This window comes from Salmo salar, chromosome ssa28 (genome assembly GCF_905237065.1).
Source record: "Salmo salar chromosome ssa28, Ssal_v3.1, whole genome shotgun sequence".
Classification (NCBI taxonomy): Eukaryota; Metazoa; Chordata; class Actinopteri; order Salmoniformes; family Salmonidae; genus Salmo; species Salmo salar.
Window position 1 is genome coordinate 41,199,990 of NC_059469.1, and position 144,179 is coordinate 41,344,168.

Here is a 144,179-nt window from a genome sequence, read left to right on the forward strand (position 1 = left end):
ATCCTGTAGAGCGTATGTTCTGAATACATTAGGATGTTACAGGCGTCCAGCTGATGGGCAGGTGGCAGCAGTGTGTACGACGGAGGGTCCAAGGTGTGAGAAATGTGCAGAAGGGCACGAGACAAAGGAATGTGTAGCATTGGGGAAAGTAGTGGTATGTGTTAATTGTAGGGGTGCCCATGGAGCTGGGGATCAGAAATGTCCCATGCGAGGTTGAGGTTGAGCTTTCCAGGGTTAGAGTAGTACAGAAGGTGTCCTATGCTGAGGCAGTTAAGAAAGTACAGGAAGATGGGTTAAGGGGAGGAGTGGTGAGAGTAGTGGAGATATACCAGTACAGAGGGATAGGGCAAAATGTGAAATAAGTTTCAGTAAGATTGGATTTTTAGCATTTATAGCAATGGTTATCAACTGTACTGCTGGGATGGAACGGAAGTTGAGGTTGTGGTGGCAGCTGCAGAGAGGTATTTGGGTGTGTGGGAGACTTGACAATAGAAAGAGTAACAGGGTGTGTTAACTGGTGATGTCCCATCCTTTCAGGGTGATGGAATAAGGTAAGAATAAATACATTTAATTAGTGGAGTAGGAGGGTGTTAATTTTATTTTGTATAATTTTGAAATTTGTGAGTATAGTGTTAGATGGTATTTATTTATTTAACTTGCTCCTTTGCACCCCAGTATCTCTACTTGCACATTCATCTTCTGCATCTACCATTCCAGTGTTTAATTGGTATATTGTGATTACTTCGCCACCATGGCCTATTTATTGCCTTAACTTACCTCATTTGCACTCACTGTATATAGACCTTTTGTTTTCTTTTGTTCTACTGTATTATTGACTGTATGTTTGTTTACTCCATGTGTAACTCTGTGTTGTTGTATGTTTCAAACTGCTTTGCTTTATCTTGGCCAGGTCGCAATTGTAAATGAGAACTTGTTCTCAACTAGCCTACCTGGTTAAATAAAGGACTTGTTCTCAACTAGCCTACCTGGTTAAATAAAGGACTTGTTCTCAACTAGCCTACCTGGTTAAATAAAGGACTTGTTCTCAACTAGCCTACCTGGTTAAATAAAGGACTTGTTCTCAACTAGCCTACCTGGTTAAATAAAGGACTTGTTCTCAACTAGTCTACCTGGTTAAATAAAGGTGAAATAAATACAAATAAATAAATAAATGGTAGCCTATTTATTTAGCACATTTTTATTTTTCAAGTAAAGTATAAGGGAGTTGTCCTCCAGTCTAGTAGGTGGCGGTAATGCAACAAATTGAATGCCAACCGCCGTTAAACCTCATAGAAGAAGAAGAAGAAGAAGAAGAAGAAGTTCAACCTCATAGAAGAAGAAGTTGTAAACATTACTTTTCGAGGGCCGAGAAGAGAGTGGATCCAGCTTCCAAGGTAATGTCGGTTAACAAACATACATGTTTGCGTATACTCTGAGTGACAGCTTTGATTAATACATGTATATCTGAAGTTGGTGATTTCAATTGTTTAATAGCTCTCGTGTGGGTCGTTAGCTGCCAAGTTTGCGTACCACCGTTTGGATTGCTGTCTATTTAGCTAGCCCAACGGTATTGCTAACGTTAGTTAGCCCCAAAGAAGCTACTTTACAGTTGGCCAAAGTTTTATATACGTTTCCTATCTAACTAGTTTTAGTCACGTTCAATGTTGTCTAACGTTAGCTATATCCGAACTAAGGTTAATGTTAGCTATTTAAGTTGGCTAACTAGCTGGTTTACGAAGCTAGCTGGCGGGGTAGCGCAACGTAACTTTTCTAAGCTATCTGGCTTCTATTGATACAGTATGAGGTGTTTTGCTAACAGATAGCTAGCATACTAGCTGTAGTTGAGAGAACTTAGCTAGCTAACTAGCTAGAAGTTATTAGTTAGCTAGGAACATTTGCATAGTTGACAGTTTATTCGTACTGGCGTTACTATAGTCGTCAAATAAGCTGTGTGGACATTATAAAGATGTATGAACATTATTATTCAGAAGATGTTTTTAAATGTATTATTCCAATGTGTGGACATTTTATTTAATCAGTAAAATAAACCTAGTTGGCTGGTTAGCTACTCTAGCCAGGTAACGTTAGCTACATTAACTACTTAGCTAGCTATATCTGTCAGCTAGCAGCACTGGTACACTACAAAACAGGAGCAATGAGTTAGCCAGCTAACTTTGATGTTGCTCTTGCTGCTGGTGAGTCTCTGATTCACCTCTACGCAGACAACACTATTCTGTATACTTCTGGCCCTTCTTTGGACACTGTGTTAACAAACCTCCAGACGAGCTTCAATGCCATACAACTCTCCTTCCGTGGCCTCCAATTGCTCTTAAATGCAAGTAAAACTAAATGCTCTTTAACCGATCGCTGCCCGCATCCGCCCGCCCGTCCAGCATCACTACTCTGGACGGTTCTGACTTAGAATATGTGGACAACTACAAATACCTAGGTGTCTGGTTAGACTGTAAACTCTCCTTCCAGACTCACATTAAGCATCTCCAATCCAAAATTAAATCTAGAATCGGCTTCCTATATCGCAAGAAAGCATCCTTCACTCATGCTGCCAAACACACCTTCGTAAAACTGACCTTCCTACCGATCCTCGACTTCGGTGATGTCACCAATCAAATAGCCTCCAACACTCTACTCAGCAAATTGGATGCAGTCTATCACAATGCCATCTGTTTTGTCACCAAAGCCCCATATACTACCCACCACTGCGACCTGTACGCTCTCGTTGGTTGGCCCTCGCTTCATACTCGTCGCCAAACCCACTGGCTACAGGTCATCTATAAGTCTCTGCTAGGTAAAGCCCCGCCTTATCTCAGCTCACTGGTCACCATAGCAGCACCCACCCGCAGCACGTGCTCCAGCAGGTATATCTCACTTCCAGTTCTCTGCTGCCAATGACTGGAACGAATTGCAAAAAATATATCTCCCTCAGTAACTTTAAGCATCAGCTGTCAGAGCAGCTCACAGATCACTGCACCTGTACATAGCTCATCTGTAAACAGCCCATCTACCTACCTCATCCCCATACTGTATTTATTTATTTATTTATCTTGCTCCTTTGCACCCCAGTATCTCTACTTGCACATTCATCTTCTGCACATCTACCATTCCAGTGTTTAATTGCTATGTTGTGATTACTTCGCCACCATGGCCTATTTATTGCCTTAACTCCCTTATCTTACCTCATTTCCACTCACTGTATATAGACCTTTTGTTTTCTTTTGTTCTACTGTATTATTGACTGTATGTTTTGTTTATTCCATGTGTAACTCTGTTGTGTGTCGCACTGCTTTGCTTTATCTTGGCCAGGTCGCAGTTGTAAATGAGAACTTGTTCTCAACTTGCCTACCTGGTTAAATAAAGGACTTGTTCTCAACTGGTCTACCTAGTTAAATAAAGGTGAAATAAAACAAATAAATAAATAAAAAGTTAAACAATCATCAAGAACTATTGATTTTCTGATTAATTAAGAAATATGAACTTATGTATTTGGGTTAGGGTTAATTAGACCATGCCAATTGATTGCATAGTTAAATAAAGGTTAAATAAAAATGTCATATTTAGGCATGTTAGGTGGCTAACTCATTGATTCTGCTTTGTAGTATGCTCTCATTGGTAGCTGCTTTGACAGACTTTTAGCCAGCTAGTTATAGAAACTCAAATCTTAGCTAGCAGCTATCTGGCTAGATCATATATTTCTCACAATCATGCTAGCTAGATACCTAAGGAACCATATTATTTTCTGAAATCAGTAGGTAGTAATTCTTTAGCATGTGTCCTGTGGTAGGGGCCTTTCTCCATGAGTTCATCTGGAAATAGAAGGGTCCTCTGAGGGTTTATTTATGAGCGCTGTTTAAGGTTAGAGGTGAGTGGAACAGCACACACACTGGTTGAGAGAGGACCAGAGTTATAGATGTGATTCTCCTTTACCCTTACAGGATAGGTTAATTTTCAACCAACTTTAACTTGGCAATGCTATCTTCCTTCTCAAACGTATCTTCTTAAATGTCTGTGTCCAGTTTCAGGCGTTTCTTTGGAATTTAGAAAATTTATTAAAATATTATTATTATTTTTTTTTTTTCTCCATTAATTAATTCAACAATGTGTAAAATGTACTGTAGGGTTTCCTTGATAACAACAAATGTCGCCGCTGTGTTTTCTATACCGTTGTTTTTATAGTATGATAGCTAGATGTGTTTTATTTCTACTAAATGTCTTGGTAAGTCACGGTATTTAACAAACTTTGATGTACTTTTTTAGGAGATTGGTCTTCGTGCAAGCTGCACACAGCAGCTCAAGATTGATTGACAGTTCTGGTTGCCTAGTAATGGACTTTACATGAAGTCAAATGTCATTTAAATCACTAGAGAATGTTTTGTCTGCTTTTAAAAAAACCCGTAGTGTAGCCTACCCTAAGAGACAGACATGCCGTAGCCGAGGTGCTTTCAACGGGCCACGTTACATTATGTCTGAAAAGCGTACGCGATAATGGCTACTGGTAGCCTACTGTCATTTCATGAGGCAGAAATGAACTGTATGCTACTCTGGCCCGAAGACATCAGTGCCATGAATAGGCTAGGATATTCTACACTCAACAGACCAAAGACTGAACACACACTGGCACCATTAGTGAAGAGCACGAGGCCAGTGTGAGGGAGAGGAAGGCCTGCTCATGTTTTGGTAAATCTGCATCTCGCAATGTCTTGCATGCTTTGCAAATTCACTAAGTAGCCTAAAGTTGTCCACTTCTTCCTCTCTGGTTTTATTTGAATTATACAACTTCCCCCAGGCCTTTATAGCCCGTCGGCTAGAACGCTAAAAAAATGTTTATGTGATAACTGCACTGTGATTTTTAATTAAGTGGGGGGAAAAAAACGGTTAGGGATTTTTCTTAACGTTAAGGATCCCAACTTCGTTTAAACGTTTTAACATTAAAACATTCACACCCCTAGTGGAAGTCCTCAATGTCCATGTTAGTGGGTTAAATCCATGACGCGTCCTCTCTCTATTCATGGAACATTCTTCAGTCAACTCACAGTTGATGCAAGACAAAAAAACGACAATCTGTCAAACCTGGAGGATTTACAAATGTTTTTTTTCTACTTGAGGTAAGCAAGCAAAGCATTTTAATACTTCATTCTGGTCTTTTCTGTGCATTTTTTTGTTTTTAAATAGACCATCTAAATGTTACATTAAAAAAAAAAATATATATATATATACTGTTGAATTCGGAAGTTTACATACTCTTAGGTTGGAGTCATTAACTCATTTTTTAACCACTCCACACATTTCTTGTTAACAGACTATAGTTTTTGAAAGTCAGTTAGGACATCTACTTTTTCCAACAATCGTTTACAGGCAGATTATTTCACTTAATATTTACTGTATCACAATTCCAGTGGGTCAGAAGTTTACATACACTAAGTTGACTGTGCCTTTAAACAGCTTGGAAAGTCCAGAAAATGATGTCATGGCTTTAGAAGCTTCTGATAGGCTAATTGACATAATTTGAGTCAATTGGAGGTGTACCTGTTGATGTATTTCAAGGCCTACCTTCAAACTCAGTGCCTCTTTGCTTGACATCATGGGAAAATCAAAAGAAATCAGCCAAGACCTCTGAAAAAAATTGTAGACCTCCACAAGTCTGGTTGATCCTTGGGAGCAATTTCCAAACGCCTGAAGGTACCACGTTCATCTGTACAAACGATAGTACGCAAGTATAAACACCATGGGACCACGCAGCCGTCATACCCCTCAGGAAGGAGACACGTTCTGTCTCTCGAGATGAAAGTACTTTGGTGCGAAAAGTGCAAATCAATCCCAGAACAGCAGCAAAGGACCTTGTGAAGATGCTGGAGGAAACGGGTACAAAAGTATCTATATCCACAGTAAAACGAGTCCTATTTTGACATAACCTGAAAGGCCGCTCAGCAGGGAGGAAGCCACTGCTCCAAAACCGCCATAAAGGCAGACTACGGTTTGCAATTGCACATGTGGACAAAGATCGTACTTTTTGGTCTGATGAAATAAAAATAGAACTGTTTGGCCATAATGACCATCGTTATGTTTGGAGGAAAAAGGGGGAGGCTTGCAAGCCGAAGAACACCATCCCAACCGTGAAGCACGGGGGTGGCAGCATCATGTTGTGGGGGTGCTTTGCTGCAGGAGGGACTGGTGCACTTCACAAAATAGATGGCATCATGAAGCAGGAAAACTGTGGATATATTGAAGCAACATCTGAAGACATCAGTCAGGAAGTTAAAGCTTGGTCTCAGATGGGTCTTCCAAATGGACAATGACCCCAAGTATACTTCCAAAGTTGTGGAAAAATGGCTTAAGGACAACAAAGTCAAGGTATTGGAGTGGCCATCACAAAGCCCAGACCTCAAACCTATAGAAAATGTGTGGACAGAACAGAAAAAGCGTGTGTGAGCAAGGAGGCCTACAAACCTGACTCAGTTACACCAGCTCTGTCAGGAGGAATGGGCCAAAATTCACCCAACTTATTGTGGGAAGCCTGTGGAAGGCTTCCTGAAACGTTTGACCCAAGTTAAACCATTTAAAGGCAACGCTACCAAACACTCAATTAGTATATGTAAACTTCTGACCCACTGGGATTGTGATGCAGTGAAATAATCGGTCTGTAAACAATTGTTGAAAAAATGACTTGTCATGCACAAAGTAGATGTCCTAACCGACTTGCCAAAACGATAAGTTTGTTAACAAGAAATTTGTGGAGTTGAAAAACAAGTTCAACTGTGTGTTTTATATAGACAGACCCAGTCAAAAATTGAGACCTACTCATTCAAGGGTTTTTGTTTATTTTTCAATTTTCTACATTGTAGAAAAGTAGTGAAGACATCAAAATTACAAAATTACACACATGGAATCATGTAGTAACCAAAAAAGTGTTAAACTAATCAAAATATATTTTAGATTCTTCAAAGGAGCTACCCTTTGCCTTGACAGCTTTGCATACTCTTGGCACTCTCTCAACCAGCTTCACCTGGAATGCTTTTTCAACAGTCTTGAAGGAGTTCCCACATATGCTGAGTATTTGTTGGCTGCTTTTCCTTAACTGCGTTCCAACTCATCCCAAACCATCTCAATTGGGTTGTGGTCGGGGTGATTGTGGAGGCCAGGTCATCTGATGCAGCACTCCATCACTCTCCTTAGTCAAATAGCCATTACACAACCTGGAGGTGTGTTGGTTCATTGTCCTGTTGAGAAACAAATGATAGCCCCACTAAGCCCAAACCAGATGGGATGGCGTATCGCTGCAGAATGTTGTGGTAGCCATGCTGGTTAAGTGTGCCATGCAGAGATCATCCGTTCACCTACTCTGATTCTCACAAAGACACGGCGGGTGGAACCAAATATCTCCAATTTGGACTCATCAGACCAAAGGACAGATTTCCACCGGTCTAATGTCCATTGCTTGTGTTTCTTGGCCCAAGCAAGTCTCTTCTTCTTATTGGTGTCCTTTAGTAGTGGTTTCTTTGCAGCAATTCGACCATGAAGGCCTGATTCAGGCAGTCTCCTCTGCGTGCACTTTTTTGCAAACAACATGATTCCATATGTTATTTAATAGTTCAAAAATAGTGAAAATTAAGAAACCCTAGAATGAGTAGGTGTCAACTTTTGACTGTGTGTGATTTTTATATATGCGCGCCTAAAATAAATTTGATAAATAGCTGATGCATGTATTGGTCAGGATGCCAACCTCGTGCTGCAGAGTAGACTGGACTTGTCTGACTGCTGACCTCTTCATGGATAGTCTGAGGTAAGACTGGATGCTTATCTGCGTCTTCCTTTTACATGTGCTTTGATAGTTATTGTGTAATGAACATGTCCTATTTTTTTCTTTTGACAGGATACGAGGATGGAAGACATTAGCTGTCACCCAGCAATTAGAGAGTGAGAGCATTGCAAAAAGGAACAAGACCCATACAATGTTCCTTTCTTCCCATGTGGACAGAGTGCTTAACTGATTCATGTCAAACAGAAAGCCCTCATGGACGGCAGGCTTTCTGCTTCAGGTGAGCTATTCAGAATTAAGGTACAAGAAAAGAGCAAGTTAGAGGTGGTATTGTTATTGCTTTGTTTGATACGTACTGACATTGTATTTTCCTGCAGGTTAAGAGCAGCTCTGAGATCCCCCAACAAGATATGACTATCCGTCTATAAAGACTTGAAGACAGGAGTTGTTGTTTGGTGCTCTGTACCACCTTTACCAAAAGCTGTTTTGTTGCATCTGAAATTGTTATTTTGGTCAATAAATCTTGGTTACTTTGATTTGGTGTGCAATACAAGTTGTGGTATGGATTTGCTGTTCTAGAGTGATTTGGGTTGTATTTATGTTCCGTATTGACTGACCTTCATCTCTTTTAAAGTAACGATGGACTGTCGTTTCTCTTTGCTTATTTGAACTGTTCTTGACATAATATGGACTTGGTCTTTTACCAAATAGGGCTATATTCAGTATACCACCCCTACCTTGTCACAACACAATTTATTGACTCAACACTTTAGGAGTAATGTAAAATAAATTCCATAAATTAACATTAAACAAGGCACACCTGTTAATTGAAATGCATTCCAGGTGACTACCTCATGAAGCTGGTTGAGAAAATGCCAAGACTGCAAAGCTGTCATCAAGGCAAAGGGTGGCTACTTTGAAGAATCTCAAATATAAAATATGTTGATTTGTTTAATGCTTATTTGGTTATTACATGATTTCATAGTTTTAATGTCTTCACTTATTCTACAATGTAGAGAATATTACAAATAAAAACCCTGGACTGAGTAGGTGTCCATACTTTTGACTAGTACTGTGTGTGTGTGTGTGTGTGTGTGTGTGTATATATCCACACACACACACACACACACACACACACACACACACAGTGCATTTGGAATGTATTCAGACCCCTTCCACGTTTTGTTACGTTACATTTATTTAATTAATGAAGAAATACATTCTAAAAATCTACACACCCCATAATGCATGTGCAGACCAGCTGTCTGGAATGTTTACGGACATATTCAATCGTTCCCAGTCTGCTGACTCCAGATGCAAGATGGCCACCATTGTTCCTGTACCCAAGAAGGCAAAGAGAACTGAACTAAATGACTATCGCCCCGTAACACTCACTTCTGTCATCATGAAGTGCTTTGAGAGACTAGTCAAGGATCATATCACCTCCACCTTACCTGACACCCTAGACCCACTCCAATTTGCATACCGTCCCAACAGGTCCACAGACGATGCAATTGCCATCACACTGCCCTTTCCCACCTGAGCAAGAGGAATACCTATGTAATAATGCTGTTTGTTGACTATAGCTAAGCATTCAACACCCTGCGTCTCACCCCGCCCTGTGGATCCTGGACTTCCTGGCGGGCCACCCCCAGCTGGTGAAGGTACAAAAAACATCTCCACTTTTCTGAACCTCAACACAGGGGCCCCACAAGGGTGCGTGCTCAGCCCCCTTCTGTACTCCCTGTTTACCAACAACTGCGTGGCCATGCACGCCTCCAACTTAATCATCAAGTTTGCAGACGACACTACAGTGGTAGGCTTGATTACCAACAATGATGAGACGGCCTACAGGGAGGAGGTGAGGGCCCTCGGAGTGTGGTGTCAGGAGAATAACCTCTCACTCAACGAAACAAAGGAGATGATCGTGGACTTCAGGAAACAGCAGAGGGAGCAGCCCCCTATCCACATCGACGGGACAGCAGTGGAGAAGGTGGAAAGTTTTAAGTTCCTTGGCGTACACATCACTGACAAACTGAAATGGTCCAACCCACACAGACAGCGTGGTGAAGAAGGCGCAGCATCGCCTCCTCAACCTCTGCAGGCTGAAGAAATTTGGTTTGTTGCCCAAAACCCTAACAAACTTTTACAGATGCACAATTGAGAGCATCCTGTCGGGCTGTATCACCGCCTGGTACGGCAGCTGCTCCGCCCACAACCGTAGGGCTCTCCAGAGGGTAGTGAGGTCTGCACAACGCATCACCGGGTGCAAACTACCTGCCCTCCAGGACACCTACACCACCTGATGGTGGGTGGTACTGTCAGAACTAGAAGCACAAGTATTTCGCTGCACTCGTATTAACATCTGCTAACTGTGTGTGACCAATAAGATTTGATTTTGATTTGAATGACAAAGTGAAAACAGGTTTTTAGAAATGTTTGCAAATGTATAAGAAAAGGAAACTGATACCTTATTTACATAAAGTATTCAGCTCCTTTGCTATGAGACTCAATATTGATCTCAGGTGCATCCTGTTCCCATTGATCATCCTTGAGATGTTTCTACAACTTGATTGGAGTCCACCTGTGGTAAATTCAATTGGTTGGACATGATTTGGAAAGGCACACACCTGCCTATATTAGAGGTCGACCGATATGATTTTTCAACGCCGATACCGATTATTGGAGGGCCACAAAAAGCCGATACCGATTAATCGGACGATTTGTGTGTGTATATATATGTGTGTGTGTGTGTAATAATGACAATTACAGCAATACTGAATGAACTATGGACACTTTTATTTTAACTTAATATAATACATAAATAAAAGGCAGGGACTGGGAGACTAGTCTCGATCGAGGCAAAGACAAACGGAGCAAAGTACAGAGAGGTCCTTGATGAAAACCTGCTCCAGAGCACTCCGGACCTCAGACTGGGGCGAAGGTTCACCTTCCAACAGGACAGTGACCTTAAGCACACAGCCAAGACAACTCAGGAGTGGCTTTGGGACAAGTCTCTCAATGTCCTTGAGTGGCCCAGCCAGAGCCCAGACTCGAACATCTCTGGAGAGACCTGAAAATAGCTGTGCAGCAACGCTCCCCATCCAACGTGACAGAGCTGACAGGATCTGCAGAGAATTTTAGATTTAACCTTTATTTAACTAGGCAAGTCAGTTAAGAACAAATTCTTATTTTCAATGACGGCCTAGGAACAGTGGGTTTACTGCCTTATTCAGGGGCAGAACGACAGATTTTTTACCTTGTCAGCTCGGGGATTGAATCTAGCAACCATTTGGCTATTGGCCCAACGCTCTAACCACTAGACTACCTGCCGCCCCGAGGAGAATGGGAGACACTCCCCAAATACAGGTGTTCCAAGCTTGTAGCGTCATACCCAAGAAGACTCAAGGCTGTAATCACTGCCAAAGGTGCTTCAACCAAGTACTGAGGAAAGGGTCTGAATACTTATGTAAATGTGATATTTCATTATTGTGTGTAGTTTGATGAGGTGAAAAAAACAATTTAATACATTTTATAATAAGGCTGTAACCTAACAAAATGTGGAAAAAGTAAAGGGTTCTGAATTTTTTCCGAATGCACTGTAATATATATATATATTTTTTATCATTTGAGATGGGGGCTCCCTTGTCTCGCGGGGGCTGATTGCTCCGTCACTGCTTATAACTATAAGTTAACTATCTAAGATTTGTCAAATAAGTTATATTCAGCTCAGGGCTCCAACTATGTATTTGGTTTGCTAACTTGCTAGCCAAGCGGCTAGATGTCAAGATCAAGCTTCTTGGTTACAGGAGAGACAATCAATCCCGTCTTGGATCGAGATCCATGCTGCCTAAATTGTTTTGTGTGAAAAAATAAAAAATAAAAAAATAATACCGGCCCTTGTGTGCAATTCCGTTAATACCGAACACCCCTGTATGGTAGAGAAACAGTCTGACAGTATGAACATATAGATACCGCCCAACCGTAGTGACCACCTCCTAGCGGAGATAATGCAGGGTCCTGAGGAGCTGTCAACAGCAGAGCTGAGTTCCCCTCTGTCTGCATGCTGCGTCGTCCTACTCACTGTCCTTTTCTGTTAGAGCTAGGCCTAACCGTTTCCTTTCACATCTGACCTCTCCTCTCCATCTGATCTCTGCTCTCCATCTGACCTCTCCTCTACATCTGATCTCTCCTCTCCAGCTGATCTCTGCTCTACATCTGACCTCTCCTCTCCTCTACATCTGACCTCTCCTCTCCATCTGATCTCTTCTCTACATCTGACCTCTCCTCTCCTCTACATCTGACCTCTCCTCTACATCTGATCTCTTCTCTACATCTGATCTCTGCTCTACATCTGACCTCTCCTCTCCTCTACATCTGACCTCTCCTCTCCTCTACATCTGACCTCTCCTCTACATCTGATCTCTCCTCTCCATCTGATCTCTGCTCTCCATCTGATCTCTGCTCTACATCTGATCTTTGCTCTACATCTAATCTCTCCTCTCCATCTGATTCTGCTCTACATCTGACCTCTCCTCTCCTCTACATCTGACCTCTCCTCTCCTCTACATCTGACCTCTCCTCTACATCTGATCTCTCCTCTACATCTGATCTCTGCTCTACATCTGACCTCTCCTCTACATCTGACCTCTCCTCTACATCTGATCTCTGCTCTCCATCTGATCTCTGCTCTCCATCTGATCTCTGCTCTACATTTGATCTCTGCTCTACATCTGATCTCTCCTCTACATCTGATCTCTGCTCTACATCTGACCTCTCCTCTACATCTGATCTCTGCTCTCCATCTGATCTCTGCTCTCCATCTGATCTCTGCTCTACATCTGATCTCTCCTCTACATCTGATCTCTGCTCTCCATCTGATCTCTCCTCTACATCTGATCTCTGCTCTACATCTGACCTCTCCTCTACATCTGACCTCTCCTCTCCTCTACATCTGATCTCTGCTCTCCTCTACATCTGACCTCTCCTCTCCTCTACATCTGACCTCTCCTCTACATCTGACCTCTCCTCTACATCTGATCTCTCCTCTACATCTGATCTCTGCTCTACATCTGATCTCTGCTCTCCATCTGATCTCTGCTCTCCATCTGATCTCTGCTCTACATCTGATCTCTCCTCTACATCTGATCTCTGCTCTACATCTGATCTCTGCTCTCCATCTGATCTCTGCTCTCCATCTGATCTCTGCTCTCCATCTGATCTCTGCTCTCCATCTGATCTCTGCTCTACATCTGACCTCTCCTCTACATCTGACCTCTCCTCTCCTCTACATCTGATCTCTCATCTACATCTGATCTCTGCTCTCCATCTGATCTCTGCTCTACATCTGATCTCTCCTCTACATCTGATCTCTCCTCTACATCTGATCTCTCCTCTACATCTGATCTCTCCTCTACATCTGACCTCTCCTCTACATCTGATCTCTCCTCTACATCTGACCTCTCCTCTACATCTGATCTCTCCTACTACTCTGATCTCTCTGTCTGATCTCTCCTACTACTCTGATCTCTCTCTCTGATCTCTCCTACTACTCTGACCTCTGTCTTTGTGTTTCTTTCTTTCCCCAGGTCTGTTTGAGGGTGGATGGAGTGACAGCAGAAGAGAGGGTAATGGACTAGTACAGGGTGACAGGCTGCCAGGGAGCCGAGAGGAGGACAGGTGAGGAGCGGTGCTATTGGAGCTCTAGCTGCTAGCGGAACGCTGTTAGTGTGGGATGTTACGCTGGACGACCCACCTGGAAGGAGGGCCGCGGAGGGTGAACCATGCTGCCGTCTCCGTGGGACACAAGGTGTTCTCCTTCGGAGGGTACTGCTCTGGAGAGGACTACGAGACGCTGAGACAGATAGATGTTCACATTTTCAACACAGGTATGTTACTGTTATAGACTTTCTAAAGTTCTGCTATCTTCAACACAGGTAGACGTCTTCAACACAGGTAGACGTCTTCAACACAGGTAGCCGTCTTCAACACAGGTAGACGTCTTCAACACAGGTAGACGTCTTCAACACAGGTAGACGTCTTCAACACAGGTAGACGTCTTCAACACAGGTAGCCGTCTTCAACACAGGTAGCCGTCTTCAACACAGGTAGACGTCTTCAACACGGGTAGCCGTCTTCAACACAGGTAGACGTCTTCAACACAGGTAGCCGTCTTCAACACAGGTAGACGTCTTCAACACAGGTAGACGTCTTCAACACAGGTAGACGTCTTCAACACGGTAGACGTCTTCAACACAGGTAGACGTCTTCAACACGGTAGACGTCTTCAACACAGGTAGCCGTCTTCAACACAGGTAGACGTCTTCAACACAGGTAGACGTCTTCAACACAGGTAGACGTCTTCAACACAGGTGGGTTGATGGAAATGGTACTGTGAAGGAAGTAGTTCAGGAAACTATATAGAAACCAGTTCATCTTCATATATTCTTTCTGATATTACTGTCTTCTCTAGGCCTGAATCACTAACACACATTATCCTGACCAGAGTTTTCCCTGTTTGATTTGTCTCCCTAAATCACTAAAACTCAGGTCAGGTTAATGTGTGTTAATGTGTGTATGTCCTTTACCTGTTTGATTTGTCTCCCTAAATCACTAAAACTCAGGTCAGGTTAATGTGTGTTAATGTGTGTATGTCCTTTACCTGTTTGATTTGTCTCCCTAAATCACTAAAACTCAGGTCAGGTTAATGTGTGTTAATGTGTGTATGTCCTTTACCTGTTTGATTTTGTTTAATAGATTAAATTGTGTAGCCAAGGTCAATAGATGAAATGCAGTAATCAAATCAAATTTATTTATAAAGCCCTTCTTACATCAGCTGATATCTCAAAGTGCTGTACAGAAACCCAGCCTAAAACCCCAAACAGCAAGCAATGCATGTGAAAGAAGCACGGTGGCTAGGAAAAAGTCCCTAGAAAGGCCAAAAACCTTGGAAGAAACCTAGAGAGGAACCAGGCTATGAGGGGTGGCCAGTCCTCTTCTGGCTGTGCCGGGTGGAGATTATAACAGAACATGGCCAAGATGTTCAAATGTTCATAAATGACCAGCAGGGTCAAATAATAATAATCACAGTGGTTGTCGAGGGTGCAACAAGTCAGCACCTCAGGAGTAAATGTCAGTTGGCTTTTCATAGCTGATCATTCAGAGTATCTCTACCGCTCCTGCCGTCTCTAGAGAGTTGAAAACGGCAGGTCTGGGACAGGTAGCACGTTCGGTGAACAAGTCAGGGTTCCATAGCCGCAGGCAGAACAGTTGAAACTGGAGCAGCAGCACGGCCAGGTGGACTGGGGACAGCAAGGAGTCATCATGTCAGGTAGTCCTGAGGCATGGTCCTAGGGCTCAGGTCTTCCGAGAGAGATAAAGAGAGTATCTCTACACCTCCTGCTGTCTCTAGAGAGTTGAAAACAGCAGGTCTGGGACACGTAGCCTCGTTCAATAGATAATGTAGCCTCGTTCAATAAATCAAATCCTGTAGTCTAGTTCAATAGATTAAATACAGTAGCCTGGTTCAATAGATTAAATACAGTAGCCTGGTTCAATAGATTAAATACAGTAGTGTATAGTGTTGCTGTCCTCTGTATTGATACTAGTGTCTCTCTGTTTTAATGTTAGTGTCTCAACTATGAAGTAGTACTAGTGTCTCTCTGTCCTCTGTAGTAATACTAGTATCTCTCTGTAGTAATACTAGTATATCTCTGTAGTAATACTAGTGTCTCTCTGTCCTCTGTAGTAATACTAGTATCTCTCTGTAGTAATACTAGTATCTCTCTGTAGTAATACTAGTGTCTCTCTGTCCTCTGTAGTAATACTAGTATCTCTCTGTAGTAATGCTAGTATCTCTCTGTAGTAATACTAGTGTCTCTCTGTAGTAATACTAGTGTCTCTCTGTCCTCTGTAGTAATACTAGTATCTCTCTGTAGTAATACTAGTGTCTCTCTGTCCTCTGTAGTAATACTAGTATCTCTCTGTAGTAATACTAGTGTCTCTGTAGTAATACTAGTATCTTTCTGTAGTAATACTAGTGTATCTCTGTCCTCTGTAGTAATACTAGTATCTCTCTGTAGTAATACTAGTGTCTCTCTGTAGTAATACTAGTGTCTCTCTGTAGTAATACTAGTGTCTCTCTGTAGTAATACTAGTGTCTCTCTGTAGTAATACTAGTATCTCTCTGTAGTAATACTAGTATCTCTCTGTAGTAATACTAGTATCTCTCTGTAGTAATACTAGTGTCTCTCTGTAGTAATACTAGTGTCTCTCTGTAGTAATACTAGTGTCTCTCTGTCTTCTGTAGTAATACTAGTGTCTCTCTGTAGTAATACTAGTGTCTCTCTGTAGTAATACTAGTGTCTCTCTGTAGTAATGCTAGTATCTCTCTGTCCTCTGTAGTAATACTAGTGTGTCTCTCTGTCCTCTGTAGTAATACTAGTGTCTCTCTGTCCTCTGTAGTAATACTAGTGTCTCTCTGTAGTAATACTAGTGTCTCTCTGTAGTAATACTAGTATCTCTCTGTAGTAATACTAGTATCTCTCTGTAGTAATACTAGTATCTCTCTGTAGTAATACTAGTATCTCTCTGTAGTAATACCAGTATCTCTCTGTAGTAATACTAGTATATCTCTGTAGTAATACTAGTGTCTCTCTGTAGTAATACTAGTGTCTCTCTGTAGTAATACTAGTATCTCTCTGTAGTAATACTAGTGTCTCTCTGTCCTCTGTAGTAATACTAGTATCTCTCTGTAGTAATACTAGTATCTCTCTGTCCTCTGTAGTAATACTAGTATCTCTCTGTAGTAATACTAGTATCTCTCTGTAGTAATACTAGTATCTCTCTGTAGTAATACTAGTATCTCTCTGTAGTAATACTAGTGTCTCTCTGTAGTAATACTAGTATCTCTCTGTAGTAATACTAGTATCTCTCTGTAGTAATACTAGTGTCTCTCTGTAGTAATACTAGTATCTCTCTGTAGTAATACTAGTGTCTCTCTATAGTAATACTAGTATCTCTCTGTAGTAATACTAGTATCTCTCTGTAGTAATACTAGTGTCTCTCTGTCCTCTGTAGTAATACTAGTGTCTCTCTGTAGTAATACTAGTATCTCTCTGTAGTAATACTAGTATCTCTCTGTAGTAATACTAGTATCTCTCTGTAGTAATACCAGTGTCTCGGTCTCCTCTGTAGTAATACTAGCATCTCTCTGTAGTAATACCAGTGTCTCGGTCTCCTCTGTAGTAATACTAGCATCTCTCTGTAGTAATACTAGTATCTCTCTGTAGTAATACCAGTGTCTCGGTCTCCTCTGTAGTAATACTAGCATCTCTCTGTAGTAATACCAGTGTCTCGGTCTCCTCTGTAGTAATACTAGTATCTCTCTGTAGTAATACTAGTGTCTCTCTGTAGTAATACTAGCATCTCTCTGTAGTAATACTAGTGTCTCTCTGTAGTAATACTAGTGTCTCGGTCTCCTCTGTAGTAATACTAGTATCTCTCTGTAGTAATACTAGTGTCTCGGTCTCCTCTGTAGTAATACTAGCATCTCTCTGTAGTAATACCAGTGTCTCGGTCTCCTCTGTAGTAATACTAGCATCTCTCTGTAGTAATACTAGTGTCTCGGTCTCCTCTGTAGTAATACTAGTATCTCTCTGTAGTAATACTAGTGTCTCGGTCTCCTCTGTAGTAATACTAGTATCTCTCTGTAGTAATACTAGCATCTCTCTGTAGTAATACTAGTATCTCTCTGTAGTAATACTAGTGTCTCGGTCTCCTCTGTAGTAATACTAGTATCTCTCTGTAGTAATACCAGTGTCTCGTCTCTCTGTAGTAATACTAGCATCTCTCTGTAGTAATACTAGTGTCTCGGTCTCCTCTGTAGTAATACTAGCATCTCTCTGTAGTAATACCAGTGTCTCGGTCTCCTCTGTAGTAATACTAGTATCTCTCTGTAGTAATACCAGTGTCTCGGTCTCCTCTGTAGTAATACTAGCATCTCTCTGTAGTAATACTAGTGTCTCGGTCTCCTCTGTAGTAATACTAGCATCTCTCTGTAGTAATACCAGTGTCTCGGTCTCCTCTGTAGTAATACTAGTATCTCTCTGTAGTAATACCAGTGTCTCGGTCTCCTCTGTAGTAATACTAGTATCTCTCTGTAGTAATACTAGTGTCTCGTCTCCTCTGTAATAATACTAGTATCTCTCTGTAGTAATACTAGCATCTCTCTGTAGTAATACTAGTATCTCTCTGTAGTAATACTAGTGTCTCGTCTCCTCTGTAGTAATACTAGTATCTCTCTGTAGTAATACTAGTGTCTCGGTCTCCTCTGTAGTAATACTAGCATCTCTCTGTAGTAATACCAGTGTCTCGGTTCCTCTGTAGTAATACTAGCATCTCTCTGTAGTAATACTAGTATCTCTCTGTAGTAATACCAGTGTCTCGGTCTCTCTGTAGTAATACTAGCATCTCTCTGTAGTAATACCAGTGTCTCGGTCTCCTCTGTAGTAATACTAGTATCTCTCTGTAGTAATACCAGTGTCTCGGTCTCCTCTGTAGTAATACTAGCATCTCTCTGTAGTAATACCAGTGTCTCGGTCTCCTCTGTAGTAATACTAGCATCTCTCTGTAGTAATACCAGTGTCTCGGTCTCCTCTGTAGTAATACTAGCATCTCTCTGTAGTAATACCAGTGTCTCGGTCTCCTCTGTAGTAATACTAGTATCTCTCTGTAGTAATACCAGTGTCTCGGTCTCCTCTGTAGTAATACTAGTATCTCTCTGTAGTAATACTAGCATCTCTCTGTAGTAATACTAGTATCTCTCTGTAGTAATACCAGTGTCTCGGTCTCCTCTGTAGTAATACTAGCATCTCTCTGTAGTAATACCAGTGTCTCGGTCTCCTCTGTAGTAATACTAGCATCTCTCTGTAGTAATACCAGTGTCTCGGTCTCCTCTGTAGTAATACTAGTATCTCTCTGTAGTAATACCAGTGTCTCGGTCTCCTCTGTAGTAATACTAGCATCTCTCTGTAGTAATACCAGTGTCTCGGTCTCCTCTGTAGTAATACTAGCATCTCTCTGTAGTAATACCAGTGTCTCGGTCTCCTCTGTAGTAATACTAGCATCTCTCTGTAGTAATACCAGTGTCTCGGTCTCCTCTGTAGTAATACTAGCATCTCTCTGTAGTAATACTAGCATCTCTCTGTAGTAATACCAGTGTCTCGGTCTCCTCTGTAGTAATACTAGCATCTCTCTGTAGTAATACTAGTATCTCTCTGTAGTAATACCAGTGTCTCGGTCTCCTCTGTAGTAATACTAGCATCTCTCTGTAGTAATACCAGTGTCTCGGTCTCCTCTGTAGTAATACTAGCATCTCTCTGTAGTAATACCAGTGTCTCGGTCTCCTCTCTCTAGTTTCTCTGCGGTGGATGAAGCTGCCTCCAGTGAGAACAGGTGGTAGGGAACATGCCAGGGATGCCCCCTACATGCGTTACGGTCACACTGCCGTGCTGCTGGAAGATACCATCTACATATGGGGGGGTCGTAACGACACGGAGGGGGCCTGCAACGTCCTCTATGCCTTTGACATCAGTAAGTACACTTCAGCGATTGCTTCGTCTGTCAGCCATCGTTGATGGTGACAACATCGAGATGTCACAAATTATGGTTTGACATATTTGAACTTGACTGCACCGCTGGCGTCTGGCAGCACACAACAGTGTAGCGCAGGGAGCACACAGCTGGGCAACATGCCAAGTGGCCTATTCCCTGTTTGCTATAGCCATCATGTTAAAGGCACCGTGCCAAGTGGCCTATTCCCTGTTTGCTATAGCCATCATGTTAAAGGCACCATGCCAAGTGGCCTATTCCCTGTTTGCTATAGCCATCATGTTAAAGGCACCGTGCCAAGTGGCCTATTCCCTGTTTGCTATAGCCATCATGTTAAAGGCACCGTGCCAAGTGGCCTATTCCCTGTTTGCTATAGCCACCATGTTAAAGGCACCATGCCAAGTGGCCTATTGCCTGTTTGCTATAGCCATCATGTTAAAGGCACCATGCCAAGTGGCCTATTCCCTGTTTGCTATAGCCATCATGTTAAAGGCACCGTGCCAAGTGGCCTATTCCCTGTTTGCTATAGCCATCATGTTAAAGGCACCGTGCCAAGTGGCCTATTCCCTGTTTGCTATAGCCATCATGTTAAAGGCACCGTGCCAAGTGGCCTATTCCCTGTTTGCTATAGCCATCATGTTAAAGGCACCGTGCCAAGTGGCCTATTCCCTGTTTGCTATAGCCATCATGTTAAAGGCACCGTGCCAAGTGGCCTATTCCCTGTTTGCTATAGCCATCATGTTAAAGGCACCATGCCAAGTGGCCTATTCCCTGTTTGCTATAGCCATCATGTTAAAGGCACCGTGCCAAGTGGCCTATTCCCTGTTTGCTATAGCCATCATGTTAAAGGCACCGTGCCAAGTGGCCTATTGCCTGTTTGCTATAGCCACCATGTTAAAGGCACCATGCCAAGTGGCCTATTCCCTGTTTGCTATAGCCATCATGTTAAAGGCACCATGCCAAGTGGCCTATTGCCTGTTTGCTATAGCTTAAATACATGTGGTAACTAGACTTACAGGGCATTCAGAAAGTATTCAAACTCCTCGACTTTTTCTTTATTTTGTTAAGTTACAGCCTTATTCTAAAATGGATGAAATCCTCAGCAGTCTACACACAATACCTGATAATGACAAAGCGAAAACAGGTTTTTCAAAAAATTTGCTAATTTATTAAAAATAAAAAACAGAAATACCTTATTTGCATAAGTATTCAGACCCTTTGCTATGAGACTCAATATTTATCTCAGGTGGATCCTGTTTCCATTGATCATCCTTGAGATCTTTCTACAACTTGATTGGAGTCCACCTGTGATAAATTAAATTGATTGGACATGATTTGGAAAGGCACACACCTGCCTATATTAGAGGTCGACTGATATGATTTTTCAATGCCGATACCGATTATTGTAGGACCAAAAAAAGCCGGTACCGATTAATCGGCCGATTTGTGTGTGTGTGTGTGTATATATATATTATTATTATTATTATTATTATAATATATATATATATATAATTATTATTATTATTATTATAAAAATATATATATATATATATATATATATATATATTATTATTATTATTATTATAATTATATATAATTATATATAATAATAATAATAATAATAATAATAATAATATATATATATATATATATATATATATATAAAAAAATAATGACAATTAAAACAAGACTGAATGAACACTTTTTAATTTTAACTTAATATAATACATAAATAAAATCTATTTAGTCTTAAATAAATAATGAAACATGTTCTATTTGGTTTAAGTAATGCAACAACACAGTGTTGGAGAAGAAAGTAAAAGTGCAGTATGTGCCATGTAAAAAAGCAAACGTTTAAGTTCCATCTGAAAGCTGGTTGTTCCTTTTAACGTTAGTCTTCAATATTCCCAGTTCAGAAGATTTAGGTTGTAGTTATTCTAGGAATTATAGGACTATTTCTCTCTATACCGTTAGTATTTCATATACCTTTGACTGTTGGATGTTCTTATAGGTACTTTAGTATTGCCATCCTAATCTCGGGAGTTGATAGGCTTGAAGTCATAAACAGCGCTGTGCTTCAAGCATTGTTAAGAGCTGATGGCAAAAGCAGTAAAGTGCTTTTTGAATGAATGATTACGAGCCTGCTGCTGCCTACCACCACTCAGTCAGACTGCTATATGAAATCCTGTATTTAATTATAACATAATAACACAGAAATACGAGCCTTTGGTCATTAATATGGTCAAATCCGGAAACAATCATTTAAAAAACAAAACGTTTATTCTTTCAGTGAAATACGGAACCGTTCCGTATTTTATCTAACAGATGGCTTCCCTAAGTCTAAATATTGCTGTTACATTGCACAACCTTCAATGTTATGTCATAATTATGTACAATTCTGGCAAATTAATTACGGTCTTTGTTAGGAAGAAATGGACTTCACACAGTTTGCAACGAGTCAGGCGGCCCAAACTGCTGCATATACCCTGACTCTGCTTGCACTGAACACAAGAGTTACACAATTTCCCCAGTTAATATTGCCTGTTAACATGCATTTATTTTAACAAAATTTTCAGGTTTAAAAAAATACTTCTGTGTGTTGATTTTAAGAAAGGCGTTGATGTTTATGGTTTATTGGTGCAACGATTGGGCTTTTTTTTCGTGAATGCGCTTTTTAAATCATCACCCGTTTGGCGGAGTTGAAGTAGGCTGTGATTCGATGATAAATTAACAGGCACCGCATTGATTATATGCAACTCAGAACAAGCTAGTTCACCTGGTAATATCATCAACCATGTGTAGTTAACTAGTGATTATGTGAAGATTGATTGTTTTTTGTAAGAGAAGTCTATTGCTAGCTAGTAAAAAAGCAACCTTCAGTCATGCTGCCAAACATACCCTCATAAAACTGACCATCCTACCGATCCTCGACTTCGGTGATGTCATTTACAAAATAGCCTCCAACACTCTACTCAGCACACTGGATGTAGTCTATCACAGTGCCATCTGTTTTGTCACCAAAGCCCCATATTCTACCCACCATTGCGACCTGTACGCTCTCGTTGGCTGGCCCTCGCTTCATACTCGTCGCCAAACTCACTGGCTCCAGGTCATCTACAAGTCTCTGCTAGGTAAAGCTCCACCTTATCTCAGCTCACTGGTCACCATAGCAGCACCCACCCGTAGCACGCGCTCCAGCAGGTATATCTCACTGGTCACCCCCAAACCCCCAAAGCCAATTCCTCCTTTGGCCGCCTTTCCTTCCAGTACTCTGCTGCCAATGACTGGAACGAATTGCAAAAATCACTGAAGCTGGAGACTCATATTTCCCTCACTAACTTTAAGCACCAGCTGTCAGAGCAGCTCACAGATCACTTCACCTGTACACAGCCCATCCAACTACCTAGATAGCCCATCTGTAAACAGCCCATCTATAAATAACCAATCCAACTACCTCATCCCCATACTGTATTTATTTATCTTGCTCCTTTGCACCCCAGTATCTCTACTTACACATTCATCTTCTGCACATATTTCACTCCAGTGTTTAATTGGTATATTGTAATTACTTTGCCACCATTGCCTATTTAAATAAAGGTAAAATAAAATAATAAACCTAACTTGGCTCCTTGCAGCTTACAAGGTCAGTTTGATGGTGGTCAGCCTGCCACGCAGTCTCCTCGTCGATTGCAATGTAATCGGCGTCCAAAAAAAGCAGATTACTGATTGTTATGAGAACTTGAAATCGTTCCTATTTAATCAGCCATGCCGATTTAAGTAGGGACGATTTCAAGTTCGACCTCTAGTCGACCTCTAGTCTGTATAAGGTCCCACAGTTGACAGTGCATGTCAGAGCAAAACCCAAGCCATGAGGTCGAAATAATTGTCTGTAAAGCTCCGAGACTGGATTGTGTCGAGGCACAGATCTGGGGAAGGGTACCAAAACATTTCTGCAGCATTGAAGGTCCCCAAGAACACAGTGGCCTCCATCATTCTTAAATGGAAGTAGTTTGGAACCACCAAGACTCTTCCTAGAGCTGGCCGCCCGGCCAAACTGAGCAATCGGGGCGGAAGGGCCTTGGTTAGAGAGGTGACCATCTCCTCTGTGGAGATCTCTGTGGAGATGGGAGAACCTTCCAGAAGGACAACCATCTCTGCAGCACTCCACCAATCAGGCCTTTATGGTAGAGTGGCCAGACGGAAGCCACTCCTCAGTAAAAGGCACATGACAGCCCGCTTGGAGTTTGCCAAAAGGCACCTAAAGACTCTAGACCATGAGAAACAAGATTCTCTGGTCTGATGAAACCAAGATTTACCTCTTTGGCCTGAATGCCAAGCGTCACGTCTGGAGGAAACCTGGCACCATCCCTACGATGAAGCGTGGTGGTGGCAGCATCATGCTGTGGGGATGTTTTTCAGCGGCATGTACTGGGAGACTAGTCAGGATCTAGGCAAAGATGAACGGAGCAAAGTACAGAGAGATCCTTGATGAAAACCTGCACCAGAGTGCTCTGGACCTCAAACTGGGGCGAAGGTTCACCTTCCAACAGGACTACGACCTTAAGCACACAGCCAAGACAATGAAGAAGTGGCTTTGGGACAAGTCTCTGAATGTCCTTGAGTGGCCCAGCCAGAGCCTGGACTTGAACCCGATCTAACATCTCTGGAGAGACCTGAAAATAGCTGTGCAGCGACGCTCCCCATCCAACCTGACAGAGCTTGAGAGGATCTGCAGAGAAGAATGGGAGGAACTCCCCAAATACAGGTGTGCCAAGCTTGTAGCGTCATACCCAAGAAGACTCGAGGCTGTAATTGTTGCCAAAGGTGCTTCAACGAAGTACTGATTTCAGTTGTTTATTTATAAAATAATTGAGTTTTTGCTTTGTCATTATGGGGTATTCTGTGTAGATTGAGAAGAGAAAAACACACAAGTGGTTGTTCCACTGGATATTATAAGGTGAATGCACCAATTTGTAAGTCGCTCTGGATAAGAGCGTCTGCTAAATGACTTAAATGTAAATGTAAATGTACATCCTTCACAGGAGAGGCATTTGAACGGTTTTTTTTTTTTTTTTTATGTAAATGAGTTTTTGGCCAGAAATGGCTTTTGGAGCAGGTGAACTTTCATGTGCCTTAACCTCTATGGGCTAGGTGGGACGCTAGCATATAATGTCACATAAACCCAAACCACAGCTAAATGCAGCACTAACCTTTGATGATCTTCATCAGATGACAACCCTAGGACATTATGTTATACAATACATGCATGTTTTGTTCAATCAAGTTCATATTTATATCAAAAACCAGCTTTTTACATTAGCATGTGACTAGCATGTGACTAGCATTCCGACCGAACACTGCCGGTGAATTTACTAAATTACTCACGATAAACGTTCACAAAAAGCATAACAATTATTTTAAGAATTATAGATACAGAACTCCTCTATGCACTCGATATGTCCGATTTTAAAATAGCTTTTCGGTGAAAGCACATTTTGCAATATTCTAAGTAGATAGCCCGGCATCACAGGGCTAGCTATTTAGACACCCAGCAAGTTTAGCACTCACCAAAGTCAGATTTACTATAAGAAAAATGTTATTACCTTTCCTGTTCTTCGTCAGAATGCACTCCCAGGACTTCTACTTCAATAACAAATGTTGGTTTGGTCCCAAATAATCCATTGTTATATCCAAATAGCGGCGTTTTGTTCGGGCGTTCAAGACACTATCCCAAAGGGTAAATAAGGGTGACGAGCATGGCGCATTTCGTGACAAAGAATGTCTAAATATTCCATTACCGTACTTCGAAGCATGTCAACCGCTGTTTAAAATAAATTTTTATGCAATTTTTCTCGTAAAAAAGCGATAATATTCCCGACTGGGAAATCGTTTTTTATTACAAAGAGAGTGAAAGTAAAAGCATGCTATCCCCTCATGCACGAGCCTCAGTCTAATGGCCCTCTGATAGAGCACTTGCCAAACGCGCTAATGTGTTTCAGCCTGGGGATGGAACTACATCGTTCAGCTTTTTCCCGCCTTCTGAGAGCCCATGGGAGCCGTAGGAAGTGTCACGTCATGCCAGAGATCCCCTGTATTTGTTAGAGATGATCAAGGAGGGCAAGAAATGCTCAGACAGGCCACTTCCTGTAAGGAATCTTCTCAAGTTTTGGCCTGCCAAATGAGTTCTGTTATACTCACAGACACCATTCAAACAGTTTTAGAAACTTGAGGGTGTTTTCTATCCAAAGCCAATAATTATATGCATATTCTAGTTACTGGGCAGGAGTAGTAACCAGATTAAATCGGGTACGTTTTTTATCCGGCCGTGCAAATACTGCCCCCTAGCCCCAACAGGTTAACAAACTTGTATTCCATCTGTAAGTATGAATACAATTGTTAAATTACAAGCCTATTTAGTTTAGCCACGGAAAAAGACATGAATCTTCCCGCTAAGCATGATTGGCTAGCAGGAAGGGCTGGACATGCCGAGAGTTTGGATTGGTCTGCCATGTAGCAAGGTTCTGTCTATAACATGAGCTGCTGAGCTTTTTTGTAATGGAGAACTGCGTAAGTGTTGCTCTCAACATCGCTGCCCTGAATTTGACATGTGCTATCGACAAAGATTAGTGGGAAAAAGTTATTGACTGACTACTTTCTGGAGGACGATCGTGCCATGCTGACTGTCTTGGACTCTGAAAATGAATCAGATGATAAAATCCCTGATTTAGGTAAAAAACGTTTTCATTGAACCAGACATTGTAGAGTCTTCTTGTGACCGTGATGGGGAAGAGACGGCGATCAACAGTGTTGTTGTCACGGAAGAAGTTGACCGATTTTTGTTGTTGTTGTTGAAGTCAATGGAATGACCGGTGGAAGCAGAGTATGATTGCAAATGCGGAGGAAGCCGAAAAAATAACATAGAAGGCTGTTGTATAAAACATTTGTCTCTGCTTTGCATCTTCAAACTAATGGCATAACGGATAGGGAGAAGCATTCTTCCATGTATATGGGTAAGGGTCTAGCTACATTTTCAGATATTATACTTTATTAATTTTGTCAAAGTAGTTTTCATTGCGTGTTAAAGCGTATTGTTAGCTAGCTGACTAGCTCACAAGCTAATGTTACGTGTATGATCTGTGTAGCAATATCATTTGTTTTCCAGAAATCTGTTTGTATTGCTAGTTGTAGCCTAATGTTAGCTAGCTGGCTAACATTGAACCTAGTTGGTTAGCGTAAGCTACCTGCAGATTCATGCCTGGTGGCTCGTTATGACAATCAGTTTGTATTGCTATTAGTATGGTATGGGATTATGGTTTATTGTTTAACTCATTCTGTTTAGCACATGGCCTCAACTGTGAATCCTTAAAGAGATGGGTGGGGCTAAGGCTTATGAGGGTGTGAACGATGCCCAATGGGTTTAGACAAAGAGCTCTCCAATAGGTGTACCAAAAATATTCAAGGGACATTTCTCCAAAGTGGGGTTACAAGTTTATTAACTTTCAAAGCAGAATGACTTTCCCAATGTTCCTCAACTGCAGTGTATGATATACAGTGCATTCGAAAAGTTTTCAGACCCCTTTACTTTTTACACATTTTGTTACGTTACGGCCTTATTCTAAAATGTATTAAAAATGGTTTTACCCCTCATCAATCTACGCACAATTCCCCATAATGACATCACAATACCCCATAATGACATCACAATACCCCATAATGACATCACAATACCCCATAATGACATCACAATACCCCATAATGACATCACAATACCCCATAATGAAAAAGCAAAAACAGTTTTAATGTTGTTTTTTTTCTTCAAATGTATAAAAAATAAAAACCTTATCACATTTACATAAGTATTCAGACCTTTTACTCAGTACTTTGGATGGGGAGCGTTGCTGCACAGCTATTTCCCGGTCTCTCCAGAGTTCGATAGGGTTCAAGTCCGGGCCACTCATTCACTCTTGATTTCATCAGACCAGAGAATGTCTGAGAGTCTTTAGGTGCCTTTTGGCAAACTCCAAGGGGGCGGTCATGTGCCTTTTTGTTGAGGAGTGGCTTCCGTCTGGCCATTCTACCATAAAGGCCTGATTGGTGGAGTGCTGCAGAGATGGTTGTCCTTCTGGAAGGCTCTCCCATCTCCACAGAGGAACTCTGGAGCTCTGTCAGAGTGACCATTGGGTTCTTGGTCACCTCCCTGACCAAGGCCCTTCTCCCCCCGATTGTTCTGACTTCTTCAATTTAAGAATGATGCAGACATTTTTTTGGTTCTCTTCCCCAGATCTGTGCCTCAACACAATCCTGTCTTGGAGCTCTACGGCCAATTCCTTTGACCTCATAGCTTGGTTTTTGCTCTGACATGCACTGTCAACATTTACATTTGAGTCATTTAGCAGATGCTCTTATCCAGAGTGACTTACAGTAGTGAGTGCATACATTTGAATACTTTTTTCGTACTGTCCCCTGTGGGAATCGAACCCACAACCCAGGTGCTGTAAGCGCCATGCTCTACACCGGACTGTGGGACCTTATATAGACAGGTGTGTGCCTTTCCAAATCATGTCCAGTCAATTGAATTTACCACAGGTGGACTCCAATCAAGTTGTAGAAACATCTCAACGATGATCAATGGAAACAGGATGCACCTGAGCTCAATTTAGAGTCTCATAGTAAAGGGTCTGAATACTTATGTAAATACATTTCTGTTTTCATTTTTAATAACACTGCAAAACTTGGCTATTGTGTGTAGCTTGAGGAAAACAAATAATTGTATCCATTTTAGAATAATACTGTAACGTAACAATGTATAAAACGGGATCTGAATACTTTCTGAATGCACTTTTATAGCTCTGAGTTTTTATAGCTCTGAGCCGAATCGAGGTCACATATAAAGTCTATTATGGCCGAGTATATTTTTTTAAAGAATGTCTTCGGTGGGGTAATTGGTTTACCGAGAGTAAATATACAAACTTTAGGAGCCGTGCCATTCTGAATAGGTTTACTCTACCTGTAAGATTTATGGGAAAATTGTTCCATTTGAAATAGATCCGCTTTTAATTGTTCAGTAATGGGTCAAGACATCTTTATATATTTGTTGTTATTTATTAAACATCCTCATTATTTGATATGTTTTGCAGTCCACTTAAAGGATTGTTGTTGATCATTATTAGAGTTATTTGTATTTTTCATGAGATTCTGAACATATTTTTAGCGAAGGGGTCATTGAGTTTTTAGTATTGGTCAGGTATGTCAGGAGATCATCTGCAGATCAGTTTAGTTTATATTCATGTTTACCGATACTGATACCTGTTACCTTCGGGTCCTGGTTCAGTTGCCAGTGCAAACAGGACGGGGGAGAGAGGACTTCTTGTCTTATTTTTGATTTAGGATATTTGTATAATATTTTTATTACATGTATTTTTTCAGCAGGAAAGTTGAAGGCTTCCGAAGTTTTGAATAGAAAAGGCCTTTTCGGCATCAACAGCCATTATTGATAAATCTTGTTTTTTTTTGTGTATTATACTGAATCATGTTCTTGTATTTGTTTGTGTCTATTTTTAATAAACCCTGTTTGATTGGTATTTATCAAGTCTGATAAGACTTTTGCCATTCTATTGTTTATCAGCTTTATTATTGTATTGCAATTGATTAAATGTATGGGTATATTATCAGCAGGGTGTTCCTGATTTGAATATATCTGAAATAACTGTTTGATACATGGAATTAGAAGCTGCTGAATTTAGTGTTGTCACTTGCGTAAACTGTAGTTGGCTCTTCAACAGTGAAAAGTTTATTCCTGCTTATGGATTTTTCTTACATTTTAAACTCCTATTTAACTTTTGCAGGGTATGAAATTATCATTCCCCTAATGTACGCCTAAAAACAGGGGTGTCAAACTCATCCTAGTGTCTTGTAGGTTTTTTTTTTCTTTCTTTCAGTTAAGACATAGACAACCAGGTGAGGGGAGTTCCTTACTAATTAGTGACCTTATTTCGTTAATCAAGTACAAGGAAGGAGTGAAAACCCGCCGATACTCGGCCCTCCATGGAATGAGTTTGACACGTGCCTTAAAAGCATCCAAATTATATCGGGGCTTTTCTCTTTTCTCTCATGTCTACATTTGTAATGGTGAAGGTTTTATTTTTTTTAGTTGCATATTTAATGGGTTTCGGGTCTTGACAATGTGCTGTTTATTCTCCATATTCTGTCACTCAGTGCATTTTCTGTTGGTGTAATTAAGCATGATACTGGAGAATGATCTGATATCAAAATATCATGATTTTTTTTAACCCAGTAAATTGTTGAGCATTTTTTGGGGGAAAAAATGAAGTTAAGTCTTGAATAGCTTTTCTTACTTTGAGAGAAAAAAAGGAGTAGTCTTTTGTAGTTGGGAATAGTAATCTCCAGGTGTCCTGGAAATTATTTGTAGAGATTACATTTTTCATCCTCGTTCGATGCTCCTTGAATTGGCCTTTTTTATTGCTACGTCTGTCAATCTTATCGATTTTGTATGATTTTGGTCACCTAAGATAATAGTTCCTGCCTGGATTTCATCAAATATAGCTTAAATTCTATACAAGAAAACAACAACACCATATTTGCCCCTTGGGGGATATACAATGAAATCGATGTGTATTTTTCACCATGTATGGTATAATTCAACATTAGAAAACATCCTTCTTGTTCCATGTGCTGGATATAAGAGAACATGGTGTATTGTTATTTATCAGGATGCCTACACCTCTGCTGTTGCTACAGTAGGTGGCAGCATAGGCCTCTCCAACCCAGCTCCTCTTTAAATGTAACTCTTGCAGGAAAACCACATCTACTGACAATCTCTAAGTCTTTGATAACCATATGCTTTTTTTACCCCAACATGAAGCCTGTGAACATTACATGTATTTTGATGGTCTTGTATAAACTCAGTTAACCTTGTCTCTCCCGTCTATCATCGATGAACCAGATAACATTTTAGGGGACATGTCACATGATGGCGGTGGACATTCCATGGGATGGGAGAGTCATGGTATGAATACGTAGTTATTGTATTCATCAAATCAAAATGTATTAGTTGCATACACCGAATACAACAGGTGTAGACCTTACAGTGAAATGCTTACTTACGAGCCCTTAACCAACAATGCAGTTTAAAAAAAAATATGAATAAGAAATAGAAGTAAAAAGTAATTAAAGCGCATCAGTAAAATAACAATAGCGAGTCTATATACAGGGGTACTAAAACAGAGTCATTGTACGGGGGCACTGGTTAGTTGAGGTATTATGTACATGTAGGTAGAGTTATTAAAGTGACTATGCATAGATAACAACAGAGAGTAGCAGCACTATAAAACAGCGGGGGGGGACAATGCAAATAGTCTGGGTAGCCATTTCATTAGATGTTCAGGAGTCTTATGGCTTGGGGGCAGAAGCTGTTTAGAAGCCTCTTGGACCTAGACTTGGTGCTCCGGTACCGCTTGCCGTGAGGTAGCAGAGAGAACAGTCTATGACTAGGGTGGCTGAAGTATGACCATTTTTAGGTGATGTGAACGGCAAGGAACTGACATCGCCTGGTGTAGAGGTCCTGGATGGCAGGAAGCTTGGCCCCGGTGATGTACTGGGCTGTACGCACTCCCCTCTGTAGTGCCTTGCGGTCAGAGGCTGAGCAGTTGCCATACCAGACGGTGATGCAACCAGTCAGGATGCTCCTATGGTGCAGCTGTAAAACTTTCTGAGGATCTGAGGACCCATGCCAAATCTTTTCAATCTCCTGAGGGGGAATAGGTTTTGTCGTGCCCTCTTCACGACTGTCTTGGTATGTTTGGACCATGATAGTTTGTTGGTGATGTGAACGGCAAGGAACTTGAAGCTCTCAACCTGCTCCACTACAGCCCCGTTGATGAGAATGGGGCCGTGCTCGGTCCTCCTTTTCCTGTAGTCCACAATCATCTCCTTTGTCTTGATTACATTGAGGGATAGGTTGTTGTCCTGGCACCACACGGCCAGGTTTCTGACCACCTCCCTATAGGCTGTCTCATCGTTGTCGGTGATCAGGCCTACCACTGTTGTGTCATCTGCAAACTTAATGATGGTGTTAAAGTCGTGCCTGGCCGTGCAGTCATGAGTGAACAGGGAGTGCAGGAAGGGACTGAGCACGCACCCCTGAGGGGTCCCTGTGTTGAGGATCAGCGTGGTGGATGTGTTGTTACCAACCCTTACCACCTGGGGGCGCCCGTCAGGAAGTCCAGGATCCACTTGCAGAGGGAGGTGTTTATTCCCAGGGTCCTTAGCTTATTGATGCTCTTTGAGGGCACTATGGTGTTGAACGATGAGCTGTAGTCAATGAACAGCATTCTCACATAGGTGTTCCTTTTGTCTAGGTGGGAAAGGGCAGTGTGAAGTGCAATAGAGATTGCATAATCTGTGGATCTGTTGGGGCGGTATGCAAATTGGAGTGGGTCTAGTGTTAATGGGATAATGGAGTTGATGTGAGCTATGACCAGCCTTTCAAAGCACTTTATGGCTACAGACTTGAGTGCTACTGGTCGGTAGTCATTTAGGTAGGTTACCTTAGTGTTCTTGGGCACAGGGACTATGGTGGTCTGCTTAAAACATGTTGGTATTACAGACTCAGTCAGGGAGAGGTTGAAAATGTCAGTGAAGACACTTGCCAGTAGGTCAGCACATGCTCTGAGGTCACGTCCTGGTAATCGGTCTGGCCCTGCGGCCTTGTGAATGCTGACCTGTTTAAAGGTCTTACTCACATCGGCTGCGGAGAGAGTGATCACACAGTCTTCCGGAACAGCAGGTGCTCTCATGCATGTTTCAGTGTTGTTTGCCTCGAAGTGAGCATAGATGTAATTTAGCTCGCCCGGTAGGCTCGTGTCACTGGGCAGCTCTCAGCTGTGCTTCCCTTTGTAGTCTGTAACAGTTTGCCAGCCCTGCCACATCCGACGAGCATCAGCCGGTGTAGTACGATTCGATCTTAGTCTTGTATTGACGCTTTGCCTGTTTGATGGTTCGTTGGATGGCATATCGGGATTTCTTTAAGCTTCCTGTTTATAGTCCCGCTCCTTGAAAGTGGCAGATCTAGTCTTTAGCTCAGTGCGGATGTTGCCTGTAATCCATGGCTTCTTGTTGGTATGTTCTTACGGTCACTGTGGGGACGACGTCATCGATGCACTTATTGATGAAGCCAGTGACTGATGTGGTATACTCCTCAATGCCATCTGAAGAATCCCGGAACATGTTCCAGTCTGTGCTAGCAAAACAGTCCTGTAGCTTAGCATCTGCTTCATCTGACATCTTTTTTATTGATCCAGTCACTGGTGCTCCCTGCTTTAACTTTTGCCGCTGTTCCGTCCTGCCAATACAGCGTATAACCAGTATGTTGATAATGTCGTCATTCAGCTACGACTCCGTGAAGCATAAGATTTTACAGATTTTAATGTTCGGTTGGTAGTTTAATCTTCCGCGTAGGTCATCGATTTTATTCTCCAAAGTTTGCACTTTTGCTAGCGGAATGGAAGGAAGTGGTGGTTTATTCAATCGCCTACGAATTCTCGGAAGGCAGCCCCGCCCTCCGTCCCCTTTTTCTCCGTCTTCTCTTCACGCAATTGACGGGGATCTGGGCCTGTTCCTGAGAAGCAGTATATGATTCACGTCGGACTTTTATAAAGGAAATAAAGGATTTTGCCAGTCCGTGGTGAGTAATCGCAGTTCTGATGTCCAAAAGTTATTTTCGGTCATAAGAGACGGTAGCAGCAGCATTATGTACAAAATAAGTTACAAAACACAAACAACGCAACGAAACAAACTAAAAACTTCTGGTCAGTTTTTATTCCCCTGTAAATGAACGTGTTGTGGCTGGTGAGGTTCTACTTGGGGAGAGTGAGTCCACCGAGAGACCGAAGTGAGATGAGTTGAGGCACCACACATACTTCAGGGTTTATTTTTAAATGTTTATTAATGTCCTTGAAATTGGGCAACCGGGCATAAGGCACCAGCCTGTCGGACTTCTCACGCAAACAACTTTATTTTGAATAGCTTTACATATTGTGCATTTATAGAAGTCAACAACAATCAGATAAAACAGTGTTATTTAGCTTATAACATTTTATAACACTTGAATGAACATTGACTTAGTCTTAAAACGAATAGGCCTTTTATCCTTAAGCTATGCCTTTTGGCTGTCGAACTGTCAGAATCCTAAATGTACAATCAGATAAAACAAATTATTATTTAGAACATTCTTTATAACAAGGAACACCAGCATGTACTCAGCCGGATGACAGACCCTATTAACCTTTTTGCAGGCCTTATCATTGTTCTAGCAAGCTACACCAGATGTACCAAACAGGCCTTATCATTGTTCTAGCAAGCTACACCAGATGTACCAAACAGGCCTTATCATTGTTCTAGCAAGCTACACCAGATGTACCAAACAGGCCTTATCATTGTTCTAGCAAGCTACACCAGATGTACCAAACAGGCCTTATCATTGTTCTAGCAAGCTACACCAGATGTACCAAACAGGCCTTATCATTGTTCTAGCAAGCTACACCCGATGTACCAAACAGGCCTTATCATTGTTCTAGCAAGCTACACCAGATGTACCAAACAGGCCTTATCATTGTTCTAGCAAGCTACACCAGATGTACCAAACAGGCCTTATCATTGTTCTAGAAGGCTTCACTTTGGGTCAGTTTGTTTTGTAAGTGAAGATGCAGTCTAGTTTCCAGTGGACCTCCTGTCTCTCTGTGTGTCTGTGATGATGTGTTTCTCTCTCTGTGTGTCTGTGATGATGTGTTTCTCTCTGTGTGTCTTTCTCTCTGTGTGTCTGTGTGTGTCTGTGATGATGTGTTTCTCTCTCTGTGTGTCTGTGATGATGTGTTTCTCTGTGTGTCTGTGATGATGTGTTTCTCTGTGTGTGTCTGTCTCTCTGTGTGTCTGTGTGTGTCTGTGATGTGTTTCTCTGTGTTTCTCTGTGTGTCTGTGTGTGTCTGTGATGATGTGTTTCTCTGTGTGTCTGTGATGATGTGTTTCTCTGTGTGTCTGTGTCTGTCTGTGATGATGTGTTTCTCTGTGTGTCTGTGTCTGTCTGTGATGATGTGTTTCTCTGTGTGTCTGTGTGTCTGTGATGATGTGTTTCTCTGTGTGAGGTCAACATGTCTGTTTTGAACTTTAGACAACCACCGGTGGTTCACCCCTAAGATTTCTGGGACCGTTCCGGGGGCGAGGGATGGCCACTCAGCCTGCATCCTGGGCAAGGCCATGTACGTCTTTGGAGGATACGAGCAGCTGGTGAGTCCTGACCCCTAACCCTGACTGACCCCTTTGTCCTGGGCAAGGCCATGTACATCTTTGGAGGGTACGAGCAGCTGGTGAGTCTTGACCTCTAACCCTGACTGACCCCTTTGTCCTGGGAAAGGCCAGGTACGTCTTTGGAGGGTACGAGCAGCTGGTATTAGTGTTGAGCAATTAACCAACATTTGGGTTATTTTTACTTTTTTAAACAACTAATTGACCGACGTCTGTTCAATTATTTGAATTCCATTTCATTTATTTTTTTTTCTGTGAGCTTTGTGCAGTTTCTGTAGCGATAAATCCGATCAAGGCTGAACTGTGCGATGTAGTAGGGAGTTGTAGTTTTTATCAGGCCAATATTCTACAAACTGTAGTTTAGCTCAGAAAACGTAGTAATTAACTACAATGACCATGATCCATTGCGTGGCCGCTTAAACATGTCCAGTCTGTGCGGAGCAAGAATCATGCCCCGTTTACATCGTGGTGTATTTCATTACGCCATACTTCATCTTCGCAGTCTTGCCTCGCGACTGAACGGACAACTGTAGTTTTTGTAACGCCAAATGGAGGAGAACATGTCTCTCGTGAGATATCATATTTATTTCGGGAGATCGCAAAATATGATCTTTTCATTCAAGACATAAGTATATTCTTTCAGGTGATTAAACATGTTTGGTTTAGTTACTTTTTCCTCAACTTGTTTCTCTAACTTTATAGCAAGTCAAGTTAGCTTGTACTGCAGAGCAGCTAGCAAGCTAAAAGCTAGGCTAGGTTGAAGATACCATTGTAGCTAGCGACGTCCACCTAATAATTATCGTCAAATACAAACGACATTACCATCAGAATAAACTTAAACAGTCATATCATATAATTGGCCTAACAGCCAATGTGTATTTTTTTTTAACATTACTATTAAAATAGTCCTCACTTATAGGAATTGGTAATTGTTTCAAAGTTGCTAGCTATTCCATAAAGCCGTCACCGATGGTGATTCGGATAACTTCTTATTCTTTGACGGACTCAGGCTGGACTGAAGACGACGCAAAGTTGAACATTGCAGTGTCCGTCTCGCGACGGAGCCTTCAACTGCACGGGGCTGTTGCGTTTTCACTCCATTGTGGATTTCTCCATTTAAATGCATGACATCCAGCGCTACGTAACCGAGGGCTTATTGGTAATGTGAACGAGGCTCGGAGCCTCTGTTTTTGGTGACGGCTTTATGGGATAGCTAGCAACTTGTAAACCATTACCCATTCCTATAAATGAGTACTATTTTAATAGTAATGTTAAACAATACACATTGGCTGTTAGGCCAATTATATGATATGATTGTTGCCTCCTGTTTAAGTTTATTGTGATGTTAATGAAGTTTGTTTATAATAATTATTAGGTGGACGTCGCTAGCTACAATGGTATCTTCAACCTAGCCTAGCTTTTAGCCAGCTAGCTGCTCTGCAGTGCAAGTTAGCTTGACTTGCTATAAAGTTAGAGTAACAAGTTGAGGAAAAAGTAACAAAACATGTTTTATCACCTGAAACAATATATTTATCCTGTCTTGAATGAAAATCTCATATTTTGCGATCTCTGACGAGAGACATCTTGTGTTACAGACACTACAGCCGCGGGGCAAGACTCTGTGAAGATGACAAACGACGTAATGAAATACATCACGATGTAAACGGGGCATGATTCTTGCTCCGCACAGACTGGACATGTTTAAGCGGGCACGCAATGGATCATGGTCATTGTAGTTAATTACCATGTTTTCTGAGCTAAACTACAGGATGTAGGATATTGACCTGTTGGAAACTACAACTCCCTACTACATCACACAGTTCAGGCTTGATCTGATTTATCGCTACAGAAACTGCACATCGAGCTCACAGAAAAAAAAAACGACAAAATGGAATTCAAATAATTGAAACAGACGTCGATCAGTGTTATTTTAAAACCGAAAAATAACCAACATTTCGGTTAATCGCTCAGCACTAATATATGTCGCGATGTGAACGGGGCATGAGAGAAGTGCCAACGCGCGATTGAGAGAGATAGAAAGCAGTTGATCTTGAAACTTTTAGGACTGCTGAATACAAACGATGTCTTATTTACGTTGAAGAACTACTAAAATACTGATTTTGTCAGACAGCAGCAGCTCTATAGAGATGAGATGATGACTTGGAATTTAATGATAGTCATCAAATAAAACTAATATTTGATTAAAGTGATGGTTAATGAGTGATGGTTAATGAGTGATGGTTAATGAGTGATGGTGAATGAGTGATGGTGAATGAGTGATGGTTAATGAGTGATGGTTAATGAGTGATGGTGAATGAGTGATGGTGAATGAGTGATGGTGAATGAGTGATGGTGAATGAGTGATGGTGAATGAGTGATGGTGAATGAGTGATGGTGAATGAGTGATGGTTAATGAGTGATGGCGAATGAGTGATGGCGAATGAGTGATGGTGAATGAGTGATGGTGAATGAGTGATGGTTAATGAGTGATGGTGAATGAGTGATGGTGAATGAGTGATGGTGAATGAGTGATGGTGAATGAGTGATGGTGAATGAGTGATGGTTAATGAGTGATGGTGAATGAGTGATGGTGAATGAGTGATGGCGAATGAGTGATGGCGAATGAGTGATGGTGAATGAGTGATGGTGAATGAGTGATGGTTAATGAGTGATGGTGAATGCGTGATGGTGAATGAGTGATGGTGAATGCGTGATGGTGAATGCGTGATGGTTAATGAGTGATGGTGAATGAGTGATGGTGAATGCGTGATGGTGAATGCGTGATGGTGAATGAGTGATGGTGAATGCGTGATGGTGAATGAGTGATGGTGAATGCGTGATGGTGAATGCGTGATGGTTAATGCGTGATGGTGAATGAGTGATCAGCAGTCATGGGCAGTCACTACCATCATAGGACTTTTATTCATAGTTTTACTCTGTGTTACAGCATTCAACCCACAGTGCATTTAATGTCCATTTTTTTTTATTGAAACAGAAAACCTTCATAATTTTCAGTAATCTAACCGAAACGACCTCATCACTAATCGCTCAGCAGTAGCTAGTAAGAATACTAACTGAACCATATATGCATATCTCTGTTCTCTCTGCACATCTCTGTTCTCTCTGCACATCTCTGTTCTCTCTGCACATCTCTGTTCTCTCTGCACATCTCTGTTCTCTCTGCACATCTCTGTTCTCTCTGCACATCTCTGTTCTCTCTGCACATCTCTGTTCTCTCTGCACATCTCTGTTCTCTCTGCACATCTCTGTTCTCTCTGCACATCTCTGTTCTCTCTGCACATCTCTGTTCTCTCTGCACATCTCTGTTCTCTCTGCACATCTCTGTTCTCTCTGCACATCTCTGTTCTCTCTGCACATCTCTGTTCTCTCTGCACATCTCTGTTCTCTCTGCACATCTCTGTTCTCTCTGCATATCTCTGTTCTCTCTGCACATCTCTGTTCTCTCTGCACATCTCTGCACATCTCTGTTCTCTCTGCACATCTCTGCATATCTCTGTTCTCTCTGCACATCTCTGTTCTCTCTGCACATCTCTGCACATCTCTGCACATCTCTGTTCTCTCTGCATATCTCTGTTCTCTCTGCACATCTCTGCACATCTCTGCACATCTCTGTTCTCTCTGCACATCTCTGCACATCTCTGTTCTCTCTGCACATCTCTGTTCTCTCTGCACATCTCTGTTCTCTCTGCACATCTCTGTTCTCTCTGCACATCTCTGTTCTCTCTGCACATCTCTGTTCTCTCTGCACATCTCTGTTCTCTCTGCACATCTCTGTTCTCTCTGCACATCTCTGTTCTCTCTGCACATGGCAGTGAATGAGCTACCAACATGTGAACTTCTGTTTCCTCTGTATGATGTTACCATGACATTCTCCTGTCCTCTCTCCTCCTCTCCTCCTCTTCTGTTCCAGGCTGACTGCTTCTCCAATGACATCCACAAGCTGGACACCACCACCATGACCTGGTCACTAATCAATGCACGGGTGAGTTACCTTACATTACATTACATTCGTCGTTTAGTAGATGTTCTTATCCAGAACGTACATTAATGTACTTCTTCGTACTGGTCCCCCGTGGGAATTGAACCCACAACCTTGGCGTTTCAAGCGCCATGCTCTACCAACTGAGCCACACGGGACCCTCTGTCCCCTGACCTCTAACCCCAACCCACCACTATGGCCTGGTTGCTAGTCAATGCACCATTTGAACAGGTGTTGTCCTAAGAGGAGACCTCCATGTTATACCTGGCTTACTGCGCACAGCACCATTCACACACGGCTCAGAGATGGTCCATCATATTTTCTGTTGCTGCATCCAAGAGTGTCAGATTTCAGTTTCATGGCATTACTAGTCCAGTGCAGTGGTCTTATTGAGCAGATGTAACAGAGGCCCTTCACCATCCGTTGGGAAAAGCCTGGGAGAGAAGATTATACACAGATTATACACAGATTATACACAGATTATACACAGATTATACACAGATTATACACAGATTATACACAGATTATACACAGTACAAAACGATAGGAACACCTTTAGCCTTCAGAACAGCCTCAATTTGTCGGGGCATGGACTCAAGATGTCCAAAGCGTTCCACAGGGATGCTTAGTTTTCACCCTGACACTACCCCGTAGTGTTATAGTGTTTACCCTACCCCGTAGTGTTATAGTTTTTTCCCCTACCCTGTAGTGTTATAGTTTATACCCTACCCTGTAGTGTTATAGTTTTACCCTACCCTGTAGTGTTATAGTTTATACCCTACCCTGTAGTGTTATAGTTTATACCCTACCCTGTTGTTATAGTTTATACCCTACCCTGTAGTGTTATAGTTTATACCCTACCCTGTAGTGTTATAGTTCCCCCTACCCTGTAGTGTTATAGTTTTACCCTACCCTGTAGTGTTATAGTTTATACCCTACCCTGTAGTGTTATAGTTTATACCCTACCCTGTAGTGTTATAGTTTATACCCTACCCTGTAGTGTTATAGTTTATTCCCTACCCTGTAGTGTTATAGTGTTTACCCTACCCCGTAGTGTTATAGTGTTGACCCTACCCTGTAGTGTTATAGTTTACACCCTACCCTGTAGTGTTATAGTTTTTTACCCTACCCCGTAGTGTTATAGTTTATACCCTACCCTGTAGTGTTATAGTTTATACCCTACCCTGTAGTGTTATAGTTTATACCCTACCCTGTAGTGTTATAGTTATACCCTACCCTGTAGTGTTATAGTTTATACCCTACCCCGTAGTGTTATAGTGTTTTACCCTACCCTGTAGTGTTATAGTTTCCCCTACCCTGTAGTGTTATAGTTTTACCCTACCCTGTAGTGTTATAGTGTTGACCCTACCCTGTAGTGTTATAGTTTATACCCTACCCTGTAGTGTTATAGTTTTCACCCTACCCTGTAGTGTTATAGTTTATACCCAACCCTGTAGTGTTATAGTTTATTCCCTACCCTGTAGTGTTATAGTTTATACCCTACCCTGTAGTGTTATAGTTATACCCTACCCTGTAGTGTTATAGGTCACCCTACCCTGTAGTGTTATAGTTTATACCCTACCCTGTTGTTATAGTTTATACCCTACCCTGTAGTGTTATAGTTTATACCCTACCCTGTAGTGTTATAGTTTATACCCTACCCTGTAGTGTTATAGTTTTACCCTACCCTGTAGTGTTATAGTTTATACCCTACCCTGTAGTGTTATAGTTTTAACCCTACCCTGTAGTGTTATAGTTTATACCCTACCCTGTAGTGTTATAGTTTTAACCCTACCCTGTAGTGTTATAGTTTATACCCTACCCTGTAGTGTTATAGTTTAACCCTACCCTGTAGTGTTATAGTTTAACCCTACCCTGTAGTGTTATAGTTTATACCCTACCCTGTAGTGTTATAGTTTTAACCCTACCCTGTAGTGTTATAGTTTATACCCTACCCTGTAGTGTTATAGTTTATACCCTACCCCGTAGTGTTATAGTTTTTACCCTACCCTGTAGTGTTATAGTTTTAACCCTACCCTGTAGTGTTATAGTTTACCCTACCCTGTAGTGTTATAGTTTATACCCTACCCTGTAGTGTTATAGTTTAAACCCTACCCTGTAGTGTTATAGTTTATTCCCTACCCTGTAGTGTTATAGTTTCCCCTACCCTGTAGTGTTATAGTTTTAACCCTACCCTGTAGTGTTATAGTTTATACCCTACCCTGTATTGTTATAGTTTATACCCTACCCTGTAGTGTTATATTTTATACCCTACCCTGTAGTGTTATAGTTTATACCCTACCCTGTAGTGTTATAGTTTTAACCCTACCCTGTAGTGTTATAGTTTATACCCTACCCTGTATTGTTATAGTTTATACCCTACCCTGTAGTGTTATATTTTATACCCTACCCTGTAGTGTTATAGTTTATACCCTACCCTGTAGTGTTATAGTTTATACCCTACCCTGTAGTGTTATAGTTTATACCCTACCCTGTAGTGTTATAGGTCACCCTACCCTGTAGTGTTATAGTTATACCCTACCCTGTAGTGTTATAGGTCACCCTACCCTGTAGTGTTATAGTTTATACCCTACCCTGTAGTGTTATAGTTTATACCCTACCCTGTAGTGTTATAGTTTTAACCCTACCCTGTAGTGTTATAGTTTATACCCTACCCTGTAGTGTTATAGTTTTACCCTACCCTGTAGTGTTATAGTTTATACCCTACCCTGTAGTGTTATAGTTTATACCCTACCCTGTAGTGTTATAGGTCACCCTACCCTGTAGTGTTATAGTTTTACCCTACCCTGTTGTTATAGTTTATACCCTACCCTGTAGTGTTATAGTTTATACCCTACCCTGTAGTGTTATAGTTTATACCCTACCCTGTAGTGTTATAGTTTTATACCCTACCCTGTAGTGTTATAGTTTATACCCTACCCTGTAGTGTTATAGTTTATACCCTACCCTGTAGTGTTATAGTTTATACCCTACCCTGTAGTGTTATAGTTTTCACCCTACCCTGTAGTGTTATAGTTTATACCCTGACCCTACCCCAGCCCTCCACCTCTCTACCTGGGCAGAGCCCTCCACCTCTCTACCTGGGCAGAGCCCTCCACCTCTCTACCTGGGCAGAGCCCTCCACCTCTCTACCTGGGCAGAGCCCTCCACCTCTCTACCTGGGCAGAGCCCTCCACCTCTCTACCTGGGCAGAGCCCTCCACCTCTCTACCTGGTCAGAGCCCTCCACCTCTCTACCTGGGCAGAGCCCTCCACCTCTCTACCTGGGCAGAGCCCTCCACCTCTCTACCTGGGCAGAGCCCTCCACCTCTCTACCTGGGCAGAGCCCTCCACCTCTCTACCTGGGCAGAGCCCTCCATCTCTCTCTACCTGGTCAGAGCCCTCCACCTCTCTCTCTACCTGGTCAGAGCCCTCCACCTCTCTACCTGGGCAGAGCCCTCCACCTCTCTACCTGGGCAGAGCCCTCCACCTCTCTACCTGGGCAGAGCCCTCCACCTCTCTACCTGTGCAGAGCCCTCCACCTCTCTACCTGGGCAGAGCCCTCCACCTCTCTACCTGGGCAGAGCCCTCCACCTCTCTACCTGGGCAGAGCCCTCCACCTCTCTACCTGCGCAGAGCCCTCCATCTCTCTACCTGGGCAGAGCCCTCCACCTCTCTACCTGGGCAGAGCCCTCCACCTCTCTACCTGGGCAGAGCCCTCCACCTCTCTACCTGGTCAGAGCCCTCCATCTCTCTACCTGGGCAGAGCCCTCCATCTCTCTACCTGGGCAGAGCCCTCCACCTCTCTACCTGGTCAGAGCCCTCCATCTCTCTACCTGGGCAGAGCCCTCCATCTCTCTCTACCTGGTCAGAGCCCTCCACCTCTCTCTCTACCTGGTCAGAGCCCTCCACCTCTCTACCTGGGCAGAGCCCTCCATCTCTCTCTACCTGGTCAGAGCCCTCCACCTCTCTCTCTACCTGGTCAGAGCCCTCCACCTCTCTACCTGGGCAGAGCCCTCCACCTCTCTACCTGGGCAGAGCCCTCCACCTCTCTACCTGGGCAGAGCCCTCCACCTCTCTACCTGGGCAGAGCCCTCCATCTCTCTACCTGGTCAGAGCCCTCCATCTCTCTACCTGGGCAGAGCCCTCCACCTCTCTACCTGGGCAGAGCCCTCCACCTCTCTACCTGGGCAGAGCCCTCCACCTCTCTACCTGGTCAGAGCCCTCCATCTCTCTACCTGGGCAGAGCCCTCCATCTCTCTACCTGGGCAGAGCCCTCCACCTCTCTACCTGGTCAGAGCCCTCCACCTCTCTACCTGGGCAGAGCCCTCCACCTCTCTACCTGGGCAGAGCCCTCCACCTCTCTACCTGGGCAGAGCCCTCCATCTCTCTACCTGGGCAGAGCCCTCCATCTCTCTACCTGGTCAGAGCCCTCCATCTCTCTACCTGGGCAGAGCCCTCCATCTCTCTACCTGGGCAGAGCCCTCCACCTCTCTACCTGGGCAGAGCCCTCCACCTCTCTACCTGGTCAGAGCCCTCCACCTCTCTACCTGGGCAGAGCCCTCCACCTCTCTACCTGGTCAGAGCCCTCCATCTCTCTACCTGGGCAGAGCCCTCCACCTCTCTACCTGGGCAGAGCCCTCCATCTCTCTACCTGGGCAGAGCCCTCCACCTCTCTACCTGGGCAGAGCCCTCCACCTCTCTACCTGGGCAGGTTCTCTTTTATTCCGAATGCATTTCTGCAACTTAACAAATGTTGGACTAATTGCACTTAGTACTTGCACTATGAAATTGCATTTATCCTGCCTATTGTATGTTGAATGTTTTCTGACTGCTGCAAGATGAATTGCCTCTGAGGACATTAAAGTTTTCTCAATCTGAAATCATGCCACCATCATCACCAACCCTCTCCCCCCTCTCCCATCTCCTCTCCCCAGGGTACTCCTGCCACCATCATCACCACCTCCTTTCCGCTCTCCTCTCCATCTCTCCTCCCCTCTTCAGGCTCATTGGAGGGACTTCCACTCTGCCACCATTATCACCACTAAGTCTCTCTCCTCTTCTCTCTAGGGTACTCCATCACCACTAAATCTCTCCTCTCTCTCCTTTCCTGTCTTCTCTCTCTCCTCTCAGGGTACTCCAGCTCGTTGGAGGGACTTCCACTCTGCCACCATCATTGGCACTAAGATGTTTGTGTTTGGAGGCAGAGCAGATCGCTTCGGTCCGTTCCACTCTAATAACGAGATCTACTGCAACAAGATAAAGGTGTTTGATACAGAGACCAACAGCTGGCTGAATACTGCTACTGCCCAGCTCCTACCAGAGGGACGACGTAGCCACTCAGCCTGTAAGAGATAGACACGCACACACAAACACCCATTTCATTTTTCAACCCTTTACCTTGTATTGTAGTTTAATGGCAGTGTTGAATAAAAGGCTCATGTCAATGCATTCATTATAGGAAAACTGTCTGAATTCAAATGTTCCATCTTTCTTTTCTGTAATTATGTTCTCTCCTCTGTGACCTTTCAGTCTCCCTGTCACATGGGGGGGGGTGTTTAGGGCCCCTCTGCTCTGTTGAGGTGTGTTTAGGGCCCCTCTGCTCCTGTTGGGGTGTGTTTAAGGCCCCTCTGCTCTGTTGGGGTGTGTTTAGGGCCCCTCTGCTCCTGTTGAGGTGTGTTTAGGGCCCCTCTGCTCCTGTTGGGGTGTGTTTAGGGCCCCTCTGCTCCTGTTGGGGTGTGTTTAGGGCCCCTCTGCTCCTGTTGAGGTGTGTTTAGGGCTCCTCTGCTCCTGTTGGGGTGTGTTTAGGGCCCCTCTGCTCTGTTGAGGTGTGTTTAGGGCCCCTCTGCTCTGTTGGGGTGTGTTTAGGGCCCCTCTGCTCCTGTTGAGGTGTGTTTAGGGCCCCTCTGCTCCTGTTGGGGTGTGTTTAGGGCCCCTCTGCTCCTGTTGGGGTGTGTTTAGGGCCCCTCTGCTCCTGTTGGGGTGTGTTTAGGGCCCCTCTGCTCCTGTTGGGGTGTGTTTAGGGCCCCTCTGCTCCTGTTGGGGTGTGTTTAGGGCCCCTCTGCTCCTGTTGGGGTGTGTTTAGGGCCCCTCTGCTCCTGTTGGGGTGTGTTTAGGGCCCCTCTGCTCCTGTTGGGGTGTGTTTAGGGCCCCTCTGCTCCTGTTGGGGTGTGTTTAGGGCCCCTCTGCTCCTGTTGGGGTGTGTTTAGGGCCCCTCTGCTCCTGTTGGGGTGTGTTTAGGGCCCCTCTGCTCCTGTTGGGGTGTGTTTAGGGCCCCTCTGCTCCTGTTGGGGTGTGTTTAGGGCCCCTCTGCTCCTGTTGAGGTGTGTTTAGGGCCCCTCTGCTCCTGTTGGGGTGTGTTTAGGGCCCCTCTGCTCCTGTTGGGGTGTGTTCCTTTGTTACTCACCATATGAAATATAATTTTTCTAAAAGAAAAAGACAGATCTCCTAAATGGTCATGTTCTATTCATTTTCCTTTCTCTCCTCCAGTTTCCTATAACGGGGAGCTGTATATATTTGGGGGCTACAACGCTCGTCTGGACCGACACTTCAACGACCTTTGGAAGTTCAAGCCAGGTGAGAAACCGTAAAAAGAATATAAAATACATCCATTTTAAAGTGTGAGGTTTGGTAGGACAGGCAGGGAGCTAGTGTTGGGTTGGTAGGACAGGGTGGTAGGACAGGGTGGTAGGACAGGGTGGTGTTGGGTTGGTAGGACAGGGTGGTAGGACAGGCAGGGAGCTGGTGTTGGGTTGGTAGACGGGGTGGTAGGACAGGCAGGGAGCTGGTGTTGGGTTGGTAGGACAGGCAGGGAGCTGGTGTTGGGTTGGTAGGACAGGGTGGTAGGACAGGCAGGGAGCTAGTGTTGGGTTGGTAGGACAGGGTGGTAGGACAGGGTGGTAGGACAGGGTGGTAGGACAGGCGGGGAGCTAGTGTTGGGTTGGTAGGACAGGGTGGTAGGACAGGGTGGTAGGACAGGCAGGAAGCTAGTGTTGGGTTGGTAGGACAGGGTGGTAGGACAGGCAGGGAGCTAGTGTTGGGTTGGTAGGACAGGGTGGTAGGACAGGCAGGGAGCTAGTGTTGGGTTGGTAGGACAGGGTGGTAGGACAGGCAGGGAGCTGGTGTTGGGTTGGTAGGACAGGGTGGTAGGACAGGGTGGTAGGACAGGCAGGGAGCTAGTGTTGGGTTGGTAGGAAAGGGTGGTAGGACAGGCAGGGAGCTAGTGTTGGGTTGGTAGGACAGGGTGGTAGGACAGGCAGGGAGCTGGTGTTGGGTTGGTAGGACAGGGTGGTAGGACAGGCAGGGAGCTAGTGTTGGGTTGGTAGGACAGGGTGGTAGGACAGACAGGGAGCTAGTGTTGGGTTGGTAGGACAGGGTGGTAGGACAGGGTGGTAGGACAGGCAGGGAGCTAGTGTTTGGTTGGTAGGACAGGGTGGTAGGACAGGCAGGGAGCTGGTGTTGGGTTGGTAGGACAGGGTGGTAGGACAGGCAGGGAGCTAGTGTTGGGTTGGTAGGACAGGGTGGTAGGACAGACAGGGAGCTAGTGTTGGGTTGGTAGGACAGGGTGGTAGGACAGGCAGGGAGCTAGTGTTGGGTTGGTAGGACAGGGTGGTAGGACAGGCAGGGAGCTAGTGTTGGTTTGGTAGGACAGGCAGGGAGCTAGTGTTGGGTTGGTAGGACAGGCAGGGAGCTGGTGTTGGGTTGGTAGGACAGGCAGGGAGCTAGTGTTGGGTTGGTAGGACAGGCAGGGAGCTGGTGTTGGGTTGGTAGGACAGGCAGGGAGCTAGTGTTGGGTTGGTAGGACAGGCAGGGAGCTAGTGTTGGGTTGGTAGGACAGGCAGGGAGCTGGTGTTGGGTTGGTAGGACAGGCAGGGAGCTAGTGTTGGGTTGGTAGGACAGGCAGGGAGCTAGTGTTGGGTTGGTAGGACAGGCAGGGAGCTAGTGTTGGGTTGGTAGGACAGGGTGGTAGGACAGACAGGGAGCTAGTGTTGGGTTGGTAGGACAGGGTGGTAGGACAGGCAGGGAGCTAGTGTTGGGTTGGTAGGACAGGGTGGTAGGACAGGCAGGGAGCTAGTGTTGGTTTGGTAGGACAGGCAGGGAGCTAGTGTTGGGTTGGTAGGACAGGCAGGGAGCTGGTGTTGGGTTGGTAGGACAGGCAGGGAGCTAGTGTTGGGTTGGTAGGACAGGCAGGGAGCTAGTGTTGGTAGGACAGGGTGGTAGGACAGGCAGGGAGCTGGTTTTGAGTTGGTAGGACAGGCAGGGAGCTGGTGTTGGGTTGGTAGGACAGGCAGGGAGCTAGTGTTGGGTTGGTAGGACAGGCAGGGAGCTAGTGTTGGGTTGGTAGGACAGGGTGGTAGGACAGGCAGGGAGCTAGTGTTGTTTTGGTAGGATAGGATGATAGGACATGCAGGGAGCTAGTGTTGGGTTGGTAGGACAGGCAGGGAGCTGGTGTTGGGTTGGTAGGACAGGCAGGGAGCTGGTGTTGGGTTGATAGGACAGGCAGGGAGCTGGTGTTGGGTTGGTAGGACAGGCAGGGAGCTAGTGTTGGGTTGGTAGGACAGGCAGGGAGCTAGTGTTGGGTTGGTAGGACAGGCAGGGAGCTGGTGTTGGGTTGGTAGGACAGGCAGGGAGCTAGTGTTGGGTTGGTAGGACAGGCAGGGAGCTAGTGTTGGGTTGGTAGGACAGGCAGGGAGCTAGTGTTGGGTTGGTAGGACAGGCAGGGAGCTAGTGTTGGGTTGGTAGGACAGGCAGGGAGCTAGTGTTGGGTTGGTAGGACAGGCAGGGAGCTAGTGTTGGTAGGACAGGGTGGTAGGACAGGCAGGGAGCTGGTGTTGGGTTGGTAGGACAGGCAGGGAGCTAGTGTTGGGTTGGTAGGACAGGCAGGGAGCTAGTGTTGGGTTGGTAGGACAGGCAGGGAGCTAGTGTTGGGTTGGTAGGACAGGCAGGGAGCTAGTGTTGGGTTGGTAGGACAGGCAGGGAGCTGGTGTTGGGTTGGTAGGATAGGCAGGGAGCTGGTGTTGGGTTGGTAGGACAGGCAGGGAGCTGGTGTTGGGTTGGTAGGACAGGCAGGGAGCTGGTGTTGGGTTGGTAGGACAGGCAGGATGTTGGGTTGGTAGGACAGGCAGGGAGCTGGTGTTGGGTTGGTAGGACAGGGATGGAGCTGGTGTTAGTTTGACAGGACAGGGATGGAGCTGGTGTTAGTTTGACAGGACAGGGATGGAGCTGGTGTTAGTTTGACAGGGATGGAGGTGGTCTTAGTGTGACAGGGATGGAGGTGGTGTTAGTTTAACAGGGATGGAGCTGGTGTTAGTTTGACAGGGATGGAGCTGGTGTTAGTTTAACAGGGATGGAGCTGGTGTTAGTTTGACAGGACAGGGATGGAGCTGGTGTTAGTTTGACAGGGATGGAGGTGGTGTTAGTTTAACAGGGATGGAGCTGGTGTTAGTTTGACAGGGATGGAGCTGGTGTTAGTTTAACAGGGATGGAGCTGGTGTTAGTTTGACAGGACAGGGATTGAGGTGGTGTTAGTTTGACAGGGATGGAGGTGGTGTTAGTTTGACAGGGATGGAGCTGGTGTTAGTTTGACAGGGATGGAGCTGGTGTTAGTTTGACAGGGATGGAGCTGGTATTAGTTTAACAGGGATGGAGTGGTGTTAGTTTGACAGGACAGGGATGGAGCTGGTGTTAGTTTGACAGGGATGGAGCTGGTGTTAGTTTAACAGGGATGGAGTGGTGTTAGTTTGACAGGACAGGGATGGAGCTGGTGTTAGTTTGACAGGGATAGAGGTGGTGTTAGTTTGACAGGGATGGTGCTGGTGTTAGTGTGACAGGGATGGAGCTGGTGTTAGTTTGACAGGGATGGACCTGGTGTTAGTGTGACAGGGATGGAGCTGGTGTTAGTTTGACAGGACAGGGATGGAGCTGGTGTTAGTTTGACAGGACAGGGATGGAGGTGGTGTTAGTTTGACAGGGATGGAGGTGGTGTTAGTTTGACAGGGATGGAGCTGGTGTTAGTTTAACAGGGATGGAGCTGGTGTTAGTTTGACAGGACAGGGATGGAGCTGGTGTTAGTTTGCCAGGAATGGAGCTGGTGTTAGTGTGACAGGATAGGGATGGAGCTGGTGTTAGTTTGACAGGGATGGAGCTGGTGTTAGTTTGACAGGGATTGAGGTGGTGTTAGTTTGACAGGGATGGAGCTGGTGTTAGTTTGACAGGGATGGAGCTGGTGTTAGTGTGACAGGGATGGAGCTGGTGTTAGTTTGACAGGGATGGAGCTGGTGTTAGTGTGACAGGGATGGAGCTGGTGTTAGTTTGACAGGACAGGGATGGAGCTGGTGATAGTGTGACAGGGATGGAGCTGGTGTTAGTTTGAAAGGGATGGAGCTGGTGTTAGTTTGAAAGTGATGGAGCTGGTGTTAGTTTGACAGGACAGGGGTGGAGCTGGTGTTAATTTGACAGGGATGGAGCTGGTGTTAATTTGACAGGGATGGAGCTGGTGTTAGTTTGACAGGACAGGGATGGAGCTGGTGTTAGTTTGACAGGGATGGAGCTGGTGTTATTTTGACAGGACAGGGATGGAGCTGGTGTTAGTTTGACAGGGATGGAGCTGGTGTTAGTTTGACAGAGATGGAGCTGGTGTTATTTTGACAGGGATGGAGCTGGTGTTAGTTTGACAGGACAGGGATGGAGCTGTTGTTAGTTTGACAGGACAGGGATGGAGGTGGTGTTAGTTTGACAGGGATGGAGGTGGTGTTAGTTTGACAGGACAGCTGGTGTTAGTTTGACAGGGATGGAGCTGGTGTTAGTTTGACAGGACAGGGATGGAGGTGGTGTTAGTTTGACAGGGATGGAGGTGGTGTTAGTTTGACAGGGATGGAGCTGGTGTTAGTTTGACAGGGATGGAGCTGGTGTTAGTTTGACAGGACAGGGATGGAGCTGGTGTTAGTTTGACAGGGATGGAGGTGGTGTTAGTTTGACAGGACAGGGATGGAGCTGGTGTTAGTTTGACAGGACAGGGATGGAGCTGGTGTTAGTGTGGCAGGGATAGAGCTGGTGTTAGTTTGACAGGGATGGAGCTGGTGTTAGTTTGACAGGACAGGGATGGAGCTGGTGTTAGTTTGACAGGGATGGAGCTGGTGTTAGTTTGACAGGGATGGAGGTGGTGTTAGTTTAACAGGACAAGGATAGAGCTGGTGTTAGTGTAACAGGGATGGAGCTGGTGTTAGTTTGACAGGACAGGGATGAGGCTGGTGTTAGTGTGACAGGGATGGAGCTGGTGTTAGTGTAACAGGGATGGAGCTGGTGTTAGTTTGACAGGACAGGGATGAGGCTGGTGTTAGTGTGACAGGGATGGAGCTGGTGTTAGTTTGACAGGACAGGGATGAGGCTGGTGTTAGTGTGACAGGGATGGAGCTGGTGTTAGTTTGACAGGACAGGGATGAGGCTGGTGTTAGTGTGACAGGGATGGAGCTGGTGTTAGTTTGACAGGGATGGAGCTGGTGTTAGTTTGACAGGGATGGAGCTGGTGTTAGTTTGACAGGGATGGAGCTGGTGTTAGTTTGACAGGACAGGGATGGAGCTGGTGTTAGTTTGACAGGGATGGAGCTGGTGTTAGTTTGACAGGGATGGAGCTGGTGTTAGTTTAACAGGGATGGAGCTGGTGTTAGTTTGACAGGACAGGGATGGAGCTTGTGTTAGTTTGACAGGGATGGAGCTGGTGTTACTTTAACAGGGATGGAGCTGGTGTTTGTGTAACAGGACAGGGATGGAGCTGGTGTTAGTGTAACAGGGATGGAGCTGGTGTTAGTGTAACAGGGATGGAGCTGGTGTTAGTTTAACAGGGATGGAGCTGGTGTTAGTGTAACAGGGATGGAGCTGGTGTTAGTGTAACAGGGATGGAGCTGGTGTTAGTCTAACAGGGATGGAGCTGGTGTTAGTGTAACAGGGATGGAGCTGGTGTTAGTGTAACAGGGATGGAGCTGGTGTTAGTTTAACAGGGATGGAGCTGGTGTTAGTTTAACAGGGATGGAGCTGGTGTTAGTGTAACAGGGATGGAGCTGGTGTTAGTGTAACAGGGATGGAGCTGGTGTTAGTGTAACAGGGATGGAGCTGGTGTTAGTGTAACAGGGATGGAGCTGGTGTTAGTTTAACAGGGATGGAGCTGGTGTTAGTGTAACAGGGATGGAGCTGGTGTTAGTGTAACAGGGATGGAGCTGGTGTTAGTGTAACAGGGATGGAGCTGGTGTTAGTTTAACAGGGATGGAGCTGGTGTTAGTTTAACAGGGATGGAGCTGGTGTTAGTGTAACAGGGATGGAGCTGGTGTTAGTGTAACAGGGATGGAGCTGGTGTTAGTGTAACAGGGATGGAGCTGGTGTTAGTTTAACAGGGATGGAGCTGGTGTTAGTTTAACAGGGATGGAGCTGGTGTTAGTGTAACAGGGATGGAGCTGGTGTTAGTGTAACAGGGATGGAGCTGGTGTTAGTGTAACAGGGATGGAGCTGGTGTTAGTGTAACAGGGATGGAGCTGGTGTTAGTTTAACAGGGATGGAGCTGGTGTTAGTGTAACAGGGATGGAGCTGGTGTTAGTGTAACAGGGATGGAGCTGGTGTTAGTGTAACAGGGATGGAGCTGGTGTTAGTTTAACAGGGATGGAGCTGGTGTTAGTTTAACAGGGATGGAGCTGGTGTTAGTGTAACAGGGATGGAGCTGGTGTTAGTGTAACAGGGATGGAGCTGGTGTTAGTGTAACAGGGATGGAGCTGGTGTTAGTTTAACAGGGATGGAGCTGGTGTTAGTTTAACAGGGATGGAGCTGGTGTTAGTGTAACAGGGATGGAGCTGGTGTTAGTGTAACAGGGATGGAGCTGGTGTTAGTGTAACAGGGATGGAGCTGGTGTTAGTTTAACAGGGATGGAGCTGGTGTTAGTGTAACAGGGATGGAGCTGGTGTTAGTGTAACAGGGATGGAGCTGGTGTTAGTGTAACAGGGATGGAGCTGGTGTTAGTGTAACAGGGATGGAGCTGGTGTTAGTGTAACAGGGATGGAGCTGGTGTTAGTGTAACAGGGATGGAGCTGGTGTTAGTGTAACAGGGATGGAGCTGGTGTTAGTGTAACAGGGATGGAGCTGGTGTTAGTGTAACAGGGATGGAGCTGGTGTTAGTGTAACAGGGATGGAGCTGGTCTCATCGTCAGATACAGAAACAGGTGGGAGATATTGTTTGCGTCGTATTTATATGTTGGTTGTTCTGTTATTTCTTTCCATGTATAAGTGTAGTTGAATAAAGCAATAACGGCACCCAGGTTGACTATTCCTTCTTATGGGGTGTTGCTTTAGTTAGCATCTTGTTTGGTTAGCATCTTGTGTTGTTAGCATCTTGTTTAGTTTCTGCTCGTGCTAGTTAGCATCTTGTTTAGTTAGCATCTTGTTTAGTTAGCATCTTGTTTAGTTTCTGCTCGTGCTAGTTAGCATCTTGTTTAGTTAGCATCTTGTTTAGTTTCTGCTCGTGCTAGTTAGCATCTTGTTTAGTTAGCATCTTGTTTAGTTAGCATCTTGTTTGGTTAGCATCTTGTTTAGTTTGCATCTTGTTTAGTTTCTGCTCGTGCTAGTTAGCATCTTGTTTAGTTAGCATCTTGTTTAGTTAGCATCTTGTTTGGTTAGCATCTTGTTGAGTTTCTGCTCGTTCTAGTTAGCATCTTGTTTAGTTAGCATCTTGTTTAGTTTCTGCTCGTGCTAGTTAGCATCTTGTTTAGTTAGCATCTTGTTTAGTTAGCATCTTGTTTCGTTTCTGCTCGTGCTAGTTAGCATCTTGTCTAGTTAGCATCTTGTTTCGTTTCTGCTCGTGCTAGTTAGCATCTTGTCTAGTTAGCATCTTGTTTAGTTTCTGCTCGTGCTAGTTAGCATCTTATTTAGTTAGCATCATGTTTAGTTTCTGCTGTGCCGTCTTCATCACAATGTTTACCTCTAAAGAAAGAGTATCAGACACAGTTTTCTGTCCTCTTCTAGCCTAGTTATTAGTCTTTGTGCAAACATGCCACTCATTGCCAGTTCTTATATCCTTATAATGCCATGTTCCTCTTGAGTTGGAATGACAGGTAGCACAAACAGATCTGGGATCAGGCTGCTACTCTCCAGGCAGACAGTACTGATGGAGAATGAGTTATATACAGTAACAGTACTGATGGAGAATGAGTTATATACAGTAACAGTACTGATGGAGAATGAGTTATATACAGTAACAGTACTGATGGAGAATGAGTTATATACAGTAACTATGACAGTACTGATGGAGAAGGAGTTATATACAGTAACAGTACTGATGGAGAATGAGTTATATACAGTAACAGTACTGATGGAGAATGAGTTATATACAGTAACAGTACTGATGGAGAATGAGTTATATACAGTAACAGTACTGATGGAGAATGAGTTATATACAGTAACAGTACTGATGGAGAATGAGTTATATACAGTAACAGTACTGATGGAGAATGAGTTATATACAGTAACAGTACTGATGGAGAATGAGTTATATACAGTAACAGTACTGATGGAGAAGGAGTTATATACAGTAACAGTACTGATGGAGAATGAGTTATATACAGTAACAGTACTGATGGAGAATGAGTTATATACAGTAACAGTACTGATGGAGAATGAGTTATATACAGTAACAGTACTGATGGAGAATGAGTTATATACAGTAACAGTACTGATGGAGAATGAGTTATATACAGTAACAGTACTGATGGAGAATGAGTTATATACAGTAACTATGACAGTACTGATGGAGAAGGAGTTATATACAGTAACAGTACTGATGGAGAATGAGTTATATATAGTAACAGTACTGATGGAGAATGAGTTATATACAGTAACAGTACTGATGGAGAATGAGTTATATACAGTAACTATGACAGTACTGATGGAGAAGGAGTTATATACAGTAACAGTACTGATGGAGAATGAGTTATATATAGTAACAGTACTGATGGAGAATGAGTTATATACAGTAACAGTACTGATGGAGAATGAGTTATATACAGTAACAGTACTGATGGAGAATGAGTTATATACAGTAACAGTACTGATGGAGAATGAGTTATATACAGTAACAGTACTGATGGAGAATGAGTTATATACAGTAACAGTACTGATGGAGAAGGAGTTATATACAGTAACAGTACTGATGGAGAATGAGTTATATACAGTAACAGTACTGATGGAGAATGAGTTATATACAGTAACAGTACTGATGGAGAATGAGTTATATACAGTAACAGTACTGATGGAGAATGAGTTATATACAGTAACAGTACTGATGGAGAATGAGTTATATACAGTAACTATGACAGTACTGATGGAGAAGGAGTTATATACAGTAACAGTACTGATGGAGAATGAGTTATATATAGTAACAGTACTGATGGAGAATGAGTTATATACAGTAACAGTACTGATGGAGAATGAGTTATATACAGTAACAGTACTGATGGAGAAGGAGTTATATACAGTAACAGTACTGATGGAGAATGAGTTATATACAGTAACAGTACTGATGGAGAATGAGTTATATACAGTAACAGTACTGATGGAGAAGGAGTTATATAGAGTAACAGTACTGATGGAGAATGAGTTATATACAGTAACAGTACTGATGGAGAATGAGTTATATACAGTAACAGTACTGATGGAGAATGAGTTATATACAGTAACAGTACTGATGGAGAATGAGTTATATAGAGTAACAGTACTGATGGAGAATGAGTTATATAGAGTAACTATGACAGTACTGATGGAGAAGGAGTTATATACAGTAACAGTACTGATGGAAAATGAGTTATATACACGACCGTTGAATAGTTTCAGGTCACTTAGAAATTATTTTCTCTGTACATCAATGATGTTGCTCTTGCTGCTGGTGAGTCTCTGATCCACCTCTACGCAGACAACACTATTCTGTATACTTCTGGCCCTTCTTTGGACACTGTGTTAACAACCCTCCAGACGAGCTTCAATGCCATACAACTCTCCTTCCGTGGCCTCCAACTGCTCTTAAATGCAAGTAAAACTAAATGCTCTTCAATCGATCGCTGCCTGCACCTGCCCGCCCGTCCAGCATCACTACTCTGGACGGTTCTGATTATTTCCCTCATTAAAATGCAAATCATTTTATAACATTTTTGACATGCGTTTTTCTGGATTTTTTTGTTGTTATTCTGTCTCTCACTGTTCAAGTAAACCTACCATTAAAATTATAGACTGATCATTTCTTTGTAAGTGGGCAAACGTACAAAATCAGCAGAGGATCAAATACTTTTTTCCCCCACTGTACGTGTTTCAAGCAGACCACCATGGTCCCTGTACCCAAGAACGCCAAGGTAACTTATCTAAATGACTATCGCCCCGTTGCACTCACATCTGTAGCCATGAAATGCTTTGAAAGGCTGATCATGGCCCACATCAACACCATCATCCCAGACACCCTGGACCGACTCCAATTGGCATTCCGCCCCCTCAGATCCACAGATGATGCCATCTCTATAGGGCCCCACAGTGGAGGTTTCATGATACCCATAACACCTAGTGGTCAAACAGGAAAATGATTCCACTTGTTTTTCCAACATTAACTTTTCCCCATAGGCCATTTAAAACAATGACTATGTTTTGTATAGGCTGACCCTGGCATGATGTTTTGATAATCATGTAAATCTCTCTCGAACATGATGATTTTTACAGTGAAAATTTGCTTCCCCAAACTTGAAACTGATGCGCCACCTATGTAGAGGAGGCTCAGAGGACCGGAGCAGAGGAGGCTCAGAGGACCGGATCAGAGGAGGCTCAGAGGACCGGATCAGAGGAGGCTCAGAGGACCGGATCAGAGGAGGCTCAGAGGACCTATACAGAGGAGGCTCAGAGGACCGGATCAGAGGAGGCTCAGAGGACCGGATCAGAGGAGGCTCAGAGGACCTATACAGAGGAGGCTCAGAGGACCGGATCAGAGGAGGCTCAGAGGACCGGATCAGAGGAGGTTCAGAGGACCTATACAGAGGAGGCTCAGAGGACCGGAGCAGAGGAGGCTCAGAGGACCGGAGCAGAGGAGGCTCAGAGGACCGGATCAGAGGAGGCTCAGAGGACCGGATCAGAGGAGGCTCAGAGGACCGGAGCAGAGGAGGCTCAGAGGACCGGATCAGAGGAGGCTCAGAGGACCGGATCAGAGGAGGCTCAGAGGACCGGATCAGAGGAGGTTCAGAGGACCGGATCAGAGGAGGCTCAGAGGACCGGATCAGAGGAGGTTCAGAGCAGAGGAGGCTCAGAGGACCGGAGTAGAGGAGGCTCAGAGGACCGGATCAGAGGACCGGATCAGAGGACCGGATCAGGCACGGAGGGAGAGTTGACTTGGTATTGATCATAGTAGCATCTTGACCAGTTATCTACAGATAACAACTCCATTCAGATTATAGCCTAAATAGCATCCTACCTGTTGGCTTTTGGTCGTTGTAGCCTTTCTCATTTCACTTTTAATTCTGTCATTTTAATTCCATCTTCCATTGATATCCACTAAATTGCCTGCCACACAAGCAGAGCAGCAATGTAATTCATTCTCTCTCTGCAGGAAGGATCAGATGCCTTTTAAAAAACCTTTTTTCAAATCAATCAGTTGTTAGTCACATCATGCAACCCGAAGACCGTCCCAGGTTTCTAGGCCACTAAATAAATCATCTATATTATTGTGATGGTGTAGGCTATATGAAATGGATTTGGCCTTGGAGTCGTCTCGCTGAAAGGTTCTTGCTCTTTCAACAGACTGCTGGACTTGAACCTGTTCAGTTGTTGGATGTGTGCACTTAGTATTTTTCTTTGTTCTGTGTAGCGCTGTATTTTTTGTGGCGTCATTACGTCATCTACTTACGTTATATAGGTATGCACATAGGTATGCACATAGGTATGCACATAGGTATGCACATAGGTATGCACATAGGTATGCACATAGGTATGCACATAGGTATGCACATAGGTATGCACATAGGTATGCAGCTTTGACATTGGTTTTGCACATCGGCAAATGTTGACATTTTTTATAAAATATCGTCCGATTCCGATATGCTTTCCGATATATTGTGCATCCCTGTTTATAATGTCTGTTACAGTGTGTCTGTGTTTATAATGTGTATTACAGTGTGTTTATAATGTGTATTTATAATGTGTATTAGTGTGTTTATAATGTGTGTTTATAATGTGTATTAGTGTGTTTATAATATGTATTTATAATGTTTGTTACACTAATAGCTACCTGGACTAACTGCGTTGATGCTTTCTGCACCAACTCTTTTGACTCATCACATACACTGCTGTTTATTATCTATCCTGATTTCCCAGTCACTTTATTCTTACCTATATGTACACATTGTATTGCCTCGTACCCCTGCACATCGACTTGGAACTAGTAACCTGTGTCCTATTTATCGTTACTCTTTGTGTATTTATCTCCTTGTGTTATTATTTTTCAAATGTTGTCTCTGCTTTATTGGGAATGGCCCATAAGAGAGCAATTCACTGTTAGTCTACACCTGTTGTTTATGAAGAATGTGACAATATTTTGGGGGATTGGATTTGACTGAGTCACGAAGCCATCTGCAGTTCTAAATGTGTCCACTAGACAGCAGTGTAACCTGTTCCATCCACATGCCATTGTCTGTCTATCTATGTAATGCACTACACGGCCTGAACACCGCGTTGTCGTAGTGATTGCATAGCTAGCCAGTCTAAGTGGATATCCATGGTGCTGTTTTATAAGGGATGATTGAACACATCGACATTCAGCAGTCACTCTCCTGGCAGCCACACAGATCCTCAAAGTTCTATATTAATAAACTCATTCTGTCCTCCAGGCTGCTCTCTCTCTCTCTGTTTTTCTCTCCCTGTCTGTCTCTCTCTGACTCTGTCTCTCTTTCACTCTCTAACCTTCTCCCTGTCTCTCTCTCTCTCTCCCTGTCTCTCTCTCTCTCCCTGTCTCTCTCCGTCTCTGTCTTTCTCTCCCTGTCTGTCTCTCTCTGACTCTGTCTCTCTTTCACTCTCTGTCTGTCTCTCTAACCTTCTCCCTGTCTCTCTCTCTCTCTCCCTGTCTCTCTCTCTCTCTGTTTTTCTCTCCCTGTCTGTCTCTCTCTGACTCTGTCTCTCTTTCACTCTCTAACCTTCTCCCTGTCTCTCTCTCTCTCCCTGTCTCTCTCCGTCTCTGTCTTTCTCTCCCTGTCTCTCTCTCAATTCAATTTTAATTTAATGGGCTTTATAGGCATGGGAAACATATGTTTACATGTCAAAGCAAGTTTACGTCTCTCTCTCTCTCTCATTGTCTACAGCCATAAAGGGATACAACACCTTTTGCCCTGATCTTATCCAGAGTAGCATTGTAGCTATTTATACATTTACATAGAATATAGCTGTAGATGTTTTATTCACCTCCCATTGAAATGGCATGGACTAGTGGATATACAATGTTTTACTATAAATGTCTACACGTGATTTGTGTATGTTTGTCTGAGTGTTTAAATGTATTTGTTCGTGTGTGTTTTGCGTGTGCCTGTGTGTGAACACGTCCTCCAGAGACGTTTTCGTGGAAGAAGGTAGAGCCGCAGGGTAAAGGGCCGTGCCCCAGGAGAAGACAGTGCTGTTGCATGGTGGGAGATCGGATCATCCTGTTCGGAGGAACCAGGTAAGAGGGTGTAGTGTTGAGTACACATCGTAATAGTGTTTACAGTAGTAGTTAGCAGTAGTAGTAGTTAGTAGTAGTGTTTAGTACATGTAGTAGTTGTAGTAGTAGTGTTTAGTACACGTAGTAGTAGTGTTTAGTACACATAGTAGTAGGAGTAGTGTGTAGTAGTAGTAGTATTTAGTACACATAGTAGCAGTAGTAGTGTTTAGTACACGCAGTAGTAGTGTTTAGTACACACAGTAGCAGTAGTAGTGTTTAGTACACACAGTAGCAGTAGTAGTGTTTAGTACACACAGTAGCAGTAGTAGTGTTTAGTACACTCAGTAGCAGTAGTAGTGTTTAGTACACACAGTAGCAGTAGTAGTGTTTTAGTACACACAGTAGCAGTAGTAGTGTTTAGTACACACAGTAGCAGTAGTAGTGTTTAGTACACACAGTAGCAGTAGTAGTGTTTAGTACACACAGTAGCAGTAGTAGTGTTTTAGTACACACAGTAGCAGTAGTAGTGTTTAGTACACACAGTAGCAGTAGTAGTGTTTAGTACACACAGTAGCAGTAGTAGTGTTTAGTACACACAGTAGCAGTAGTAGTGTTTAGTACACATAGTAGCAGTAGTAGTGTTTAGTACACACAGTAGCAGTAGTAGTGTTTAGTACACACAGTAGCAGTAGTAGTGTTTAGTACACACAGTAGCAGTAGTAGTGTTTAGTACACACAGTCGTAGTGTTTAGTACACGCAGTCGTAGTGTTTAGTACACGCAGTAGTAGTGTTTAGTACACGCAGTAGTAGTGTTTAGTACACGCAGTAGTAGTGTTTAGTACACGCAGTAGTAGTGTTTAGTACACGCAGTAGCAGTAGTAGTGTTTAGTACACACAGTAGCAGTAGTAGTGTTTAGTACACACAGTAGCAGTAGTAGTGTTTAGTACACACAGTAGCAGTAGTAGTGTTTAGTACACACAGTAGCAGTAGTAGTGTTTAGTACACACAGTAGCAGTAGTAGTGTTTAGTACACACAGTAGCAGTAGTAGTGTTTTGTACACATAGTAGCAGTAGTATTGTTTAATACACGTATTAGTAGTATTGTTTAGTACACATAGTATTGTTTAGTACACGTATTAGTAGTATTGTTTAGTAGTGTGTAGTAGTATGTGTGGTGTTCATTAGTAGTAGTGGTGTGGTAGTAGTGTATTGGTGTGTGTGTGTGTGTTTGTGTGTGTGTTGTTGTGTGTGTGTGTGTTGTCCAGTGTGTGTGTGTTGTCCTGTGTGTTTGTGTGTGTGTTGTCCTGTGTGTGTGTGTGTGTGTGTGTGTGTGTGTGTGTGTGTGTGTGTGTGTGTGTTGTCCAGTGTGTGTGTGTGGTCCAGTGTGTGTGTGTGTTGTCCAGTGTGTATGTGTGGTCCAGTGTGTGTGTGTGTTGTCCAGTGTGTGTGTGTGTGGTCCAGTGTGTGTTTGTGTATGTGTGGTCCAGTGTGTGTGTTTTGTCCTGTGTGTGTGTGTGTGTGTGTGTTGTCCAGTGTGTGTGTGTGTGTGCGTGTGTTGTCCAGTGTGTGTGTGTTGTGCAGTGTGTGTGTGTTGACTAGTGTGTGTGTGTGTGTTGTCCAGTGTGTGTGTGTGTGTGTGTGTGTGTGTGTTTTTTGTCCAGTATGTGTGTTTTGTCCAGTGTGTGTGTGTTGTCCTTTGTGTGTGTGTGTGTGTGTGTGTGTGTGTGTGTGTGTGTGTGTGTGTGTGTGTGTGTGTGTGTGTGTGTGTGTGTGTGTGTGTGTGTGTGTGTGTGTGTGTGTTTTTTGTCCACTGTGTGTGTGTGTGTTTTGTCCACTGTGTGTGTGTGTTGTTCAGTGTGTGTGTGTGTGTGTTTTGTCCACTGTGTGTGTGTGTGTGTGTGTTCACTGTGTGTGCGTGTTTTGTCCTGTTTGTGCGTGTTTTGTCCTGTTTGTGTGTGTTTTGTCCTGTGTGTGTGTGTGTGTGTGTGTGTGTGTGTGTGTGTGTGTGTGTGTGTGTGTGTGTGTGTGTGTGTGTGTGTGTGTGTGTGTGTGTGTGTGTGTGTGTGTGTGTGTGTGTGGGAATGGAATAAGAATAGACATAAATATATGGATGAGCGATGGCTGAGCGTCATAGGCAAGATGCAGTAGATGGTATAGAGTTCAGTATATACATGTGATATGAGTAATGTAAGATGTGTAAACATTATTAAAGTGGCATTGTTTAAGTGGCATTGTTTAAAGTGACTAATGATCAATTTATTAAAGTGGCCAGTGATTGGGTCTCAGTGTAGGCAGCAGCCTCTCTGAGTTAGTGATGGCTGTTTAACAGTCTGATGGCCTTGAGATAGAAGCTGTTTTTCAGTCTCTCGGTCCCAGCTTTGATGCACCTGTACTGACCTCGCCTTCTGGATGATAGCGGGGTGAACAGGCAGTGGCTTGGGTGGTTGTTGTCCTTGATGATCTTTTTGGCCTTCCTGTGACATCGGGTGGTGTAGGTGTCCTGGAGGGCAGGTAGTTTGCCCCCAGTGATGCGTTGTGCAGACCTCACTACCCTCTGGAGAGCCTTACCGTTGTGGGCGGAGCAGTTGCCGTACCAGGCGGTGGTACAGCCCGACAGGATGCTCTCGATTGTGCATCTGTAAAAGTTAGTGAGTGTTTTAGATGACAAGCTAAATTTCTTCAGCCTCCTGAGGTTGAAGAGGCGCTGTTGTGCCTTCTTCACCACGCTGTCTGTGTGGATGGACCATTTCAGTTTGTCTGTGATGTGTACGCCCAGGAACTTAACATTTTCCACCTTCTCCACTACTGTCCCGTCGATGTGGATAGGGGGCTGCTCCCTCTGCTGTTTCCTGAAGTCCACGATCATCTCCTTTGTTCCGTTGAGTGTGAGGTTATTTTCCTGACACCACACTCCGAGGGCCCTCACCTCCTCCCTGTAGGCCGTCTCGTCGTTGTTGGTAATCAAGCCTACCACTGTAGTGTCGTCTGCAAACTTGATGATTGAGTTGGAGGCGTGCATGGCCACGCAGTCATGGGTGAACAGGGAGTACAGGAGAGGGCTGAGAACACACCCTTGTGGGGCCACAGTGTTGAGGATCAGCTGGGTGGAGATGTTGTTACCTACCCTCACCACCTGGGGGCGGCCCGTCAGGAAGTCCAGGACCCAATCGCAGAGGGTGGGGTTGAGATCCAGGGCCTCCAGCTTAATGATGAGCTTGGAGGTTACTAGGGTGTTGAAGGCTGAGCTGTAGTCGATGAACAGCATTCTTACATAGTTATTCCTCTTCTCCAGATGGGATAGGGCAGTGGGCAGGGTGATGACAATTGCGTCGTCTGTGGACCTATTGGGGCGGTAAGCAAATTGAAGTGGGTCTAGGATGACAGGTAAGGTGGAGGTGATATGATCCTTGATTAGTCTCTCAAAGCACTTCATGATGACAGAAGTGAGTGCTACGTGGTGATAGTCATTTAGTTCAGTTGTCTTTGCAGGAACAAAGGTCGGCCATCTTGAAGCATGTGGGGACAGTAGACTGGGATAAGGAGAGATTGAATGTGTCCGTAAACACACCAGCCAGCTGGTCTGTACATGCTCTGATGGCGCGGCTAGAGATGCCGTCTGGGCCGGCAGCCTTGCGATGGTTAACCCGTTTAAATGTCTTACTCACGTCGGCCACGGAGATGGAGAGCCCACGGTCTTGGTAGTGGGCCGCGTCGGTGGCACTGCATTTTAGCGGGCAAAGAAGGTGTTTAGTTTGTCTGGAAGGAAGACGTCGGTGTCCGTGACGTGGTTGGTCTCCTTTTTGTAGTCTTTGATTGTCTGTAGACCCTGCCACATACGTCTCGTGTCTGAGCCGTTGAACTCCACTTTGTCCCTATACTGACATGTCGCTTGTTTGATTGCCTTGCGGAGGGAATAACTACACTGTTTGTATTCGCCCATATTCTCGGTCATCTTTCCATGGTTAAATGAGGTGGTTCGCGCTTTCAGTTTTGCACGAATGCCGCCATCTATCCACGGTTTCTGGTTAGGGAAGGTTTTAATAGTCACAGTAGGTACAACATCTCCTTTACACTTCCTTATAAACTCACTCACCGAATCAGCGTGTACGTGGATATTATGCTCTGAAGCTACACGTCCAGAACAGCACTATAACTAACATGTTGTCTCCTCTCTACAGTCCATGTCCAGAACAGCAGTATAACATGTTGTCTCCTCTCTACAGTCCATGTCCAGAACAGCAGTATAACATGTTGTCTCCTCTCTACAGTCCATGTCCAGAACAGCAGTATAACATGTTGTCTCCTCTCTACAGTCCATGTCCAGAACAGGGGATGGGAGATGAGTTTAACCTGATGGATCATTCTGACCTCTACATACTAGACTTCAGTAAGTATCCCCTCTCTCTTTCAATTCAAAGGTCTTTATTGGCATGGGAAACATATGTTTACATTGCCAAAGAAAGTGAAATAGATAATAAACAAGAGTGAAATAAACAATGAATGAATGAGAGTGAATGGCCTGGCCATAGTAAAGACCTACAGTGCCTTCAGAAAGTGTTCATACCCTTGACTTATTTTGTTGTTACAGCCTGAAATCAAAATTGATTAGATTTTTTTTCTCACCCATCTACATGCAATACCCCGTAATTTATAAAGATTCAAGCTCTGTCAAATTTGTTGTTGATCATCGCTAGACAGACATTTCCAAGTCTTGCAATAGATTTTCGAGACGATTTAAATCAAAACTGTAACTCGGCCACTCAGGAACATTCAATGTCGTCTTGGTAAGCAACTCCAGTGTAGATTTGGCCTTGTGTTTTAGGTTATTGTCCTGCTGAAAGGTGAATTTGTCTCCCAGTGTCTGGTGGAAAGCAGACTGAACCAGGTTTTCCTCTAGGATTTTGCCTGTGCCTCGCTCTATTACATTCCTTTTCATCCTAAAAACATCTCCCTAGTCCTTGCCAATTAATTTTATTTTATTTTTAACTTAACCTTTATTTAACTAGGCAAGTCAGTTAAGAACAATGATGGCCTCCTGCGGGGTTGGGGGCTGGGATTAAAAATATAGGACAAAACACATCACGACAAGAAAATGGAAAGCATACCCATAACATGATTCAGCCGCCACCATGCTTGAAATATGAAGTGGTACTCAGTGATGGCTTTCAAATCAAATGTTATGTTCAGGAGTCTTATAGCTTAGGGGTAGAAGCTGTTTAGAAGCCTCTTGGACCGAGACTTGTCTATGACTACGGTGGCTGGAGTCATTGACAATTTCTAGGGCCTTCCTCTGACACCGCCTGGTATAGAGGTCCTGGATGGCAGGAAGCTTGGCCCCGGTGATGTACTGGGCCGTTAGCACTACCCTCTGTAGTGCCTTGTGGTCAGAGGTCGAGCAGTTGCCATACCAGGCAGTGATGCAACCCGTCCGGATGCTCTCGATGGTGCAGCTGACAAACGTTTTGAGGATTTGAGGACCCATGCCAAATCTTCTCAGTCTCCTGAGGGGGATTAGGTTTTGTCGTGCCCTCTTCACAACTGCCTTGGTGTGCTTGGACCATGTTAGTTTGGTGATGTGAACGCTAAGGAACTTGAAGCTCTCAACCTGCTCCACTACAGCCCCGTCGATGAGAATGGGTGCGTGCTCGGTCCTCCTTTTCCTGTAGTCCACAATCATCTCCTTTGTCTTGATCACGTTGAGGGAGAGGTTGTTGTCCTGGCACCACACTGCCAGGTCTCTGACCTCCTCCCTATAGGCTGTCTCATCGTTGTCGGTGATCAGGCCTATCACTGTTGTGTCATCAGCAAACTTAATGATGGTGTTGGAGTCGTGCAGTCATGAGTGAACAGGGAGTACCAGGCGGGGACTAAGCACGCACCCCTGAGGGGTCCCCGTGTTGAGGATCAGCTTGGTGGATGTGTTGTTACTGATGCTTAACAGCTGGGGGCGGCCCGTCAGGAAGTCCAGGATCCAGTTGCAGAGGGAGGTGTTTAGTCCCAGGGTCCTTAGCTTAGTAATGAGCTTTGTGGACACTATGGTGTTGAACGCTGAGCTGTAGTCAATGAATAGCATTCTCACATAGGTGTTCCTTTTGTCCAGGTGGGAAAGGGCAGTGTGAAGTGCAATGGAGATTGCATCATCTGTGGATCTGTTGGTGCGGTATGCTAATTGGAGTGGGTCTAGGGTTTCTGGGATAATGGTGTTGATGTGAGCCATGACCAGCCTTTCAAAGCACTTCATGGCTACAGACGTGAGTGCTACGGGTCGATAGTCGTTTAGGCAGGTTACCTTCGCTTTCTTGTGCACAGGGACTTAAAACATGTCGGTATTACAGACTCGGACAGGGAGAGGTTGAACATGTCAGTGAAGACACTTGCCAGTTGGTCAGTGCATGCTTGGAGTACACGTCCTGGTAATCCGTCTGGCCCTGCGGCCTTGAGAATATTGACCTATTTAAGTCTTGCTCACATCGGCTGCGGAGAGTGTGATCACACAGTCGTCTCATGCATGTTTCAGTTACTTGCCTCGAAGCGAGCATAGAAGTAGTTTAGCTCGTCTGGTAGGCTCGTGTCACTGGGCAGCTCTCAGCTGTCCTTCCCTTTGTAGTCTGTAATAGTTTGTAAGCCCTGCTACATTCGACGAGTGCCGGAGCTGGTGTAGTACGATTCGATCTTAGTCCTGTATTGATGCTTTGCCTGTTTGATGGTTCGTCGGAGTTAATCTAACCACACTGTCCGATTTCAAAAAGGCTTTACAACGAAAGCAAAACATTAGATTATGTCAGCAGAGTACCAAGCCAGAAATAATCAGACACCCATTTTTCAAGCTAGCATATAATGTCACAAAAACCCAGAAGACAGCTAAATGCAGCACTAACCTTTGATGATCTTCATCAGATGACACACCTAGGACATTATGTTATACAATACATGCATGTTTTGTTCAATCAAGTTCATATTTATATCAAAAAACAGCTTTTTACATTAGCATGTGACGTTCAGAACTAGCATACTTCCGGGGAATTTACTAACAATTTACTAAATTACTCACGATAAACGTTCACAAAAAGCATAACAATTATTTTAAGAATTATAGATACAGAACTCCTCTATGCACTCGATATGTCCGATTTTAAAATAGCTTTTTGGTGAAAGCACATTTTGCAATATTCTCAGTACATAGCCCAGCCATCACGGGCTAGCTATTTAGACACCCGGCAAGTTTAGCCTTCACCAAAATCAGGTTTACTATTATAAAAGTTTGATTACCTTTTGTTGTCTTCGTCAGAATGCACTCCCAGGACTGCTACTTCAATAACAAATGTTGATTTGGTCCAAAATAATCCATCGTTATATCCGAATAGCGGCGTTTTGTTCGTGCGTCCCAGACACTATCCGAAATGGTAAATCAGGGTCGTGCGCATGGCGCAATTCGTGACAAAAAAATTCTAAATATTCCAATACCGTACCTCGAAGCATGTCAACCGCTGTTTAAAATCAATTTTTATGCAATTTATCTCGTAAAAAAGCGATAATATTCCGACCGGGAATCTCCTTTTCGGCAAACAGAGGAAAAAACACAAAGACGGGGGCGACCAGTGCACGCGCCTAATGCCCATTGTCCCTTGATCGGCCACTTGAGAAAGGCGATAATGTGTTTCAGCCTGGGGCTGGGATGACGACATTCAGGTTTTTCCCGGGCTCTGAGAGCCTATTGGAGCCGTGGGAAGTGTCACGTTACCGCAGAGATCCTTTGTTTTGGAAATAGATGTCAAAGAAAGCCAATAAATGGTCAGACAGGCCACTTCCTGTAAAGGAATCTCTCAGGTTTTGACCTGCCATTTGAGTTCTGTTATACTCACAGACACCATTCAAACAGTTTTAGAAACTTTAGAGTGTTTTCTATCCAAAGCCAATAATTATATGCATATTCTAGTTACTGGGCAGGAGTAGTAACCAGATTAAATCGGGTACTTTTTTTATCCAGCCGTGTCAATACTGCCCCCTAGCCCTAACAGGTTAACCAGTGTCGCTCATTCAAACGACAGAAACTTTCAACCGGTTCTCCCCATTAAGCAACGAGTGGGAGTCAGAGGCCGAGCCTTCTCTGGTCTGTCCTTCAACCGTTATGGGGTCTGAGATGCCGAAGCCTCCCACTATTAGCTCTGACAAATTGAAAACCCTAGTCATTGGTGACTCCATTACTCGCAGTATTAGACTTAAAACGAATCATCCGGCGATCATACACGGTTTACCAGGGAGCAGGGCTACCGACGTTCAGGCTAATCTGAAGATGGTGCTGGCTAAAGCTAAAACTGGCGAGTGTAGAGAGTATAGGGATATTGTTATCCACGTCAGCACCAACGATGTTAGGATGAAACAGTCAGAGGTCACCAAGCGCAACATAGCTTCAGCGTGTAAATCAGCTAGAAAGATGTGTCGGCATCGATTCATTGTCTCTGGCCCTCTCCCAGTTAGGGGGAGTGATGAGTTCTACAGCAGAGTCTCACAACTCAATCGCTGGATGAAAACTGTTTTCTGCCCCTCCCAAAATATAGAATTTGTAGATAATTGGCCCTCTTTCTGGGACTCACTCACAAACAGGACCAAGCCTGGCCTGTTGAAGAGTTATAGACTCCATCCTAGCTGGAGGGGTGCTCTCATTTTATCTACGAACATAGACAGGGCTCTAACTCCTCTAGCTCCACAATGAAATAGGGTGCAGGCCAGGCAGCAGGCTGTTAGCCAGCCTGCCAGCTTAGTGGAGTCTGCCACTAGCACAGTCAGTGTAGTCAGCTCAGCTATCCCCATTGAGATCGTGTCTGTGCCTCGACCTAGGTTGGGCAAAACTAAACATGGCGGTGTTCGCCTTAGCAATCTCACTAGTATAAAGACCTCCTCCATTCCTGCCATTATTGAGAGAGATTGTGATACCTCACATCTCAAAATTGGGTTACTTAATGTTAGATCCCTCACTTCCAAGGCAGTTATAGTCAATGAACTAATCACTGATCATAATCTTGATGTGATTGGTCTGACTGAAACATGGCTTTAAGCCTGATGAATTTACTGTGTTAAATGAGGCCTCACCTCCTGGTTACACTAGTGACCCCTGCGCATCCCGCAAAGGCGGGGGTGTTGCTAACATTTACGATAGCAAATTTCAATTTACAAAAAAAAAAACAATGACGTTTTCATCTTTTGAGCTTCTAGTCATGAAATCTATGCAGCTACTCAATCACTGTTTATAGCTACTGTTTACAGGCCTCCTGGGCCATATGCAGTGTTCCTCACTGAGTTCCCTGAATTCATATTTGTAGTCATGGCAGATAATATTCAATTTTTTTTGTGACTTTAATATTCACATGGAAAAGTCCACAGACCCACTCCAAAAGGCTTTTGGAGCCATCATCGACTCAGTGAGTTTTGTCCAACATGTCTCTGGACCTACTCACTGCCACAGTCATACTCTGGACCTAGTTTTGTCCCGTGGAATAAATATTGTGCATCTTAATGTTTTTCCTCATAATCTTGGACTATCGGACCACCATTTTATTTTGTTACGTTTGCAATCACAACAAATAATCTGCTCAGACCCCAACCAAGAATCATCAAAAGTCGTGCTATAAATTCTCGGACAACCCAAAGATTCCTAGATGCCCTTCCAGACTCCCTCCGCCTACCCAAGGACGTCAGAGTACAAAAATCAGTTAACCACCTAACTGAGGAACTCAATTTAATCTTGCGCAATACCCTAGATCCAGTCGCACCCCTAAAAACAAAAACATTTGTCATAAGAAATTAGCTCCCTAGTTTACAGAAAATACCCGAGCTCTGAAGCAAGCTTCCAGAAAATTGGAATGGAAATGGCGCTACACCAAACTAGAAGTCTTCCGACTAGCTTGGAAAGACAGTACCGTGCAGTATCGAAGAACCCTCACTGCTGCTCGATCATCCTATGTTTCCATCTTAACCTCTTGTCGTTCGCCTAGGATAGGGGGCGCTACAGCGATTTTTGAAAAACATTTGTGCCCATTTTAAAACGGCCTCCTACTCAAACTCAGAAGCTAGGATATGCATATAATTAATACTTGTGGATAGAAAACACCCTAAAGTTTCTAAAACTGTTTGAATGGTGTCTGTGAGTATAACAGAACTCATATGGCAGTCAAAACCCCGAGACCGATCGTAACAGGAAGTGGAATTCTGAATTGCGGACTCAACTTCATCAGTTTGCCTGTAAATCACACAGTGAGCAATGGTTCATTGAGCACTTCCTATTGCTTCCACTAGATGTCCCCATTCTTTACAAAGTGATTTGAGCCTTCTACTGTGAAAACTGAATGAATGAGACGCAGTGGAACGTGGTCACACGGAGAGGGCCATCACCATTATGACGCCGGCGCCCCTGGCTACCCCCCCTTTCGAAACGCTGTTTCACCGGATGCATTTGAGGAAAAATAGTTAGTCAACGTTACGCGCCGATTTAAAATGCTGTTTTTATATATAAATATGAACTTTATCGAATAAAAGAATGCATGTATTGTGTAACATGATGTCCTAGGGGTGTCATCTGATGAAGATTGTCAAAGGTTAGTGCTGCATTTAGCTGTTTTTTGGTTATTTGTGATGCATGTGGTTGGTCGGAAAATGGCTATGTGGCTACTTTTACGATATACTCCTCTAACATAATCTAATGTTTTGCTTTTGCTGTAAAGCCTTTTTGACATCAGACAACGTGGTTCGATTCAGGAGAGGTGTATCTATAAAACGATATAACATAGTCCTATATTTGAAGAAAAAAAAAATATTAAATTTCGTTATGCTAATGGCGATAGGATTTTTCGCTGGATGTGAGCCCGACCAGGGGTTAATTGAGGAAAATAAGAACAATCCAACATTTATTTTTGATATTTTCGCAAAGCTAACTAAAAACCAGCATTCCCCAAGAGAGGATGGCTTTCACTTCACCAGTGATAAATTCATGAACTTCTTTGAGGAAAAGATCATGATCATTAGAAAGAAAATGACAGACTCCTCTTGAAATCTGTGTATTCCTCCAAAGCTCAGTTGTCACAGTTGTCTGCACAACTCTGGCAGGACCTAGGATCAAGGGAGACACTCAAGTATTATATCTCTTGACACATTCATGAAAATAATCATGTCCTCTAAACCTTCAAGCTGCACACTGGATCATAATACGTTTAAGAAAGGAACATTTCGGTAGCCAGAAGAGGCCACCCATCAGTTCCTCTCTAGGTTTCTTTATAGATTCCCTAGGTTCTGGCCTTTCTAGGGAGTTTTTCCTAGCCACCGTGCTACTACATCTCCATTGCTTGCTGTTTGGGGTTTTAGGCTGGGTTTCTGTACAGCCTTTTGAGATATCTCCTGATGTAAGAAGCGCTTTATAAATACATTTGATTGATTCCAACTAAACTACTGAAAGAGCTGCTTCTTGTGCTTGGCCCTCCTATGTTGAACATAATAAATGGCTCTCTGTCCCCCGGATGTGTACCAAACTCACTAAAAGTGGCAGTAATAAAGCCTCTCTTGAAAAATCCGAACCTTGATCCAGAAAATATAAAAAACTATCGGCCTATATTGAATCTCCCTTTCCTCCCAATTAAAAAAAAAAAAGCTGTTGCGCAGCAAATCACTGCCTTCCTGAAGACAAACTATGTATATGCAACGCTTCAGTCTGGTTTTAGACCCCATCATAGCACTGAGACTGCACTTGTGAAGGTGGTAAATGACCTTTTAATGGCGTCAGACCGAGGTTCTACATCTGTCCTCGTGCTCCTAGACCTTAGTGCTGCTTTTGGTACCATCGATCACCACATTCTTTTGGAGAGATTGGAAACCCAATTTGGTCTACACGGACAAGTTCTGGCCTGGTTTAGATCTTATCTGTCGGAAAGATATCAGTTTGTCTCTGTGGATGGTTTGTCCTCTGACAAATCAACTGTAAATTCCGGTATTCCTCAAGGCTCTGTTTTAGGACCACTATTGTTTTCACTATATATTTGACCTCTTGGTGATGTAATTTGGAAACATAATGTTAACTTTCACTGCTATGTGGATGACACACAGCTGTACATTTCGATGAAACATGGTGAAGCCCCAAAATGTCCCTCCCTGGAAGCCTGTGTTTCAGACATAAGGAAGTGGATGGCGGCAAATGTTCTTCTTTTAAACTCGGACAAAACAGAGATGCTTGTTCTAGGTCCCAATAAACAAAAAGATTTTCTGTTGAATCTGACAATTAATCTTGATGGTTGTACAGACATCTCAAATAAAACTGTGAAGGACCTCAGTGTTACTCTGGACCCTGATCTCTCTTTTGACGAACACATGAAGAATACTTCAAGGACAGCTTTTTCCTATCTACGTAACATTGCAAAATTCTGAAACTTTCTGTTAAAAGATGATGCAGAAAAATTAATCCATGCTTTTGTCACTTCTAGGTTAGACTACTGCAATGCTCTACTTTCCAGCTACCTGGATAAATCACTAAATAAACTTCAGTTAGTGCTGAACACGGCTGCTAGAATCTTGACTAGAACCAACAAAAATTTGATCATATTACTCCAGTGCTAGCCTGTCTACACTGGCTTCCTGTTAAGGCAAGGGCTGATTTCAAGGTTTTACTGCTAACCTACAAAGCATTACATGGGCTTGCTCCTACCTATCGTTCCGATTTGGTCCTACCTCTCTTATCGTCACTCAATGCCTAGGTTTACCTCCACTGTACCCGCACCCCACCATACCCCTGTCTGTACATTATGCCCTGAATCTATTCTACCACACCCAGAAATCTGCTCCTTTTATTCTCTGTCCCCAACGCACTAGACGACCAGTTTTGATAGCCTTTAGCCGTACCCTCATCCTACTCCTCCTCTGTTCCTCGGGTAATGTGGAGGTTAACCCAGGCCCTGTGTGTCACCAGGTGCTCTCATTTGTTGACTTCTTTCACGGTAGAAGCCTTGGTTTCATGCATGTTAATAACATCAGAAGCCTCCTCCCTAAGTTTGTTTTACTCACTGCTTTAGCACACTCCGCCATGTCCTCTGATGTCCTTGCTGTGTCTGAATCCTGGCTTAAGAAGGCCACCAAAATTCTGAGATTTCCATCCCCAACTACAACATTTTGCCAAAGGGGGAGGAGTTGTAATCTACTGCAGAGATAGCCTGCAAAGTTCTGTCATACTTTCCAGGTCTATGCCCAAACAGTTCGAGCTTCTAATGTTAAAAATTAATCTCTCCAGAAATAACTCTCACTGTTGCCGCCTGTTATAGACCCCCCCTCAGCTCCCAGCTGTGCCCTGGACACCATATGTGAATTGATTTCCGGTTCCGACTGAGATGGCTGCCTCGCTTCGCGTTCCTAGGAAACTATGCAGTGTTTTGTTTATTTATGTGTTATTTCTTACATAGTTACCCCAGGAAACATTAGGTTTTATTACATACAGTCGTAGAAACTATTGGATATAAGAGCAATGTCAACTCACCAACATTACGACCAGGAATACGACTTTCCCGAAGCGGATACCCTGTTTGGTCCACCACCCAGGACAATGGATCGGATCCCAGCCGGCGACTCAGAACAACGGTGCCGCAGAAGGGGCAGACGGAGCGGTCTTCTGCTCAGGCTCCGTAGACGGGCATATTGCGCACCACTCCCGAGCATACTGCTCGCCAATGTCCAGTCTCTTGACAACAAGGTAGATGAAATCCGAGCAAGGGTTGCCCCCCTTACCCCAAGCAGACACATCGACGGCCCTGAAAGAACTTCATTTGATGTAAACTGGAAACCACATATCCTGAGACTGCATTAATTGTAGCTGGGGCTTTTAACAACTAATCTGAAAACAAGGCTCCCTAGATTTTATCAGCATATCGAATGCGCGACCCAGGCTGGCAAAACCCTGGATCATTGTTATTCTAACTTCCGCGACGCATATAAAGCCCTCCCCCGCCCTCCTTTCGGCAAATCTGACCACGACTCCATTTTGTTGCTCCCAGCCTATAGACAGAAACTAAAACAGGAAGCGCACGTGCTCAGGTCTGTTCAACGCTGGTCCGACCAATCGGATTCCACGGTTCAAGATTGCTTCGATCACGTGGACTGGAGTCGCAATTCAACAGCTCAGACACGAGAGGTATGTGGCAGTCACAGACTACAAAAGGAAAACCAGCCCCGTCGTGGACCACGATGTCTTGCTCCCAGACCCACATTAACAACTTCTTTGCTCTCTTTGAGGACAATACAGTGCCACTGACACGGCCCACTACCAAATCCTGTGGGCTCTCCTTCACTGCAGCGGACGTGAGTAAAACATTTAAACGTGTTAACCCTCGCAAGGCTGCCGGCCCAGGCGGCATCCCCAGCTGCATCCGTAGAGCATGCGCAGACCAGCTGGCTGGTGTGTTTACGGACATATTCAATCAATCCTTATCCCAGTCTGCTGTTCCCACATGCTTCAAGAGGGTCACCATTGTTCCTGTTCCCAAGAAAGCGAAGGTAACTGAGCTAAATGACTATCACCCCGTAGCACTCACTTCCGTCATCATGAAGTGCTTTGAGAGACTAGTCAAAAACCATATCACCTCCACCTTACCTGACACCCTAGACCCACTCCAATTTGCTTACCGCCCCAATAGGTCCACAGACGACGCAATCACACTGCACACTGCACTAACCCATCTAGACAAGATGAATACCTATGTAAGAATGCTGTTCATCGATTACAGCTCAGCATTTAACACCATAGTACCCTCCAAACTCATCATTAAGCTCGAGACCCTGGGTCTCAACCCCGTTCTGTGCAACTGGGTCCTGGACTTTCTGACGGGCCGCCCCCAGGTGGTGAGGGTAGGAAACAACATCTCCACCCCGCTGATCCTCAACACTGGGGCCCAACAAGGGTGCGTTCTCAGCCCTCTACTGTACTCCCTGTTCACCCATGACTGCGTGGCCATGCACGCCTCCAACTCAATCATCAAGTTTGCAGACGACACAACAGTGGTAGGCTTGATTACCAATAACGACGAGACGGCTTACAGGGTGGAGGTGAGGGCCCTCGGAGTGTGGTGTCAGGAGAAAACCTCTCACTCAATGTCAACAAAACAAAGGAGATGATCGTGGACTTCAGGAAACCGCAGAGGGAGCAGCCCCCTATCTACATTGACGGGACAGTAGTGGAGAAGGTGGAAAGTTGTTCCTGGGCGTACACATCACAGACAAACTGAAATGGTCCACCCACACAGACAGTGTGGTGAAGAAGGTACAACAGCTCCTCTTCAACCTCAGGAGGCTGAAGAAATTTGGCTTGTCACCAAAACACTCACAAACTTTTACAGATGCACAATCGAGAGCATCCTGTCGGGCTGTATCACCGCCTGGTACGGCAACTGCTCCGCCCACAACGGTAAGGCTCTCCAGAGGGTAGTGAGGTCTGCACAACGCATCACTGGGGGCCAACTACCTGCCCTCCAGGACACCTACACCACCCGATGTCACAGGAAGGCCAAAAAGATCATCAAGGACAACAACCACCCAAGCCACTGCCTGTTCACCCCGCTATCATCCAGAAGGCGAGGTCAGTACAGGTGCATCAAAGCTGGGACCGAGAGACTGAAAAACAGCTTCTATCTCAAGGCCATCAGACTGTTAAACAGCCATAACTAACATTGAGTGGCTGCTGCCAACATACTTACTCATCTCTAGCCACTTTAAAAATTCAAAATTGATGTAATAAATGTATCACTAGCCACTTTAAACAATGCCACTTTATATAATGTTTACATACCCTACATTACTCATCTGTACTCATCTGTACTCTATACCATCTACTGCATTTTGCCTATGCCGTTCAGCCATCGCTCATTCGTATATTTTTATGTACATATTCTTATTCATTCCTTTACACTTGTGTGTAAAAGGTATTTGTTGTTATGAAATTGTTAGGTTATATTACTTGTTAGATATTACTGCACTGTCGGAACTAGAAGTGTAGCATTTCGCTACACTCACATTAACACATGCTAACCATGTGTATGTGACAAATACAATTTGATTTGATTTCCCCCCATCTATCTTCAGAGTTAGTTGTGTTAGGTGACCTAAACTAGGATATGCTTATCACCCTGGCCGTCCTACAATCTAAGCTGGATTCCCTCAATCTCACACAAATGATCAAGTAACCCACCAGGTACAACCCTAAATCCGTAAACATGGGCACCCTCATAGATATCATCCTGACCAACTTGCCCTCCAAATACACCTCTGCTGTTTTCAGTCAGGATCTCAGCGATCACTGCCTCATTGCCTGCATCCGTTATGGGTCTGCGGTCAAACAACCACCCCTTGTCACTGTCAAACGCTCCCTAAAACACTTCTGCGAGCAGGCCTTTCTAATCCACCTGGCCCGGATATCCTGGAAGGATATTGACCTCATCCCGTCAGTAGAGGATGCCTGAGGAATTCTACTGAATCAGTCTGAACTCTACCCCCCTCTGACCTTCTACTGAATCAGTCTGAACTCTACCCCCCCCCTCTGACCTTCAACTGAATCAGTCTGAACTCTACCCCCCCTCTGACCTACTGAATCAGTCTGAACTCTACCCCCCTGACCTTCTACTGAATCAGTCTGAACTCTACCCCCCCCTCTGACCTTCTACTGAATCAGTCTGAACTCCCCCCCTCTGACCTTCTACTGAATCAGTCTGAACTCTATCCCCCCCTCTGACCTTCTACTGAATCAGTCTGAACTCTACCCCCCCCCTCTGACCTTCTACTGAATCAGTCTGAACTCCCCCCCCTCTGACCTTCTACTGAATCAGTCTGAACTCTACCCCCCCTCTGACCTTCTACTGAATCAGTCTGAACTCTACCCCCCCTCTGACCTTCTACTGAATCAGTCTGAACTCTACCCCCCCTCTGACCTTCTACTGAATCAGTCTGAACTCTACCCCCCCTCTGACCTTCTACTGAATCAGTCTGAACTCTACCCCCCCGACCTACTGAATCAGTCTGAACTCTATCCCCCCTCTGACCTTCTACTGAATCAGTCTGAACTCTACCCCCCCCTCTGACCTTCTACTGAATCAGTCTGAACTCTACCCCCCCCTCTGACCTTCTACTGAATCAGTCTGAACTCTACCCCCCCCTCTGACCTTCTACTGAATCAGTCTGAACTCTACCCCCCCTCTGACCTTCTACTGAATCAGTCTGAACTCTACCCCCCCTCTGACCTTCTACTGAATCAGTCTGAACTCTACCCCCTCTGACCTTCTACTGAATCAGTCTGAACTCTACCCCCCCTCTGACCTTCTAATGAATCAGTCTGAACTCTACCCCCCCTCTGACCTTCTACTGAATCAGTCTGAACTCTACCCCCCCCTCTGACCTTCTACTGAATCAGTCTGAACTCTACCCCCCCCTCTGACCTTCTACTGAATCAGTCTGAACTCTACCCCCCCTCTGACCTTCTACTGAATCAGTCTGAATTCTACCCCCCTGACCTACTGAATCAGTCTGAACTCTACCCCCCCCTCTGACCTTCTACTGAATCAGTCTGAACTCTACCCCCCCCTCTGACCTTCTACTGAATCAGTCTGAACTCTACCCCCCCTCTGACCTTCTACTGAATCAGTCTGAACTCTACCCCCCTCTGACCTTCTACTGAATCAATCTGAACTATACCCCCCCCTCTGACCTACTGAATCAGTCTGAACTCTACCCCCCTCTGACCTTCTACTGAATCAGTCTGAACTCTACCCCCCCTGACCTTCTACTGAATCAGTCTGAACTCTACCCCCCCTCTGACCTTCTACTGAATCAGTCTGAACTCAACCCCCCTCTGACCTTCTACTGAATCAGTCTGAACTCTACCCCCCCCTCTGACCTTCTACTGAATCAGTCTGAACTCTACCCCCTCTGACCTTCTACTGAATCAGTCTGAACTCAACCCCCCCTCTGACCTTCTACTGAATCAGTCTGAACTCTACCCCCCTGACCTACTGAATCAGTCTGAACTCTACCCCCCCCTGACCTTCTACTGAATCAGTCTGAACTCAACCCCCCCTCTGACCTACTGAATCAGTCTGAACTCTACCCCCCCCTCTGACCTTCTACTGAATCAGTCTGAACTCTACCCCCCTCTGACCTTCTACTGAATCAGTCTGAACTCTACCCCCCCCCCTCTGACCTACTGAATCAGTCTGAACTCTACCCCCCCCTCTGACCTTCTACTGAATCAGTCTGAACTCTACCCCCCCTCTGACCTACTGAATCAGTCTGAACTCTACCCCCCCGACCTACTGAATCAGTCTGAACTCTACCCCCCCCTCTGACCTTCTACTGAATCAGTCTGAACTCTACCCCCCTCTGACCTTCTACTGAATCAGTCTGAACTCTACCCCCCCTCTGACCTTCTACTGAATCAGTCTGAACTCTACCCCCCCTCTGACCTTCTACTGAATCAGTCTGAACTCTACCCCCCCTGACCTACTGAATCAGTCTGAACTCTACCCCCCCTGACCTTCTACTGAGTCAGTCTGAACTCTACCCCCCCTCTGACCTTCTACTGAATCAGTCTGAACTCTACCCCCCCTCTGACCTTCTACTGAATCAGTCTGAACTCTACCCCCCCCTGACCTACTGAATCAGTCTGAACTCTACCCCCCCTCTGACCTACTGAATCAGTCTGAACTCTACCCCCCCTGACCTACTGAATCAGTCTGAACTCTACCCCCCCCTCTGACCTTCTACTGAATCAGTCTGAACTCTACCCCCCCCTCTGACCTACTGAATCAGTCTGAACTCTACCCCCCCCTCTGACCTTCTACTGAATCAGTCTGAACTCTACCCCCCCTCTGACCTACTGAATCAGTCTGAACTCTACCCCCCCCCTCTGACCTTCTACTGAATCAGTCTGAATTCTACCCCCCCTGACCTACTGAATCAGTCTGAACTCTACCCCCCCTCTGACCTTCTACTGAATCAGTCTGAACTCTACCCCCCCCTCTGACCTTCTACTGAATCAGTCTGAACTCTACCCCCCTCTGACCTTCTACTGAATCAGTCTGAACTATACCCCCCCTCTGACCTACTGAATCAGTCTGAACTCTACCCCCCTCTGACCTTCTACTGAATCAGTCTGAACTCTACCCCCCTGACCTTCTACTGAATCAGTCTGAACTCTACCCCCCTCTGACCTTCTACTGAATCAGTCTGAACTCAACCCCCCCTCTGACCTTCTACTGAATCAGTCTGAACTCTACCCCCCCCCCCTCTGACCTTCTACTGAATCAGTCTGAACTCTACCCCCCTCTGACCTTCTACTGAATCAGTCTGAACTCTACCCCCCCTGACCTACTGAATCAGTCTGAACTCTACCCCCCTGACCTTCTACTGAATCAGTCTGAACTCAACCCCCCCTCTGACCTACTGAATCAGTCTGAACTCTACCCCCCCTCTGACCTTCTACTGAATCAGTCTGAACTCTACCCCCCCCTCTGACCTACTGAATCAGTCTGAACTCTACCCCCCCCTCTGACCTACTGAATCAGTCTGAACTCTACCCCCCCTCTGACCTACTGAATCAGTCTGAACTCTACCCCCCCTGACCTACTGAATCAGTCTGAACTCTACCCCCCTCTGACCTTCTACTGAATCAGTCTGAACTATACCCCCCCCTCTGACCTACTGAATCAGTCTGAACTCTACCCCCCCGACCTACTGAATCAGTCTGAACTCTACCCCCCCCCGACCTACTGAATCAGTCTGAACTCTACCCCCCTCTGACCTTCTACTGAATCAGTCTGAACTCTACCCCCCCTCTGACCTTCTACTGAGTCAGTCTGAACTCTACCCCCCCTCTGACCTTCTACTGAATCAGTCTGAACTCTACCCCCCCTCTGACCTTCTACTGAATCAGTCTGAACTCTACCCCCCCTGACCTACTGAATCAGTCTGAACTCTACCCCCCCTGACCTTCTACTGAGTCAGTCTGAACTCTACCCCCCTCTGACCTTCTACTGAATCAGTCTGAACTCTACCCCCCCTGACCTACTGAATCAGTCTGAACTCTACCCCCCTGACCTACTGAATCAGTCTGAACTCTACCCCCCCCTCTGACCTTCTACTGAATCAGTCTGAACTCCCCCCCCCTCTGACCTTCTACTGAATCAGTCTGAACTCTACCCCCCCCTCTGACCTTCTACTGAATCAGTCTGAACTCCCCCCCCTCTGACCTTCTACTGAATCAGTCTGAACTCTACCCCCCTCTGACCTTCTACTGAATCAGTCTGAACTCTACCCCCCCTCTGACCTTCTACTGAATCAGTCTGAACTCTACCCCCCCTCTGACCTTCTACTGAATCAGTCTGAACTCTACCCCCCCCTCTGACCTTCTACTGAATCAGTCTGAACTCTACCCCCCGACCTACTGAATCAGTCTGAACTCTATCCCCCTCTGACCTTCTACTGAATCAGTCTGAACTCTACCCCCCCCTCTGACCTTCTACTGAATCAGTCTGAACTCTACCCCCCCCTCTGACCTTCTACTGAATCAGTCTGAACTCTACCCCCCCTCTGACCTTCTACTGAATCAGTCTGAACTCTACCCCCCCTCTGACCTTCTACTGAATCAGTCTGAACTCTACCCCCCCTCTGACCTTCTACTGAATCAGTCTGAACTCTACCCCCCTCTGACCTTCTACTGAATCAGTCTGAACTCTACCCCCCTCTGACCTTCTAATGAATCAGTCTGAACTCTACCCCCCCTCTGACCTTCTACTGAATCAGTCTGAACTCTACCCCCCCCTCTGACCTTCTACTGAATCAGTCTGAACTCTACCCCCCCCTCTGACCTTCTACTGAATCAGTCTGAACTCTACCCCCCCTCTGACCTTCTACTGAATCAGTCTGAATTCTACCCCCCTGACCTACTGAATCAGTCTGAACTCTACCCCCCCTCTGACCTTCTACTGAATCAGTCTGAACTCTACCCCCCCCCTCTGACCTTCTACTGAATCAGTCTGAACTCTACCCCCCCTCTGACCTTCTACTGAATCAGTCTGAACTCTACCCCCCTCTGACCTTCTACTGAATCAATCTGAACTATACCCCCCCTCTGACCTACTGAATCAGTCTGAACTCTACCCCCCCTCTGACCTTCTACTGAATCAGTCTGAACTCTACCCCCCTGACCTTCTACTGAATCAGTCTGAACTCTACCCCCCCTCTGACCTTCTACTGAATCAGTCTGAACTCAACCCCCCTCTGACCTTCTACTGAATCAGTCTGAACTCTACCCCCCCCTCTGACCTTCTACTGAATCAGTCTGAACTCTACCCCCCTCTGACCTTCTACTGAATCAGTCTGAACTCAACCCCCCCTCTGACCTTCTACTGAATCAGTCTGAACTCTACCCCCCCTGACCTACTGAATCAGTCTGAACTCTACCCCCCCTGACCTTCTACTGAATCAGTCTGAACTCAACCCCCCCTCTGACCTACTGAATCAGTCTGAACTCTACCCCCCCTCTGACCTTCTACTGAATCAGTCTGAACTCTACCCCCCTCTGACCTTCTACTGAATCAGTCTGAACTCTACCCCCCCCCTCTGACCTACTGAATCAGTCTGAACTCTACCCCCCCTCTGACCTTCTACTGAATCAGTCTGAACTCTACCCCCCCTCTGACCTACTGAATCAGTCTGAACTCTACCCCCCCGACCTACTGAATCAGTCTGAACTCTACCCCCCCCTCTGACCTTCTACTGAATCAGTCTGAACTCTACCCCCCTCTGACCTTCTACTGAATCAGTCTGAACTCTACCCCCCCTCTGACCTTCTACTGAATCAGTCTGAACTCTACCCCCCCTCTGACCTTCTACTGAATCAGTCTGAACTCTACCCCCCCTGACCTACTGAATCAGTCTGAACTCTACCCCCCTGACCTTCTACTGAGTCAGTCTGAACTCTACCCCCCCTCTGACCTTCTACTGAATCAGTCTGAACTCTACCCCCCCTCTGACCTTCTACTGAATCAGTCTGAACTCTACCCCCCCCTGACCTACTGAATCAGTCTGAACTCTACCCCCCCTCTGACCTACTGAATCAGTCTGAACTCTACCCCCCTGACCTACTGAATCAGTCTGAACTCTACCCCCCCCCTCTGACCTTCTACTGAATCAGTCTGAACTCTACCCCCCCCTCTGACCTACTGAATCAGTCTGAACTCTACCCCCCCCTCTGACCTTCTACTGAATCAGTCTGAACTCTACCCCCCCCCTCTGACCTACTGAATCAGTCTGAACTCTACCCCCCCCTCTGACCTTCTACTGAATCAGTCTGAATTCTACCCCCCCTGACCTACTGAATCAGTCTGAACTCTACCCCCCCCTCTGACCTTCTACTGAATCAGTCTGAACTCTACCCCCCCCTCTGACCTTCTACTGAATCAGTCTGAACTCTACCCCCCTCTGACCTTCTACTGAATCAGTCTGAACTATACCCCCCCCTCTGACCTACTGAATCAGTCTGAACTCTACCCCCCCTCTGACCTTCTACTGAATCAGTCTGAACTCTACCCCCCTGACCTTCTACTGAATCAGTCTGAACTCTACCCCCCCTCTGACCTTCTACTGAATCAGTCTGAACTCAACCCCCCCTCTGACCTTCTACTGAATCAGTCTGAACTCTACCCCCCCCTCTGACCTTCTACTGAATCAGTCTGAACTCTACCCCCCCTCTGACCTTCTACTGAATCAGTCTGAACTCTACCCCCCCTGACCTACTGAATCAGTCTGAACTCTACCCCCCTGACCTTCTACTGAATCAGTCTGAACTCAACCCCCCCTCTGACCTACTGAATCAGTCTGAACTCTACCCCCCCTCTGACCTTCTACTGAATCAGTCTGAACTCTACCCCCCTCTGACCTTCTACTGAATCAGTCTGAACTCTACCCCCCCCTCTGACCTACTGAATCAGTCTGAACTCTACCCCCCCCTCTGACCTACTGAATCAGTCTGAACTCTACCCCCCCTCTGACCTACTGAATCAGTCTGAACTCTACCCCCCCTGACCTACTGAATCAGTCTGAACTCTACCCCCTCTGACCTTCTACTGAATCAGTCTGAACTATACCCCCCCTCTGACCTACTGAATCAGTCTGAACTCTACCCCCCCCGACCTACTGAATCAGTCTGAACTCTACCCCCCCCGACCTACTGAATCAGTCTGAACTCTACCCCCCTCTGACCTTCTACTGAATCAGTCTGAACTCTACCCCCCTCTGACCTTCTACTGAGTCAGTCTGAACTCTACCCCCCCTCTGACCTTCTACTGAATCAGTCTGAACTCTACCCCCCCTCTGACCTTCTACTGAATCAGTCTGAACTCTACCCCCCCTGACCTACTGAATCAGTCTGAACTCTACCCCCCCTGACCTTCTACTGAGTCAGTCTGAACTCTACCCCCCTCTGACCTTCTACTGAATCAGTCTGAACTCTACCCCCCCTGACCTACTGAATCAGTCTGAACTCTACCCCCCTGACCTACTGAATCAGTCTGAACTCTACCCCCCCTCTGACCTTCTACTGAATCAGTCTGAACTCTACCCCCCTCTGACCTTCTACTGAATCAGTCTGAACTCTACCCCCCCTGACCTACTGAATCAGTCTGAACTCTACCCCCCCTGACCTACTGAATCAGTCTGAACTCTACCCCCCCTCTGACCTTCTACTGAATCAGTCTGAACTCTACCCCCCCTGACCTACTGAATCAGTCTGAACTCTACCCCCCCTGACCTACTGAGTCAGTCTGAACTCTACCCCCCGACCTACTGAATCAGTCTGAACTCTACCCCCCTCTGACCTTCTACTGAATCAGTCTGAACTCTACCCCCCCGACCTACTGAATCAGTCTGAACTCTACCCCCCCTCTGACCTTCTACTGAATCAGTCTGAACTCTACCCCCCTCTGACCTTCTACTGAATCAGTCTGAACTCCCCCCCTCTGACCTTCTACTGAATCAGTCTGAACTCTACCCCCCCCTCTGACCTTCTACTGAATCAGTCTGAACTCTACCCCCCCCTGACCTTCTACTGAATCAGTCTGAACTCTACCCCCCCCTCTGACCTACTGAATCAGTCTGAACTCTACCCCCCCTGACCTTCTACTGAATCAGTCTGAACTCTACCCCCCCTCTGACCTACTGAATCAGTCTGAACTCTACCCCCCCTCTGACCTACTGAATCAGTCTGAACTCTACCCCCCCTCTGACCTTCTACTGAATCAGTCTGAACTCTACCCCCCCCTCTGACCTTCTACTGAATCAAGTCTGAACTCTACCCCCCCCCCTCTGACCTTCTACTGAATATGTTTAATCGCTCAAATAAATTGACTCTCTCTGTGTGTCTTTGTGTGAATGATTATATTAGAGCTATGATACCTCCTGTGACTCATCATGTTAAAGGTGTTTATGTCTTCTCCTGTACCAGGTCCTAATCTGAAGACATTATGCAAGCTAGCTGTTATTAACTACAGTCTTGACCAGGGTGGTCTACCACACGACATCAGGTAATTCTTCCTTCTCTTTCCTACGCTTCTTCCTTTTGTCCTCCTCTCTTCTCTTTCCTTCCTTTCCTTTTATCCTCCTTTTCACTCTTCCTCTTTCCCCTCTTCCTCCTCTTATCTCCTATTCCTCATGAAACCAGACATATTGTCTCTTCTCCTCTCCTTCTCTCCTCTTCTCGCCATCTCTCTTCTTCTCTCATCTCTTCTTCTCCTCTCATCTCTGTTCTCTTTCTTCATCTCCTCATATCTCTTCTCTCCAGTTCATCGCTCCATATATCTTCTTCTCCTCTTCATCACTCCATATCTCTTCTTCTTATTTCATCTCTTCTCTTTTCCTTTTCTCTTCTCTCTTCTTCCCCCAACCGGTACTCGTGTGTTATTTTATCACAGCTTTATATTCTTGTTACTATAGCACAGCCTTGCCAGTGTCTCGTCCGATAATGTGGTCATCGTTTTATATTCCACTCTCTAATACTACTGTTCTGATAATGGTCTGCATGCCAGCTGCTACCACTACTACTAATGTTCTGATAATGTTCTGCATGTCAGCTGCTACCACTACTACTAATGTTCTGATAATGTTCTGCATGTCAGCTGCCACCACTACTACTAATGTTCTGATAATGTACTGCATGCCAGCTGCTACCACTACCACTAATGTTCTGATAATGTTCTACATGTCAGCTGCTACCACTACTACTAATGTTCTGATAATTTTCTGATAATGTTCTGCATGTCAGCTGCTACCACTACTACTAATGTTCTGATAATGTTCTGCATGCCAGCTGCTACCACTACTACTAATGTTCTAATAATGTTCTGCATGCCAACTGCTACCACTACCACTAATGTTCTGATAATGTTCTGCATGTCAGCTGCTACCACTACTACTAATGTTCTGATAATGTTCTACATGTCAGCTGCTACCACTACTACTAATGTTCTGCATGTCAGCTGCTACCACTACTACTAATGTTCTGATAATGTTCTGATAATGTTCTGCATGTCAGCTGCTACCACTACTACTAATGTTCTGATAATGTTCTACATGTCAGCTGCTACCACTACTACTAATGTTCTGATAATGTTCTGATAATGTTCTGCATGTCAGCTGCTACCACTACTACTAATGTTCTGATAATGTTCTGCATGTCAGCTGCTACCACAACTACTAATGTTCTGATAATGTTCTGCAATTCAGCTGCTACCACTACTAATGTTCTGATAATGTTCTGCATATCAGCTGCTAACACTACTACTAATGTTCTGATAATGTTCTGATAATGTTCTGCGTGTCACTACTACTAATGTTCTGATAATGTTCTGCATTTCAGCTGCTACCACTACTACTAATGTTCTGATAATGTTCTGCATGCCAGCTGCTACCACTACTACTAATGTTCTGATAATGTTCTGATAATGTTCTGCATGTCAGCTGCTACCACTACTACTAATGTTCTGATAATGTTCTGCATGCCAGCTGCTACCACTACTACTAATGTTCTGATAATGTTCTGCATGCCAGCTGCTACCACTACTACTAATGTTCTAATAATGTTCTGCATGCCAACTGCTACCACTACTACTAATGTTCTGATAATGTTAAGCATGCCAGCTGCTACCACTACTACTAATGTTCTGATAATGTTAAGCATGCCAGCTGCTACCACTACCACTAATGTTCTGATAATGTTCTGCATGTCATCTGCTACCACTACTACTAATGTTCTGATAATGTTCTGCATGTCATCTGCTACCACTACTACTAATGTTCTGATAATGTTCTGCATGCCAGCTGCTACCACTACTACTAATGTTCTAATAATGTTCTGCATGCCAACTGCTACCACTACCACTAATGTTCTGATAATGTTCTGCATGTCAGCTGCTACCACTACTACTAATGTTCTGATAATGTTCTACATGTCAGCTGCTACCACTACTACTAATGTTCTGCATGTCAGCTGCTACCACTACTACTAATGTTCTGATAATGTTCTGATAATGTTCTGCATGTCAGCTGCTACCACTACTACTAATGTTCTCATAATGTTCTACATGTCAGCTGCTACCACTACTACTAATGTTCTGATAATGTTCTGATAATGTTCTACATGTCAGCTGCTACCACTACTACTAATGTTCTGATAATGTTCTGATAATGTTCTACATGTCAGCTGCTACCACAACTACTAATGTTCTGATAATGTTCTGCATGGCAGCTGCTACCACTACTAATGTTCTGATAATGTTCTGATAATGTTCTGCATTTCAGCTGCTACCACTACTACTAATGTTCTGATAATGTTCTGATAATGTTCTGCGTGTCACTACTACTAATGTTCTGATAATGTTCTGCATTTCAGCTGCCACCACTACCACTAATATTCTGATAATGTTCTGATAATGTTCTGCATGTCAGCTGCTACCACTACTACTAATGTTCTGATAATGTTCTGCATATCAGCTGCTACCACTACTACTAATGTTCTGATAATGTTCTGCATGCCAGCTGCTACCACTACTACTAATGTTCTGATAATGTTCTGCATGCCAGCTGCTACCACTACTACTAATGTTCTGATAATGTTCTGCATGCCAGCTGCTACCACTACTACTAATGTTCTGATAATGTTCTGCATGCCAGCTGCTACCACTACTACTAATGTTCTGATAATGTTCTGCATTTCAGCTGCTACCACTACTACTAATGTTCTGATGATGTTCTACATGTCAGCTGCTACCACTACTGCTAATGTTCTGATAATGTTCTGCATGTCACTACTACTAATGTTCTGATAATGTTCTACATGTCAGCTGCTACCACTACTACTAATGTTCTGATAATGTTCTGATAATGTTCTACATGTCAGCTGCTACCACTACTACTAATGTTCTGATAATGTTCTGTATGTCAGCTGCTACCACTACTACTAATGTTCTGATAATGTTCTGTATGTCAGCTGCTACCACTACTAATGTTCTGATAATGTTCTGCATGTCATATGATACCACTAATACTACTGTTCTGATAATGTTCTGCATGCCAGCTGCTACCACTACTACTAATGTTCTGATAATGTTCTGATAATGTTCTGCATGCCAGCTGCTACCACCACTACTAATGTTCTGATAATGTTCTGATATTGTTCTGCATGCCAGCTGCTACCACTACTACTACTAATGTTCTGATAATGTTCTGCATGGCAGCTGCTTCCACTACCACTAATGTTCTGATAATGTTCTGATAATGTTCTGCATGCCAGCTGCTACCACTACTAGTAATGTTCTGATAATGTTATGCATGCCAGCTGCTACCACTACTACTAATGTTCTGATAATGTTCTGCATGGCAGCTGCTACCACTACTAGTAATGTTCTGATAATGTTCTGATAATGCTCTGCATGCCAGCTGCTTCCACTACCACTAATGTTCTGATAATGTTCTGCATGCCAGCTGCTACAACTACTACTACTGTTCTGATAATGTTCTGCATGCCAGCTGCTACCACTACTACTAATGTTCTGATAATGTTCTGATAATGTTCTGCATGGCAGCTGCTACCACTACTACTAATGTTCTGATAATGTTCTGCATGTCAGCTGCTACCACTACTACTAATGTTCTGATAATGTTCTGCATGTCAGCTGTTACCACTACTACTAATGTTCTGATAATGTTCTGCATGTCATCTGTTACCACTACTACTAATGTTCTGATAATGTTCTGCATGGCAGCTGTTACCACTACTACTAATGTTCTGATAATGTTCTGCATGTCATCTGTTACCACTACTACTAATGTTCTGATAATGTTCTGCATGGCAGCTGTTACCACTACTACTAATGTTCTGATAATGTTCTGCATGGCAGCTGTTACCACTACTACTAATGTTCTGATAATGTTCTGCATGTCATCTGTTACCACTACTACTAATGTTCTGATAATGTTCTGCATGGCAGCTGTTACCACTACTACTAATGTTCTGATAATGTTCTGCATGTCATCTGTTACCACTACTACTAATGTTCTGATAATGTTCTGCATGGCAGCTGTTACCACTACTACTAATGTTCTGATAATGTTCTGCATGGCAGCTGTTACCACTACTACTAATGTTCTGATAATGTTCTGCATGTCATCTGTTACCACTACCACTAATGTTCTGATAATGTTCTGCATGGCAGCTGTTACCACTACTACTAATGTTCTGATAATGTTCTGCATGGCAGCTGTTACCACTACTACTAATGTTCTGATAATGTTCTGCATGGCAGCTGTTACCACTACTACTAATGTTCTGATAATGTTCTACATGTCAGCTGCTACCACTACTACTAATGTTCTGATAATGTTAAGCATGCCAGCTGCTACCACTACTACTAATGTTCTGATAATGTTCTGCATGTCATCTGCTACCACTACTACTAATGTTCTGATAATGTTCTGCATGTCATCTGCTACCACTACTACTAATGTTCTAATCATCATTCTCCCTCTAGTCTCCATCATTCTCCCTCTCTAACCCTCAGTCCCTCTAGTCTCCATCATTCTCCCTCTCTAACCCTCAGTCCCTCTAGTCTCTATCATTCTCCCTCTCTAACCCTCAGTCCCTCTAGTCTCCATCATTCTCCCTCTCTAACCCTCAGTCCCTCTAGTCTCTATCATTCTCCCTCTAACCCTCAGTCCCTCTAGTCTCTATCATTCTCCCTCTCTAACCCTCAGTCCCTCTAGTCTCCATCATTCTCCCTCTCTAACCCTCAGTCCCTCTAGTCTCTATCATTCTCCCTCTCTAACCCTCAGTCCCTCTAGTCTCCATCATTCTCCCTCTAACCCTCAGTCCCTCTAGTCTCCATCATTCTCCCTCTAACCCTCAGTCCCTCTAGTCTCCATCATTCTCCCTCTAACCCTCAGTCCCTCTAGTCTCTATCATTCTCCCTCTCTAACCCTCAATCCCTCTAGTCTCCATCATTCTCCCTCTCTAACCCTCAGTCCCTCTAGTCTCTATCATTCTCCCTCTAACCCTCAGTCCCTCTAGTCTCCATCATTCTCCCTCTAACCCTCAGTCCCTCTAGTCTCCATCATTCTCCCTCTCTAACCCTCAGTCCCTCTAGTCTCTATCATTCTCCCTCTAACCCTCAGTCCCTCTAGTCTCCATCATTCTCCCTCTAACCCTCAGTCCCTCTAGTCTCCATCATTCTCCCTCTCTAACCCTCAGTCCCTCTAGTCTCTATCATTCTCCCTCTAACCCTCAGTCCCTCTAGTCTCCATCATTCTCCCTCTAACCCTCAGTCCCTCTAGTCTCCATCATTCTCCCTCTCTAACCCTCAATCCCTCTAGTCTCTATCAGTCACCCTCTCTAACCCTCAATCCCTCTAGTCTCTATCATTCTCCCTCTAACCCTCAATCCCTCTAGTCTCCATCATTCTCCCTCTCTAACCCTCAGTCCCTCTAGTCTCCATCATTCTCCCTCTCTAACCCTCAGTCCCTCTAGTCTCCATCATTCTCCCTCTAACCCTCAGTCCCTCTAGTCTCCATCATTCTCCCTCTAACCCTCAGTCCCTCTAGTCTCCCTTTGTGACCCTCCCTGGCCATCAGTCTCCATCAGCGTCCCTCCCTGGCCATCAGTCTCCATCAGCGTCCCTCCCTGGCCATCAGTCTCCATCAGCGTCCCTCCCTGGCCATCAGTCTCCATCAGCGTCCCTCCCTGGCCATCAGTCTCCATCAGCGTCCCTCCCTGGCCATCAGTCTCCCTTTGTGACCCTCCCTGGCCATCAGTCTCCATCAGCGTCCCTCCCTGGCCATCAGTCTCCATCAGCGTCCCTCCCTGGCCATCAGTCTCCATCAGCGTCCCTCCCTGGCCATCAGTCTCCATCAGCGTCCCTCCCTGGCCATCAGTCTCCATCAGCGTCCCTCCCTGGCCATCAGTCTCCATCAGCGTCCCTCCCTGGCCATCAGTCTCCATCAGCGTCCCTCCCTGGCCATCAGTCTCCATCAGCGTCCCTCCCTGTTCATCAGTCTCCATCAGCGTCCCTCCCTGGCCATCAGTCTCCATCAGCGTCCCTCCCTGGCCATCAGTCTCCATCAGCGTCCCTCCCTGGCCATCAGTCTCCCTTTGTGACCCTCCCTGGCCATCAGTCTCCATCAGCGTCCCTCCCTGGCCATCAGTCTCCATCAGCGTCCCTCCCTGGCCATCAGTCTCCATCAGCGTCCCTCCCTGGCCATCAGTCTCCATCAGCGTCCCTCCCTGGCCCTCAGCCCCTATAGTGTCGTCTTCGTCGTCAGCCTGCTCTCTGCTTCTCATGTTTCAACCTCCTTCCCTGGTCCTTACCCTCAGCCATACAACAGGACTCTCAGCCATAAAGCAGGCCCCTCAGCCTAAAACGCTCCCTCCCTGGTCCTAACCCTCAGCCTAAAACACTCCCTCCCTGGTCCTAACCCTCAGCCTAAAACGCTCCCTCCCTGGTCCTAACCCTCAGCCTGAAACGCTCCCTAACTGGTCCTAACCCTCAGCCTGAAACGCTCCCTCCCTGGTCCTAACCTTCAGCCTAAAACACTCCCTCCCTGGTCCTAACCCTCAGCCTGAAACGCTCCCTCCCTGGTCCTAACCCTCAGCCTAAAACGCTCCCTCCCTGGTCCTAACCCTCAGCCTAAAACGCTCCCTCCCTGGTCCTCACCCTCAGTCCTACAGCAGGACCCTCAGCCTAAAACGCTCCCTCCCTGGTCCTAACCTTCAGCCTAAAACACTCCCTCCCTGGTCCTAACCCTCAGCCTGAAACGCTCCCTCCCTGGTCCTAACCCTCAGCCTAAAACGCTCCCTCCCTGGTCCTAACCCTCAGCCTGAAACGCTCCCTCCCTGGTCCTAACCCTCAGCCTAAAACGCTCCCTCCCTCGTCCTAACCCTCAGCCTAAAACGCTCCCTCCCTGGTCCTAACCCTCAGCCTAAAACGCTCCCTCCCTCGTCCTAACCCTCAGCCTAAAACGCTCCCTCCCTCGTCCTAACCCTCAGCCTAAAACGCTCCCTCCCTGGTCCTAACCCTCAGCCTAAAACGCTCCCTCCCTCGTCCTAACCCTCAGCCTAAAACGCTCCCTCCCTCGTCCTAACCCTCAGCCTAAAACGCTCCCTCCCTCGTCCTAACCCTCAGCCTGAAACGCTCCCTCCCTGGTCCTAACCCTCAGCCTAAAACGCTCCCTCCCTGGTCCTAACCCTCAACCTAAAACGCTCCCTCCCTGGTCCTCACCCTCAGTCCTACAGCAGGACCCTCAGCCTAAAACGCTCCCTCCCTGGTCCTAACCTTCAGCCTAAAACACTCCCTCCCTGGTCCTAACCCTCAGCCTAAAACGCTCCCTCCCTGGTCCTCACCCTCAGTCCTACAGCAGGACCCTCAGCCTAAAACGCTCCCTCCCTGGTCCTAACCCTCAGCCTGAAACGCTCCCTCCTTGGTCCTAACCCTCAGCCTAAAACGCTCCCTCCCTGGTCCTAACCCTCAACCTAAAACGCTCCCTCCCTGGTCCTAACCCTCAGTCCGACAGCAGGACCCTCGGCCTGTGTCTTTAACTGTCACTGTCTCTGTTTTAGGTGGGAGCTGAACGCCATGACCACCAACAGTAACATCAGCAGACCCATCTTCTCCTCTCACGGCTAAACTGACCCAGAACACCAGGGCTGAACTGACCCAGAACACCAGGGCTGAACTGACCCAGAACACCAGGGCTGAACTGACCCAGAACACCAGGGCTGAACTGACCCAGAACACCAGGGCTGAACTGACCCAGAACACCAGGGCTGAACTGACCCAGAACACCAGGGCTGAACTGACCCAGAACACCAGGGCTGAACTGACCCAGAACTACCACAGTACCAGAACACCAGGGCTGAACTGACCCAGAACACCAGGGCTGAACTGACCCAGAAGCTAGCTGGGCTCTCATTGGACCAGAAGATGATCTGCCATCTGAGCTGGCCTTTGACCCGACTAGAACCTGGCAGAGAACTCTACGATCTGGCCGTAGCCAACAGCACAGAGCTCCAGCAGTCTCAGGGCTGACTCCAACAGAACCTTAACGCTCTGAAGTCCTGTCAGTAAAACCACGTTTCTCTTAGTTCTACATCAGAACCTGTCTGGTTGTCCTAGGTCTGGTTCTCCACCTGCCAACGCTGTTTGAAATGACTGGACCTGTAGACCTGGAGGCTGTCTGCCTGTCTGTTTTTACAGTAACATTTTGATCTGGTCTGGTTTGGAGTTTTCTTCTCCCTTGGTTTGTCTATCGCTCTCTCTCTCTCTTTCTTTCTCTCTATCGCTCTCGCTTCTCTTGTTGTCCTCCCTGGACACTATCAGGAGGGGGTTCTACTGGTGCATTAGTATCTGGGTTTGTGTTGCTCTATTACTCACAACTCACTGTGAATCACCTTGATTGTTTTACCAGTATTACGACAAGCAGAACATATTCTTCACTCAACACGGATTTCTCTTTTTTTGAAAGAGTTGCAGAAGTGAATGCTGACATTTAGTTTTCTCATCGGGGAAGGGACAGAAGTTCTGAACTCCAAATGTCCTGAGTGGATAACTAACCTCTCTTCTCTGTGTGGAAGTGGAGGACGTGTCATCAGCCTCTAGAATGCATCTGTCACAGCCAACCACCATAGAGCGCCGTACGGCTGTGCTGCTCACTGCTTCCAGCTGACTCTAGAAGTTAGAATTAGCTTAACAAAGTTAAACGTTCCATTCATCTCCTGGTTGGTCTTTAACTGTCATTCATGCAACAGATTTTGGACCCACCACAGGGAGCCTGCCTGTTGAACCAACCTAGAATACAACAGGTCCATTGGGTGTAGAGGAGAGTACTATAGTACTATACTATTAGGGTACTATATGACACTACTAGGGTGCTATAGTATTATACTACTGGAGTACCCTAGTAGTACAGTAGTAGTGTATTAGTACAGTACCCTAGTAGTAGTATAGTATGATAGTACCCTAATAGTACAGTAGTAGTGTAGTACTACAGTACCCTAGTAGCAGTATATTATGATAGTACCCTAGTAATACAGTAGTAGTACAATACTATACTATGACTAGGGTACTGTAGTAATAGACTACTACTGTACTACTAGGGTACTATACTACTGTACTACTAGTATACTATACTACTACAATACTAGGGTACTATCGTACTATACTAGAAACAGCTGTCCTACACTAGACCTTCCTGACATTAGCCATCTATTTTAGCCCAGGCAGAAGAACAGCTATTTAATTAACCCCTAGTTGCTTCCCTGCAGATCGACATGCATACCTTCATCCCTACTGATCAACCTGCATACCTTCAGCCCTGCTGATCGACATGCATACCTTCATCCCTACTGATCAACCTGCATACCTTCAGCCCTACTGATCAACCTGCATACCTTCAGCCCTACTGATCAACATGCATACCTTCAGCCCTACTGATCAACATGCATACCTTCATCCCTACTGATCAACCTGCATACCTTCAGCCCTACTGATCAACATGCATACCTTCAGCCCTACTGATCAACATGCATACCTTCAGCCCTACTGATCAACATGCATACCTTCAGCCCTACTGATCAACATGCATACCTTCAGCCCTACTGATCAATCTGCATACCTTCAGCCCTACTGATCAACATGCATAACTTCAGCCCCTACTGATCAACATGCATACCTTCAGCCCCTACTGATCAACATGCATACCTTCAGCCCTACTGATCAACATGCATACCTTCAGCCCTACTGATCAACATGCATACCTTCAGCCCCTACTGATCAATATGCATACCTTCAGCCCTACTGATCAACATGCATACCTTCAGCCCTACTGATCAACATGCATACCTTCAGCCCTACTGATCAACATGCATACCTTCAGCCCTACTGATCAACCTGCATACCTTCAGCCCTACTGATCAACCTGCATACCTTCAGCCCTACTGATCAACATGCATACCTTCAGCCCCTACTGATCAACATGCATACCTTCAGCCCTATTGATCAACCTGCATACCTTCAGCCCTACTGATCAACATGCACACCTTCAGCCCTATTGATCAACATGCATACCTTCAGCCCTACTGATCAACATGCATACCTTCAGCCCTACTGATCAACATGCATATCTTCAGCCCTACTGATCAACCTGCATACCTTCATCCCTACTGATCAACATGCATACCTTCAGCCCCTACTGATTAACATGCATACCTTCAGCCCTACTGATCAATCTGCATACCTTCAGCCCCTACTGATCAACATGCATATCTTCAGCCCCTACTGATCAATATGCATACCTTCAGCCCTTACTGATCAACATGCATACCTTCAGCCCTACTGATCAACCTGCATACCTTCAGCCCCTACTGATCAACATGCATACCTTCAGCCCCTACTGATCAATATGCATACCTTCAGCCCCTACTGATCAACATGCATACCTTCATCCCTACTGATCAACATGCATACCTTCAGCCCCTACTGATCAACCTGCATACCTTCAGCCCTACTGATCAACCTGCATACCTTCAGCCCTACTGATCAACATGCATACCTTCAGCCCTACTGATCAACATGCATATCTTCAGCCCTACTGATCAACATGCATACCTTCATCCCTACTGATCAACATGCATACCTTCAGCCCTACTGATCAACATGCATATCTTCAGCCCTACTGATCAACCTGCATACCTTCATCCCTACTGATCAACATGCATACCTTCAGCCCCTACTGATTAACATGCATACCTTCAGCCCTACTGATCAATCTGCGAAGGAGGTGGGATATTCTATTCTGTTCCTGTTTATTTTTCTGTGCCAAATATAGTTAGGTTTCATGCTACAGCTAACCCTAATGACAGCTAACCCTAATGGTTTCATGCTACAGCTAACCCTAATGACAGCTAACCCTAATGGCCAATGGATGAGGACTAAAGCTAGCATAGAAATGGACTGCAGATAGACAAAAACAGAGAGTTGAGCTAGGGCAGGTCATCCTCCACCCTACCTGACTACCCTCCACCCTACCTGGCCACCCTCCACCCTACCTGGCCACCCTCCACCCTACCTGACCACCCTCCACCCTACCTGACCACCCTACCTGACTACCCTCCACCCTACCTGACCACCCTACCTGACCACCCTCCACCCTACCTGACCACCCTACCTGGCCACCCTCCACCCTACCTGACCACCCTACCTGACTACCCTCCACCCTACCTGGCCAACCTCCAACCTACCTGGCCACCCTCCACCCTACCTGGCCACCCTCCACCCTACTTGACCACCCTCCACCCTACCTGACCACCCTACCTGACTACCCTCCACTCTACCTGACCACCCTACCTGACCACCCTCCACCCTACCTGGCCACCCTCCACCCTATCTGACCACCCTACCTGACTACCCTCCACCCTACCTGACCACCCTACCTGACCACCCTCCACCCTACCTGGCCACCCTACCTGACCACCCTACCTGACCACCCTACCTGACTACCCTCCACCCTACCTGACCACCCTACCTGACCACCCTACCTGGCCACCCTCCACCCTACCTGGCCACCCTCCACCCTACCTGGCCACCCTACCCGACTACCCTCCACCCTACCTGACTACCCTCCACCCTACCTGACCACCCTACCTGACCACTCTCCACCCTACCTGACCACCCTACCTGGCCACCCTCCACCCTACCTGGCCACCCTCCACCCTACCTGACCACCCTACCTGGCCACCCTCCACCCTACCTGACCACCCTACCTGGCCACCCTCCACCCTACCTGACCACCCTCCACCCTACCTGGCCACCCTACCTGACTACCTGGCCACCCTACCTGACTACCTGACCACCCTCCACCCTACCTGACCCCCCTACCTGACCACCCTCCACCCTACCTGACCACCCTCCACCCTACCTGACCACCCTACCTGACCACCCTACCTGACCATCCTCCACCCTACCTGACCACCCTACCTGACCACCCTCCACCCTACCTGACCACCCTACCTGACTACCCTCCACCCTACCTGACCACCCTACCTGACCACCCTCCACCCTACCTGACTACCCTCCACCCTACCTGACCACCCTACCTGACCACCCTCCACCCTACCTGACCACCCTCCACCCTACCTGACCACCCTACCTGACTACCCTCCACCCTACCTGACCACCCTCCACCCTACCTGACCACCCTACCTGACCACCCTACCTGGCCACCCTACCTGACCACCCTACCTGGCCACCCTACCTGACCACCCTACCTGGCCACCCTACCTGACCACCCTACCTCACCACCCTACCTGACTACCATCAGGCTGACCCCCAGTCTTCATGGAGGAGATTACTGAGTAGTTTGGTTCATCAGGCTGACCTCCAGTCTTCATGGAGGAGATTACTGAGTAGTTTGGTTCATCAGGCTGACCCCCAGTATTCATGGAGGAGATTACTGAGTAGTTTGGTTCATCAGGCTGACCTCCAGTCTTCATGGAGGAGATTACTGAGTAGTTTGGTTCATCAGGCTGACCCCCAGTCTTCATGGAGGAGATTACTGAGTAGTTTGGTTCAGGCTGATCCCCAGTCTTCATGGAGGAGATTACTGAGTAGTTTGGTTCATCAGGCTGACCCCCAGTCTTCATGGAGGAGATTACTGAGTAGTTTGGTTCATCAGGCTGACCTCCAGTCTTCATGGAGGAGATTACTGAGTAGTTTGGTTCATCAGGCTGATCCCCAGTCTTCATGGAGGAGATTACTGAGTAGTTTGGTTCATCAGGCTGATCCCCAGTCTTCATGGAGGAGATTACTGAGTAGTGTGGTTCATCAGGCTGACCCCCAGTCTTCATGGAGGAGATTACTGAGTAGTTTGGTTCATCAGGCTGACCTCCAGTCTTCATGGAGGAGATTACTGAGTAGTTTGGTTCATCAGGCTGACCCCCAGTATTCATGGAGGAGATTACTGAGTAGTTTGGTTCATCAGGCTGACCTCCAGTCTTCATGGAGGAGATTACTGAGTAGTTTGGTTCATCAGGCTGACCCCCAGTCTTCATGGAGGAGATTACTGAGTAGTTTGGTTCAGGCTGATCCCCAGTCTTCATGGAGGAGATTACTGAGTAGTTTGGTTCATCAGGCTGACCCCCAGTCTTCATGGAGGAGATTACTGAGTAGTTTGGTTCATCAGGCTGACCTCCAGTCTTCATGGAGGAGATTACTGAGTAGTTTGGTTCATCAGGCTGACCTCCAGTCTTCATGGAGGAGATTACTGAGTAGTTTGGTTCATCAGGCTGACCCCCAGTCTTCATGGAGGAGATTACTGAGTAGTTTGGTTCATCAGGCTGATCCCCAGTCTTCATGGAGGAGATTACTGAGTAGTGTGGTTCATCAGGCTGACCCCCAGTCTTCATGGAGGAGATTACTGAGTAGTTTGGTTCATCAGGCTGACCTCCAGTCTTCATGGAGGAGATTACTGAGTAGTTTGGTTCAGGCTGACCTCCAGTCTTCATGGAGGAGATTACTGAGTAGTTTGGTTCATCAGGCTGACCTCCAGTCTTCATGGAGGAGATTACTGAGTAGTTTGGTTCAGGCTGATCCCCAGTCTTCACATTAAGTTATTGAGGGATGATGATGTTTTGGCAATGTGAAGATAAGAATTCCAGTGTGTGGTACCTCTGTATCTGATATAGAATTGACTAGATGAGGTCCGACAGTGGGGAGGGTGAAGGTTATATAGATGGATTTCAGAATTAACCTGGAAGAATCCATTGAAGGGTTTTGGTAAACTGGGACCTGGAAGAATCCATTGAAGGGTTTTGGTAAACTGGGACCTGGAAGAATCCATTGAAGGGTTTTGGTAAACTGGGACCTGGAAGAATCCATTGAAGGGTTTAGATAAACTGGGACCTGGAAGAATCCATTGAAGGGTTTAGGTTAAACTGGGACCTGGAAGAATCCATTGAAGGGTTTAGGTAAACTGGGACCTGGAAGAATCCATTGAAGGGTTTAGGTAAACTGGGACCTGGAAGAATCCATTGAAGGGTTTAGATAAACTGGGACCTGGAAGAATCCACTGAAGGGTTTTGGTAAACTGGGACCTGGAAGAATCCACTGAAGGGTTTTGGTAAACTGGGACCTGGAAGAATCCACTGAAGGGTTTAGGTAAACTGGGACCTGGAAGAATCCATTGAAGGGTTTAGGTAAACTGTCTGGGACCTGGAAGAATCCATTGAAGGGTTTAGATAAACTGTCTTGGAGGTATGAGTATATGTAGATGAAATGGCATAATTGGTGTACATTAATGTTGTAAATAGACAAGATATTGAGTTTCTTAAACAAAGGTCCAGATGGAGCCAGGTAATTAGAAGAAGTGGCTAGTCTTGCACATTTCTTTTGTATGATGAGTAATTTGTGTAGGTAGGAGGCAAATCTACTGGCCCAGACAATATTACAGTAAATGAGATATGGGTAAATGAAGCTCTAGTATAGAGTTAGGAAGCAAGCCTGATGAGCCAAACCACTCATCTCTCTGATATCAACACCTTTCATCACTTTACTGCAGACTGAATGTGATCTTTCCCTGATAACTTTTCATCTATTAAAACTGAGGAATCTAGTGGATGTGACTTGTTCCATTTCATTCCAACCAATTGAGATTCTGTCTCTTTTTTTAATAATATTTCTTATTCTTACTAGTGAATACAATGATGTAGGAGTTTTTAACATTTAAAGATGAAGTGTGTATTTGGAACCATTCAGAAATTAGCTTCATTAATTAGTGAATTAAAAATTATTGTATTATAAAATCTATTTGGTGTCATCAGCAAAGAGAATGAGAAGTACAGTAGAAGACCCAGCAACAAGGTTATTGATATAGATTAGTATGGAATGGTAGAAGAACCAGCAACAAGGTTATTGATATAGATTAGTATGGAATGGTAGAAGACACAGCAGTAAAGTTATTGATATAGATTAGTATGGAATGGTAGAAGAACCAGCAGGTTATTGATATAGATTAGTATGGAATGGTAGAAGAACCAGCAGTAAGGTTATTGATATAGATTAGAATGGAATGGTAGAAGAACCAGCAGGTTATTGATATAGATTAGTATGGAATGGTAGAAGACCCAGCAGTAAGGTTATTGATATAGATTAGTATGGAATGGTAGAACAACCAGCAGGTTATTGATATAGATTAGTATGGAATGGTAGAAGACCCAGCAGTAAGGTTATTGATATAGATTAGTATGGAATGGTAGAACAACCAGCAGGTTATTGATATAGATTAGTATGGAATGGTAGAAGACACAGCAGTAAAGTTATTGATATAGATTAGTATGGAATGGTAGAAGAACCAGCAGGTTATTGATATAGATTAGTATGGTAGAAGAACCAGCAGGTTATTGATATAGATTAGTATGGAATGGTAGAAGACCCAGCAGTAAGGTTATTGATATAGATTAGTATGGAATGGTAGAAGACCCAGCAGGTTATTGATATAGATTAGTATGGAATGGTAGAAGACACAGCAGTAAGGTTATTGATATGGATTAGTATGGAATGGTAGAAGACCCAGCAGGTTATTGATATAGATTAGTATGGAATGGTAGAAGAACCAGCAGGTTATTGATATAGATTAGTATGGAATGGTAGAAGAACCAGCAGGTTATTGATATAGATTAGTATGGAATGGTAGAAGTACCAGCAGGTTATTGATATAGATTAGTATGGAATGGTAGAAGAACCAGCAGTAAGGTTATTGATATACAGTTGAAGTCAGAAGTTTACAAACACTTAGGTTGGAGTCATTAAAACTCGTTTTTCAACCACTCCACAAATTTCTTGTTAACAAACTATGGTTTTGGCAAGTCGGTTAGGACATCAAGTTTGTGCATGACACAAGTAATTTTTCCAACAATTGTTTACAGACAGATTATTTCACTTATAATTCACTGTATCACAATTCCAGTGGGTCAGAAGTTTACATACACTAAGTTGACTGTGCCTTTAAACAGCTTGGAAAATTCCAGAAAATGATGTCATGGCTTTAGAAGCTTCTGATATGCTAATTTACATAATTTGAGTCAATTGGAGGTGTACCTGTGGATATATTTCAAGGCCTACCTTCAAACTCCGTGCCTCTTTGCTTGACATAATTGGAAAATCAAAAGAAATCAGAGAAGACCTCAGAAAAGAAATTGTAGACCTCCAAAAGCCTGGTTCATCCTTGGGAGCAATTTCCAAACGCCTGAAGGTACCACGTTCATCTGTGCAAACAATAGTATGCAAGTATAAACACCATGGGACCACGCAGCCGTCATACCCCTCAGGAAGGAGACACGTTCTTTCTCCTAGAGATGAATGTTCTTTGGTGCAAAAAGTGCAAATCAATCCCAGAACAACAGCAAAGGACCTTGAAGATGCTGGAGGAAACCGGTACAAAAGTATCTATATCCACAGTAAAACAAGTCCTATATCGACATAACTTGAAAGGCCGCTCAGCAAGGAAGAGGCCACTGCTCCAAAACCACCGTAAAATAGCCAGACTTCGGTTTGCAACTGCACGTGAGGACAAAGATTGTTATTTTTTGAGAAATGTCCTCTGGTCTGATGAAACAAAAATAGAACTGTTTGGCCATAATGACCATCGTTATGTTTGGAGGAAAAAGGGGGATGCTTGCAAGCCGAAGAACACCATCCCAACTGTAAAGCACGAGGGGTGGCAGCATCATTTTCTGGGGGTGCTTTGGTGCAGGAGGGACTGGTGCACTTCACAAAATAGATGGCATCATGAGGCAGGGAAATTATGTGGATATATTGAAGCAACATCTCAAGACATCAGTCAGGAAGTTAAAGCTTGGTCGCAAATGGGTTTTCCAAATGGACAATGACCCCAAGCATACTTCCAAAGTTGTGGCAAAATTACTTAAGGACAACAAAGTAAAAGGTATTGGAGTGGCCATCACAAAGCCCAGACCTCATTCCTATAGAAAATGTGTGGGCAGAACTGAAAAAGCGTGTGCGAGCAAGGAGGCCTACAAAGCTGACTCAGTTACACCAGCTCTGTCAGGAGGAATGGGCCAAAATTCACCCAACTTATTGTGGGATGCTTGTGGAAGGCTACCCGACACGTTTGACCCAAGTTAAACAATTTAAAGGCAATGCTACCAAATACTAATTGAGTGTATGTGAACTTCTAACCCACTGGGATGTGATGAAAGAAATAAAAGCTGAAATAAATAATTCTGTCTTCTATTATTCTGACATTTCACATTCTTAAAATAAAGTGGTGATCCTAACTGACCTAAGATTTTTCATTGTTGAATGTTTGCACTCACTCAAACACAAGCAAAGATGCATTCTTTGGAGGCGGGACTGAGACAGGTAATGGTGGACTGAACGAAGTTATGTAGAGCACCTCAAGATAAAAACGTAATATTCAATATTGGCAAGTTAGACTAAATATTATCACTACACAATCTGGTGGGTGATAACCTTCAATCTGGATAACAACACAAAACAAATCTTAAAACTAGAGACATTTATCGACAAATATTACGAAGACAAGCAAACATGACGGAGAGTAAGACAGGGGAACCGATTTCAAAACAAAAACGTGACTCTTCTACAGACACAGACGATTTAATATTTTCACCAGGAATGGTAAAGGTCGAAACCGATCTGTTAAAATCAATAAATGACAAACTGGGTATACTTGTATTAGTCAGTAAGAATATAAAAGAGCTGAAGGCCTCGAGATGAGTGATGAAAAAGCCGCAACATTGGAGAAGGATGGAAACCGAAGTGAATGAACTTAAAAATGAGAACACTGTTCTGAGAGAAGCCTTACTGGACATACAGACTAGATCCATGAGAGAGAATCTGGTACTTACAGGTATCCAAGAGAGGAAGGAGAAGTTCCTGAATGTGTAGTTAGAGAGTTCCTCCTTACAGCGCTTCAGATTCCACGCCAAGCTATCGACAAAATCCAACTCGAACATGTACACCGCTTCGGATAGAGAGGGCAGAGGTATGAACGCCCAATCGTTGCCAAATATGCTTCCTTTAAAGATAAAATAATGGTTAAAAGCCTGGGTAAAAGACTTGCTGGGACCCAAATTGGCATGAATGACCAGTTCCAGAAAGAAATTGCAGAACGGCATAAAGTTCTGTATCCAATTTTCAAGGAAAATAGATTAAAAGGGAAACGAGTAGCTCTCGTCGTCGATAAACTATATATTGATAACCAGTTGTTCAGAGACACAAAGACTACTCCACGGCTATTTAAACAATTACAAAGTTCTCATAGACGAGGAAAATAATGAAACACACTTCTAGCCCGGTTATGGATTGTAACAATACAATAAAAAAAATATTGCTTTTCTATATATCTTCAAATATAACTAATTGGAACACAAAAGCACTAATTCAACATGGTGAAGATAAAAAGCAAGTAAACAGAAGGCGCAGTATGTGTGGATGGTGGGTGTGTGTTTATTGGTGTTTGGGAAAGTTGAGTGAGTGAGTAATGAGATGGTTGCATATCCCAGAACCAATGTATTGCTGTGAGCCGGGATGTGAGGGAGCTTTCAATGTTATTCAGATGTTGGATATACTATTTATAATGAATTATACACTGCTCAAAAAAATAAAGGGAACACTTAAACAACACATCCTAGAGCTGAATGAAAGAAATAATCTTATTAAATACTTTTTTCTTTACATAGTTGAATGTGCTGACAACAAAATCACACAAAAATAATCAATGGAAATCCAATTTATCAACCCATGGAGGTCTGGATTTGGAGTCACACTCAAAATTAAAGTGGAAAACCACACTACAGGCTGATCCAACTTTGATGTAATGTCCTTAAAACAAGTCAAAATGAGGCTCTCTAGTGTGTGTGGCCTCCACGTGCCTGTATGACCTCCCTACAACGCCTGGGCATGCTCCTGATGAGGTGGTGGATGGTCTCCTGAGGGATCTCCTCCCAGACCTGGACTAAAGCATCCGCCAACTCCTGGACAGTCTGTGGTGCAACGTGGCGTTGGTGGATGGAGCGAGACATGATGTCCCAGATGTGCTCAATTGGATTCAGGTCTGGGGAATGGGCGGGCCAGTCCATAGCATCAATGCCTTCCTCTTGCAGGAACTGCTGACACACTCCAGCCACATGAGGTCTAGCATTATCTTGCATTAGGAGGAACCCAGGACCAACCGCACCAGCATATGGTCTCACAAGGGGTCTGAGGATCTCATCTCGGTACCTAATGGCAGTCAGGCTACCTCTGGCGAGCACATGGAGGGCTGTGCGGCCCCCCAAAGAAATGCCACCCCACACCATGACTGACCCACCGCCAAACCGGTCATGCTGGAGGATGTTGCAGGCAGCAGAACGTTCTCCACGGCGTCTCCAGACTCTGTCACATCTGTCACGTGCTCAGTGTGAACCTGCTTTCATCTGTGAAGAGCACAGGGCGCCAGTGGCGAATTTGCCAATTTTGGTGTTCTCTGGCAAATGCCAAATGTCCTGCACGGTGTTGGGCTGTAAGCACAACCCCCACCTGTGGACGTCGGGCCCTCATACCACCCTCATGGAGTCTGTTTCTGGCCGTTTGAGCAGACACATGCACATTTGTGGCCTGCTGGAGGTCATTTTGCAGGGCTCTGGCAGTGCTCCTCCTTGCACAAAGGCGGAGGTAGCGGTCCTGCTGCTGGGTTGTTGCCCTCCTACGGCCTCCTCCACGTCTCCTGATGTACTGGCCTGTCCCCTGGTAGCGCCTACATGCTCTGGACACTACGCTGACAGACACAGCAAACCTTCTTGCCACAGCTCGCATTGATGTGCCCTCCTGGATGAGCTGCACTACCTCAGCCACTTGTGTGGGTTGTAGACTCCGTCTCATGCTACCACTAGAGTGAAAGCACTGCCAGCATTCAAAAGTGACCAAAACATCAGCTAGGAAGCATAGGAACTGAGAAGTGGTCTATGGTCACCACCTGCAGAACCACTCCTTTATTGGGGGTGTCTTGCTTATTGCCTATAATTTCCACCTGTTGTCTATTCCATTTGCACAACAGCATGTGAAATTTATTGTCAATCAGTGTTGCTTCCTAAGTGGACAGTTTGATTTCACAGAAGTGTGATTGACTTGGAGTTACATTGTGTTGTTTATGTGTTCCCTTTATTTTTTTGAGCAGTATATGTCTTATTTATTTATTGTCCTATCATGGGGAACTACATTTTTAAAATAAATTATATCTAATTTATTTATTTATGATCCTATATTAATGGTACGGTACACAACCCTATACCCTGGACACCCACCTGAACGACCCAGATACTAAGGAGAAGTCCCTAACTGTTTTATGGACCTGCTGTAAGGGGTCTCTATGCATCCAAAATGCAGTCAGAGACCTGGAGCAGCACTGCCCCCTCCAGATTCTGAGCCTGCTTGGCAGGGTTGGTCCTGTAGTGGTTCTGAGCCTGCTTGGCAGGGTTGGTCCTGTAGTGGTTCTCAGCCTGCTTGGCAGGGTTGGTCCTGTAGTGGTTCTGAGCCTGCTTGGCAGGGTTGGTCCTGTAGTGGTTCTGAGCCCGCTTGGCAGGGTTGGTCCGGTAGTGGTTCTGAGCCCGCTTGGCAGGGTTGGTCCTGTAGTGGTTCTGAGCCTGCTTGGCAGGGTTGGTCCTGTAGTGGTTCTGAGCCCGCTTGGCAGGGTTGGTCCTGTAGTGGTTCTGAGCCTGCTTGGCAGGGTTGGTCCTGCAAAGCCAAAGCCCCCTAAAGGGAGAGCATACTATACAAGGAAATTCTGGAGATGCTTAGGGAATATGGTCAATACGGGGGACCGTGTTGTAGGTGTTTCAGGGGAAAGGTTTGACCTCCATCATCTAGGATGTGACAATGGTTAATAAAATCTCTCCATTACTGCCCATTTTCTCTGCACGGTCTGGCAGGCCTTCTCATACAGCTGCAACTGTATATGCATTTGTAAATCAAGACCTTTCTTGAGTTGGGCTCTGGGATGGTGCAACTGTTGAGAATGTGAGCCTATGGTTGTGTGGGGGGGAAGGGTGTGTGTGTGTATGAGTGTGTGGGTGTGTGTGTGTGTGTGTATGAGTGTGTGGGTGTGTGTGTGTGTGTGTGTGTGTGTGTGTGTGTGTGTGTGTGTGTGTGTGTGTGTGTGTGTGTGTATGAGTGTGTGGGTGTGTGTGGGTGTATGAGTGTGTGGGTGTGAGTGTGTGTGAGTGTGTGGGTGTATGAGTGTGTGGGTGTATGAGTGTGTGGGTGTATGAGTGTGTGGGTGTATGAGTGTGTGGGTGTGTGGGTGTATGAGTGTGTGGGTGTATGAGTGTGTGGGTGTATGAGTGTGTGTGGGTGTATGAGTGTGTGGGTGTATGAGTGTGTGGGTGTATGAGTGTGTGTGGGTATGAGTGTGTGGGTGTATGAGTGTGTGTGGGTATGAGTGTGTGGGTATGAGTGTGTGGGTGTATGAGTGTGTGTGTGTGTATGAGTGTGTGGGTGTATGAGTGTGTGGGTGTATGAGTGTGTGTGGGTATGAGTGTGTGGGTGTATGAGTGTGTGGGTGAATGAGTGTGTGGGTATGAGTGTGTGGGTGTATGAGTGTGTGTGGGTATGAGTGTGTGGGTGTGTATGAGTGTGTGGGTGTATGAGTGTGTGGGTGTGTGTGTGGGTGTATGAGTGTGTGGGTGTATGAGTGTGTGGGTTAAAGGGAACACTTAAACAACACAATGTAACTCAAAGTCAATCACACTTCTGTGAAATCAAACTGTCCACTTAGGAAGCAACACTGATTGACAATACATTTCACATGCTGTTGTGCAAATGGAATAGACAACAGGTGGAAATTATAGGCAATAAGCAAGACACCCCCAATAAAGGAGTGGTTCTGCAGGTGGTGACCACAGACCACTTCTCAGTTCCTATGCTTCCTGGCTGATGTTTTGGTCACTTTTGAATGCTAGCGGTGCTTTCACTCTAGTGGTAGCATGAGACGGAGTCTACAACCCACACAAGTGGCTCAGGTGGTGCAGCTCATCCAGGATGGCACATCAATGCGAGCTGTGGCAAGAAGATTTGCTGTGTCTGTCAGCGTAGTGTCCAGAGCATGGAGGCGCTACCAGGAGACAGGCCAGTACATCAAGAGACGTGGAGGAGGCCGTAGGAGGGCAACAACCCAGCAGCAGGACCGCTACCTCCGCCTTTGTGCAAGGAGGAGCAGGAGAAGCACTGCCAGAGCCCTGCAAAATGACCTCCAGCAGGCCACAAATGTGCATGTGTCTGCTCAAACGGTCAGAAACAGACTCCATGAGGGTGGTATGAGGGCCCGACGTCCACAGGTGGGGGTTGTGCTTACAGCCCAACACCATGCAGAACGTTTGGCATTTGCCAGAGAACACCAAGATTGGCAAATTCGCCACTGGCGCCCTGTGCTCTTCACAGATGAAAGCAGGTTCACACTGAGCACATGTGACAGACGTGACAGAGTCTGGAGACGCCGTGGAGAACGTTCTGCTGCCTGCAACATCCTCCAGCATGACCAGTTTGGCGGTAGGCCAGTCATGGTGTGGGGTGGCATTTCTATGGGGGGCCGCACAGCCCTCCATGTGCTCGCCAGAGGTAGCCTGACTGCCATTAGGTACCGAGATGAGATCCTCAGACCTCTTGTGAGACCATATGCTGGTGCGGTTGACCCTGGGTTCCTCCTAATGCAAGACAAGGCTAGACCTCATGTGGCTGGAGTGTGTCAGCAGTTCCTGCAAGAGGAAGGCATTGATGCTAAGGACTGGCCCGCCCGTTCCCCAGACCTGAATCCAATTGAGCACATCTGGGACATCATGTCTCGCTCCATCCACCAACGCCACGTTCACCACAGACTGTGCAGGAGTTGGCGGATGCTTTAGTCCAGGTCTGGGAGGAGATCCCTCAGGAGACCATCCGCCACCTCATCAGGAGCATGCCCAGGCGTTGTAGGGAGGTCATACAGGCACGTGGAGGCCACACACACTGCTGAGCCTCATTTTGACTTGTTTTAAGGACATTACATCAAAGTTGGATCAGCCTGTAGTGTGGTTTTCCACTTTAATTTTGAGTGTGACTCCAAATCCAGACCTCCATGGGTTGATAAATTGGATTTCCATTGATTATTTTTGTGTGATTTTGTTGTCAGCACATTCAACTATGTAAAGAAAAAAGTATTTAATAAGATTATTTCTTTCATTCAGATCTAGGATGTGTTGTTTAAGTGTTCCCTTTATTTTTTTGAGCAGTATATTATAAAAAATAAAGCGAACTGGATGGAATATGGGGAAAAATGCACCAAATTCTTTTTCAATCTTCAATATAGAAATGATACCAATTTTTTTTTTTTATTAAAACTTGTTATAAATGATGGAGTCACGCATGATTCACCAAATTATATTTTGAAAGAGGAAGTAAAGTACTTTAAGAATATGTTTTCATTTCAGTCTCCTCCATCTCCACTAACTGAAACTAATTTTAGATTTTTTTCCCTAATAATAATGTAAAATTAACATCTGTACAGAAAGACTCATGTGAAGGCCAAATTACAGAGGAGGAATTTCTTGATGCATTTGGGGCCTTAAAGGATGGGAAAACTCCACGGCTGAATGGTATACCAGTGGAAGTATACAAAACTTTTTTTGATATACTCAAAGGACCATTATTAGCATGTTTTAACCACTCCTATATAAATGGTAGATTATCAGACACGCAACAAGGTCTGATATCATTATTACTGAAACAGGACCCAAGTGGTATATATAAAGATCCAGTCCATTTAAAAAATTGGAGACCTCTTCAGTGTTGTAATGCAAAAATCCTAGCAAAATGCTTGGCTCATAGAATTAAAAAAGTATTGTCAGATATTATTCATCCTAATCAGACAGGTTTTTTACATGGACGAAACATTGGAGATAATATAAGACAAGTACTGGAAACAATAGAACACAATGAAAATCTGTGAAACCAGGTCTGCTATTCATAGCTGACTTTGAAAAGGATTTTGATAAAGTACGACTGGAGTTTATATATAGATGCCTAGAATATTTCAATTTTGGAGAATCTCTTATAAAATGGGTTAAAGTTATGTATAGTAACCCTATGTGTAAAATAGTAAATAATAGCTACATCTCAGAAAGTTTTAAACTATCTAGAGGAGTATAACAAGGTTGTCCACTATCGGCATATCTATTTATTATTGCCATCGAAATGTTAGCTGTTAAAATTAGATCAAATAATAATATTAAGGGATTAGAAATCCGTGGCTTAAAATCTAAGGTGTCATTGTACGCCGATGATTCATGTTTTCTTTTAAATCCACAATTAGAATCTCTCCACCTCATAGAGGATCTAGAAACATTTTGCTCTCCTCTCTGGATTAAAACCAAATTATGATAATATTACGAATTGGATCACAAAAAAATGCAAATTTTACATTACCATGTAGTTTACCAATTAAATGGTCTGACGGAGATGTGGAAATACTCGGTATACAAATTCCACAAAGAAAGAAATGATCTCACTCCAATACATTTTGATAGAAAGTTAGCAAAAATAGATAAGATCTTGCTACTATGGAAAGGAAAATACCTGTCTATTTGTGGAAAAATCACACTGATGAACTCTTTAGTCATATCACAGTTTACCTGTTTGCTTACCTGCTTTTTAAATTATATGAACAAAAAATATTCCATTTTATTTGGAACGGCAAGCCAGACAAAATTAAAAGGGCCTATTTATATAACGAATATTAATTCGGAGGGCAGGAATGATTAAATATTAAAGCATTAGACCTCTCACTAAATGCTTCAGTCATACAAAATGTATACTTAAATCCAAACTGGTTCTCTAGTAAATTGGTAGGAATGTCTCACCCCATGTTCAAGAATGGCCTTTTTCCCTTTATTCAGATTACAACGGCTCACTTTCGGTTATTTGAAAATGAAATCATCTCCAAAATATCTCTATTTTTAAAACAAGCCATAGAAATTTGGTTTGCAATTTCAGTTTAATCCACCAGAAAAGACAGAACAAATAATACAACAAATATTGTGGTTAAACTCAAATATACTAATTGATTAAAAAAAAGTATAGTTTTTGTAAATGATATCATAAATAGGACTGGTGGAGTTGTGTCACACATGCAGCTAACACAGACATATGGAAACATCTGCTCTACCCAAAATTACGACCAATTAATTGCAGCTTTACCACAAAAATGGAAGAGGCAAGTAGAAGGGGAAAAAAGTAAGGAACTTGTCTGTCGGCCCTGCATTAAAGAACATACATGGTTAAAGAAAAATGTGATAAATAAAAACATATACCAATTTCATTTAAGGACCAAAAAACTGACAGCTGTGCCATATAAATTGCAAAATAGTTGGGAAGAGATTTTCGATGTACCCATTCCATGGCACATGGTTTATGAATTGATACGCAAAACAACGCCGGATTCAAAACTTTGAATTTTTCTATTTAAATTACTATAAAAAATTCTTGCAACCAATAGAATGTTATATATATGGGGGATACAATCTTCACAGCTCTGCAGATTCTGCTGTGAGGAGGCAGAGTCATTAGATCGTTTATTTTGGTATTGTCCATATGTAGCTCGTTTTTGGTCACAGGTCCAGGAATGGCTGAAGAATTACAACATTTGCCTAGAACTAATGCTGCATATAGCAATACTGGGTGATTTGAAAAGCCATAGTCAATCAATAATATAATAATTATTTTAGTATTTTTAATTTACAATCTGTAGAAGCTATGAGAATAGAAAGGTTAGAAATAGTTTTGCGAAGCATCACAATTGAAAAATAGATGGCAAGTAGAAATCCAAAATGGATGATGTTGAGCGATAGATGGGAGGGGTTGAATGGAGCTGAAGGGTGGGACTAATAACAAGATAACCAATGTAAAACATACAGGGGTCTGTAAAATGTATATAGGTTCAGAACTTTTGTGACATGGCACAGTTACAAATAGAAATCAAACTGGATGGACATCAGAAATAGAGGAAGGACTAAAAACAAACAAAATATAACTATTGTAAAATAGATTGTGTCTGTAAAATGTGTATAAGATGTATAAACTGAAGGTAAAAGCCTAAGTGTTTATTAGTTTACTCCAGTTGGGGGAAGGGTGGTAGGGTTTGGGGAATAATAATAAAGGTATATTCTTTAAAAAGTATGTATGTCTATAAAGGTATGTCTATATAGGTATGTGTATATGTGTATATGTATGCATGCGTGTATGTATATGGATATATATATTTTCCACCAAAATATATGGGGGATTGGAAATGATGCAGACAATTACACTGATGGAAGCAACATTCTTTCCGCAATATTAAGCTGATCCACCCCTTTGGAAAAAAAGAAGAACAAAAAGACAGGTAATTTTTACTAGGATTAAATATCAGGAAATGTGAAAAACTGACTTTAAATGTAATTGGCTAAGGTGTATGTAAACTTCCGACTTGGAAAGTGGTCAGAAATGTCAGTATAAAGTATACCTCTATTAGCCACATTATTAATATAATTAGTAAACATATGATCAATAAGGCTAGCAGATGAACTGGTCAGTCTGGTCTGATAGATGAGGGGACACAGATAGATGGAGTATAAAGTATTCAGTCTGTGGTCTTATACAGTGGGGGAAAAAAGTATTTGATCCCCTGCTGATTTTGTACGTTTGCCCATTTACAAAAAAATGATCAGTCTATAATTTTAATAGTAGGTTTATTTGAACAGTGAGAGACAGAATAATAACAAAAAAATCCAGAAAAACGCATGTCAAAAATCTTATAAAATGATTTGCATTTTAATGAGGGAAATAAGTATTTGACCCCTCTGCAAAACATGACTTAGTACTTGGTGGCAAAACCCTTGTTGGCAATCACAGAGGTCAGACGTTTCTTGTAGTTGGCCACCAGGTTTGCACACATCTCAGGAGGGATTTTGTCCCACTCCTCTTTGCAGATCTTCTCCAAGTCATTAACCTGTTAGGGCTAGGGGGCAGTATTTGCACGGCTGGATAAAAAAATGTACCCGATTTAATCTGGTTACTAATCCTACCCAGTAACTAGAATATGCATATACTTATTATATATGGATAGAAAACACCCTAAAGTTTCTAAAACTGTTTGAATGGTGTCTGTGAGTATACAATATTAAACTGTCATTCAAAGAATTCTAGATTAACATCTCCTGAATGCAACCGCATTGCCAGATTTCAAAATAACTTTACTGGGAAATCACACTTTGCAATAATCTGAGTACTGAGCTCAGAAAAAACACTAGGCGATACAGATAGCCGCCATGTTGGAGTCATCTAAATTAATAAATAGTATTAGAAATATTCACTTACCTTTGATGACCTTCATCAGAAGGCACTTCCAGGATTCCCAGGTACTCAACAAATGTTTTGTTCGATAAAATCCATAATTTATGTCCAAATAACTCCATGTTGTTTGCGCGTTCAGTAAGGTACTCCAAATGTAGGGCGCGCGAGGGAAATGTCACGACGAAAAGCTTTTAAAAAATGGTATTTACGTTCGTTCAAACGTTGTAAAACATCAATCTTTAGGGCCTATAGAATGTGAAGATTCAGTAATATTTCAACCGGACGGTTCCTGTGTCTTGAAAAAGGTTTTGGAACAGAGCTAACACTCATGAACGCACACCAATGAAGTGATGTCATTCCTTGGGTTACCAACTTCCCAGCCTTCCAGTCGGGTCTCTGTTCATCGTAGACGCCTCAAACAAGGTTCTAAAGACTGTTGACATCTAGTGGAAGCCGTAGGAAGTGCAAAATGAATCCTTAGTCACTGTGTGTTCGATTGGCAAGACTTGAAAGGACTACAAGCACCAGAATTCTCACTTCCTGCTTAGATTTTTCTCAGTTTTTTGCCTGCCATATGAGTTCTGTTATACTCACAGACATCATTCAAACAGTTTTAGAAACTTCAGAGTGTTTTCTATCCAAATCTACTAATAATATGCATATTCCAGTTCCTGGGCACGAGTAGTAGGCCGTTTAACCTCTATGGGCTAGGTGGGACGCAAGCGTCCCACCCGTGGTGCACTCCATCAACAGCAGGTGCATTTCAAGAGCGGCAAATTTGAATCCAAATAAATGTCAAAATTCAAATTTTTCAAACATACAACTATTTTACACCCTTTGAAAGATAAACATCTCCTTAATCTAACCACGTTTTACGATTTCAAAAAGGTTTTACGGCGAAAGCATAAATTTAGAGTATGTTAGGACAGTACATTTACAAGAGTTGTGTGTAATGTTTTGTCAATTCAAAGACAGGGTCACCAAAACCATAAAACCAGCTAAAATGATGCACTAACCTTTTACAATCTCCATCAGATGACACTCCTAGGCCATTATGTTAGACAATGCATGCATTTTTAGTTCTATCAAGTTCATATTTATATCCAAAAACAGCGTTTTACTATGGCATTGATGTTGAGGAAATCGTTTCCCTCCAATAACCGGCAGTCAAGTCAGTACCACAAATTAAATAATGAAAATTAGAAAACATTGGTAAAATATTATATTGTCATTTAAAGAATTATAGATTTACATCTCTTGAACGCAATCAACTTGCCAGATTTAAAAATAACCTTACTGGGAAATCACACTTTGCAATAATCTGAGCACTGCGCCCAGAAAAATACGCGTTGCGATACAGACTAGACGTCATGTTGGGGAGATCTAAAATCGAAAATACTATGTAAATAATCCATTACCTTTGATTCTCTTCATCAGATGTCACTTCCAGGTATCACAGGTCCATAACGAATGTAGTTTTGTTCAAAAAAGCTCATCATTTATGTCCAAAAATCTCCGTCTTGTTAGCACATGATCTAAGCCAGCCGGACTTCTCGTCATGAACGAGGGGAAAAAAATATTTACGTTCGTTCAAACATGTCAAACGTTGTATAGCATAAATCATTAGGGCCTTTTTAACCAGAACATGAATAATATTCAAGGTGGACGAATGCATTCTCTTTTATAACGTATTGGAACGAGGGTACCCAACATGAACTCGCGCGCCAGGTGTCTAATGGGACATCATCGTTCCATGGCTCTTGTTCGGTCAGATCTCCCTCCAGAAGACTCAAAACACTTTGTAAAGGCTGGTGACATCTAGTGGAAGCAATAGGAAGTGCCAAAATATTCCTCAGCCCCTGTGTTTTTCAATGGCATAGGTTTAAAGGTAATACAACACATCAGATATCCACTTCCTGTCAGAAAATGTCTCAGGGTTTTGCCTGCCAAATGAGTTCTGTTATACTCACAGACACCATTCAAACAGTTTTAGAAACTTTAGAGTGTTTTCTATCCATATATAATAAGTATATGCATATTCTAGTTACTGGGTAGGATTAGTAACCAGATTAAATCGGGTACATTTTTTTATCCAGCCGTGCAAATACTGCCCCCTAGCCCTAACAGGTTATTAAGCACTTACATTACATATAAAACAAGAGATAAAACAGTTCATCATATAACATTATTTCACCACTACATATCTACAATACAAAATGTATAATACCACCATACAACAATATTACAATGAATGCGTATGCATCTGTCTGTACCTTTGTGTTTGTCTCTTCACAGTCCCTGTTTTTCCATAAGGTGTATTTTTACCTGTTTTTTAAGTCTGATTCTACTGCTGCATCAGTTACCTGATGTGGAATAGAGTTCCATGTAGTCATGGCTCTATGTAGTACTGTGCTCCTCCCATAGTCTGTTCTGGACTTGGGGACTGTGAAGAGACCTCTGGTGGCATGTCTTGAGGGGTATGGATGGGTGTCTGAGCTGTGTGCCAGTAGTTTAGACAGACAGCTTGGTTCATTCAACATGTCAATACCTCTCACATATACAAGTAGTTATGAAGTCAAGTCAATCTCTCCTCCACTTTCAGCCAATAGAGATTGACATGGATATTATTAATATTAGCTCTCTGTGTACATCCAAGGGCCAGCCATGCTGGCTGGCTGTGGTCTGGCTAGTCACATTCACGCCATTTAGCTCCCCCACCTCTGACTGGGTAAATTCCAAACTGTGTTTAAATTCCATTACATCCTTAAACAGATCATCAACCTTTTTGTTGGTAGAATCCATAAAGGGTTGCAGGAAGGGCTTAGTTAATTTCCTGGATATCTATTAGATCTTTATGTAACTATTTTTGTTGATCCTATTTTTGTTGATCCCTCTTTTGCATTGAGCTTTGCAGTGTTTTTCTCCCTGTTTCTGTTATCCTGACCATCTCCATTCCTACCTGGCCACCCTACCTGACCACCCTCCACCCTACCTGACCACCCTCCACCCTACCTGACCACCCTCCACCCTACCTGACCACCCTCCACCCTACCTGACCACCCTCCACCCTACCTGACCACCCTCCACCCTACCTGACCACCCTACCTGACCACCCTCCACCCTACCTGACCACCTTACCTGACCACCCTCCACCCTACCTGACCACCCTACCTGACCACCCTCCACCCTACCTGACCACCCTCCACCCTACCTGACCACCCTCCACCCTACCTGACCACCCTACCTGACCACCCTCCACCCTACCTGACCACCCTCCACCCTACCTGACCACCCTACCTGACCACCCTCCACCCTACCTGACCACCCTCCACCCTACCTGACCACCCTACCTGACCACCCTCCACCCTACCTGACCACCCTCCACCCTACCTGACCACCCTCCACCCTACCTGACCACCCCTCCACCCTACCTGACCACCCTCCACCCTACCTGACCACCCTCCACCCTACCTGACCACCCTCCACCCTACCTGACCACCCTCCACCCTACCTGACCACCCTACCTGACCACCCTCCACCCTACCTGACCACCTTACCTGACCACCCTCCACCCTACCTGACCACCCTACCTGACCACCCTCCACCCTACCTGACCACCCTCCACCCTACCTGACCACCCTCCACCCTACCTGACCACCCTACCTGACCACCCTCCACCCTACCTGACCACCCTCCACCCTACCTGACCACCCTACCTGACCACCCTCCACCCTACCTGACCACCCTACCTGACCACCCTCCACCCTACCTGACCACCCTACCTGACCACCCTCCACCCTACCTGACCACCCTACCTGACCACTGTATAGCCTACTGGACCACACTACCTGACCACTGTACAGCCTACTGGACCACACTACCTTACCACTGTATAGCCTACTGGACCACACTACCTTACCACTGTACAGCCTACTGGACCACACTACCTTACCACTGTACAGCCTACTGGACCACTCCACCTGACCACTGTATAGCCTACTGGACCACTCCACCTTACCACTGTATAGCCTACTGGACCACACTACCTTACCACTGTACAGCCTACTGGACCACTCCACCTGACCACTGTACTTCCTACTGGACCACATTACCTGACCATCCTACAGCCTACCTAAACATCCTACCTTAACACCCTACCTTACCACTCTACAGCCTACTGAACCACCACACCTGATCACCCTATCTCCTACCTGACCAGCCTATCTGACCACACTACACCCTGCCTGACCACCCTACACCACACCTACCCAAACCTACCTCACCATACCCTACCCTACCTGGCCACTCTCCACACTACCTGGCCATCCTAAATCCTACCTGACCACCCTACACCCTACCTACCCAAACCTACCTCACATGCTACATCCTACCTGGCCACACTCCACCCTACCAGGCCACCCAACCTGACCACTCCATAAGGGTATGGTAAGGTCTACCTGACCACTCTACAGCCTACCTGACCACCTTACGGTCTACCTGATGACTCTACACCTTACCTGACCACTCTACATGATCACCTTACGGCCTACCTTACCACCCTACATTCTACCTGACCACCCTACAGCCTACTTGACCACTCTATCTGATCACCCTACCTCACTATGCTACACCCTACCTGACCACCATACGACCTCCCTGAACACCTTACAGCCTACCTGACCACCGACCAGCCTGCATGACCACCATTCGGCTTGCCTGACCACCATTCGGCCTACCTGACCACCCTCCAGCCTTCCTGACCAGCCTACCTGACCAGCCTAGACCCTACCTGACCAGTCTACAGCCTACCTGATGACCCTACACCTTACATTACCACTCTACCTGATCACCCTACGGCCTACCTGACCACCCTCCAGCCTTCCTGACCAGTCTACCTGACCACCCTACAGCCTACATGACCACCCTTCCAGAACACCCTACACTCAAGAGACTATCTGACAACCTTACCTGGCCACCCTAATCCTTACCGGACCACCCTGCCTGACCACCCTATAACCTACCTGACCGCCCTACACCCTACCTGACCACCCTACCTGACCACCCTACCTGACCACTCTATAACCTACCTGACCACCCGATAACCTACCTGACCACCCTACACCCTACCTGACCACCCTATAACCTACCTGACCACCCTATAACCTACCTGACCACCCTACAGCCTACCTGACCAGTCTACCTGACCACTCTACACCTGAAAGTGTTTTGGATTCATCCTAATAGTCCAGACCCTGTTTGTAGTAGTCACAGAATGCACCATGGTTAGAGAGAGCGGTCTTGTGAACCGACTAATGTAATACCATAGCAGCTGGCCAGAGTTGCGGTCTACATCACATGCCGGCAGAGTTGCTGTGCTCATCTAAATAGTGGATTTACATATAGTTGTGGGAACACAGTGAAACGCTGGTCTGGCTAAACATGACTCACACAGTGTTTGTCTAATCTATTCTACACTCTAGACCTGTTCAGGCCTTAATGAGGAGATCAATGCAGTTTTTGTCTAATCTATTCTACACTATAGACCTGTTCAGGCCTTAATGAGGAGATCAATGCAGTTTTTTTGCCTAAAGTATCACTCAAGCTGCATGCTCAATAAAAGTCTGAGGATGGATGTTTGTTTAAAGGTTTATTTCCAGACTAGCAAGTGCCAATCAGTCCCACTACTTCACAGAGACATGGACATCACATTCATGATCAACCTCATCACAGCCATCATTAAAACCTGTACTGGATTGCCATGAAGTAACCAGGAACTATACAACGTTACCCACTCTGTATTGTTTTTACACCAGGAGCTCTAACACAAATTAAATTGTTTTATTCAAATTCAGTGGGTTGGTTGTATTCAGGAGAGGTCCAGAGGTCCAGAGGGTTGGTTGTATTCAGGAGAGGTCCCAGTGGGTTGGTTGTATTCAGGAGAGGTCCAGAGGGTTGGTTGTATTCAGGAGAGGTCCAGTGGGTTGGTTGTATTCAGGAGAGGTCCAGAGGTCCAGTGGGTTGGTTGTATTCAGGAGAGGTCCCAGTGAGTTGGTTGTATTCAGGAGAGGTCCAGTGGGTTGGTTGTATTCAGGAGAGGTCCAGAGGGTTGGTTGTATTCAGGAGAGGTCCCAGTGGGTTGGTTGTATTCAGGAGAGGTCCCAGTGGGTTGGTTGTATTCAGGAGAGGTCCCAGTGGGTTGGTTGTATTCAGGAGAGGTCCAGAGGGTTGGTTGTATTCAGGAGAGGTCCCAGTGGGTTGGTTGTATTCAGGAGAGGTCCAGTGGGTTGGTTGTATTCAGGAGAGGTCCAGAGGGTTGGTTGTATTCAGGAGAGGTCCCAGTGAGTTGGTTGTATTCAGGAGAGGTCCAGTGGGTTGGTTGTATTCAGGAGAGGTCCAGAGGGTTGGTTGTATTCAGGAGAGATCCAGAGGTCCAGTGGGTTGGTTATATTCAGGAGAGGTCCAGAGGTCCAGTGGGTTGGTTGTATTCAGGAGAGGTCCAGTGGGTTGGTTGTATTCAGGAGAGGTCCAGTGGGTTGGTTGTATTCAGGAGAGGTCCAGTGAGTTGGTTGTATTCAGGAGAGGTCCAGTGGGTTGGTTGTATTCAGGAGAGGTCCAGAGGGTTGGTTGTATTCAGGAGAGGTCCAGTGGGTTGGTTGTATTCAGGAGAGGTCCAGTGGGTTGGTTGTATTCAGGAGAGGTCCAGTGGGTTGGTTGTATTCAGGAGAGGTCCCAGTGGGTTGGTTGTATTCAGGAGAGGTCCAGTGGGTTGGTTGTATTCAGGAGAGGTCCCAGTGGGTTGGTTGTATTCAGGAGAGGTCCAGTGGGTTGGTTGTATTCAGGAGAGGTCCAGAGGTCCAGTGGGTTGGTTGTATTCAGGAGAGGTCCAGTGGGTTGGTTGTATTCAGGAGAGGTCCAGAGGGTTGGTTGTATTCAGGAGAGGTCCAGTGGGTTGGTTGTATTCAGGAGAGGTCCAGAGGTCCAGTGGGTTGGTTGTATTCAGGAGAGGTCCCAGTGGGTTGGTTGTATTCAGGAGAGGTCCAGTGGGTTGGTTGTATTCAGGAGAGGTCCAGAGGTCCAGTGGGTTGGTTGTATTCAGGAGAGGTCCCAGTGGGTTGGTTGTATTCAGGAGAGGTCCAGTGGGTTGGTTGTATTCAGGAGAGGTCCCAGTGGGTTGGTTGTATTCAGGAGAGGTCCCAGTGGGTTGGTTGTATTCAGGAGAGGTCCCAGTGGGTTGGTTGTATTCAGGAGAGGTCCCAGTGGGTTGGTTGTATTCAGGAGAGGTCCAGAGGGTTGGTTGTATTCAGGAGAGGTCCCAGTGGGTTGGTTGTATTCAGGAGAGATCCAGAGGGTTGGTTGTATTCAGGAGAGGTCCAGTGAGTTGGTTGTATTCAGGAGAGGTCCAGAGGTCCAGTGGGTTGGTTGTATTCAGGAGAGGTCCCAGTGGGTTGGTTGTATTCAGGAGAGATCCAGAGGGTTGGTTGTATTCAGGAGAGGTCCAGTGAGTTGGTTGTATTCAGGAGAGGTCCAGAGGTCCAGTGGGTTGGTTGTATTTAGGTCCCAGTACTGAAGTTGTGTTTTTACATTTATTAAATATTGTGTTAGGGTTAGGGTCAGCCAGAGTGAGGAATTCACAATTTTCCAAACATCACTTGAGTCTTCTAAAGGAGACTACCTCGAAAATCAATCGAGACACATTAACATTTCAATCGATGGAATTGTCAATGTCGACTAAACAAAGGAGCTGGTCGTGGACTTCAGGAAACAGCAGAAGGAGCATTCCCCTATCCCCATAGACGGGACAGCAGTGGAGAAGGTGGAAAGCTTCAAGTTCCTCGGCATTCACATCACTGACGATCTGAAATGGTCCACCCACACAGACAGTGAGGATGAAGAAATTTGGCTTGGCACCTAAAACCGTCACAAACTTTAACAGATGCATCCTGTCGGGCTGTATCACCGCCTGGTACGGCAACTGCACCGCCCGCAACCGCAAGGTTCTCCAGAGGGTGGTGCAGTCTGCCCAACACATCATCGAGGGCAAACTACCTGCCCTCCAGGACACCTACACCACCCGATGTCACAGGAAGGCCAAAAAGATCATCAAGGACAACAACCACCCAAGCCACTGCCTGTTCACCCCGCTATCATCCAGAAGGCGAGGTCAGTACAGGTGCATCAAAGCTGCGACAGAGAGACTGAAAAACAGCTTCTATCTCAAGGCCATCAGACTGTTAAACAGCCATCACTAACACAGAGAGGCTGCTGCCAACATACTGACTCAAATCTCCAGCCACTTTAATAATTCAAAATTGGATGTAATAAATGTATCACTAGTCACTTTAAACAATGCCACTTTATATAATGTTTACATACCCTACATTACTCATCCCATATGTATATACTGTACTCTATACCATCTACTGCATCTTGCCTATGCCGTTCGGCCATAGCTCATCCATATATTTATTTATATGTACATATTCTTATTCATTCCTTTACACTTGTGTGTAAAATGTATTTGTTGTGACATTGTTAGATTACTTGTTAGATTTTACTGCATGGTCGGAACTAGAAGCACAAGCATTTCGCTACACTCACATTAACACCTGCTAACCATGTGACCAATAAAATTTGATTTGATTTAAGATGGGGAGAAGTCTGTCCATAATAAAGCGCTGCCCTACCTTCTTAACAACACTATCAACAAGGCAGGTCCTACAGGCCCTAGTTTCTACCTTCTTAACAACACTATCAACAAGGCAGGTCCTACAGGCCCTAGTTTCTACCTTCTCTACAACACTATCAACAAGGCAGGTCCTACAGACCCTAGTTTCTACCTTCTTAACAACACTATCAACAAGGCAGGTCCTACAGGCCCTAGTTTCTACCTTCTTAATTAACAACACTATCAACAAGGCAGGTCCTACAGGCCCTAGTTTCTACCTTCTTAACAACACTATCAACAAGGCAGGTCCTACAGGCCCTAGTTTCTACCTTCTTAACAACACTATCAGCAAGGCAGGTCCTACAGGCCCTAGTTTCTACCTTCTCAACAACACTATCAACAAGGCAGGTCCTACAGGCCCTAGTTTCTACCTTCTTAACAACACTATCAACAAGGCAGGTCCTACAGGCCCTAGTTTCTACCTTCTTAACAACACTATCAACAAGGCTGGTCCTACAGGCCCTAGTTTCTACCTTCTCAACAACACTATCAACAAGGCAGGTACTACAGGCCCTAGTTTGTCGCACCTGGACTACTGTTCAGTCGTGTGGTCAGGTGCCACAAAAAAGGACTTAGGAAAATTGCAATTGGTTCAGAACAGGGCAGCATGGCTGGCCCTTGGATGTACACAGAGAGCTAATATTAATAATATCCATGTCAATCTCTATTGGCTGAAAGTGGAGGAGAGATTGACTTGACTTCATAACTACTTGTATATGTGAGAGGTATTGACATGTTGAATGAACCAAGCTGTCTGTCTAAACTACTGGCACACAGCTCAGACACCCATCCATACCCCTCAAGACATGCCACCAGAGGTCTCTTCACAGTCCCCAAGTCCAGAACAGACTATGGGAGGAGCACAGTACTACATAGAGCCATGACTACATGGAACTCTATTCCACATCAGGTAACTGATGCAGCAGTAGAATCAGACTTAAAAAACAGGTAAAAATACACCTTATGGAAAAACAGGGACTGTGAAGAGACAAACACAAAGGTACAGACAGATGCATACGCATTCATTGTAATATTGTTGTATGGTGGTATTATACATTTTGTATTGTAGATATGTAGTGGTGAAATAATGTTATATGATGAACTGTTTTATCTCTTGTTTTATATGTAATGTAAGTGCTTAATAACCTGTTAGGGCTAGGGGGCAGTATTTGCACGGCTGGATAAAAAAATGTACCCGATTTAATCTGGTTACTAATCCTACCCAGTAACTAGAATATGCATATACTTATTATATATGGATAGAAAACACTCTAAAGTTTCTAAAACTGTTTGAATGGTGTCTGTGAGTATAACAGAACTCATTTGGCAGGCAAAACCCTGAGACATTTTCTGACAGGAAGTGGATATCTGATGTGTTGTATTACCTTTAAACCTATGCCATTGAAAAACACAGGGGCTGAGGAATATTTTGGCACTTCCTATTGCTTCCACTAGATGTCACCAGCCTTTACAAAGTGTTTTGAGTCTTCTGGAGGGAGATCTGACCGAACAAGAGCCATGGAACGATGATGTCCCATTAGACACCTGGCGCGCGAGTTCATGTTGGGTACCCTCGTTCCAATACGTTATAAAAGAGAATGCATTCGTCCACCTTGAATATTATTCATGTTCTGGTTAAAAAGGCCCTAATGATTTATGCTATACAACGTTTGACATGTTTGAACGAACGTAAATATATTTTTTCCCCTCGTTCATGACGAGAAGTCCGGCTGGCTTAGATCATGTGCTAACAAGACGGAGATTTTTGGACATAAATGATGAGCTTTTTTGAACAAAACTACATTCGTTATGGACCTGTGATACCTGGAAGTGACATCTGATGAAGAGAATCAAAGGTAATGGATTATTTACATAGTATTTTCGATTTTAGATCTCCCCAACATGACGTCTAGTCTGTATCGCAACGCGTATTTTTCTGGGCGCAGTGCTCAGATTATTGCAAAGTGTGATTTCCCAGTAAGGTTATTTTTAAATCTGGCAAGTTGATTGCGTTCAAGAGATGTAAATCTATAATTCTTTAAATGACAATATAATATTTTACCAATGTTTTCTAATTTTCATTATTTAATTTGTGGTACTGACTTGACTGCCGGTTATTGGAGGGAAACGATTTCCTCAACATCAATGCCATAGTAAAACGCTGTTTTTGGATATAAATATGAACTTGATAGAACTAAAAATGCATGCATTGTCTAACATAATGGCCTAGGAGTGTCATCTGATGGAGATTGTAAAAGGTTAGTGCATCATTTTAGCTGGTTTTATGGTTTTGGTGACCCTGTCTTTGAATTGACAAAACATTACACACAACTCTTGTAAATGTACTGTCCTAACATACTCTAAATTTATGCTTTCGCCGTAAAACCTTTTTGAAATCGTAAAACGTGGTTAGATTAAGGAGATGTTTATCTTTCAAAGGGTGTAAAATAGTTGTATGTTTGAAAAATTTGAATTTTGACATTTATTTGGATTCAAATTTGCCGCTCTTGAAATGCACCTGCTGTTGATGGAGTGCACCACGGGTGGGACGCTTGCGTCCCACCTAGCCCATAGAGGTTAAACGGCCTACTACTCGTGCCCAGGAACTGGAATATGCATATTATTAGTAGATTTGGATAGAAAACACTCTGAAGTTTCTAAAACTGTTTGAATGATGTCTGTGAGTATAACAGAACTCATATGGCAGGCAAAAAACTGAGAAAAATCTAAGCAGGAAGTGAGAATTCTGGTGCTTGTAGTCCTTTCAAGTCTTGCCAATCGAACACACAGTGACTAAGGATTCATTTTGCACTTCCTAAGGCTTCCACTAGATGTCAACAGTCTTTAGAACCTTGTTTGAGGCGTCTACGATGAACAGAGACCCGACTGGAAGGCTGGGAAGTTGGTAACCCAAGGAATGACATCACTTCATTGGTGTGCGTTCATGAGTGTTAGCTCTGTTCCAAAACCTTTTTCAAGACACAGGAACCGTCCGGTTGAAATATTACTGAATCTTCACATTCTATAGGCCCTAAAGATTGATGTTTTACAACGTTTGAACGAACGTAAATACCATTTTTTTAAAAGCTTTTCGTCGTGACATTTCCCTCGCGCGCCCTACATTTGGAGTACCTTACTGAACGCGCAAACAACATGGAGTTATTTGGACATAAATTATGGATTTTATCGAACAAAACATTTGTTGAGTACCTGGGAATCCTGGAAGTGCCTTCTGATGAAGGTCATCAAAGGTAAGTGAATATTTCTAATACTATTTATTAATTTAGATGACTCCAACATGGCGGCTATCTGTATCGCCTAGTGTTTTTTTCTGAGCTCAGTACTCAGATTATTGCAAAGTGTGATTTCCCAGTAAAGTTATTTTGAAATCTGGCAATGCGGTTGCATTCAGGAGATGTTAATCTAGAATTCTTTGAATGACAGTTTAATATTGTATACTCACAGACACCATTCAAACAGTTTTAGAAACTTTAGGGTGTTTTCTATCCATATATAATAAGTATATGCATATTCTAGTTACTGGGTAGGATTAGTAACCAGATTAAATCGGGTACATTTTTTTATCCAGCCGTGCAAATACTGCCCCCTAGCCCTAACAGGTTAATGACTTGGAGAAGATCTGCAAAGAGGAGTGGGACAAAATCCCTCCTGAGATGTGTGCAAACCTGGTGGCCAACTACAAGAAACGTCTGACCTCTGTGATTGCCAACAAGGGTTTTGCCACCAAGTACTAAGTCATGTTTTGCAGAGGGGTCAAATACTTATTTCCCTCATTAAAATGCAAATCATTTTATAAGATTTTTGACATGCGTTTTTCTGGATTTTTTTGTTATTATTCTGTCTCTCACTGTTCAAATAAACCTACTATTAAAATTATAGACTGATCATTTTTTTGTAAATGGGCAAACGTACAAAATCAGCAGGGGATCAAATACTTTTTTCCCCCACTGTATAAGACCACAGACTGAATACTTTATACTCCATCTATCTGTGTCCCCTCATCTATAAGACCAGACTGACCAGTTCATCTGCTAGCCTTATTGATCATATGTTTACTAATTATATTAATAATGTGGCTAATAGAGGTATACTTTATACTGACATTTCTGACCACTTTCCAAGTCGGAAGTTTACATACACCTTAGCCAATTACATTTAAAGTCAGTTTTTCACATTTCCTGATATTTAATCCTAGTAAAAATTACCTGTCTTTTTGTTCTTCTTTTTTTCCAAAGGGGTGGATCAGCTTAATATTGCGGAAAGAATGTTGCTTCCATCAGTGTAATTGTCTGCATCATTTCCAATCCCCCATATATTTTGGTGGAAAATATATATATCCATATACATACACGCATGCATACATATACACATATACACATACCTAAATAGACATACCTTTATAGACATACATACTTTTTAAAGAATATACCTTTATTATTATTCCCCAAACCCTACCACCCTTCCCCCAACTGGAGTAAACTAATAAACACTTAGGCTTTTACCTTCAGTTTATACATCTTATACACATTTTACAGACACAATCTACTAAGTGCTTAAATATGTTTGGACCCCAGGAAGAGAAGCTGCTGCCTTGGCAGGAACTAATGGGGATCCATAATAAACCCCAGGAAGAGAAGCTGCTGCCTTGGCAGGAACTAATGGGGATCCATAATAAACCCCAGGAAGAGTAGCTGCTGCCTTGGCAGGAACTAATGGGGATCCATAATAAACCCCAGGAAGAGTAGCTGCTGCCTTGGCAGGAACTAATGGGGATCCATAATAAACCCCAGGAAGAGTAGCTGCTGCCTTGGCAGGAACTAATGGGGATCCATAATAAACCCCAGGAAGAGTAGCTGCTGCCTTGGCAGGAACTAATGGGGATCCATAATAAACCCCAGGAAGAGTAGCTGCTGCCTTGGCAGGAACTAATGGGGATCCATAATAAACCCCAGGAAGAGTAGCTGCTGCCTTGACAGGAACTAATGGGGATCCATAATAAACCCCAGGAAGAGTAGCTGCTGCCTTGGCAGGAACTAATGGGGATCCATAATAAACCCCAGGAAGAGTAGCTGCTGCCTTGGCAGGAACTAATGGGGATCCATAATAAACCCCAGGAAGAGTAGCTGCTGCTTTGGCAGGAACTATTGGGGATCCATAATAAACCCCAGGAAGAGTAGCTGCTGCCTTGGCAGGAACTAATGGGGATCCCATAATAAACCCCAGGAAGAGTAGCTGCTGCTTTGGCAGGAACTAATGTGGATCCCTAATATACCCCAGGAAGAGTAGCTGCTGCCTTGGCAGGAACTAATGGGGATCCATAATAAACCCCAGGAAGAGTAGCTGCTGCCTTGGCAGGAACTAATGGGGATCCATAATAAACCCCAGGAAGAGTAGCCGCTGCCTTGGCAGGAACTAATGGGGATCCATAATAAACCCCAGGAAGAGTAGCCGCTGCCTTGACAGGAACTAATGGGGATCCATAATAAACCCCAGGAAGAGTAGCCGCTGCCTTGACAGGAACTAATGGGGATCCATAATAAACCCCAGGAAGAGTAGCTGCTGCCTCGGCAGGAACTAATGGGGATCCATAATAAATACAAATACAAAAGGTGTTTCTAACATCTATTGACCCGGGGAGCAGAATACTTATGCAATGACTATACTTTAGTTAGACATTTTTTCCCCACTTTTTAACACAATGTGAAGAAATCCAAGGGGTCTGAATTAGGGATGCACAATATAATGTTAAGCAATTTAACAACAGTTTATCTAATTCCAATACAACCTTATTTTCTACCTTTCATTTGAATGTTTGCAGTCTTCCTAAAAAAATCATGACCACCTTGTTCATTATCTGTCTTCTCTCAGTCATGAATGTTCCATTGTTGCCCTTTCAGAAACATGCTTTATGACATGTCTCCTTATGAAGCTGTTTACCACTGTAGTGTCTATTTTTGTTCATTAACGTGTTTAAATTCTTTGTAAGAGAATCTGATAACATTGATGTTGAATCTCTTTTCATAGAAATTCCTTCCTTTCATTTCTTGGTGGTAAAACGTGGTAATTGGATGCATCTATCAGTCACCCGATTCTGACATTGGTAGTTTCATTGATATCCTTGCATCAACCTTGGATTTGATTAATAATGAAGATACTATTTGTTTTCTATTGGGTGATTACATCATAAACATATTTAAAAGTGAGAACATCTCACTGACATCTGACTTTCTGAATACTTTATACTCCATCCATCAGACTGAATACTTTATACTCCATCTATCAGACTGAATACTTTATACTCCATCTATCAGACTGAATACTTTATACTCCATCTATCAGACTGAATACTTTATACTCCATCTATCTATATTCCCTCATCTATCAGACCAGAGTGAATACTTTATACCACATCCATCTGTATTCCCTCATCTATCAGACTGAATACTTTATACTCCATATATCTGTATCCCCTCATCTATTAGACCACAGACTGAATACTTTATACTCCATCAATCTGTATCCCCTCATCTATAAGACCACAGACTGAATACTTTATACTCCATATATCTGTATCCCCTCATCTACAGTGAGGGAAAAAAGTATTTGATTCCCCTGCTGATTTTGTACGTTTGCCCACTGACAAAGAAAAGATCAGTCTATAATTTTAATGGTAGGTTTATTTGAACAGTGAGAGACAGAATAACAAGAAAATCCAGAAAAACGCATGTCAAAAATGTTATAAAATGATTTGCATTTTAATGAGGGAAATAAGTATTTGACCCCCTCTCAATCAGAAAGATTTCTGCCTCCCAGGTGTCTTTTATACAGGTAACGAGCTGAGATTAGGAGCACACTCTTAAAGGGAGTGCTCCTAATCTCACCTTGTTACCTGTATAAAAGACACCTGTCCACAGAAGCAATCAATCAATCAGATTCCAAACTCTCCACCATGGCCAAGACCAAAGAGCTCTCCAAGGATGTCAGGGACAAGATTGTAGACCTACACAAGGCTGGAATGGGCTACAAGACCATCGCCAAGCATTTTGGTGAGAAGGTGACAACAGTTGGTGCGATTATTCGCAAATGGAAGAAACACAAAAGAACTGTCAATCTCCCTCGGCCTGGGGCTCCATGCAAGATCTCACCTCGTGGAGTTGCAATGATCATGAGAACGGTGAGGAATCAGCCCAGAACTACACGGGAGGATCTTGTCAATGATCTCAAGGCAGCTGGGACCATAGTCACCAAGAAAACAATTGGTAACCCACAACGCCGTGAAGGACTGAAATCCTGCAGCGCCCGCAAGGTCCCCCTGCTCAAGAAAGCACATATACATGCCCGTCTGAAGTTTGCCAATGAACATCTGAATGATTCAGAGGACAACTGGGTGAAAGTGTTGTGGTCAGATGAGACCAAAATGGAGCTCTTTGGCATCAACTCAACTCGCCGTGTTTGGAGGAGGAATGCTGCCTATGACCCCAAGAACACCATCCCCACCGTCAAACATAAGGGGACAGGACAACTTCACCGCATCAAAGGGACAATGGACGGGGCTATGTATCATCAAATCTTTGGTCAGAACCTCCTTACCTCAGTCAGGGCATTGAAAATGGGTCGTGGATAGGCATTCCAGCATGACAATGACCCAAAACACACGGCCAAGGCAACAAAGGAGTGGCTCAAGAAGAAGCACATTAAGGTCCTGGAGTGGCCAAGCCAGTCTCCAGACCTTAATCCCATAGAAAATCTGTGGAGGGAGCTGAAGGTTCGAGTTGCCAAACGTCAGCCTCGAAACCTTAATGACTTGGAGAAGATCTGCAAAGAGGAGTGGGACAAAATCCCCCCTGAGATGTGTGCAAACCTGGTGGCCAACTACAAGAAACGTCTGACCTCTGTGATTGCCAACAAGGGTTTTGCCACCAAGTACTAAGTCATGTTTTGCAGAGGGATCAAATACTTATTTCCCTCATTAAAATGCAAATCAATTTCTAACATTTTTGACATGCGTTATTCTGGATTTCTTTGTTGTTATTCTGTCTCTCACTGTTCAAATAAACCTACCATTAAAATCATAGACTGATCATTTCTTTGTCAGTGGGCAAACGTACATTATCAGCAGGGGATCAAATACTTTTTTCCCTCACTGTATAAAGAATCAAATGGATGAGAGTTTTTTTTCCTGTCAGCTGTCACCATTCTGTTGTGTTGGGCTTCTGTATCTGGCTGTACAAATAGTCAATGCTCGACCAGAATATCATTCTAGTTCTGTGGTTCTGGCAATTCACATTTTCTACTGCTTGAGTTCCTGTACCTCTTATAAAATATTGTGTCATGACGTGGCCCTTTCTGGGTATAGATCATGGTTTCTCACTCTTTCCTACACCCAGGTTCTGTTCTCAGGTTGTAAATTCCTGGCGGAGACTCTCTACCCCTGGCCATGCAGAAAGAGAGACACAGAGAGATCAAAGGATTTCACATGGCAAACTCCTAAATCCCCAAAATGGCAATATGAAACAAAATGTCCACTTGTGGGAATAGTCCGTGGACATTTAAGGGATGGGTATGATGAGTGTGTTTCATTTGGTGACCTCAGAGAGGACAGGAAACACATAATTATATCTCTGAATGTGTACATTTCTCAATTATGGGGTTTGCATCTAATTCTTGTATAAAATAAATGAGTAAAGATGAAACTATTTGTGAAATGATGTAATGTGATGTCAAACCTTTATTGTGAGAGAATTGTATGCCCTTTAAAGTTTAACTAAGTCACTGGCCCGCCCCCGTGAACACAGACATGATCAGGCGTCATAGAAGCACCTTTTCTACTGTTACGAATAAACCCCCCCCCCCCTGATGAAATCCTCTTGAGACCACGTGTACCTCGGTGTAAACTAAGGTGGCACAGGTTTGAGTATCAAGACTAAGCACACCCACAGCGTGACTGATGATTATGAATAGTCATTGAATTCCTAACCATACCAGGTGGAGCATTGGCTACACAGCTGGAAATGGTTCAACTCTGAGACTATCGATCCCGACAGAATAAGAGAAAATCTTAGACACTAATTACTAGTCTGCAGCTATCAATTATGAATACCTGGGATGCGAAGACTGACAACCGCCGAAACATCTAATATATGAGAACATTTCTGAATGGTACTCGGAAGTATCCATTCTAACCACGAAATACTGATCTTCAGGGAAACAGAGAGAGAGAGAAAGAGAAGCAGATGAACTGACTCTCCAGCAGACGGACCGGATTCCAACATAAAAGTTTACGACACATGGGCATAAATATATATTTATTGCAATTATTCCCGAATGAGTGAGTGTGCAAAGGATTAAATGCAAAGGATTAACATTTCAATTAATATAATTATCAACTGTGTGTAGTGAGCCCTTTTGTCTTTCTCGCTCTTGCTCAGTCCAAACCCACTTCCCTTTGTCCACCAAGTCGGCTTAGCCCACTAGAGAATCTTCCCTATCATTTGTTAGTAACAGGTCCACTGTTTGTTTGTTTATGCATTTCTGTGATTATTTAGTTAGTTAGTAAATAAATGATTAAGCCAATTGATGTACGGATGATTCATAGTAAAGGCTGCAGATAACCAACAATTTACGACGTTTGGAATAAGACTAACGTGGGGTAAAGAATAATTCATTAATTAGAAGACTAATTGATCAGATAATAAAATATCTGAAGAGTTATATTAGGAAAATTATAACTTTGTAATCTGAAGATTTTCCTTGGTGCCCCAACTTCCTAGTTAATTCATTTACATGATTAGTTTAATCACGTGATAATAATTACAGGGAATTGATTTGATAAAATAACAGTCTTCACTTTTAATGATGCCAAAGACACGATAATTGGTTAAAAATTGCTGCGCCGTTCCTACATCGAAATGTAAACAGTACCGGGCTGCACCCATTGCAGTCCAAGTCACGAACTGCAAATAGTTCAAATTAGAAGGATGTTCTCCTGTATACCTAAATAAATGCTAATTGTTGGTCAAGTTGTTAAGGTTTATCTCTTAATGCAGCCTGTCGTCAAAGTTATTGACCGTGTTGACCACAGCGGTTAGTCTCCTAACTGCAGTTTGTGGTCAAGTTTGATAAATGACAGAGGTTAAGTGTCAGTGCAGGTCAGTCCTGATGGACTCATTCTGCTACTTCCCTGTGTGTGGCTCCTAATGGCCTGTGGGTGTGTCCTCTGAGAGAAGTACTTAAGGCTGTGGGTCTAAATGACGTGTGAATCAGGCTGAGGGTTGTTATGGCTTGGTGTTCCCATGGCAGTGTCCCAAAACTCACAACCATTCTAGATTGATTCTAAATTAGTGAAGTTCAACATTATGATTATCAAGCCATGACGCTAAACACTTACTAGTTTGTTACAAAAAAGGGATTAGTTAAGAGATTTAGCCACTGTCAACCACCTGATCTGAGACATTTAAATCTTGTTTAGTGGAGATATGTAGTATCCTGTTACCTCTGTTATTATTCCATTAGATCTGACTGGGGACCAACCATCAGTCTATGTTCTATCTACCAGTAGAGTCCCACTCACTTTTGTCATAGAGTCTCTCTTAGCGTCTAAGGTGTTCGTGGCCATTAAACAGTCTCTTGTCAGTCTGTTATAAATCCCATCTTGTGGCACTTCATGGTCCCCAGACTACTGCCATGTGGCCCCTGAGGCTCCCTGGCCCCTAGCTGCAGGGTCCTGCTGAAAGCTAGTGGCTTGACTCACCCTCTGCTCTAGTCGTCCCGTCTGCCTGGCCCCGGACAGACCACTTGGATGGTTGGACACCAACTGGTACTCTGGGATGTCCCGTCTGCCTGGCCCCGGACAGACCACTTGGATGGTTGGACGGCAACTGGTACTCTGGGATGTCCCGTCTTACAGCGCCCCACCTCTCCCCTCACACACCAGGCAGCTTAAACTGGGAGACAAGCCACTGCAATCATAATGTGGTGTCTCACTGCCAACCCCTCTCTCTCTCCAGCAGTTTGTTCCTGTCTGTCAGCAGCCTGCGTTATCTGCAGTGTTAAGTGCAGCTCCCAGATGGCAGATCAGCTTAGGGTGGAGAGGCAGAGACCCCTGTCCCACCTGGCCCTTGCACCTCTCCTGGCCTCGATCCATGCTGCACACAGGAAGTGGGTCCCTAGCAGACGCACTGAACCCACGTCTGACCCCAGACCCCAGGGGCCCCAGCCTAGCCCAGCCCAGGGGGCACCAGGCTCTAATGCAGGGAGACACTAAGCTTAATTATCTTCAGGACCCAGATAAACCTCCCTGGTCCTTGAGAAGAGGAGGATTTTCCCTTCAGGACCCAGATAAAACTCCCCAGACAAGGCTCACTCTCACCCTGTCATCAACCCAACTCCGCCAGACAAGACTCCCTCTCACCCTGTCATCAACCCAACTCCGCCAGACAAGACTCCCTCTCACCCTGTCATCAACCCAACTCCGCCAGACAAGACTCCCTCTCACCCTGTCATCAACCCAACTCCGCCAGACAAGACTCCCTCTCACCCTGTCATCAACCCAACTCCGCCAGACAAGACTCCCTCTCACCCTGTCATCAACCCAACTCCGCCAGACAAGACTCCCTCTCACCCTGTCATCAACCCAACTCCGCCAGACAAGACTCCCTCTCACCCTGTCATCAACCCAACTCCGCCAGACAAGGCTCACTCTCACCCTGTCATCAACCCAACTCCGCCAGACAAGACTCCCTCTCACCCTGTCATCAACCCAACTCCCCAGACAAGACTCCCTCTCACCCTGTCATCAACCCAACTCCGCCAGACAAGACTCCCTCTCACCCTGTCTCTCACCCTCTTGTTCACTCCTCACCCAGTCCCTTAACGCTCACACAAGGTTTGGTTCTGAGTTTCCAAGCTTACCCAGTCGTAACACAATGGGCACAACATCAAGAGATGGCACCTGGATTTCCTCGTTGGACTTGGGATTTGAACCGGCAAATCTCCAGTTGCAGTCCTCTCTCTCGCTCTCTCTCTGGGCTACCTGCATAGCTCAAATCATAAGGGCTTTATTGGCATGGGAAACACATACTGAGCATTCAAAACATTAAGGACACCTGCACTTTCCATGACATAGACTGACCAGTTGAATCGAGGTGAAAGCTATGATCTCTTATTGATGTCACTTGTTAAATCCACTTCAATCAGTGTAGATGAAGGGGAGGAGACATGGTTAAAGAAGGATTTTTAAGCCTCGAGACTATTTAAACATGGATTGTGTGCCATTCAGTGAGTGAATGGGCAAGACAAAATATTTAAGTGCCTTTGAAATGGGTATGGTAGTAGGTGCCAGACGCACCGGTTTGCGTCAAGAACTGCAACGCTGCTGGGTTTTTCACGCTCAACCGTTTCCTGTGTGAATCAACAATGGTCCACCACCCAAAGGACATCCAGCCAATTTGGCACAACTGTGGGAAGCATTGGAGTCAACATGGGCCAGTATCCCTGTGGGAGGCTTTTTGAATGCTGTTCTGAGGGCAAAATGTAGGGGTGCAACTTGATAAACAATCATAAATGAACAGTAAACATTACACTCACAAAACTTTCAAAGGAATAGAGACATTTAAAATGTAATTATCTTTTTACAGTGTTGTAACGATGTTCAAATAGTTAAAGTACAAAAGGGAAAATAAACATAAATATGGGTTGTGTTTACAATGGTGTTTGTTCTTCACTGGTTCCCCTTTTCTTGTGGCAACAGGTCACACATCTTGCTGCTGTGATGAAACACTGTGGTATTTCACCCAGTAGATATGGGAGTTTATCAAAATGGTGTTTGTTTTTGAATTCTTTGTGGGTCTGTGTAATCTGAGGGAAATACACTATGTGTCTCTAATATGGTCTGACATTTGGCCACAATGGTGCCAGAGGGGATGGCTGCCGTTTTATGGACTTTTAACCAGTCGTGCTATTTTGATATTTTTTTCAATTTTTTTGTAACTTATTTTGTACATAATGTTGCTGCTACCGTCTCTTATAACCGAATAGAGCTTCTGGATATCAGAACAGCAATTACTCACCTTGAACTGGATGAATAATTTCTCTTTAATGAGTTGGACGCGAGGGACCCGAACAGGCCCGCATCCCCATCATTCACAGGAGAAAGAGACAGAAGAGGTTTCGTGGAAGGAGATCGGGGTGCCTTATGAGGATGTGCCGACGAGTGGCTAATCTGCTTTTGCCATCCGTATTATTAGCCAACACACACTCGCTGGATTATAAATTGGACTAAAAGCACGTATATCCTAAAAGCACGTTTATCCTACCAACGGGACATTAAAAACTGTAATATCTTATGTTTCACCGAGTCGTGGCTGAACGATGACATTAAGAACATACAGCTGGCGGATTATACACTCTATCGGCAGGATAGAACAGCAGCCTCTGGTAAGACAAGGGGTGGCGGTCTATGTATATTTGTAAACAACAGCTGGTGAACGATATCTAAGGAAGTCTCAAGGTTTTGCTCGCCTGAGGTGAAGTATCTCATGATAAGCTATGGACCACACTATCTACCTAGAGAGTTTATCTGTATTTTTGCTGTCTACATACCACCACAGACTGATGCTGGCACTAAGACCGCACACAATGAGCTGTATACCTCAATAAGCATATAGGAAAACGTTCATCCAGAGGCAGCGCTCCTAGTGGCCGGGGACTGTAATGCAGGGAAACTTAAATCAATCAAACAAATGTATTTATAAAGCCCTTTTGACATCAGCCGATGTCACAAAGTGCTATACAGAAACCCAGTCTAAAACCCCAAACAGCAAGCAATGTAGATGTAGAAGCACGGTGGCTTGGAAAATCTCCCTAGATAGGCAGGAACCTAGGAAGAAACCTACAGAGGAACCAGACTCTGAGGGTGGCCAGTCCTCTTCTGACTGTGCCAGGTGGAGATAATAACAGTACATGGCCAAGATGTTCAAACGTTCATAGATGACCAGCAGGGTCAAATAATAATAATCACAGTGGTTGTAGAGGGTGCAACAGGTCAGCACCTCAGGAGTAAATGTCAGTTGGCTTATCATAGCCGATCATTCAGAGTTAGAGACAGCAGGTGCGGTAGAGAGAGTGAGTCAAAAACAGCAGGGCCAGGACAAGGTAGCACATGAACAGGTCAGGGTTCCATAGCCGCAAACAGAAAAGTTGAAACTGGAGCAGCAGCACAACCAGGTGGACTGGGGACAGCAAGGAGTCATCAGGCCAGGTAGTCCTGAGGCATGGTCCTAGGGCTCAGGTCCTCAGAGAGAAAGAGAGAGAGAATTAGAGGGAGCATACTTAAATTCACACAGGACACCGGATAAGACAGACTGACCTTAGCCCCCCGACACTTAAACTATAGCAGCATAAATAATGGAGGCTGAGACAGAAGGGGTCTTGTCCGATGATACCCCTGGACAGGGCCAACCAGGCAGGATATAACCCCACCCACTTTGCTAAAGCACAGCCCCCACACCACTAGAGGAATATCTTCAAACCACCAACTTACTACCCTGAGACAAGGCCGAGTATAGCCCACAAAGATATCCCCCACGGCACGAACCCAAGGAAGGCGCCAACCAGGACAGGAAGATCACGTCAGTGACTCAACTCACTCAAGTGATGCACCCCTCCTTGGGACAGTATGGAAGAGCACCAGTAAGCCAGTGACTCAGCCCCCGTAATAGGGTTAGAGGCAGAGAATCCCCGTGGAGAGAGGGGAACCGGCCAAGCAGAGACAGGAAGGGTGGTTCGTCGCTCCAGTGCCTTTCAATTTGCCTTCACACCCCTGGGCCAGACTACACTCAATCATAGGGCCTACTGAAGAGATGAGTCTTTCAGTAAAGACTTAAAGATTGAGACTGAGTTTGCGTCTCTCACACGGATAGGCAGACCGTTCAATAAAAATTGAGCTCTACAGGAGAAAGCCCTGCCTCCAGCTGTTTGCTTAGAAATTCAAGCGACAATAAGGAGGCCTGTTTCTTGTGACTGTAGCGTATGTGCAGGTATGTACGGCAGGACCAAATCAGAAAGATGGGTAGGAGCAAACACATATCATGCTTTGTAGGTAGGCAGTAAAACCTTGAAATCAGCCCTTGCCTTAACAGGAAGCCAGTCTAGAGAGGCTAGCACTCACATTTTTTGGTTCTAGTCAAGATTCTAGCAGCCGTGTTTAGCACTAACTGAAGTTTATTTAGTACTTTTTCCAGGTAGCCGGAAAGTAGAGCATTGCAGTAGTCTAATCTAGAAGTGACAAAAGCATGGATTAATTTTTCTGCATCTTTTCTGGACAGAAAGTTTCTGATTTTTGCAATGTTACGTAGATGGAAAAAAGATGTCCTTGAAGTAGTCTTGATATGTTCGTCAAAAGAGAGATCTGGGTCCAGAGTAACGCCGAGGTCCTTCACAATTTTATTTAAGACGACTGTACAACCATCAAGATTAATTGTCAGATCCAACAGAAGTTATCTTTGTTTCTTGTGACCTAAAGCAAGCATCTATGTTTTGCCTGAGTTTTAAAGTAAAAAAATGTGCCGCCATCCTCTTCCTTAACCTGTTATGGCTAGGGGGCAGTATTTTCACGGCTGGATAAAAAACGTGCCCGATTTAATCTGGTTACCACTCCTACCCAGTAACTAGAATATGCATATACTTATTACATATGGATAGAAAACACCCTAAAGTTTCTAAAACGGTTTGAATGGTGTCTGTGAGTATAACAGAACTCATTTGGCAGGCAAAAACCTGACAAGGTTTCAGGCAGGAAGTGGCCTGTCTGACAAGGTGTTGTTCTTCTTGTCTCTGTTTATTGAAGAGTGAGGATCTTAGCTGTCCCGTGACACTTCCTACGGCTGCCATAGGGTCTCAGAAGGCGGTAAAAAGCTGAATCGTGGCTTTGCAGGCTCTGGCTGAAACAAAGTAGCGTGTTTGGGTAGTGGCTGGTTACAGTACTGTGAGACTCAGGCGCGTGCCCGCGTCGACCGAATGCTTTGTTTTCTTTCCTCTGTTTAGCTAAAAGGAGATTCCCGGTCGGAATATTATCGCTTTTTTACGAGAAAAATGGCATAAAAATTCGTGCGTCCCAAATTGTCTGGGACGCACGAACAAAACGCCGCTATTCGGATATAACGATGGATTATTTTGGACCAAACCAACATTTGTTATTGAAGTAGCAGTCCTGGGAGTGCATTCTGACGAAGACAACAAAAGGTAATGAAACTTTTATAATAGTAAAGCTGATATTGGTGAGTGCTAAACTTGCCGGGTGTCTAAATAGCTAGCCCGTGATGCCTGGGCTATGTACTTAGAATATTGCAAAATGTGCTTTCACCAAAAAGCTATTTTAAAATCGGACATATCGAGTGCATAGAGGAGGTCTGTATCTATAATTCTTAAAATAATTGTTATGCTTTTTGTGAACGTTTATCGTGAGTAATTTAGTAAAATGTTAGCGAATTCCCCGGAAGTTTGCGGGGGGTATGCTAGTTCTGAACGTCACATGCTAATGTAAAAAGCTGGTTTTTGATATAAATATGAACTTGATTGAACAAAACATGCATGTATTGTATAACATAATGTCCTAGGGTTGTCATCTGATGAAGATCATCAAAGGTGAGTGCTGCATTTAGCTGTCTTCTGGGTTTTGGTGACATTATATGCTAGCTTGAAAAATGGGTGTCTGATTATTTCTGGCTTGGTACTCTGCTGACATAATCTAATGTTTTGCTTTCGTTGTAAAGCCTTTTTGAAATCGGACAGTGTGGTTAGATTAACGAGAGTCTTGTCTTTAAATAGCTGTAAAATAGTCATATGTTTGAGAAATTGAAGTAATAGGATTTTTAAGGTTTTGAAAATCGCGCCACAGGCTTCAAGTGGCTGTTACGTAGGTGGGACGAATTCGTCCCGCCTAGCCCATAGAGGTTAAAATCAATTTTTATGCAATTTATCTCGTAAAAAAGCGATAATATTCCGACCGGGAATCTCCTTTTCGGCAAACAGAGGAAAAAACACAAAGACGGGGGCGACCAGTGCACGCGCCTAATGCCCATTGTCCCTTGATCGGCCACTTGAGAAAGGCGATAATGTGTTTCAGCCTGGGGCTGGAATGACGACATTCAGGTTTTTCCCGGGCTCTGAGAGCCTATTGGAGCCGTGGGAAGTGTCACGTTACCGCAGAGATCCTTTGTAATTGAATGAGATGTCAAAGAAAGACAATAAACGGTCAGACAGGCCACTTCCTGTAAAGGAATCTCTCAGGTTTTGACCTGCCATTTGAGTTCTGTTCTGTTCTACTCACAGACACCATTCAAACAGTTTTAGAAACTTTGGAGTGTTTTCTATCCAAAGCCAATAATTATATGCATATTCTAGTTACTGGGCAGGAGTAGTAACCAGATTAAATCGGGTACGTTTTTTATCCAGCCGTGTCAATACTGCCCCCTAGCACTAACAGGTTAAAGTGCGCCTGTTTACTACACTCTGATAACCTGCACCTGACTTCGCCTCCGTACACACTCCTACCAGAATTACACACCGAACCATGGAGTCAGCAGGAGCAGGTACCCCGGTTAGAGGAGTTGAGGAGCGCATCCAGGAACATTCTGCTATGTTACATCATCTTGGTGCCATGATGGATCGCGTTGTCCAGACTATGGACCACTGGGAGACACAGGAAGTCTCCCCAGTGCCTCGACCAGCGCAAACGGGGTTACCTCTACCCGTCCCGTCCGGAGCCTGTCCCAGTGGGATGCGTCTCTCCCTTCCCAGGGAGTATGATGGGGCGGCAGCACAGTGCCAGGGATTCCTGTTACAACTGGACCCCTACCTGGCCACTGTGCACCCAGCTCCCTCGGGAAGGGAGAAAGTGTCTGCCCTCGTCTCATGCCTCTCGGGGAGAGTTCTGGAGTGGGCAAACGCCGTGTGGGGAGAAGGAGTCGCTGCGTTGGACCACTTCGAGGAGTTCACCCGTCGCTTCCAGGCCGTCTTCGACCATCCGCCCGAAGGTAGAGCGGCGGGGGAACGGCTCTTCCATTTGAGGCAGGGGACGAGTAGCGCCCAGGAATTCGTCCTGGAATTCCGGACCTTGGCCGCCGGAGCAGGCTGGAACGACAGGGCCCTCATCGACCACTATCGTTGCAGCCTGCGCGAGGATGTCCAACGTGAGCTGGCCTGCAGGGATGCCACCATCTCCTTTGAACCAACTGGTGGATTTGTCCATCCGGTTGGATAAACTGCTGGTCACCCACGGACATCCAGAGGGGTCTCTGTCGGTGCCATCTTCCAGCACCCCTGCGCGTAGGGAGACTGGAGGAGGAGCCATCACGTGCACCATCTGTGGCCGCAGAGGGCACACTGCCGGTCGGTGCCGTGTCGGTTCCTCTGGGCGTCAAGGCAACAGGCAGGGCACTCTGGTGTCAGGTGAGTCTGCACCACACTCATCCAGAGTCCTCTGTTGACCACCTATTTGTACCTGTTTGTTTCCCTGATTTTTCCCCACATTCCCAGCATAAGGCGCTCGTCGATTCAGGCGCAGCTGGGAATTTTATCGACAGAGCGTTAGCCCTTAGTTTAGGGAACCCCATTATTCCTGTAGTTAGACCTTTCCCGGTTCATGCTCTGGAAAGTTGACCATTAGGGTCCGGGCTAATCAGGGAAGCCACCATCTCCCTGGCCATGGAGACGCAGGGGGGTCACGAGGAGAAAATCAGTCTCTTCCTCATTGACTGTCCTGCGTTTCCCATGGTACTAGGCCTTCCCTGGTTAGCTCTTCATAACCCCACTATTTCCTGGCAACAGAGGGCTCTCACAGGGTGGTTGCAAGAGTGCTCGGGGAGGTGTGTAGGGGTTTCCGTTGGTGCTACCACGGTGGAAAGTCCAGACCAGGTCTTCGTGCGCATCCCCCCAGAACATGCCGATTTGGCCACCTCATCGATGGGGGGATTGTGCGATAAATCTCCTGGCAGACGCTATGCTTCCCAGGAGTCACGTGTTTCCCCTGTCGCAAGCGGAGACGGTGGCTATGGAGACATATGTCTCTGAATCCCTGCGTCAGGGGTACATTCAGTCCTTCACTTCACCCGCCTCCTCGAGTTTCTTTTTTGTGAAGAAGGATGGAGGTTTACGCCTGTGCATTGACTATAGAGGTCTCAATCAAATCACGGTGAGGTACAGTTACCCGCTACCTCTTATCACCACGGCGATTGAGTCAATGCATTGGGTGCGCTTCTTCACGAAACTGGATCTCAGGAGTGCGTATAACCTGGTGTGTATCCGGGATGGAGACGAGTGGAAGACAGCGTTTAGCACCACCTCAGGGCATTATGAGTACTTAGTCATGCCATAGGGGTTGATGAATGCTCCATCAGTTTTCCGATCCTTTGTAGATGAGATTTTCAGGGACCTGCACGGGCAGGGTGTAGTGGTGTATATCAACGACATTCTGATATACTCCGCCACACACGCCGAGCATGTGTCCTTGGTACGCAAGGTACTTGGACGAATGTTGGAGCATGACCTGTACATCAAGGCCGAGAAATGCCTGTTCTTTCAGCAGGTCGTCTCCTTCCTAGGGTATCGCATTTCCACATCAGGGGTGGAGATGGAGAGTAACCGCATTGCAGCCGTGCGTAATTGGCCGACTCCCACCATGGTAAAGGAGGTGCAGCGATTTTTAGGGTTTGCCAATTACTACCGGAGATTTATCCGGGGTTTTGGCCAGGTGGTTGCTCCCATTAACTCACTGCTGAAGGGGGTCCTGTACGGTTGCAGTGGTCGGCTGAGGCGGACAGGGCTTTTGGGAAACTGAGAGCTCTGTTTACTTTGGTTCCCGTGCTGGCCCATCCGGATCCCTCTTTGGCGTTCATAGTGGAGGTGGACGCGTTCCAAGGCTGGGATAGGAGCCGTGCTCTCACAGCGCTCGGGTATGCCACCAAAACTCCGCCCCTGTGCTTTCTTCTCGAAGAAGCTCAGCCCAGCAGAGCGTAACTCTGATGTGGGGGACCGGGAGCTGTTGGCTGTGGTTAATGCGTTGAAGGCGTGGAGACATTGGCTTGAGGGGGCTAAACACCCTTTCCTCATCTGGACTGACAACCGCAACCTGGAGTACATCCAGGCAGCGAGGAGACTGAATCCTCGTCAGGCAAGGTGGGCCATGTTCTTTACCCGTTTTTTGTTTACCCTGTCCTACAGACCAGATTCCCAGAATACGAAGGCAGATGCACTGTCCCAGCTGTATGACACAGAGGAGCAGCCCATGGACCAGACTCCCATACTCCCGGCCTCTTGCCTGGTAGCGCCGGTCATGTGGGAGCTGGACGCGGACATTGAGCAGGCATTGCGTACAGAGCCCGCTCCCCTCCAGTATCCTGTCGGGCGTATGTACACCTTCCCAGAGGTAAGCTACACCCCTTACCCGTTTCACAACGACCTAGGTCACACCTGTCTGTGGATTCTTTTAACCGACCTACCTCTTTCACAGGGAAACACTATGATCCTGGTCGTTGTGGATCGTTTCTCTAAGTCCTGCCGTCTCCTCCCCCTGCCCGGTCTCCCTACGACCCTACTGACTGCGGAAGCCCTGTTTACTCACGTCTTCCGGCACTACGGGGTACCTGAGGATATAGTGTCTGATCGGGGTCCCCAGTTCACGTCGAAAGTCTGGAAGGCGTTCATGAAATGTCTGGGGGTCTCGATCAGCCTTACCTCGGGTTTTCACCCTAAGAGTAACGGGCAGGTAGAGAGAGTCAACCAGGACGTGGGCAGGTTTCTGCGATCCTATTGCCAGGACCGGCCGGGGGAGTGGGCGGCGTTCGTGGCCTGGGCCGAGATGGCACAGAACTCACTTCGCCACTCCTCCACTAACCTCTCCCCCTTTCAGTGCGTATTGGGGTACCAGCCGGTTCTGGCGCCGGGGCATCAGGGTCAGACCGAGGCTCCTGCGGTGGACGACTGGTTCAGGCGCGTGGAGGAGACATGGGAGGCCGCCCATGTTCACCTCCAGCTTTGCCAAAAGACCAGCGCGGACCGTCACCGCAGTGAGACCGGGTCTGGCTCTCGACCCGAAACCTGCCTCTCCGCCTGCCCTGCCGGAAGCTGGGTCCGCGGTTTGTGGGCCCATTCAAAGTCCTGAGGAGGGTGAATGAGGTGTGTTACAGATTACAGCTTCCCTCTGATTACCGTATTAACCCCTCGTTCCATGTGTCTCTCCTCAGGCCGGTGGTGGCTGGTCCGCTCCAGGAATCTGAGGTGCGGGAGGTCCCTCCGCCCCCTCTGGACATCGAGGGGGCCCCGGCGTACTCCGTTTGTTCCATCCTTGATTCGAGGCGTCGGGCAGGGGGCCTTCAGTACCTCGTGGAGTGGGAGGGGTACGGTCTGGAGGAGAGGTGCTGGGTCCCGTTTGTGGATGTTTTGGACCCCGAACTGCTGCAGGAGTTTCACCATCGCCGGTCGGATCGTTGAGCGAGAGGAATTTTTTAAATATAAAACGGTAATTAAAAAACGTAAAGTTGGCAGGTAGCACAGTAACGTTAGCAACAAACCGCACAGCAGCACGTAAACAAGTCCACAAGTTGCGACCGGAAATAACATTGTGTTTTTTTCCTTAGCACTCTATCAGTTTTACCTCATTTCTACCAGCATGTTAAATGTGCAACCAGAGGGAAAGAAACTGTAGACAACCTTTACTCCACAAACAGAGACCCGTACAAAGCTTTCCCTCGCCCTCCATTTGGCAAATCTGACCATAATTCTATCCTCCTGATTCCTGCTTACAAGCAAAAACTAAAGCAGTACACACCAGTGACTCGGTCAGTAAAAAAGTGGTCAGATAAAGCAGATGCTAAGCTACAGGACTGTTTTGCTATCACAGACTGGAATACACTACCAGTCAAAAGTTTTAGAACACCTACTCATTCAAGGGTTTTTCTTTATCTTTACTATTTCTACATTGTAGAATAATAGTGAATACATTAAAACTTTGAAATAACACATATGGAATCATGTAGTAACCAAAAAAGTGTTAAACAAATCAAAATATATTTTATATTTGAAATTCTTCAAATAGCCTCCTTTGCCTTGATGACAGCTTTGCACAGTCTTGAAGGAGATCCCACATATGCTGAGCACTGTTGGCTGCTTTTCCTTCACTCTGCAGTCTGACTCATCCCAAACCATCTCAATTTGGTTGAGGTCGGGTGATTGTGGAGGCCAGGTCATCTGATGCAGCATTCCATCACACTCCATTTTGGTAAAATAGCTCTTACACAGCCTGGAGGTGTGTTGGGTCATTGTCCTGTTGAAAAACAAATGATAGTCCCACTAAGCCCAAACCAGATGGGATGGCGTATTGATGCAGAATGCTTTGTAAGCCATGCTGGTTAAGTGTGCCTTGAATTCTAAATAAATCACAGACAGTGTCACCAGCAAAGCACCCCCACACCATAACACACCATAACACCTCCTCCTCCATGCTTCATGGTGGGAAATACACATGCAGAGATCATCAACCATCCGTTCACCCACACTGTGTCTCACAAAAACACGGCGGTTGGAACCAAAAATCTCCAATTTGGACGCCAGACCAAAGGACAAATTTCCACCTGTCTAATGTACATTGCTCATGTTTATTGGCCCAAGAAAGTCTCTTCTTCTTATTGGTGTCCTTTAGTAGTGGTTTCTCTACAGCAATTCGACCATGAAGGCCTGATTGACGCAGTCTCCTCTGAACAGTTGATGTTGAGATGTGTCTGTTACTTAAACTCTGTGAAGCATTTATTTGGCCTGCAATTTCTGATGCTGGTAACTCTAATGAACTTATCCTCTGCAGCAGAGGTAACTCTGGAACTTCCATTCCTGTGGTGGTCCTCATGAGAGCCAGTTTCTTCATAGCTCTTGATGGTTTCTGCGACTGCACTTGAAGAAACTTTCAAAGTTCTTGAAATTTTCCATATTGACTGACCTTCATGTCTTAAAGTAATGATGGACTGTCATTTCTCTTTGCTTATTTGAGCTGTTATTTTACCAAATAAGGCTATCTTCTGTATACCACCCAGTCCTGTGTGGCTCAGTTGGTAGAGCATGGTGTTTGCAACGCCAGGGTTGTGGGTTCAATTCCCACGGGGGACCAGTAAGAAAAAAAAAAATGTATGAAATGTATGCATTCACTACTGTAAGTCGCTCTGGATAAGAGCGTCTGCTAAATGACTAAAATTTATAATGTAAAATGTTGTCACTACACAACTGAGTGGCTCAAAAGAAGAAAAGAAATTCCACAAATTAACTTTTAAGGAGGGACACCTGTTAATTGAAATGCATTCCAGGTGACTACCTCATGCAGCTGGTTGAGAGAATGCCAAGAGTGTGCAAAGCTGTCATCAAGACAAAAGGTGGCTATTTGAAGAATCTCAAATATAAAATATATTGTTTAACACTTTTTTGATTACAACATGATTCCATATTTATTTCGTAGTTTTGATGTCTTCACTATTATTGTACAATGTAGAAAATAGTAAAAATAAAGAAAAACTCTTGAATGAGTAGGTGTTCTAAAACTTTTGACCGGTAGTGTAGGTACATAGTACCTTTCTTACATACAGTCTATCGCTTTTGAAAAGGTACAAATGTGCCTTTTGACCGGTAGTGTAGGTTCCGGGATTCTTCCGATGGCATTGAGGAGTACACCACATCAGTCACTGGCTTCATCAATAAGTGCATCCATAACGTCATCCCCACAGTGACTGTACGTACATACCCCAACCAGAAGCCAAGGATTACAGGCAACATTCACACTGAACCATCAAACAGGAAAAGCATCAATACAGGACTAAGAGTAAATCGTACTACATCAGCTCCGACGCAGGACTTGCAAACTATTAGACTACAAAGGGAAGCGCAGCCAAGAGCTGCCCAGTGACGCAAGCCTACCAGACGAGCTAAATTACTTCTATGCTTGCTTTGAGGCAAGTAACACTGAAACATGCATGAGAGCATCAGCTGTTTTGGACAACTGTGTGACCATGCTCTGCACAGACGAAGTGAGTAAGACCTTTAAACAGGTCAACATTCACAAGGCCGCAGGGCCTGATGGATTACCAGGACGTGTATTCCGAGCATGCGCTCACCAACTGGCAAGTATCTTCATTGACATTTTCAACCTCTCCCTGACTGAGTCTGTAATACCAACATGTTTCAAGCAGACCACCATAGTCCCTGTGCCCAAGAACAGTAAGATAACCTGCCTAAATGACTATCGACCCGTAGCACTCACGTCTGTAGTCATTAAGTGCTTTGAAAGGCTGGTCATGGCTCACATCAACACCATTATCCCAGAAACCCTAGACCCACTCCAATTTGCAAACCACCCTAACAGATCCACAGATAATGCAATCTCTGTTGCACTCCACACTGCCCTTTCCCACCTGGACAAAATTAACACCTATGTGAGAATGCTATTCATTAACTACAGCGCAGCGTTCAACACCATAGTGCCCTCAAAGCTCATCACTAAGCTAAGGACCCTGGGACTAAACACCTCCCTCTGCAACTGCATCCTGGACTTCCTGACGGGCTGAGCTGTCTGTTTAAAATACTAGCACACAGCTCTGACACCCATGCATACCCCACCCACAAGACATGCCACCAGAGGTCTCTTCACAGTTCCCAATTCCAGAACAGACTATGGGAGGCTCACAGTACTACATAGAGCCATGACTACATGGAACTCTATTCCACATCAGGTAACTGATGCAGCAGTAGAATCAGATTTAAAAAGCAGGTAAAAATACACCTTATGGAACATTGGGAACTGTGAAGCAACACAAACATTGGCACAGACACATGCATACAAACACATGATAACATGCACACAATACACACATGTACACATGGATTTTGCGTTGTAGATATGTGGAAGTGGAGTATGGGCCTGAGGGCACACACTTAGTGTGTTGTGAATTCTGTGGGAAATGTGTTGTAATGTTTTTAAAATTGTATAACTGCCTTAATTTTGCCCCAGGAAGAGTAGCTTCTTCGATCCATAATAAAT

General features: G+C 44.8%; 1 protein-coding gene, 1 long non-coding RNA gene and 1 other non-coding gene across 7 annotated transcripts; 2 read left to right on the forward strand and 1 right to left on the reverse strand.

The window, feature by feature from the left end:
* Positions 1 to 1,280: 1,280 nt before the first annotated feature.
* On the forward strand, positions 1,281 to 93,104 carry LOC106590013 (kelch domain-containing protein 3). 5 transcript variants are annotated; one of them, XM_045710416.1, is made up of 12 exons: positions 1,281 to 1,394; positions 13,360 to 13,659; positions 19,187 to 19,363; positions 30,345 to 30,407; positions 34,566 to 34,681; positions 38,631 to 38,702; positions 43,832 to 44,045; positions 45,188 to 45,274; positions 58,298 to 58,406; positions 62,701 to 62,774; positions 82,896 to 82,974; positions 90,552 to 93,104. In XM_045710416.1, exons 2-12 carry the CDS (start codon positions 13,506 to 13,508, stop codon positions 90,616 to 90,618), a joined length of 1,212 nt encoding a protein of 403 aa, XP_045566372.1. In that variant the 5' UTR covers positions 1,281 to 1,394; positions 13,360 to 13,505; the 3' UTR covers positions 90,619 to 93,104. The 5 variants fall into 5 exon arrangements, with proteins under 5 accessions (XP_045566372.1, XP_045566373.1, XP_045566374.1 ...); XM_045710417.1 differs by lacking the exon at positions 90,552 to 93,104 and adding an exon at positions 83,476 to 83,810; XM_045710418.1 differs by lacking the exon at positions 30,345 to 30,407.
* On the reverse strand, positions 38,784 to 38,859 carry trnas-uga (transfer RNA serine (anticodon UGA)). Its single transcript has one exon. It is a non-coding gene; the product is annotated as a tRNA-Ser (tRNA).
* A 3,206-nt stretch (positions 93,105 to 96,310) lies between the features above and the next one.
* LOC106590012 (uncharacterized) lies at positions 96,311 to 97,631 on the forward strand. Its single transcript, XR_006762593.1, has 2 exons — positions 96,311 to 96,762; positions 96,992 to 97,631. It is a non-coding gene; the product is annotated as an uncharacterized lncRNA (long non-coding RNA).
* The last annotated feature ends 46,548 nt before the right edge of the window (positions 97,632 to 144,179 follow it).

Bases quoted from the DNA above. Each gene is read 5' to 3' on its own strand.
- LOC106590013 (XM_045710416.1), top strand. From the start codon at position 13,506: ATGTTACGCTGGACGACCCACCTGGAAGGAGGGCCGCGGAGGGTGAAC. The intron at 34,682-38,630 runs GTGAGTCCTGAC...CTTCTGTTCCAG, and splicing joins TTGGAGGATACGAGCAGCTG to GCTGACTGCTTCTCCAATGA. The intron at 62,775-82,895 runs GTAAGTATCCCC...CTCCTGTACCAG, and splicing joins CCTCTACATACTAGACTTCA to GTCCTAATCTGAAGACATTA.